This window comes from Rhipicephalus microplus, chromosome 8, assembly GCF_043290135.1.
Source record: "Rhipicephalus microplus isolate Deutch F79 chromosome 8, USDA_Rmic, whole genome shotgun sequence".
NCBI lineage: Eukaryota > Metazoa > Arthropoda > Arachnida > Ixodida > Ixodidae > Rhipicephalus > Rhipicephalus microplus.
In genome coordinates, this window is record NC_134707.1 from 46,130,547 (window position 1) to 46,274,725 (window position 144,179).

At 45.6% G+C, this 144,179-nt stretch overlaps 6 protein-coding genes across 9 annotated transcripts in view; 4 read left to right on the plus strand and 2 right to left on the minus strand.

Moving 5' to 3' along the window:
* The first annotated feature begins 1,869 nt into the window (after positions 1 to 1,869).
* On the plus strand, positions 1,870 to 3,435 carry LOC119165379 (mitochondrial inner membrane protein Mpv17). Its single transcript, XM_037417559.2, has 2 exons — positions 1,870 to 2,164; positions 3,020 to 3,435. Exons 1-2 carry the CDS (start codon positions 2,010 to 2,012, stop codon positions 3,141 to 3,143), a joined length of 279 nt encoding a protein of 92 aa, XP_037273456.2. The 5' UTR covers positions 1,870 to 2,009; the 3' UTR covers positions 3,144 to 3,435.
* A 13,789-nt stretch (positions 3,436 to 17,224) lies between these two features.
* LOC119164418 (mitochondrial inner membrane protein Mpv17) lies at positions 17,225 to 28,390 on the plus strand. The gene is made up of 2 exons (XM_037416608.2): positions 17,225 to 17,555; positions 27,409 to 28,390. The coding sequence occupies exons 1-2, from the start codon at positions 17,401 to 17,403 to the stop codon at positions 27,857 to 27,859; spliced, it is 606 nt and encodes a 201-aa protein (XP_037272505.2). The 5' UTR covers positions 17,225 to 17,400; the 3' UTR covers positions 27,860 to 28,390.
* Positions 28,391 to 48,477: 20,087 nt separating this feature from the next.
* LOC119164419 (mitochondrial inner membrane protein Mpv17) lies at positions 48,478 to 50,376 on the plus strand. Its single transcript, XM_037416609.2, has 2 exons — positions 48,478 to 48,775; positions 49,882 to 50,376. Exons 1-2 carry the CDS (start codon positions 48,621 to 48,623, stop codon positions 50,264 to 50,266), a joined length of 540 nt encoding a protein of 179 aa, XP_037272506.2. The 5' UTR covers positions 48,478 to 48,620; the 3' UTR covers positions 50,267 to 50,376.
* Positions 50,377 to 58,186: 7,810 nt separating this feature from the next.
* Positions 58,187 to 104,018, minus strand: Arp6 (Actin-related protein 6). 3 transcript variants are annotated; one of them, XM_037416610.2, is made up of 11 exons: positions 103,870 to 104,018; positions 102,760 to 102,877; positions 102,007 to 102,075; positions 98,505 to 98,628; positions 97,362 to 97,497; positions 95,412 to 95,567; positions 85,835 to 85,955; positions 84,382 to 84,505; positions 73,816 to 73,891; positions 68,648 to 68,710; positions 58,187 to 58,466 (listed from the first exon to the last, which is right to left on the minus strand). In XM_037416610.2, exons 1-11 carry the CDS (start codon positions 103,959 to 103,961, stop codon positions 58,337 to 58,339), a joined length of 1,209 nt encoding a protein of 402 aa, XP_037272507.2. In that variant the 5' UTR covers positions 103,962 to 104,018; the 3' UTR covers positions 58,187 to 58,336. The 3 variants fall into 3 exon arrangements, with proteins under 3 accessions (XP_037272507.2, XP_075727816.1, XP_075727815.1); XM_075871701.1 differs by lacking the exon at positions 103,870 to 104,018 and adding an exon at positions 103,036 to 103,149; XM_075871700.1 differs by lacking the exon at positions 58,187 to 58,466 and adding an exon at positions 65,971 to 66,100.
* Positions 104,019 to 104,634: 616 nt separating this feature from the next.
* LOC119164422 (tubulin beta chain) lies at positions 104,635 to 113,121 on the plus strand. The gene is made up of 6 exons (XM_037416611.2): positions 104,635 to 104,797; positions 109,441 to 109,549; positions 110,603 to 110,713; positions 111,139 to 111,583; positions 111,904 to 112,340; positions 112,810 to 113,121. Exons 1-6 carry the CDS (start codon positions 104,741 to 104,743, stop codon positions 112,989 to 112,991), a joined length of 1,341 nt encoding a protein of 446 aa, XP_037272508.1. The 5' UTR covers positions 104,635 to 104,740; the 3' UTR covers positions 112,992 to 113,121.
* A 28,470-nt stretch (positions 113,122 to 141,591) lies between these two features.
* LOC119165380 (uncharacterized) overlaps positions 141,592 to 144,179 on the minus strand; it is a 20,593-nt gene continuing 18,005 nt past the window's right edge. For both annotated transcript variants that reach the window (XM_075870487.1, XM_075870488.1), the window contains exons 9-10: positions 143,881 to 143,967; positions 141,592 to 141,712 (exon numbers count right to left, since the gene is read on the minus strand). In XM_075870487.1, the coding sequence (XP_075726602.1) occupies positions 141,638 to 141,712; positions 143,881 to 143,967 (162 nt within the window). In that variant the 3' untranslated portion in view covers positions 141,592 to 141,637. The remainder of the gene's footprint in view (positions 141,713 to 143,880; positions 143,968 to 144,179) is intronic.

Consider the following 144,179-nt stretch of genomic DNA (forward strand, 5'->3'; position numbering starts at 1 on the left):
AACACACCCTTTTTTTCACAATTTGGAAACACATCTGCTGATTCCCAAAAAACACAGTATCGATATATTTTTTGCAATACAAAATCGCGATGTACAGGGAACTCAAGTGTATTGCTTGTGTAATATAGCAATACTGCACAGCTCTTATATGGAAGTGCTTCCAACATGCAGCCTCTGTGTTTTTTGTTGACTCGGGGTCGCCTGTTTAAACCAGTGTTGTACAGTGGGCACCTCCATTTTATTCCGATTCCATTACGGGGGAATGGCAACTTCCCGTAATTTCCTTCTTTTTAATTCTTTGGAATGAAAGATCTAGCCCATTCCCATTACGAGAATGGATAGGCAAGTGCATTCCATTCCTACAATTATTTGACGTACGAAAGGCATACCTTAATAGCTATATCGAGCTAAGAGGGATTGGAACAACACAAAGCCATCAGATGCATGAGAACTGCAAGAATATGCTACCCATTTTGCAACGGTTGAGAGATAGCTTGGTGACCTATCTCGTGCAATACAACCACACTACTAGTTCCCGTAGGGACAGTTCCTCGCTACTTCAGATATTTGCATGGTCAGCACAATCTTCAAAAAGAGTTTGTAACGAGTTGGCAATGCACGCATTTACTTGTTTCATGTTTTGACTATGCAAGCAACTAGTAAAGTTCGAAACTTTTGCTGTTACTAACCAGGATTGTTTACAGGTCTTTATAACAAAGTAACTACATTGCCAGAGCTCTCGTGAGCACCTTCATATATCTTTACGTAATCATGACACTCTTAGGAAAAAATTTGATCAATCTTAATTTTGTCCTTACATTGCAACAAAAATCTGTGCTATGTGATGACACACGCATATATGGAAAGGCAGACGGCAATATGTACACAACGTCCAATATTTTCTACATTTTATGGCTGCTAACCATTAAACAGTGTGCTATTCCAATGTAGGAGTGTAAATAGCCTTCAAACTGGCACTACAGTACACGATAGCCATTAAGTCTTCATATTCTATGAGTGCGTTTCCTGTATTTCCTCGACTGTGATTCGTTCGTGTCTCTATGTATCTATCTGGGATGCGTACTTGCCATGGTAATTGCATGAAGTAATTAGTAACCACTAATTATTCTGCACGGACAATTGTACTTCACTTATTATCCTATATACACTTCTGTAGTTGAGTTATATTGATGTGCCAATGCACAAGCACATATAAACACCCGTTAGCTATAAATTCAGTAATGGATTAAATATTAGTCAGCAGCACTATTCAAGCACTAGTTTGCAAACTAGCCAGTTTCACTAATTAGCATTTCACTACCATCACTTACTTACTTTTTGTAACAAGTAAGCAGTTAGTATTTAGTTAGTCAATAAGCAGGCCTTTTTTCTGGGAGTGCATGTTTTAATGAATGATGTTTGATTATTATTTGGGCTTAAGTGCGTTAATGCTAGAATGAGCACTTAGCGAAATAAATGAGGACTTAGCGAATCGCGACTCATACATAGCGACTAAACAATAGCCGGTACAGAGTCCGTAATGGTGACGTTGTATGCTTTTAAAAGAGAAGGTTCGCTCTCGCTTATGGTAGGCGCAAATAATTATAAGAAATAAAACTTTTCATCTTCATAAGAGGGGAGACAATCCAGAGGTCGGTTGCGACCATAACCGAGCAGCCTAGAGTAGTTCGACAGGGAACCTTCAGATTGCCGCGGCCTCCAGTGTGTGCAAGATTCCCCGGCTTTGTCTTGACGAGTCGGTGGCACGCAGGAAAGCCTCGCACCGCTTACGATAAGCGAGACATACATTTACAGTTTATGCTATCAGCTCCATATCAGCGTCAGCCTTGTTCGTTGCGTCGACGCACTGGCCGACGCAAGGCAAGAGTATACGTATGTTGCATTCGTATAACTCATAGTTCTGGTGGGATCTACTAATTTCTTCTGGTTAGTGTTTTAGAGCAGGTGCGCCGCAATTCGTGGGCTATACCGCCATCCCCACTGCAGACATGCTGAAGCCGTGGAAAATGTACGCGCGTTTGATGCGGCATCATCCCGCAAAGACACAGGTTATGACCACGGCCACTGTACTGCTTTCGGGAGACCTCATCGCCCAGAAGGTGCTTGAACGCCAGCCCAACGTGGATGTGGTAAGGGCAGCGAGGTAAGGCTCTTATAGCTTTTTGTCCAAAGTGCTAACGACGTACTACCGTGTTGGTGAATGCATCAGGCTGAAATGCTGTCATAACCTTACTGTAAACTGCAAAAGTGCGAAGTGGGAAGAAGTGTAAGGTTTCGTTCCAACGGTGAATATTTATTTCACGCAGAAATTACCTCCACAACGAGGGTGATGCATGTGAGCTTTGAGTGGAGGGGGAGGGGTGAAGTTTTTTTACAGTGCTCTTTCTTACCACATTCATGCTCGCAAGGAGCCTCGTAAAGATGCATAAATTAAAATATAGCGATGTTGTGCTTTTGACAACGGCTGGCCATTGGTCCCATGCTTTACTGGATTAAATGTTCTGAGCAACCAATTCTTGGAGACAGCATCAGGTAAACAAGGTCGCTATTATAACCAAAACTTTGTGCAGTAAACGCATGGAACCAGCATGATATACTAATTACACAAGCAAACTTTACATAACAAAGAGATGAAACACTGTGACAGATTAGTCTGATGGTTTCATGTTTCAGACCCACATACAAGTTCCTTATTCACTGAGCTGGACCATAAACTTCAGATCATACTTAGACTTAGTCAGGGACCACGTTTCATTTTATCTAATGCCGGACCAGAAGAACTTTTTCTGAATATTAACTACATTACATCACAAAATTCGCATCCCACCATGTTGGTCTTCATCAGGACTGTTTCAGTGGTGTACGTGTAGGCCATACCGGTCGGTACTGCATACGTTCAAAATTTCACAACAAAAAGAAGATTCATTTTCAAAGAGAGTGTCCTGCATGATAATACATTGTAAACACAGTCTATAAAAAATTTCTTGAACTTGTGCAGGTTCTTCTTGATGGGGGCCGGATTCACCGGTCCCGTCATCCGAATCTGGCACCTCACCCTCGAACGTTTCGTGGGTAGCGGCGTCGGCGCATTCGTAGTCGCCAGGAAGGTGTTGATCGACTAAGCCTTGTTCGCGCCGGTGTTCATCGCCAGTTTTCTGGTGGTCCTGGGCGCATTCCAGAGACGCTCGTGGCACGACATCGAGCAGTCGTTGCGAGCAGACTATCTGCAGATCCTGAAGACCAGCTACATGATCTGGCCTGCGGCGCAGCTCGTCAACTTTCGATTCGTGCCCCTCAGCTACCGACCACCATTTGCAGGCTGCGAGGCTGTTGTGTGGAGCACGTAGTTAGCCTGGAAGGCCAACACGACTCAGAACACCCACCGCGAAGCTCTTGGCGAACCCACGAACCGATAATGACAGGTGATTGAGCGCTAGTTCCGTCTTCTTGTCACTTTTATGTTGTCTTTCTTTTTTGTTTTATGCTTTTATTTTAAATCAGATGATGGACAATGAACAGAAGTACCATGAGCCATTGAGACAGGCTCGTAGCCAGGAGGCGGGGGAGGGGGAAGGGGTATCCTAATGAAAGTACATATTTTACTGAAGACCCTAATAAAAAAATAGGGTTGTCAAAGCCTTCAACCAGCGCCCCCCCCCCCCCCCGTAAGATATTCCTCGCTATGGGCCTGCATCAATTCACTACTGTAATACCCATTTTACAATTATTAATTACCTGCATGTCAGGTATAGCGGCAGCAAACTTCATACAAGCGAAAAGAAAATTTTAAGACTGGCCTCATGTCTGAAAAAAATTGATGGCAGATCCACGAGGTGAATGATGATTAGATTTGGCGAAGATCCTGGAAGTAATACCGTGAAACGGCGTTTCGAACAAAAAATCTTTTATTTTTTATTCACGCACAGGAGAAGTTTCACCAGGCACTACCTTGGAGGTAAACAATGGCAGTTACTGGGAATGAGATACAGCAGAAGTCGGCTTTTAACACTTCTACTTCTACTAACGTTTGTTACTGCAACATGCCAATGGCTGCCAATGGGGAATGGGAGACAGGAGCATTCGGCTTTTAGTTAACGTGCACGCCGCAAACTTTTTATTGTTCAACAAGGCACAGGAGAAATCTCCCACCGGCACCACCTTGCAGGTCAAAATGTAACACTTGTTACACACTACGACTACGACTACGAGGTAAAAACGGGTGCCGCTTTAAAGAGCTTCGCCCCTAAAACACTTCGGCAAAGTCCACAAGTTACATCCTTCTACTTGACCTATGTTACTTTTCTTAGATTACGTGTTGGCACGTCTAATTAACGTCATCTGTTACGTGGGCTATGGTTTAGGTGCTGCAGTGTACGATTTCAGTGTCATTTCAAGTGCGGCTTTTCATGATTGTAGTACTGAAATATGACCGCAGTGATGACGTCAGTCTACTCTGCTGGCACGCTTATATTGCAGCGATGTTCATCTGCAACAGGAGTATGACCGAATTATCTTGTTTATCAATTGATTTATCTGGCAAAACAAGCTGGTCTTGCTGTTTTAATGCTCCTTTACGCACTTTGTTAACAAAATATTTACATAGACAGCCAACGAGAACTAATGTACAAAGTTCATTTAACTGCTTATCGCTTGATTGATATGTGTGCTTTATCTTATCAAAACCACCATATGATTATGAGAGACGCCGTAGTGGGGGACTCTGGCAATTTCGGCCACCTGGGACTCGTTACCATGCACCCAAATCTGAGCACACAAGCCTATACCCGGCGACAACTTTCTGTGGCAGCACGGCCAAGGCTACGTGGGCGGAGCCTATGCACATGTGCTACTGCGCCAAGTAGTCCGACCGCTTCGACGGGTGTTTCGGTTTCGATTTCACCAGCGCAGTCCGCGTCTCGCAGTCCGCGTCGGCTCGCGTTTGCTCGCGTTTCGCTGCAGGAAACGCGAGTCGCATCTTTGGGAACTCGAGAGCAATTTTTAATAATATTGTGACGTGATTTACTGACGCGTGGACCCAGGTTGCTGGGTGAATGATACATTCAATTATTCATGTAATGGTTACACAACTCATCATGCACGTACCGTTTTACATACCACTGGTTACATCTTGAGCCAGTTTTGCAGCTGTTGGGAGTTCATTCCTCAGAAAGTATTGATGCACTTTTCTTCGTAGAGCTGCGAGGGAGAAGCTGTCGTGAAGCTCCAGTCTTGTCTTCCCGGTTTTCGCACGGTCATCCATGGCGCGGAGGCGCAGGCGCTTGCGCTTCGGTGACTTCAGGGTTCCACTGTTAACGTCGAGCTTAATCCGGAAGACACTGCGCTCGCTAACACCAGTGAGCTCGCTGACTTTCCGACATGCGGCTCTCACAGACAGCTGCGGGTCGCTTTTCCTTACTTGCGCGTAAACGTTGTACGCCACCTTCTTGGCCTGTACGGACAGCTTTTGATTTGACAACGCCTGGTACAGCTGCGCAGCTGGTGGACTCGCGGCACGCGGCGGTGTTTCCTCCGTAAGCGACGTTGACGAGCTGTAACCGGCGGACGCCATCTTTGACAGTGAGGAATGCGGTGAGGTAAAAAGGCGACGGAAGCCAAAAAACCCCCAAAAAACCTGAGAGAGCGTGAAACGAAATTTTTTTCTACTGCGCAACGTTTTTATTCACTAATCAAAAAATTAATCCGCGAAAAGTGTAAGTGACGAATGGTAAAATCTTAGTTACCCAGAACAGTATACAAACGTTTTCGTTGAGGGACTACATGCTGTGGCGCAGTAAGACAAGCGTGCTTCGGCTCCGTAGCCTTGGCTGTGCTGCCACAGAAAGTTGTCGCGGGGTATACAGCATTTTCGCCTCCATCGAAAATGCGCCGCCACAGCCGGGATTCAATCCTGTGATTTGCGGGTCAGCAGTCTAGTACATTAGCCACTAGACCACCACGGCGGGAATTAACTGGTTATCGCATTGGATTTCAAATTACCTGTTCTTTTAGCCAGGAATACTCACGATTCTACGGAGACCTTGGCAAGTGATTTTATATGATGAACTACAAAACCCATAATTAATGTTGTACAGTGAGCATTACTAATTTAGAGGCCACGAGATTTAAGAAAAGTTATATAGTAAAGTTTAATGATAGACAGGCTTGAATTTAGTTTTACGGCCAGTACATAAACGAAATAATACGCACTGTGAAGTTGGACCAAATACAATCAAGTGCTAGAAAATTCGAAGTTTTCTCAAAGCTAGTAGACTGAACTGATAAGATTTCCATTTCATAAGTTCTTCATTTTTATGGGACTATATTTAGCTTGAAATTGAACTGAAATTGGTTATTAAACAGCTTTAGCACTGGTTCTCTAATCTCCGTCTGTTTTCCTCGAAAACTCTCCAATCAGACGTTGCTTCAGGCGGGAAATACCTCCATGGCATACAATCTTTCATGACTCGGTACATGGCCTTGTCACTAGGCAGACTGACAGATAAGATATCAGCAGTCAAGGCGGAAATGATGACACAACCGCAACGATCGTCTGTGTCGCACCTCTGATAAGCAACCCGACTAGCCATTGCAAAATGGCTCGCATATCTCGACCCACGCGTTTACAACGTCATTCTCCGTAATCCTTGCGCCTTCGACGAAATAATATTTTCTTCATTAGTTTCACAAAACGATTCTATTTTCAATTTCCTTTCAGTTTTCGTTTTTTTAATGCTAATGCAGTTCTTAGTCGGGCTATGTCAGGCGTCTGTCGGGATCCGTCCACCACCCTCTACTATAGCAACAGCTACGGGCGTGCTTGTTATCCTCATCCCTAGCAACTGGAGGAACGCTGCTTGCTAGACGCGAGCCGCACGCGCTCGCATCGGCTCCTGCTTTTTTAAATGTTTTTGACCGCAAATTTGCCGATCGACCTCGGTTTTTCGACTCATCTGATCCAGTTTCTTTCAAGGATCGAGTGGATACCCGACTTTTGCTGGTAGGTCAAGCTTTCGAACTTTTATTTGGGTGTTTCACCCTGTGCCACGTTGGCGCTCAGCTCGGCCTGCCGAGCGAGACGCTTCGAGGATGCCGCTCGAGGAGATGGTCTTCGGCGAAGAAATCTCCAGACAGGAGGATGAAGCCTCCGGATGGATTGTTGCCCACTCTCGGAAGAAGCAGCGTCAGGATTTTACGCCCGGTGACAGCCCCGGCCCCAGTGCCGGTCATGGTGCCGCCCGTCCAGCGCACCCGAAGGGGCCGATAAACAAGCTCATCGCCGCGTCGCGCCTGCCGCGATTGCCTAAAGATCACTACCGGGTTGTCGTACGTCCCAAGGGAGGCATGGATGTGCGCAAGGTCAGTGGAATCAAGGTTACCCAAGCTTTGGTGATGGCTGCTTGTCTCGGCCCGCCGCAGGCTGAGGAAGATATTGTTTGTGCCAATGAAATGTAGAACATTTTTGTGATCAGCACGCCACACGCTAGGAACGCAGAAGCCTACGCTAAAGTGAAGCAAATTCGAGTGGGAGAAACGCTCCATGAAGTCTCTACTTACGTGACGCCACCCGGGGATACGTGCAGAGGAGTTGTTCGCGGTATCGACCCTGAGCTCTCTGATGACCGGCTTGGTGAGCTCTTCGTGCACGCAAGAAATCCGAAGGTTCTTGGAGTACGGCGCATCAAGAAAACGCCCACGGTGATCGTCCTGTTTGACGGTATGAAAGTTCCAAACTACGTCATGTGTGGGACGAACCTGATCCGGTGCACGCTCTACCGACGACAAATCGACGCCTGTCGAACCTGCGGAAAGCTGGGACATCGCTCGGACGTTTGTCCCACTCCTACAGTCATCACCTGCCCGGACTGTGGGGTCTCATCGCCCCCTGAGAATCATACGTGCCAGCCGAAGTGCTCCATCTGTGGAGGAGCGCATCCGACGGCGGATCGGGCCTGCCAAAGCAGGTACCAGGTTCCCTACATCGTTCGGCGTAGAAGGCGACGACGGAGAAAAGCAAACAAGCGGCGCGCGGAGTTCGTGCCACAGCAAGCTCCCGGGCTTGGGTTCAACCTTGATAACCCTGGGCTGGGTGCGGGTCACCGCTCTCGCTCGAGGGATAGGTCTGCCTCCTGTGCCCGGATTCAGCAGGAACCTACCTGGGCTGAACGAGTGGGCCCAAAACGTGAGTCTCGCACTATCGTGCAGCGCCAGTTGCCAGAGCAAGCTACGGCTAGAATACAGAAGCTAGAGCGTGAGAATGCAACTCTGAGGAGTGAGCTTCAGGAGATTAAAGCATTAGTTGAGGAGCTTAGGCAGCGCGAACGCACGCCGGAAGGGGCGGTGAAAGTGCAGCAGGCCGAGGCACAACCTAGAGGCGGTGAGCGAAAAGCCGCTGACCCTCCGGTAGATATCGAGAAGGAGTTCAGTGACTTTAAACAGGAAATTATGGGGGTGGTCCATGAAATTAAGGAGGCCATCGCTGGTGTCAGCTCTGTCATCCAGTCCCTTTCTGCAAGGGTGGTGGTGGTGGAGCAAAACCTAAGTAGCAATCATGGCGAAGCTAAATAAAACATTTGTCATTTGGCAATGGAATTGCGCGAGCTTCCATAGGAAGAAGGCAGTCTTGCAGCAGTTCGTCAGCTCACAGGAGAATAAGCCAGCCGTAATACTCCTCCAGGAGACCCTCAAAGGAGAGGTGGCCCTCCGGGGTTATCGCTCCGTGGCCTGCTGGGGGGAAGGAAAACGCGGGGTCGCCACCCTCATATCCAAAGAGTTCTCCTTTGAGGTTCGCGATGTACGTCCAGACCTAAAGGTGGAACACATACTCATTGAGTTAATCCCAAACTCTCGGCTTAAGGAGCACCTATTCATTCTCAACGTTTATAGCTCACCATCTGATACTCGGGAGACTTTTAATGCGCTTCTCTGCAAAGCCTCCAAAATCGCGGGCTCGGCTCCGTTGACAGTTGCTGGCGACTTCAATGCGCAACATCAGACATGGGGCTATATCAATAATACGGCTAAGGGGCGGGCGCTTCTGCAGCATACTACCAATCTTAATATGTTACTAGTTACTGATCACAACTTTCCCACACGTCTCGGCAATTCTGTAGCAAGGGACACCACGCCGGACCTGGCTTTTGTCAGGAACGTCGAGTGCCCTTTCTGGCAGAACTTGCATGAGAACTTGGGGAGCGACCATTTCATCGCGTCTATCTCCCTCGATGTTAAAGCACCGCCGCCGCGGGTTTTCAAAATTGTTGATTGGGATGCCTTTCGGGAACTCAGACAAAGCGATGAAAAAGAGTACGATGACCTTGGCCAGCTACTTGAGCGTCTTAAGGCAGATGTTAAAGATGCCACTAAGGTGGTGGAGACGGATCTTAAAACGGAACGCATGGACAGCCGCCTAGCGAGGCTCCTTGAAGCCAAAAACTCCTTACTCAACAGATGGCGTACGCAGCGACTCAACAGGCGGCTCAGAAAGAAAATTGCTCTGCTCAAACAGGAGATTGAATCGTACAGCCAAACCCTGGCCAGACAACAATGGGATGAGGTCTGTAACGCTGTCGATGGGCAGATGCGGTCAGGGGCGAAATGGAACATTCTCAAGCACCTCCTGGGAGATAAGCAAACTAAAGCTAATCAGAAACACACTGTTGATCGGCTCATTCACAAGGAGAGGTCTGCTGGGCTCTCCAATGATCAAATCTTACAACAGCTGGCGGATAGGTACCTCCCCCTGGGGGCTACCACGGATGCAGACTACCCGGATTTCTCTGGTCTGGAGGATGCGGAGCTAGACTCCCCCTTCAGCACGGCAGAGATCAGGGCGGTCCTTTTCGATCTCAATGGAAAATCGGCTCCCGGGCCAGATGGTATCACTAACAGGCTACTTAAAAATCTGGACGATAGATCCATTGAGCTACTAACTGACGAGGTCAACCGGGTTTGGGAGTCGGGGCAGGTGCCGAAGGAGTGGCGAACGGCCTCTGTCGTCCTCATTCCCAAGCCTGGTAAGCCTCTCGGGCTCGGCACGCTCCGACCGATCTCGCTCACGTCTTGCGTGGGTAAGGTCGCGGAACATGCAATCCTTAACCGAATCTCCCATCACATTGAACAAAACGAGCTCTTCCCTTTCAATCTCATTGGCTACGCAGGACGTTATGAAAATGATTAAACATCAAATTCTCGACATAGACACCAGAGATGTCCGAGGGATTCTTGCACTCGATCTGGAGAAAACTTTCGATAATATCTCACATCCTCACATACTGGATTCGATCTCTGAGTTGGGATTGGGGGCCCGCTTTTACGGGTTCGTCCGCTCTTTTCTCAGGGATCGCGTTGCCACCATTCGGCTCGGGGACCTCTGCTCCAAAGAATTTCACCTTGGACCTAGGGGAACCCCTCAAGGATCGGTCATTTCGCCGCTAATTTTTAATATCGCGATGAGGAAACTCTCGCTCGAACTCTCTCGTATCGACCGCATCGGACATGCGCTGTATGCGGACGATATTACGATATGGTGCACTGGGGGTAGGGACGGAGACGTTGAGGAGTCCCTCCAGCAGGCCCTCAGGTGCACGGAGGAGTTTTTGGATGGCACGGGGCTGCACTTGTCGACCGCCAAGTCGGAGCTCCTCCTGTACACACAGCCGGAGAAACGCAAGTTCACCACTATTCCATTTCCGCCGGAAGAGATCAGGATCGAAATTCACACACGGTCAGGGCAGGCCATCCCCCGTGTCGATAAAATTCGGATATTAGGCATGTTCCTGGAGGAGCACGGAAGTAACTCTCATACTCTGACTCGTATTGCGGCAAAGGGGGAGAGCATGGTCAAGCTTATACTTCGGGTGTCTAACAGGCGTGGAGGGCTTTGTGAGGCCAACCTCATGAGGCTTTTCCATGCCTTTCTTATGAGTCACATTAATTACATTGCCGCAGCGCATAGGTGGGAAAGGAAAGAACAAGGGAAACTGGATGCGATTATTCGAAAGTGCATTAAGAGGGTCTTGGGCCTTCCAAACAACACAAATGAGGAAAAGCTCAAGGCTCTTGGTATGCATAATACATTTAGTGAGATTGCAGAAGCGCAACAAACAGCACAAGCTGCACGACTGTCCTCTTCCAAAGCTGGGAGACGCATCCTGGAGTTTCTGGGCTGCGAACCAACTATGGTAGCAGACAAAAAGATACAGCTTCCAGCCAAATTGAGGGAGCAGATTACGGTCTCACAAATTCCTAGAAATGTTCACCCTCTCTACAATGTCGGCCGCCGGGCCGCTAGGGCTAGGTCGCTCCTCAGTTCCGCCGCTGCCACCCCTGAACTCGTGGCGTTCGTTGACGCAGCACAGTATCCCGGCACATCCAATTTCGTGGCTGTGGTCACTGACCATCACGGTAAAATCCTCACAGCAGCATCTCTTCGAGATACCACGCCGGCTAGGGCAGAGCAGGCTGCTATAGCAATGGCCGTGGCGATTCCCTTGCGCACGCGCATTTTCACTGATTCTCGAGCTGCTGCACGAGCGTTCATGACCGGGTCAGTCTGTGAGCAGGCGGCCCATCTTCTTACCAAAAGACCACATTGCACGGAAATCGACGGCCACATCACCTGGTTTCCTGCCCACATGGGCAAGGATGTCCACCCTGTTATCCCCAATGCCAATGAGCTTGCCCATGCCCGAGCACGCGAACTGTCCCACCGTGACGGGCAATCGGCATCTAATTTTGGGGATGGCATCCGGCAGCTTGATTCGCTCCTCACCTTTAACGAAATTTGCAAAAATTATCAATTGGCCAGGCGTAGCTTTCCGCTCCCGCACCCGCAACTCTCTAGGGCCCAGTCAGTCACTTTAAGAATGCTGCAAACGGGTACTTACCCGTCGCCTTTAGTGTACAGCAAGTTTATCGACAGCATAAAGCCGCAATTCCCTCATTGCGAAGAGAGACGTTGCACGTTACCCCACATGCTCTGGCAATGCGCGGCGCTGCGCGATGGCGAGCCTCTCAGCACAGAAGCTGCCTGGAGGACGGCGATTACCAGCTCGGACCAAGAGGTCCAAATCCGGGCTGTCCAGAGGGCCCGCACTTTAGCGGAGGAGCTCGCTCTTCCTGTCCCCACGTGGGTGCCGCCCGCAGCCGACCCTCCCTCTTGAGGGGAATCGGCTCCTCAGGACAATTTGTAAATAAAGTTCATTGACTGACTGGCCGGCCCTAGCAACTGGGGCATGTTTAGCGAGAAAGTGTAGGGCAGAGTAAGTGCACTGCTTCGCCGCTCCCTCTCTCGCCATTCATTCTCTCTCCTCCCTGCGCCAACTTTCTCGTCTGCTCGCGCCTCATTCTCGACCATTCGCTGGCTGGGCGCCTTTCAAGAACATCCGGAAATGTGTGCTCGAGACGCCACTGTGAAACGCTAACGCAGAGCCGAGAACGCTGTTTGTTTCGTTCACTTCGTAGTATTTTTTAACCGTGCACGCTAGCTACTGGGGATGGAAACGCATACCGCGTTTATCGCGACAGAAAAACGCCACGTGTGGCGAACGACGCTATTGGCTTTCCAGTGTAAGAAAAAAGCAGAAAATATTGTTCCAACGCTGGGTTCTCACGTGCGAAATGCCGTTATGAACGCTACGCAATACATTCGCATTTCCTGACAAATCCCTTCGGGGCGTTGGGGGAATTTTTCAGTTTAAGTTTTTTATCATTAGTTACATAAGCATCAAGTACATAACGCATGCATAGATGAGAGTCCCAGGGTATGAATACTAAAAACTGGATCTTCTGATAAAAACCACAACAAAAGTGAATTGAAAACAATTGGCAGAAGATTAGCAGGTGGTAATAATAATCTCATAAAGGCAGAACAAGCAGCAAAACGCTAGGACAGTATAAAAATGAATTATTACAACAAAGTGGAAGGAACACTGCGAAATACAAATTAAAAGCAATTCACTGCAATGTCGAATACGACACACACAGGCAATGCGGAACATAAGTATAAAATGTGCGCAAAAATGAAAACGAAGAAAAAATGAAAATTTTACCCGGGCAAAAAATTAAACATATAAAATAAATGAGCACAAGTGGGAAAAAAGTATTTACTATAACTAAGGTGAGCAATCAGGAGTTCAAAGAAAAGATTACATCGACCTTTTGAAAAGTGAAAATAAGCGCACATATTTCGGTAGATGAAAAAGCGCTTAACAGTGCAAACGACAGAAGGGGATAGATCTCGTCTATCCCCTCCTGTCGATTGCGCTGTTAAGCACTTTATTCGTCTACCATGCAGCACCAACCAGCCCAATCAAACACTTTGTGATAGATTTCAGTTCAAGCGGCAACCTGTTCCAAAGATGAATTGTAGAGAATTTAAATGTGTTCCTACCGTAGTTAGTGTGAATTGCTCGTAGCAAGTAATTGAGATTAGAAGCAAACTTGGTGAAGTCAGCATTCTTTAGAGAGCTAGTATTCAATATACTCAAAAGGGAGTTTGGAATTAGGTAACCTATAAACGTTGTACTTATGAATACTGAAATTAATTTTTAACAATTAAAATATCACGTCAGCTCATGTCATAGCACGCGGACAAACCTCGACAAAGTATTGGCAGTTATATTCATAAAGGTAAGTGTGGCACTCAATTTGCGAGGATGGGACCGAGATCAAAAACACAAGCGCTAACTGTATATATATGATGATTTATTGGAAGCCGGATCACAGAATGTGTACATGAAAAGGTCGACATTCAAGCATGCGCGAATGTAGTGGAATGAACAAATGGTAATTCTTTCCTATGGATAAAGAAAAAGATGGCGCGTTAACACAGTCTGAACCCACAGCGCAAGATAACTCACATAACTCACAGCGCAAGAAGGACCGTGGCAGACGAAGTATAGGACAACACGAGCGCTGACTCTCAACTGAAAATTTATTAAAGGAAAGGCACGATTTGTGCAGCAGAGTCATTCACGGGATAGTACTTTTTCAGGACACGTGGAGCATTCACACGCGTCAAAAAAAAAAAACAAAAAAAACTATCTGCACAACAGGCCATACTAACAAAAAATGGACTTGTCAAGCATCCTAAGATAGTTGGAACATCTGAAATTACAGCTCCTTGTCGCTAAGGGGAACACATGGATGGCTTATGCACCCTTCACCTTCTCTGTCGATGAAGAAGGCCTCCTTTATGTCCACTGTGTTCTGAAGCTTATGGTGGAACGAAACATCTGCTTCCATCACCATCAGCCACAACCACATTTTTCGCAGTGCGATGGCAAGTGCTTGTGGCAGCGCTCATGTCTCCGTCTGTGTCCTTCTTGCGCTGCGAGTTATTGAAAATGAAATATCAAAAAATATCTTTGTGCAGTGCAGTATCAAGATGAAAAAGACACTCAAAAGTATTGTTAGCATACTATCGAAACACTGCATAACTCATTTATCGAAGTGCTTTCAACAAGCAGCCTCTGTTTCTTTTTATTGACGCCGGGTCCCTTGTTTGAACCAGTGTTGCGGAATGGACACCTCCATTCCATTCCGATTCCGTTCTGGGGAACATATAAAAGGGTAGACGGTGATGTGTAAAAACTCCATTATTTTTCTCAATTTTATGGCTGATAACTAATAAACAGTGGGCTATTCCAAAGTAGGAGCGCACATGGCCTTCAAACTAGTAGTGCAGTATTCGATACCAGCTAAGATTTGATATTCTGCGTGCGCGTTTGCGTATATGTTTTCGATTGTGATTCGTTCATGCCTCCATGTATCTCCCTGTCACGCGTAATCGCCATGTTAATTGCATGAAGTAATTAGTGGACACTAATAATTTGCGTTGACAATCGCACTTCGCTTATTATTTTATATATACTTTTGTAGTTGAGTTATCTCTATGTGGTAATGTACAAGCACATATAAACAAACACCCGATAGCTATAGATTCAATAATGCATAATTATTCGAGTCAGCATCACTATTCACGCACTAGTTTGCAAACTAGCAAGTTTCACTAATCAGCACTTTATTTCCTTCACTTACTAGGAGGTTAGTGCTTTTTGTGACAGGTCAGCGGTTAGTATTTAGTTGGTGAATAAGCGGGCATTTTTTCTAAAATTACATGCTTTAACAAATGACGTTTTTCTTTTTAATAGTGTTTAGGCTTCACTGTGTTAATACTAAAATGAGGACTTAGCGAATCGCCGCGTAGGCAACCAGAGAGGGTGGGATCGCTTGCTTTGGCTGGCTACCAGAACCAATGCTTCCACAAGTTCGATATTTTATATATATACAGTTCACACACAGTTCACACAGCATACAGGACGGCTGTGTGAAGTGTGTTCTGCACACAATCGTGCATGATTGTGTCCTGCGCGGACCAACATATCTTTGCGATTGAGTTCTAGGCAAAGGCACATGTCTGTTTGTCTGTGTAGGCCAGGGGGATCGTTTGTATTGTAAAAATGAAAGGGGTGGGGGGAGTTGTAATATGTGGCGAGCCTGCACGCCAACTGGTATCAAAAGCTTGCAGTAAACACAAGCATCGCACCGGCGTCAATACGCAACACAACTTAGAGAAGCACTTTTTTCGAATGCTTCCGAGTCGCCGACGGTGGCAGAAGCAAAAACAAAGTGAAGGATGGGAAAACAGCAGGCGGCTGAGGCACCACCAAGGGGGGAAAAAATTGAAGGGCATAAGAGGGAGGGGGATTATGCCACCACCATACACTTCCGCAAGATGGATACTATGACATAAAGCCTTGTTTACGGCAACAACAGAGAAAATATTCGGAGCAACGCAGTTTATATTTATTTATTTATTCAAAATACCTTACAGGCCCATCGAAGGGCATTGAGTAAGGGGCGCATCAGTGTACAAACGAAATAACAATAAAGAAGAAAAGCAGACGAAAAAATATATACATATATAAAAGATTACAAAAATCAAGGTGCAACACCGCTATACAATACAAGAGTGCAACGAAATCAGGTTGTCACAAAAAATTTCACGGTTACAAATGGATACAACGTGATCCGGAAGACCGTTCCAATATGCAATGGCTCGAGGTAGTGATGATAAGTTAAATACCTTCGTGTGGCCATGAATGCGCATAAAACTATGGGCACTGTGAATGCGCTGGGAAGTGCGCGCAGGAGAATAAAGTAACAAACAGTGAATCTCGTTACTATAAATGTACCTATGAAACAGACATAAAAGAGCGATGTTGCGGCGTATTTTTAGTGACTGAAATGCAAGGTCTTGTTTTATTAAAGTAATACTTGAATGATAGTCGTAGTTTCCGGACACAATTATAGTAGGTGCGTTCCTTATAAACGTACCATGCTTGTAATCAGCCAAGCCTTTTTTAAATTACTGCTTTATTGCTCTATTTGAAAGTCTGACGTTCTATAATGCTTGAAGTTTGAAAAACAGCAAGTCGACGAAAATGTGCTCTATTTTTGGAAAAATAAGTAAGTCCATTCCCATTCCATAAAAATGCGCTTAATTTCACTCCCATTCAATTCTTCCAAGCTTTGTCGCCATTTTATTCCCATTCCATTCCGGGGTTGCGAAAGTGTGAAATGATTTCACATTCATTCTGATTCCAGAGTGGCAACTCGGCAACGCTGGTTTGAACTGTATACATGTATTTGTGCGCTTTAGTGATTTATATAACCTCCTGCGTGTTCCCGAGTCATTTTATTTTTGAAACTAAGTTTTAGCTTTAATATATGAGGCACATGTCAGGTACACAATTCTCAAAGTTTATGCTTTCTTTTTTCCTGCATTTGTTCTCCCCTTTCCTCACAAGCTGAGAAAATATTTCTATTCCTCGAACGAGTTGCAAGGAACGCTAGAAGCGGCATCTATTCTTCGGACAGGCAACCGTAGGCTCCGAGGTTTTGCGACTACTAATCTCTGAGCGTAAGGTATGTCGAGTTTTTTGCGCGCACCGTGTGGAGGCGCTAAATGCAGCCGCCGCGGACGGATCGAACGCATGTGCCACGCGAGCGGTGGCGTGTTCTCCTACGTAAAGAGGGCGCGCCATACGCCTACCTTTCCAGGCCACCCACACACGTGCGAAATGCATGATAGCACACAGCTGGGAGTGCGTGACGTCATTCGAGGCTGCCTCGTCACGCGTGTTACGTCAGAGAAGGCCAGATCTCGTACCGCCTCTCTTTCATTCGTTGCCGGGCGCCGCTGGTGCTCGCGTTTAACGTGTCAGTGCAGTTTATAGCTTGCATAGCGGTTGCGCAAAACAGCGAGACCTTTCCTCGGTTTCCTCGCCCCTGTCAAGGTTTGCGGCTCAAGGAGCGGGCTGCGTTTTCGGTTACGTCGGCTCTGCGATTCTCTACGACTCTTCCGCAGCTCCGGATATGCGGCAGGTATGGCATCTGTACGCACGTTTGGTGCGGGAACACCCGATGAAGACTCAGCTGGTCACCACAGCGACTGTGATGTTATCTGGAGACCTGATCGCGCAGAAGGTGATCGAACGACGGCCCGACATTGATGTGCCGCGAGCGGCGAGGTGCGTTTTCTTATTTTGTTTTCTTTATTTCTTCATAAAAATTAAGTTACTCGACATTCTGGGCTATAGGCCGTATATAACTTATCGGCGGCTTCTCGCCCAGCCAGTCACGACGAAATAATCAGGGAGAAATCAATGAAAGTTTTTGTGTTATATTAGAGAACGGCATTTTCTACTGGTTAAGCTGACCGTAGGCGTATAGTTTGGCGTGATTTGATCGTTTTATGATCCTTGTTTCGCGCATACATTTTGTGTAAACCAAATCGTGGTCACTGTTAGTGGACTTTCGCGTGTTCATTCGCTCATTCATTCATTCAGTGATTAAGCCTTCCATTTCTTGAATGAACATGTCAATCAAGAAATTAAGGAACGCATGAATGAACACTACTACGCCTTAATGACGGTGCACTGTTGCTACGCAAGAGTGAGAGAAATAGCCAGAAAAAAATCCCGGGATGCGGAACGAAGCGGACGCAATCAAGGTTGGATATCATACAAAGGCAAGACAAGTGCGCGAGATAAATATGTTAACTTCACAACGCGGGATATTTTGATGCGGTCAATACGTCGCTACCTTAGCGGTACAAAGGTAATTAACAAAGAAAATTTTGAGATACGACACACCGGACAGTGATGTGGATATTAGAAACGGTTGAGAACTAGTTACACTTGCGTGTAAACGATAACTTAGCCTAAATATTAGTGTTTTCTTATGACTGGAATTTTTTCATCTCATTGCCTCTATTTAAAATGGTGTGTTATGGTAATACGAGGTGACATGACGTGCAGTATTATGCGATTTGATTTTTTTTACAGCGAAAGCTGTAATGAGATCACAACAAGGGTCGCGTGCGCCGTAGTTGTCCGCCGCCGCCGTTGGTGTCCGTAGCCACTATCGCGCGAAAAATAAACTGTACGAAAATTCGGCAGATTCCACGTACCTGGGAATCGACGTTATGCGAAGCATGCGGAGGGAAGGTGATCGCGTTGTACTTTTCTTTATTGAAATGACGCTAAAGATATGTACAAATTCTGCACACACAGACATATGTTGAAGAGCTGCACAGGTTTATAAAACCAGTTGTTTGCACTTGCGCAACGATGCTAACTGGAACATGCGTATTAGCAACTCCAGAAGCTCATATGAAGCGCTGATGATCGCGCAGATACTGGACCTGGACACTGCTACATAAATCAACTCCAGTGCGTGGCACTACCACAATTGACGTTAACCCGACGTGATGACTGTATCAAAGGAGTACATATGTAATGATTATAAAATTGGGTAGGCAGCACTGCAACCACTATTCACGTTTCACAAAGATTAGCGTCTATTTGAAAAGTAGTTCCGAGACTTGGCGTTGTTCTGTGGTAAAATTCTTCATTGCCACGCATCAGTTCCAGCTTGGAACTTGACATTTAATCTTTGACTTCGTCGGGTCGATGCTACCGAAGTCGGGTATTAACGCTCGTGCGTTAAAACTACCCATGTGTGTTCTCGTCGTTCCTGGGTAAATACTAAGTTGTCAATCACCTGTGGCGCATACCCGCATACCAGCGGCACATACCCGCCTGTGGGTATGGGCCATTGTCTGGCGGTAAGTGTTTGACGACGTACGTGACGGGATTGTGACATTGTTTTTCTCTTGGCCAGCGCGTCATATTCGTCAAACCATCTTACCCTCCCATGCCAATATTGGTTCACGTCAAGTTGAGGGTGTGACCACGAGAGCACGCAAACGTAAGTGGATAGATAGATAGATAGATAGATAGATAGATAGATAGATAGATAGATAGATAGATAGATAGATAGATAGATAGATAGATAGATAGATAGATAGATAGATAGATAGATAGATAGATAGATAGATAGATAGATAGATAGATAGATAGATAGATAGATAGATATCAATGTCGCCGAAGTTCACTTAAAAATGTTTCGCATTTAACATTAGAGAGGCTTGATGTGGACAAAGAAATCGCGTTATTATAATAAAGCGTTTTAGAACAACCAAGGCACAATCAGCTGTTACACAATGCGAATTGCTTAACGAGCGGGTCATCGAATGCTCCAATTCATTATTAAAATGTTGGGCATAACTATTCACCATCCTCAGTCACAACATGAAAAATTGCAACGAAATTTCTTGCAAGTTAATGCCTGCCTACTACACAAAAAATATGATTATGGCGTAGCGAGTACCCTGAAAGTGTGGTTGTAGCCGTTACCCAAAGAGTGTTAAAAAAAGGCTTTCAGAGGCCGCTGTTCCAGCTATTGTGGTGACTGTGAAAGCCTTTTTAGCGGTGAAGCTCCTTAAGGCATGGGTCTGTACATCCACCGATGAATGTAGTGGTCGTAAGTAACCAGCGGTGGCACATACCCGCTCTAGAGCGGATATTTGCCAGGGGATGCGGGGTGGGAGATGGCGATACTTGGAGTGTGCACTAGATGGACGCGCGGACGGACGCATGGATGCACGGACAGATAGACAGACTAGCAGACGGACGTGTGGACGGATAGGTGCACGCACGAACGGACGGACAGACGGATGGACAGACCCACGTACAGATGAACGGACGCGTGGATGGACGCACGAATGGTCGCGCGGACGGGCGGAAGCAGGAACGAACGGATGAACGGAAGCACGGGCGGGCTGACGAACACTTCGCCCCTCTTATCTTCATTCACTCAGTGAATATGCTGTGATTTTTTAAACAGTCTTTGGGTAAGGGCTACGAACTTACTTCCAAGGTCCACTGCGCCATAAATAATCATATTTGTGCAGCAGGCCTGGTGGTTTTTTTTCTTGTTTGTGGCTTTGATTATATTTTTTTTGTAAAATTAAGCAACTATGGCCGCCTAATAACGCCAGCACCTCCTATAAGCATCGCATTAGGAAGAGTAATATTAAGCCCATCGCCAAATATAACTGGTGATGCAAAAAATTATTACAATTCCTGAAGCAACTTTACTTTGAAGAGCGGAAGCACATGCAGGACAAATACAATAGCATTCACCTCGCGTTTCACTAATAGTATTGAGCCATACGGTTCAAAACGTTTTTGTTTCACCGGATGTACTTATGCGAGAATGCTATGTTCACGATGTAAATGACTGAAAAAAAAATGCGTGTAGCTGTGAATCGAAGCGGCGTCATTGAATGTACCGGTAAGGCTCATTTTCCCGCCAGCATCCTGGCCACCAGATTGACATTTGTCGGGTTGGATATTGTCGCGCAGGTGGAACTTTGAAAGTTTGGCTTTGAAACGTTATTTATTTCAACATTCGGGATGATAAGGGCTGTGCTCAAAAAGCTTCTAATGCGCTCGACCGGGCCACGACCCCTGACAAACGGGCAGCATGGGCAACATATTTATTACAACTAAAATATGTAAATTAGCAAACAACCTTAGTTACAGACGCTACAAGTCTAATGAAGCATAACGTTTGAAAATCGTATAAACTTGAAAGATCGAGCTGAATAAAATACCAATCGTAATAATTCTTCAATGCATAGGCAATATGTGAATATAACGATGTGTGAAGGTACCAGATTACCATAGAAGTCAGATTGCGCATGTGCCCATACGCCTACACTTACAATGAAAACACGTGCATGCAAATGTGCACAAGAAACAACGCTCGAGAAACAAGGAAAATTTGTAAACATGTTACACCTCTAAGTCGAAATAACAGCACAGTGATTGTAGTCAGGAAGAAACACCAGGCCTGCGCGGAAGGCGCAGCACAGTCACAATGAAAGCTGGAAGAGTGGCCTTTCAGAGTCTTTTCTAAACACTCATTTGGTAACTGCTGCAAGTACACTTGCTGAGTATCCATTACGACATAAATATTAATCACTTCTGGGTAGTAGACCAGCATTCGCTATGCAGTCCTTCGTCATTCTTTTGGGAAGCGTGGTTTCCGCTAAACACTTGCTAGGAATTTTGTGGAAATGTTTTTATGCAGCGGATGACGACGATGAAGAATTATGTCTGAAGTGGGTATGCGCCACAGTTATTAGGTGATCAAGAACAAGCTCTTGTAATTGGAATTGGAGCATTGGATGACCCACTCGTTACGCATCTCGCATTGCGTGACGCCCATGGTTGTTCTTTTGCTGTTCGAAAACGCATTATTACTCATAGTAACACGATTCCTTTCCCGACATCAAGCCTGTCTGAGGCAAAATCGTGAACAAGTCCGAAGATCGAAAACTCGCATGTTGGACAGGCATGCGGAACCAATGGTGTCTTTGCGATGCCACTTTTACAAATGACTGTGCAGCGAAAAGACTTCTATGACAAACTGTGATTTCCGCCGGACTGGTGTGCTGAGTTCATGAAGCGTGCTGCTCGAAAACACCTTTAGACAGTGTGTTGTATGGTATTTGCTTTCTAACGTCCATTGTACATTTGTCGAATTGACCTTATGTATGTTGTACGCTATGTATATACGTAGGCTTCATTTGTATAAAAAGCATGTAAGAGAGAAATAAAAAAACCAGCGTGGTTCGGTGCTCGAAGTGAGCTGGAACGCAGCAGACCCGAGCACGAGCAACACTGTGTCCTTTGTACTAGATTTTTTTTGTCTTATTTCGTGCGACAGTGGTTACGGACATCAGCGGCAGCGGTGGCGGACAAGTACAGCGCCGCGCGTGACCCGAGTTCGATCTCATAACAGCTTTTGCTGTAAAAAATAATACGGATTGTAATTTCACTCACATGCGAATGAATCGGAATTCAAGCGAAACGGCAAGAGAAAGCAGCGTTTTATTCGCGTTGAATAAACCACGCGTTAATGACACGAACGTTATAAAACAACGTTTCGATGGTTTAGTTCGGCATTGATTCTTGAAAATTTATCGCCTTTGAATCCTGCCATGCATAGCGTTTCACAAACATCGCGCGGTAGTATTGTGGTAGAGTTGGTAGATTCATGTCATGGAAATGTGAGGGCGCTGTAACTGCCATATGAAATATTTTTTTATTAGCTCGAACAGCCCTTCTCTGCTTGACGTGCAATTTGCGGGTATTTGTTATTGTTGTACCACAAACCAGATGGCAGTAGTTAACAAGAAAAAAAAAGCCACCGGGCCTGCGAGGAAGGTGGAGCGCATTCACAGCGAAAGGTGGAAGAGCGGCCTTTCGTAGCCTTTTTCTTCGAACTTTTTGGCTAACTGCTACGAGCACACTTGCAGGGCACCCACTACGCCATAAATCATCCTAATCTTTTTGTGTAGTGGGCAAACATTCACTGGGACATTCTTCGTCATTCTTCGGAGAAGCGTGGTACCTGCAACACACTTGCAAGAAATTTCAGCAATTTTTTTTTCAATTTGTGACGGGGACGGCGGTGAATAATTATGCCCGATGCTTTCGTAATGGGTCAGTTACCTGCACAGCCCACCCGTTACGCAGTTCGCATTGTGTGGCACCTGGTTGTTGTTGCTTTGCTGGTCTAGAACGCTTTATTACTAGTATTAACGCGATTACTTTGCCGACAGGAAACCTACATGCCTATCTTGCTGCAACGAAGTTTCAAGCACTGCCGACAGGAAACCTACATGCCTATCTTGCTGCAACGAAGTTTCAAGCACCAGCATGGCTCAGAGTTTATAGAATACTTGTCTGGCACGCAGTGGACCTGGGTTAAAATAGCACTGTGTCCATGATGTTTGTTCCGTATTTTGCTTTTTTCTTTCTGATTACCTCTCTTTAATGACACCAGTCACCGTTGGCGTATGCTATAAACCCGGTGGAAAGGCGAACAACTAGGCTGAATAAGATTTTTGTTGGAGGTGGCGCAAATAAACACAATACAGCAAGGTACTAATTAGGTAAATAGGTTAAGCTTTTAGTTTCGTTTTTGTTTGCTCGGTCCCTTGGCCTGTCCCCCCAAAAAATGTCATGACAGTCATTTTTATAGTAATATGTCAGAAGTTACGTAATCTGCCAAATCGATCGTAGTATGTCACAGATTACGATCGAAAAGTGGGTGTTGGATCAAGAATTAGGCAAATTATCTGCGTTATGTGGTTTGATTCGTGCGTTCACAAACAAGCTGGCTAAGCTTTAGGGCATTTGGCCGTACACTTAATTTATGCGACATTTTTATGGCCGACCGATATTTTTAGTGCCTGGTGAGTCATTTCCTATCCGCGCGCTCGCGAGCTGTGATGAAACAAGCTGCTTGCTGTGCGCGCATCTGCATTCCGGCGAACTATGTTGCTCCCGTGCTTTAACTGTGCTCGCAATCGAGTATTTCAAACTTTCTGGAACTTAACCATTTGTGGCGGCTGAAGCTTTGGTGGAAAATAGCGGATCCGTTCTAATGAGCACAGTACGTCTCAGGTGGCATGGCAAAAATTTCGGTGACCGGTGTAGGGCTAAATTCATAGCCGGCGAACTTCCAGGGGGGTGGGGAGTATTCTGACTGATGTCTTCACTTATGATGCATTTTAACGCGATAGCGTTAATGAGATCGTTTCGCAGACATTCTGGCGTTGGCGTCGTTGATTGTGAGCGAAAAATCATCTTATGCGTAACCGAAAAAATCGAGAACAATGCAAATAAAATCTGAGACCAGATTGGGGACCGAACCAGGGTTGTTTGGGTTCAAATGGGGACCACCTAGGAGGGATCAACTCCTAAAAGCTAAGCTTTTGGGTCCCCTAATTTTTACGTATATTTTTCAGCTCAATAAACTCTTAGCTTTTAGTTATGTAGCAAATGGGGCTGATAGACGAGTTGTAACATAAATTTGTTATAGTGCACTCTTTACGGATGTACAGGAAACAGCCAATGGTCGCCATTGTGCATGAGCAGTCCCGTGCACGTGTTCGGCTGGCATGCATGCCACGTGAATCACATGAAGTGTTCACATCGAAATGAGCCGTCTGTCTCACGTTCATATTTTTTTTTGAGTCACACGAATGCCGCCTTTTTGCGTGCTTTTTTTTATTTGTTTTCATGCACAGCGACGGGCTGGCCCAAGGTTGCTTGAACTATTCGGGGCTTCTTAGTGTTGCTGGCATTTGTGCGACTCGTCTATCAGAACATACTCATGACGGTCAGCGCAAAAGGGACACAGGAAAAACAAAAAATAATAATTGGGAGATCCTTGAGCTTCGCTTTTAAGAGTTGTACGCAATAGCAATATCCTATCTTAAGTGCGTCCTTAAACCACTTAGTGCATACTTATCAATAGATGATGTTACTCCAAAGATTTAAATTGTAGATTACTTTAGGGAGATTTCACGTGATATCGAACAATGCATGGCCGGTCAACCTCTTAAACTTATCTCAAAATTTTATATAGTGCTTCCTGATGACTGGAGAGAAAAGATGTGCCATTGGTTTTGCCGGAATTTTTTTTTTTCGAAACACAATCAATAATAATGACGAAGAGGTGGAGTTCCACGCTTACCTGCTCTGCTGTTTTTTTCCTACTTGGTCGATGAATTACCAAAATATGTTGAAGCTACGCACTTCAAATTTGTTTGGCTAAATCTACACACGAAACGAAAATGACCTGAAATAACCTCAAAAACTGGGTAAACCATTTGTCCTCTAGCGCTCTACCTTTCCTGTTTTTTTTTTACCACCTACTATCGAGGCAAAAATTTACTCTCGTGCTAAATGAGTTTTTGAACGTAGGGAGAGTAGTAAATAGTTACACCAGTCAGGTTTTTGAGCGAGTATAGAGAGAGTAAATTTTTACTGCTTTCGCAAGGTTTTTGAGGTGATTCCTGGGAGTTATTTCCGGTGGTAAAAAAAAATAAAAATTGACGGGTGCATTCGCCCAGAGTCGAGAAATTTATTGAATGGCAGAATTGATTGAATTTATTAAACGGCAGAATTGCTGACACATTGATTCACATACAGGCAAACGCGCACACACTACAAACGTACAATGATACACCACTCGAACAGACTGCACGCGTTTTTTTTTTTCTTTATTGAACAGACTGCACGCGTTGCTCGACTGCACTTCGATAGTCCGGTATATATAGGCACGACTTTTTGACCGGCCGTGTAGTACCAGTAGGAGACCTCTTTGTTTGCATCGATTAACAAGAACGGTTGAAGGTGCAAGAGTAAATTTGAGGTGGGCTGCAGGGAACTAAATGTCACACCGACCTTTTATTATAAATCTACCCGATCTCACCTTTTTGATAATCCAATAATTACTTGGCACACCGGGCTCATGGCCCCACGCATGTTAGCAGTGCTGATGCACAAGTCCATAAAATATACCTAAGTACGCACAAACCATGGTAGCTCAATGATTTTCACTGAACGACGGTGCACAAACACAGTAGCAGCACGTATTCATAACAACGGGCGTAGAAGAGCGGTCCACGCCTGCATACAAGCTGCTTACCGACGGCGTGCTAGGTCTTTTCGAGGAGCACGGCTACCTGATGAAACACAGCTGGCGATCACAGAACACATATCCTGTGCGAATTTCGTCGTCATTTCAGACAGAAATGAACACTTGACGGCAATCTTACGGGGAGGGGTCGGTGTATGCATACTTCCAACGAAAGACCACCGTCCGGGTTTTCTTCGTGCTCACCGGTAGCCGCTTGTTGGTTCCGTCTGCCTCGTATCGGCTTCGTGCTACATGTTTGAGAACAGTTGGTGCATGAGATGGGCAATTCGGGCAGCACTTTACTCATGCAGACATCGCCTACTGTGGAAAAAAATATATGCGATGATTCTTTCACCTGCCCCGGCGACACACTCTCCCACTGGTCACTGGCGGCCGCGGCTCGGTTCCGACGACAGAGTGAAGCATTTCACTTATTGCTTCTCTAGTAGGCAATCACGGACGATGACGCCAGATTGATTTTGTTACCACTGGCAGATCTTCGCGATTCAGCTCGGAAGCGAGATATCCGCGACGTGAAGGTTCGGAGGCGCTCTGAAGCGCACGGTCACTCGATGATGTAGGAAGCACGTGAAATCCATCAGTCCAACCAGACACACAGATACCGAGCTTCTTGCACCGTCTGTCTCCAAGGCCACCGCCGAGCAAAAGCCAACAATTTGCGAAAATATGCAGGACAACTTTCCACAGCAGGTTTTCTTTCTTTTTTTCTTTTTTGAGAGCCGCCCCCCCCCCCCCCCGTCGTTTTTTTTTTCGTTCACAGAATGCTGTTCTCGCTTGTTGTGCTTATGCTGCATCCAGTTCCAGTAAAAGTCCGTTGACTCGAGGTCAGTTCTGAGGCACGGCGATGCCAAAAAAAAACAACAAAAAAAAAACATCTGTGATCCTCGCGTACCTTCAAGATTCACTGAGAGCGTCACAAGGGGGGTATGGGGCGAAAGCCGCCGAAGCAGCTGCACCTTGCCATCACGTGGTAATAAACTCTGAAACGCAGGTTAAAAGTCACGTGATCGAAAACTCCCTAAGTGGTAAAACTGGATTTTGACATCCTTTTACTACTTGCCTGAGAGGTGGTGGTAAAACTATGTCGTGTACCATCTTTTACTCCTACACGAGGTAGTAATTTTAAACGCGAGAGAGTTTTCAGAGGTCATGAGCCGCAAAAACCCTAAACTCAGATAGTTTTTTGTATGTGTATCTGTGCTTGCGTCAAGTGATTTTTTTTTCGTTTCTCTGAGTTGTGCTAATATTTTTACAAAAAATGTCAAAATCAACCCAGAAAACATTGGTCCTACGTAGTCCTACGTAGTCCTACGTAGTCCTACGTGAACCACAACTATTGGGTGTCCCTGTCATGACCCCTTTATTGTGACAGCCACGTGTGACGAGATAAGGTAAAAATTAGCTGATTGGCCAGATGCTGCTCAACACCTTAGTATACAATATTCTATTGCGCAGGTTCTTCGTCATGGGAGTCGGCTTTGTCGGGCCCGTCGTCCGCGGCTGGTACCTCATCCTCGAGCGGGTCATCGGCAGCGGCTCCGGTGGCGCTGTGGTCTTCAAGAAAGTGCTTCTAGACCAAACCCTCTTCGGCCCACTCTTTGTGCCCAGCTTCATGGTGGTTCTGGGCACGCTTCAGCGGCGATCCTGGGACGAGATCGAGCATTCTCTGCGCGCAAACTATCTCCAGATCCTGCAGACCATGTACATGATCTGGCCCGTGGCGCAGTTCGTCAACTTTAGATTCGTGCCCTTCAACTATCGGCAGGTGTTCGGCAGTTGCGTGGCTATCGTGTGGAACACGTATCTGGCGAGCAAAGCCAACAGGACGCAGAGGGCGCGCCACGGCGATGTAGTGCCTTCGAAGTTGACGGACTTCAAAACGCTTGTGCCAAGCAGGGACGGCTAAGGAACTAAATAGGTGTACAGTAGCTGCTACCTTGAAGTCAAAAAGGACAACTTGTGTGAAAGCCAGTTGTGGACGAACTGCAATACACTGCGAGATCGCGGTGTACGAAGGCTACTGAGAAGTAGCTTTGAAGTTCGCAAAGCTAAGAGCCCATGTTTCAAACACGACCGATAACGAAGCAAGTGAGAAAGAAGTATTCGTAGGTGAACCGCCTCATAATTCATGAGGTTAAGTTGTAGAAAAGAGTGCGTAGGCAATATAATCACATCTTATTTATTTATACCCACTTAGTCGACCACAGGTTATTAGTACAAAGAAATACACATGAACTACATTGGTAATCTCATTAGACACTAAAGACGTCAAGAAATACACCAATGAGTTTAAAAAGCCGTCGGAGTGAAGTTTGAGCTATTCAAATTATGCCATTGCATTTGCACTACTTTCATATGGTATTGTAAGTACTTGGAGGTACTTTAAACATGTGTACCATCGATGACACCAAAAACCATTCTCTTATTAATCTCTAAATATGCTGTTACATTCTACCACGCTTATTATATACACTTGGCTGTGGCGGAGACACAGCTCTTCTACCAAAAACACAATTCTGCTGGCGTATGTGAAGGAGCCTGGTTGAAAAAAGAATGGTCTTAACAGGAGCAAGGCAAGAAAAGAGAACACAAAGAAAAAAACACATTTTTACGTGCCTAATCCACAAATACTTTTCACGGCGTTCTTGTGTAGGCAAACATTATTGGCCAAAGAGTTCGTTTGTAAAGAGCTTTGGAAAAAGTTACAGTGCTTTGGAACATTTCTGCTCTGTTTGTAGTAAATAGAAACTCGGAGGCGCACTAAAGCCTCATTCGCACCGAAGGTGGTGCGGCAAAGCGGCGAAGCGGGATTTCCGAAGCGGCGAGTACGTGAACCTGTTCAGACTGCATGCCTCCTTCGTCTGGCCGCGCGGCAGACCAACACCTCCTAAGAATTTTAGGAGGGGGGAGAAAGCAACAAAAAGGGAGAAGGCAGGGAGGTTAACCAGAAAGACATCCGGTTGGCTACCCTACACTGGGGGATTAGGGAAGGGGACGAGAAAGACGAGAAAGAGAGAAGAGAGGGAAAAGAAAAGAAAGGGTGGGGGAGAGACTGACAGTAATTTCACTGCAGCGTGTAGAACTCTACCGCATGTCAGAGGCGTTCACACAAGCCTGTCTTTCTCAGGAAACACAGCAGGGCTTTCACTGCCTTGTGGGCTGTCGAGGCATGTGGACGTTGCTGTAATAACACCTGAACAGAAAGAGGCCGATCATCCAGTCGCCGCATTGCGTTGGCAAGTACTTGTCTGTCTGAGGCAAATCGATGACAATGGCACAGCAGGTGTTCGATATTTTCCTCTGTGCCGCAAACATCGCACGCCGCACTGTCAGTAATTCCGATTAACGTGGTATAAGCTTTCGTGAAAGCAACTCCCAGCCAAAGGCGATAGAGAAGCGAAGCTGCACGTCGATTTAGGCCGGGTGGAGGCCGGAGTTGTAGTGAAGGGTCGAGCTCGTGCAATCTTGTACGTCGTATGCTTGGTGTGTTCCACTCAGTCAGTGTGAGACTGCGGGCCAGTTGACGAATCTGCCTCGCCGCATCCGCTCTTGAAAGCGGAATGGGAACGCTGTTCGCTTCTTTATGTGACGTGCGAGCAGCATGATCTGCAGAATCATTGCCGCCTATACCACTATGCCCAGGTAACCACTGAAAGACGATGTCATGGCCTTTTTGTATTAAAAGGTGGTGACGTTTCACGGTTTGGTAGGTCAATTAGTCGTGGCATCCGTGACGGAGAACTGATATCAGGCACTGTAACGCTGGTTTTGAGTCAGAAAACACAGCCCATTTACCTGGTCTTTCTTCTGAATTGATGTGTTCCAGTGCATTGCGCAGAGCCTCGAGTTCTGCCGTCGTTGAAGTTGTCACACGTGAAGTCTTAAAACACCGAGTTACCCCTTGTGATGGTATAACCACTGCTCCACCTGAACTAGACGGCGTAGTAGAGCCATCCGTGTAAATGTGCACGTGGTTACTGTAGTTTTGTTCCAGTAGGAATAGACTCAGTTGTTTCAGGGCATGTGTCGGTAATTCCGATTTTCTCCTCATTCCTGGAATCATTAAATGAACTCGCGGCCGGCTCAAGCTCCAAGGAGGAAGCAGTGGCTTTGATGCAGGTGCGTATGTCTCAGCAAACGATGAACGATGCTTGTAGACATTAGTGCCGTATGTCGTGTGGGGCCTTTCAGCAGCTAGGCTCGCCAGGTGGTGAAAAGGGGTCCTGGCATAATGTCTGAGGTGCATGCGCATTGTCTCGGTAATAATATGCGTATTTATCGAGTGATCTTGAGCGATGGCAATGGTTTCAGCCGTTGAAGCACTGCGGGATAATCCAAGGCATATCTTAAGTGCTTGGGCTTGAATGCTCTGAATTGCGCGCAGGTTGAGCTTGCCGGTTAGATTTTAGGAGGTGTTGAGCAAACGAGGCGAATGTCATGTGATTTTTTGGACGTGCCGCTATGACGTGTCAGTACTTCCCCAAACGTACACCCGCACCACCACCGCGCCTCCGCTGCGTGGTGTTCTGATTGGCTGCGGCAAAGCGCCGAGCCTCGGCAGGCGGCAAAACATTGCTCCGAGAGAGACCGGCCTTGCCGCCGCGTTTTTCTTCCGCTTTCGCCGCCTGGAGAGGTTTTTTCCGCTTCCCGCGTTGCCGCCTCGCCACTTTAGCCGCCCCGCCTTCGGTGTGAACGAGCCTTGAGAGTGTGCGCCTCGATCGGTTGGCGAGTTATCACGTATCCCGGCAGGCTCGTCTCAGTCTGTGATGTAGTGCCACTGCCATCTGTGCAGTTGTCATTCTGTGATGGTGAGTAAATAAACGCGCATTTATTGTTATCGGCTGTTCTTTTCATTTGCGCGATTTCGAGGTTGTTTGGGCGTGTTTCATTCTAAATGGAAATGATCGTGCGCACAGCGTGAAATGCTGTAAGTAGCGAGACGCAACTGCACTTCGATCTACGAGATGTACAGGTTGCAAAGTTACGTGCGTAACAGTAACATCGGCACTATTCGAAACCTGAAACTATTTGAAGGTCTGAACCTTGGGAAAAAATATTCAAATAATTCATTCAGTGCGAGCATGCAATGAAAATGGGGTATTTATTCGAGGACAAAGATCAGCCACTTTGCCTAAATTGTGAAAATATTGGTGCAAGTTACATTGGTTTTGGCACCAATGAGTCACCTGTATACGTTTTGTTACCAGTAGACCTTTGAAGTTTATCTTCGGCTGGACCCGCACTTGGAACTCATGGTAAGGGTCGGCGAAACCCTGCGATAGCATACCCGATCATATACATTGTGCAGTCATATGCAAAAATGAACTTTGGTAGTTCGCTTTTTTTTATTAGGCCACATAAACGCCTGCTAAGCGATATCGTTAAATCACATTTGTCAATGATGTTACAGATACTGTTACTAAGATATGACTAACACAAATAAAGACAAGTTAATACCTTGATATCCTTGATCCGATCCTTGCATTACGTAAGGAAAAATTTACTTGCATAGAATATTGTTGAATGTCATCCCGTGTAAATTTTGTGTATTTTTTGTACTTTTGTTCGTGCCACAAGTTCATTTCCCGGTTAAACTCTAATAACGTACTAAATGACAGGGTTCCAATTCTTTTATGTTCCAATTTTTTTAAAGTGTGGTGACCCTTTAATGAGTGTAAAGTTTGGACAAGCTTGAGCCAATGTTGTTGGCCTGTGGCATCTGTAAAGTTTGAAATTTCGATTTTTCAACGTGGTGTCACATTTTCAATAATCCACTTTTTCAGCAGCCACGGTGGCTTTAGTTTTTTTTTTTTCAATTTTATAGATTGCGTCGCATTTCGAATATTTCGCTTCTTCAGCCAAAATGGCCTTTGTAAAGCTTGAATTTTTCGAATATTTAAGGTAGCACCCGGTTTCGAATCATTCACTTTCTCAGCCAAAATTGCAAGCCTATAGTAAGGAACCATAGTTTTATTTTCAAGATTGCCTCGCATTTTGAATAATTTCCGTTTTCAGACGAAATGGCAAGAATACAGCCTTAGCAAATGTTCAGTCCTTCTTTTTTAAAGTTTCCAAGTCCTCGGCACATATTTAATTGTTCGCTTTTCAGTCAACATGGCAAGCTTATGGTACCCTTAAGAAAGATTTTTTTTCAATTTTTAAGGTGTGGCTCACTTTTTTAGCCAATATGGCAAGCCATGTTGACTGAACAAATGACAGAATTCGTAATTTTGATTTCAGAAGGTATGGTTTTATAGGAATGAAACCGAGAATTTTTTTATTCCCGAAGGTATTTGAATGAAATATTTCTACGACTTTTCTGATCAAAAAGGAAAGTCTATAGCCTTTGTCAAACTCGGAATTTTTGATTTACGAAAGTATTGTCTTAGTTCAAAGAAATCGACTCCATGGGCTCTTCCGATCAGACATAAGTGCATAAGCCTTTGCTAAATTTGTCGTTTCTTATTTTTCAAGGCGTAATTTTCTGATTGGCAAAGCCCTCGATGTCAATTTTATTCAAATACAACAAAATTTTCAAAAATTTAAGATCACAGACTTTTCAGAGGGCTTTATATACACCTAATGATCGGAAAAGCCCAAGGAGTCAGTATGAATAATATGCAACCACACCTTTTAAAATAAAAAATTGCGAACTTTCGAAAGGCTTACATAGGCTTACCTTATTCATGAGAAGTGCACTCGGAATTCATATAATTAAAATACGACCACAGCATCTGACATCGAAAATTACGTGCTTAACATAGGCTATAGCTTATCGTTCTCATAAGAAAATCTATAGGAGTCTATTTCATTCAGATGCGACCAAGCCTCGCGAGTTAACACAGAACAGAATTCCAGAATCACAAGATTTCCGAAAGCCTTTCTGTTGGGAAAAGCCAAAAAAAAGGCTGATTTCCTTCAAATACAAAAAATGCTTCTGAATATTTAAAGTTACGAAACTTCGAGATAACCATTTACAGTAAATCTCATCAGAAAAAAGTTTTGTCTCCAACCTCTTTCTTTACGGACCCAAGAAAAAAATGACTTCACTAAGGCAGGGACTTAATAAAAAAAAAGAAAAACGCAGCTGCACAATGTACCGACCAACCTTTAAACATTGCCACTCGGCTACAGCCACTGCGTGCTAACAATGAGTTGGTTTCACAACCAGTAGGGAAGTGGTTCCAATCGTGCCGACGTGCTGATTTCCCAAAAGTATTCCTAGAGCTTTTAAAATTATATTTTCTGATTCTTGGTCGCATCGATGAACTAGACACAGATTATTTGTCACTAAAATACCCACCACAAAGGCAGACGCTCATAATGGTATTGAACGTCTGCTTCCCACGTGTGAGGTGCCGGGTTTGAATCCATCCCGATGCCGGCCAGCCGGAGGCCACCAGATTCAAAGGCATGTGGAAGTTCTACCCGGACTTGGCTCAATCCTCAAGTGGTACACCCCTCCTCCGACTCCTCCTCCAGGTTGGTACGAGCGCTCAGCCATCAACATTTTGGTTATAAACTGAACACCATAAGAGATAGGCTACCGCCACGACACAGGACGAAATATTTAGAACTTAGTCTGCTCACTATACTGCAGGTCAAGTATTAGGAAGAGGATCCAACAAATGGGAGAAGGCAGGGAGGTTAACCAGAAAGACATACGGTTGGCTACCCTACACTGGGTTATTAGGGAAGGAGACAAGAAAGATGAGAAAGGGAAGAGAGGGAAAATAAAAAAGGGGGAGAGACTGATAGTAATTTCACTGCAGCGTGTAGAACTCCACCGCATGTCAGAGACGTTCACACAAGCCTGTCTTTCTCAGGAAACACAGCAGGGCTTTCACTGCCTTGTGGGCTGTCGAGGCATGTGGATTTTGCTGTAATAGCACCTGCACAGAAAGAGGCCGATCATCGATTCGCCACCTTGCGTTGGCAAGTACTTGTCTGTCTGAGGCAAATCGATGACAATGGCACAGCAGGTGTTCGATATTTTCGTCGGTGCCGCAAACATCGCACGCCGCACTGTCAGTAATTCCGATTAACGTGGTATAAGCTTTCGTGAAAGCAACTCCCAGCCAAAGGCGATAGAGAAGCGAAGCTGCACGTCGATGTAGGCCGGGTGGAGGCCGGAGTTTTAGTGAAGGGTCAAGCTCGTGCAGTCTTCTACGTCGTACGCTTGGTGTGTTCCACTCAGTCAGTGTGAGACTGCGGGCCAGTTGACGAATCTGCCTCGCCGCATCCGCTCTTGAAAGCGGAATCAGAACGCTGTTCGCTTCTTCATGTGACGTGCGAGCAGCATGATCCGCAGAATTATTTACGCCTATACCACAATGCCTAGGTAACCACTGAAAGCCTTTTTGGGCACTGCGTGGCCTTTTTGTATTAAAAGGTAGTGAAGTTTCACGGTTCGGTAGGTCAACCGGTCGGGGCATTCGCGTCGGAGAACTGATAGCAGGCACTGCAACACTGGTTTTGAGTCAGAAAACACGGCCCATTTTCTGGGTTTTTCTTCAGAATTGATGAGTTCCAGTGCACTGCGCAGAGCCTCGAGTTCTGCCGTCGGGGACGTTGTTACATGTCAAGTATTAAAATAAACAATAAACTTCGGCGTATCAGCGCCCCTTACCACATAGCCTTGTTTCTACAACAATACTGGCACCGGGATTTAAACCAGCGACCTTTCGTTTGGAGACGACTACCTCACCGATTCGGTATACTGTCACGGCTTGATAGATGGTATAAATGTTCGTGTGTACATTATGCAGCCCATTCAATATTAGGTAATGGATTTTCGTGTTCAAGCCTTGGCACACGCAGCTTGAGAAAACAAATCTCAATTCTATATTTTTTGCAAACTCAATTTTTCGAGGATGCGAGGAATGCTGATGATTCAATTTTAGGGCTATTTTGGGACAAAATGGGAACCCTATATCTTTCGGAAAGCTTTTCTTTCTCGATTTTTCCATGTTACGTCGCGTTTTCAATTATCAAATTTCACCACCATTTAGAGCAAGAATGGTGAGCCTTTTAAAACTTTCAATTTTTCGGAGTTGCTTTTAAAGGTTGCTTCAAATGCTGATAAATCGTTTTAGGATCCTTTCGTGACAAAATGACGTCTTTATAGCTTTCGAGGAGCATCAATTTTCCTATTTTTTGAACTTCTGTCGCGTTTTAAGTCATTATTGTTCGACATTATTTTGAGATAAAATGCCTCTGGAAACTTTCTATTTTTCAAGGTTGTGTTGAATGATCATAAAGCATTTTTTGAACCCTTTTAAGAAAAAATGACGACTTCATAGCCTTCGTAAAGCTTCCAATTTTCACTTTATTGTCGTTTTTGCGCGTTTTAAATCATTTGCATTCGGCATGAGTTTGATAAATAAATCGAGAGACTATAGCTTTTGAAAATTTTCGATTTTTCGAGGTTGCGTCAAATCCTGAAAAATCATTTTTCGGACCCTTTTGAAACAAATTGACGACTTTATAGACTTCGGGGAGCGTCTATTTCTCGATTTTTCGACGTGCTGTAGCGCTTTAAATTACTTAACTTCGCCATAATTTTGAGAAAAAGTCGCAAGACGATAAGCCTTTGGAAATTTTCGATTTTTTAAGGTTGCGTTAAATGCTGGTAAATCATTCTTCGGACCCCTTTGAGACCAAATGATGACAAGAGCTTTCAGGGAGCGTCAATTTTCCAATTCATTGACCTTCTCTTGCGTTTTAAGTCATTTGTATTCTGCATTATTTTGAGAAAAAATGCCTTTGCACATTTTCGATTTTTTATAGTTGTGTTGAAAGCTCATAAATCCTTTTTGGGCCCTTTTAAGACAAAATGATGACTTGATAGCCTTCGGAGAGCTTTTAACTCTCACTTTATCGACGTTTTGGCGCGTCAAATTTCGAAAAATTATTTTTCTGACCCTTTTGAGACAAAATGACGACTTCGTAGACTTCGGAGAGCGTCAATTTCGCGATTTTTTGACGTTCTTTTGCGTTTGAAATTATTTACCTTCAGTATAATTTTGAGAAAATGTCCGAGGCCTTTGGAAATTTTCGACTTTCTAAGGTTGCGTCGAATGCTCATAAACAATTTTTAAGGCCCTTTTGAGACAAAATGACAAATTTATAGCCTTCGGGGAGCGTATATTTTGCGATTTTCAGACGTTCTGTCACGGTTTAAATTATTTACAGTCGGCAGTATTTTGAGAAAAAATGGCAAGACTATAGCCATTGAAAACTTTCTATTTTTCGATTTTGCGTCGAATGCTCATAAATCCTTTTTTGTACCTCTTTGAGACAAAATGGCAACTTTTTAGTCTTCGGAGAGCTTCTATCTTTCGCTTTATTCACGTTTTGGCGCATTTTTTATCAATTACATTCGGCATAATTTTGAGAAAAAATCGCAAGACTTTGAAATGCCTTACGAAATTTTCAATTTTTCAAGGTTGCGTCAAAGGCAGATGAAACATTTTTAGGACCCTTTTGAGACAAAATGACGACTTTATAGCGTTTAAAAAGCTTCCATCTTTCTCTTTTTTGGAGTTTTGTCACGTTTTAAACCATATACATTCGGCGTGATTTTGAGAAAAGTGGCAAGAGTTATAGCCTTTGGAAATTTGCGATTTTTCAAGGTTGCGTAGATTGCTGATAAAACATTTTTAGGACTCTTTTTAGACAAAATAACGACTTTATAGCCTTCGAAGAGCTTCTATCTTTCGCTTTTTCGGCGTTTTGACAAGTTTTAAATCATTTACATTCGGCATAATTTTGAGAAAATGTCGCCAGCCTATAGCCTCTGGAAATATTCGGTTTTTCAAAGTTGCGTCAATTGTGGATAATAATTTTAAGGGCCATTTTGAGAGAATGGTGTTTTATAGGATCCAGAATACTTCTATTTTTCAAGTTTTTCAGTCTGACGCATTTTAAATTCTTATGCGTTCATCCTCTGCATTTACGGACGCCAGAAAACATTGTGTGATCCGAGGCAGGTACACAAAGACTGCGGCTGCGCAATGTGCAGAGTAAATTTTAAACCGTCTTAACGAAGCGTGGCAGTAGCTGAGTCATTCTGCTTCTGGTCACCGACGCGTGCGGACGCAGGATGGCAGGCTCCTCAAGAGCTGTTACAGCGGCCGATGCTGGCCGCGGTTTCTCGTGCACATCACTTCCCAAGGACTACCGTTTAATTCTGCCACCACTGCCCACAGGAGAAGGACTCAGACGCACGTTGGTTCTGCACTGCGATATCGCAGCGCGTCCGTACGGGATTAATGACTTCCGAAAGCCGCTCAAGGAACTAGGCATCATTAAAGAGGTAAGCGGCATAGGAGCGTATCAGATGTCGCACGTCTGGCTTCTTGAAATGAAGACAGATGAAGCCAAGAAGAAACTTCTGGACGCTGGCCTACTCTCCGTGAAAGACCAGCCTTGCGTCGTCGTCGACCCAGAAAGGCAAGAGGTGCGTCTCAAGTTGCATTGGGTAGCCTTTGACGTCAACGCAGAGACTGTACGGCGTGCTTTCCGGGAGTACGGTGAAGTAAAAGAAGTCATCAGCGACAAGTGGAGAGACGAAGACTTCGAAGGAGTTGAGTCAACCACAAGGTTCGTTCGAATATTACTTAAAGAAGGCGTTACTACGGATCGCATACCCCACCAGATGCGTCTCGGGAGCGGCATGGCACTGGTGGTCGTGCCAGGAAGAGCGCCGCTTTGCCTGCGTTGCCGGAACACGGGACACATTCGTCGCGACTGCAGGGTGCCCAGGTGCGCTGGTTGTCGCGCTTTTGGGCATGAGCAGGCGGACTGTACCCGTTCTTATGCCAGTGCAGCAAGTCGAGCAACAAATGCCGACCACAGTGAATTGCTCATGGATGAAGAGGAAGCAGAGAGGGCCGCGGCGTCGAAGGCAGGAGCGGAGGCGTCTCAAGCAGTGGCGACCAGCGAGAGAAAGATGGAGACACCTAAGGAAGACGCAGATGAAAATACGGTTACGGGCACTCCAACGCAACGGCGTTCGACTCAAAGCGAGACCCAGCACAAGGCTGAACCAGTCATCGGGTCCGACGCTACTTCGGACATGGATACAGCTGAAGCTACGCCAGTAAAGCGACGCCTGAATGAGGGAGACGCGGCGTCCCAGCAGCGTCTGGCCCAGGAAGATCAAGGGCAGTGGCGAGTGGCTGGCTCCAAAAAGTCTCGGGGTGCTGGCCGCCTGCGTTCGTCGTCGCTTTCACGCGGCGGCGACGGGACGACGCCTTGAGCGTCGGCCGCACAGAGGTTTAGGTGTTGGTAAGGTAAGCGTCTTTCGCTCGGCTTTCTCTCATCACGATGGCGACGATTAGATTGGCGACGCTAAATGTACGTGGGCTTTCTGCCAAACGGCGGCAAAACCAGCTTTACCGCCTGATTATAGAACAAGATCTAGACATCGTCGCTGTACAGGAAACTAAAGTAGAGAGTGAAGAGCACGCTGAGCGAATGGTGCAGCCTTTCACGAGACTGTTTGATGTGTGCGTTTGTCATGCAGTAGGTACGTCGGCAGGTTGCCTCTTGTTAATTCGGCAGAGCCTTAATGCGAAAGTGGAGTCTGTAACTACCTGCGAGGCGGGTCGTTTTATTATATGTGATTTATCCCTACCAAAAGAAAAATGGAGAGTAATCTGTGTGTACGCACCCACTGTGATTCAAGAGCGTAAGGAGTTTTTTGAAAAACTTGAGGTGTATTTGGAATGTGAACGTAAACTAATTTTGGCCGGGGATTTCAACTGTGTTTGTTCGAGTATAGATAAATCAAGTTCCAGGCCATACAAAGATTTAAGCACTGCCGTTCTAACCGATATGGTGGCGAAAGCTCAGCTAGAGGACGTGGGTGAATGTCTTTGCAGTGGAAAAGCGGTTATGTTTACCCACTTTCAGCGTTCAAGCCATGCTAGACTTGACAGAGTATACGTGTCTTCCGAAATCATTCCTTCGTGCCATGATTACAGAGTTACACCTGTTACGTTTAGTGATCATTGTTTGGTTTCATTCTCAATGGGTAAACATAAAAGGAATAACAAACATTTCTCTTGGGACCTCTGGAAATTTAATGTAAAGCTACTAAAGGATGAAGAGTTTAATCGAATTTTTCTAGAGGGCATAGAAGACTTACTAAATAGAACACTTGAATCCTGGGGACATAGGTGGGAAACATTTAAACAGACCATTAAACTGAAAGCACTTGAGAGAGCCAGTATCCTGAGACATGCTGAAAAAGAACTTGAAGTGCGCTTGCGTGAAAACTTGCAACAGTTAGTAGCGGATGAATGTACTCAGGCCGGAACATTTTCAGAGGAGATAAACATAACTAAACAGAAGCTAGAGTTGATAGACCAAGAACGTTATCGTGGAGCATTGATTCGAGCTCGAGCAGAAAACTTGGTAGCGGGATAAATGCCAACAAAACGAGCTCTTGGAGCTGAGAAGAGACATGCCTGTAAAAATGAAATAAGAGAAATAGAATATAAAGGAGCAAGGTGCCATACGAAAGAAGCAATATCCGGTGCTTTTTTCGAATATTACAAAGAGTTATTCACACCAACCAGTGTACACGTAGAACGTTTTAATAGCGATTTCATTTCATTAATGCCAAGACTTGATGATGAAAGAAAGGAAATTTTAGAATTGCCTATAACAGAGCGAGAAGTTGAAAAAGCAATTGATAAGTTAAACAATGGTAAGTCTCCAGGACCAGATGGCCTTAGTGCTGCAGTGTACAAGGAATTCAAACACGTAGTTTCACCTATTTTGAGGGAGGTATTTAACGAGGCTTTTAAGTGCAAACAACTTCCACCATCGTTTTTGTCAGCCCACACAGTCTTAATACCAAAAACAGAAGATCCCGCGAAGTTAAGAAGTGTTACTGCGTATAGACCAATTAGCCTAACTAATGTTGACTATAAAATATTGATGAAAATATTGGCCAGAAGACTCCAGACAGTTATGACAAAACTGATTGGGCCCCACCAAACTTGTGGCATAAAGGGAAGGAAAATAATGACCAACATAAACATAGCACGATCAATCCTAGAAAGTTGTGACGCTATGCATCTCAATGTTGCCATGCTTCAAATTGACCTCGAAAAGGCATTTGATCGCGTGCCGCATGACGTGCTCCTTTCATTACTTGAGCACATTAACGTAGGGAGTTTGATTAGCGAAGGAGTGCGCATGGCTTACACTGGATGCACGACGAGATTGGTAATAAATAAAACTGCGGGTGAGCGTATACCTGTGCTGCGGTCAGTGAGACAGGGGTGTCCACTATCGCCCCTGCTTTTTGCTATTTTTATTGAACCTTTCTGTTTAAGTGTAATTAATAACCCTGCAATAAGCGGATTTAAATTGCATGAAGCTGAGGTTAGCCTCCTTGCATACGCAGACGACATTGCAGTTTTCTGTACAAATTATGAGAGTGTAATGCATGCTGTAAATGCCGTGAAAACCTTTTGCCAGGCGAGTGGTAGTGCCGTGAACTGGGATAAGTGCCTTGGCTTTTGGCATGGGGAATGGGACGTCAAGCCAAGAGTATTTCTAAACATTAAATGGCAGGAAACACCAGTGAAGTATTTAGGAGTGCCGCTTGAGTTCTATCAGGACAGTGAACCGTATTGGGAAAAAGAAACAGAGGCATTGCGCAAGGATGTAGAAAAATGGAAAGGTTGGGGTATTTCGATATTCGCACGGGCCACAACGTGCAACTTGTTTCTGGTGAGCAAGCTGTGGTACGTAATGCAAGTTTTGCACTGCAGTAGAATAAGTGTGCAGAAAATACACAGAGTATTTGCAATTTTCATATGGAGCTCTGTATGGGAAAGATCAAGCCGCACAAACCTGTTCAGAAAAGTTAGAGATGGCGGGCTCGGGTTAGTTCATTTGTACATAAGACAACTGGTCAATCGTTTCCTTTTTCTGCGTGATGTGGATGACCCCTTTTTGAGAACTGTTATACAACTAAGGTTATCTAGAGTGCTGCCGGGATTTCTCGTATCATCATCAAATATGCAAGGACCAATACAAGGGTATTTAAAAGAAGTTGTTTTGTCTTTCCGCTTTTTGTCAGTGAGATTTTCGTTAGAGTATCTGGCTGAAGTACCACGCAAAAAATTGTATAGAGACCTTGTCGATGTTTTACTGCCTGTTCCATTGTACCGTCAGCTATATTGTGCAGGCCCAGGACAGGATGTTCTGAAACGTGTTAAAAGAATGCTTGTAGTGCCAGGGGTCAAAACTTTTTTCTTTAAATTACATACTGGTACCTTACCAGTTAAAACGTGGTTGCAGGATAAGGGAATATTCGTGCCATGGAGCACAAATTGCCACTTGTGTAAAAAACCGGAAACAATTGAACACGTGTTTATAGATTGCTGGAGCGGGGTTTTTTTCTGGGACATACTGCAAAGAACCTTGAAAAAAGAATTACCGTTAAGTCCACATGGCATCCGTTTTCTTTCGGTTAAAAATGAGGCAGGTGTACCTTATGATCTCATCATGCTTCTGGGCCTGCACAGTATATGGAAAACCCGATGTGCCTTTGAAAACGCGGATGTAGAAGTGCTAGCTGTGCGCGAATATTTTTGTAAATCTGTGTGCCATTTTCTTGAAATGCTGAAAAGCCAAGATGATGTGCCAGACTGGATTGGGTGCATTGAGCGATTGTTACGAATGCCGAAGTATTGATTAACAGTCAGCCAAGAGCTGACGGTACCTCAATGAATTCTGTGGGTGTATTTTGTGTTGCATTTGAATTTGAACCAATATGTAAATATGTAAAATGTGAACAGTCATGATATGCAAAGCAATAAAGAAAAAAAAAAAAGTGGCAGTAGCTGAGTGGTAAAGTGTTCGTTTCACAATCGGAAAGGCAGTGGTTCAAATCCCGCTGTCGGCCTCATTGCGGAAAACTAAACCTGAAGGAATTTAAAATTTTATTTTCTGGTGTTTGGTCGCATTGACGAGATTGACCAACATTATTAGTATCTGAGATTCCCACCACAGAGGTAGCACAATGGTTGAGCGTCTGCTTCCAATGTGGGAGGTGCCGGGTTCGATTCCGTCCCGGTGCCGGCCGGAGGCCACCGGATTCAAAGGCAGAGGGGAGTTGTACCCGGAGATTGGCTCACTTCTTAAGTGGTACACCCCTCGCCCGATACCTCCGAGTTAAAGGTACGAGTGCTCTTCGCAGTTGTGCTTCGGCACGGCGAGGCTTATGTCGCTCGGGGGGGACGCTTGAGCTACATGGCGGCTAAGGGGTACCCTGGGCCTTCGGGTCCAAAGCCGCCGTAGATCGCTCCCCTTTTTGAAAAAAAAAGGGGGGGACGCATTGTTTAAAAAATAAATGTATTAGTTTAATTTAACGTTGTAATTTTTTGCGTATAGGTCCAGCTCATTTCGTGGCTTTCCGCGTCACCCTTCTAGTATGTCACCGTACGTGCATTTTAGGTTTGGCACCAATGTATCTCGACACTTCCTGGTATTCCGGCACTCGCCACTCTGCGATTCGAACCATTGACCTTTTGATTGTGAACTGAACACCATACGCACTCGGCTATTGCCTAGACACGGGATATACAATTTAGAACTTGCTCTGCTCAATGTACTGCAGGTTAATTACAAAAATAAACAACGGCCTATCAGTGCCCTCAACCACATCGCCACATTTCTTTTTTTTTTTCACCACTACTGGCACTGGGACTTGAACCAGCGACCTTTCGGTTTAGAGCTGATCACCTTACCGACTCTGCTATACTGCTACGACTTGATATGACGGTATGAAAGTTGCTCTGTACAATATGCAGCCCACTCTTCAATCTCTTCAATGTTAAGTGGTGAATATTTGTGTCCGAGTTTTTTTTTTTTTTTTGGTGGGGGGAGGGTTCTGTCGCGTCGTTTTGAATAATTCAATTTCGGCATCATTTAGAGAATAAATCGCAATCCTTTGGAAATTTTCAATTTTTTGAGGTTGCGTCAATGATTCATTTTTAGGGTCAATTTGAGACAAAATGCTGCTTTATATAGCTTCGAAAAGCTTTTATTTTTCTATTTTTTGACGTTCTGTCGCGTTTTGAATAATTCGATTCCGGCATCACTCAGAGAAAAAATTGCAAGACTTTGGAAATTTTCAGCTTTCAATGAATGCAAAACGAATGCAAAACTTTATTACATATATTCTTTCCGGTGAACGTGGAGCCCTCAGTCCAGGGCCCCTGTGGCCTTTGCCATCTTGCAAGCTCTGTCGATCAGCTTGAGTTGTTCTTCAGGCTTAGAGCAGGACAGTGCAGCCTCCCACTGGTTGCGTCAAATGCTGATGATTCATTTGTAGGGCCACTTTGAGACAGAATGGTGGCTCTATAGCCTTCGGAAAGCGTCTATTCTTCTATTTTTCGACGTTCTGACGCATTTTGAATAAGTCATTATCGCCATCCTTTTGAGAAAAATTGATGCCTTTGAAAAGTTTGAATTTTCTGAGGTTGCGTCGAATGCTGATAATGCATTTTTGGGGCCATTTTGAGAGAAAATGTCGCTTCATAGGCTTCGGAAAGCTTTTATTTTCTTATTTTTAGACGTTCTGTCGCGTTTTGAAAAATTCAATTTTGTCATCATTCAGAGAGTGAGTGAGTGAGTGAGTGAAACAACTTTATTCGGTCCACAATAGACGCGAGTAAACTCAGCGTCACCTGGCTAGGCCCACTCGGGGACCATTAGGTTAAACCTGACGGCCCTCGCGCGGGCCCTCTGGACGGCCAGGATTTGAGAGGTCTGGTCCTGGGCCTTGATGATTCAGAGAAAAAAAATGCAAGGCTTTGTAAATTTTCAACTTTTCAAGGTTACTTCGAATGCTGATATTTCAATTGTAGGGCCACTTTGAGCGAGAATGGCGACTTTTTAGTCTTTAGAGAGCTTCCGTTCTCCAATTTTTCGACGTTCTGTCGCGTTTTGAATAATTGAATTTCGGCATCATTTTGAGAAAAAAAATAACAAGGATACATATACCCTTTGGAAATTTTCAATTTTTCGAGGTGTCATCAAATGCTGATATTTTATTTTTAGGGTCATTTTGAGACAAAATGGCAACTTCATAGCCTTTGAATATTTCGAGTTTTGAATAATTTAATGTCATCATAAATTTGAGAAAAAATTGCAAGCTTATAGCTTTTGCCATTTTTCGAGTTTTCAATTTTGCGTTTAACACTGATCATTTATTTTTACTGGGATTTTAAAACACAATGGCGAGCTTGTAGCCTTCAGAAAGCTTCTTTTCTTCAATTTTGGAAGTTTGGTCCCGTTTTGAATAATTCAATGTGGGCACAATTTTAAGAAAAAGCGTAAGCCTTTGCAATTTTTTAAGGTTGCATCGAATGCTGATAAATATTTTTGGGCCATATTGAGAGAAATTGTGCAGCCTTCATAAAGCTTCCATTTTTCTATTTTTCACGTTGCGTTGTAATTGGAGCACGAATAGAAAGCCCGTAGCCAAAATTGAAAATTACAAATTTTTGAAAGCAATAGAATTATAAGAAAAGCCCTCTGAGTCGATATAGTAAAAGCAAAAGCACACCATCTGAAATTCCAACCTATTAGATTTCGAAATGCTGTAGTTGTTTTCTTTCAGATCGGAAAAGTCCTTCAAGAATCTGTGTGATTGAAATGTTAAATCAGCTTCCGAAAGTGAAAATTACGAGTTATCGAAAATTTATAGACTTACCTTCCTGATAAGAAAAGCCACAGGAATATATATAACTAAAATACTTCCATGCTTGGCGAAATCGAGAATAACAAGATTTTCAAAAACCCCTCTCTTCGAAAAAAAGCTGTAAAACTCGATTTCATTCGAATGCGACAATACTTTCGAAAATTGAAAATTGCGAGACAACCATTTATAGTACACCTAATCACAAACTCCTTACCGCATCACCTTGTTTCTTCAACACTACAGGCACCGAGATACGAAGCGGCGACCGTTCGGTTTGGAGCCGACCACCTTACTGACTCGGCTACTGCTACGGCTGGATGAGATAGCTTAAGACTTTGTCTGTACATTATGTAGCCCATTGTTCAATATTAAATGGTGCGTGTGTGTGTCCGAGCCTTAGCGCATGCAGTTTTTTTGGCCTCCTTGAAAAAAAAATTGTATTGCTGTCGGAAGTCATCAGTTTCGTAATTCCAAAGGACTCATGAAACTGAGATTTGAAATTTTGTTACAAAATTATTTGTCTTTAATTTGGTATCAAAATCATAAATTCCCTTTGGATCCTTTGCCTTCTGAAGATTTGAAATATTCTCTCGCAGTTTAATGCCAATTTTTGTGTCGATTTGCACACTGTTCCTTGTCACGTAGGCGTACAATACGCAATGTAAAACACCACAACTCGAATACGTAGGAACTAGCTACGGGAGGTAGTGTCATTCTACTTGGCTTTTGAAGGTCAGTTTCGGTTTGACCCGCAGTTAAAACTCAAGAAAAGGGTCGGCGGAGCCCTACAATAGCGTCCCCGATCGTATACATTGTTCCGTCGTATGCGGAAATAAACTTTGGGAGTTCGCTTTTTTCGATTAGGCCACAGGAAAACCTACAAAGTGATATGGTGAACTCACATTCACTAATCATGGTGCAAGTACTGTTATTAATCAATAATTATCACAAATAAAGACAAGAGTTAGTCCCTTGATATCCTTGGCCGAATTCTTGATGACGTAGAAAAAAATTGTTTGCTACCATTTTGTCTAATGTCATCTCATGTAATATTTGTGTGTATCTTGTGGACGCTTTTCTCATTCCACAAGTTACTTTTCCAATGGAGCTCTAACCATGTACGAAATGGCAAGCTTCCAAACATTTTACGGTCCAATTTTTTTAAGGTGTGGTGACTTTTTGATGAGTAACAAGTTGCAACCTATTTGAGCCTTAATGAGTACCTGTGGCGCCTGTGAAGCTTGAAATTTGGATTTTTCAACGTGGCGTCGCATTTTGAATAACCCACTTTTTCAGCCAAAATGGCAAGCCTATAGTCTTGGAAAGCTTTAGTTCATCCATTTTCAAGGTTACGCCGCACTTTGAATATTTCCCCTTTCCAGCCAAAACGGCCTTAGCAGAGCTTTACTTTTCCGGTTTTTAAAGGTTACGCCGCATTTCGAATCATTCACTTTCTCAGCAAAAATGGCCAGCCTATAGCCTTAAAATTGGGAAAGCGCCCGTTTTTCGGTTTTTCAATGTTGCTTCGCATTATGCATGATTCACTTTTTCATTCAACACAACATAGAAGCCTAAAATTAGAAAGATTCAGTTTTTTTTTTTCATTTTTCAGGGTAAAACCGCATTTTCAGTAACTCACTTTTCCGTCAACGTGGCAAGCCTACTATATAGAGGCTTGCCACGTTGCCAGCTGAAAAAGAAGGGTACGACATCGTACGCAGCACTACCAATGGGGTCTTTTAAAATGCATTGATGTTCTCGGAATTTCATTGACCAGATAATGGAGCATCAGAGGAACGATTGCAAGTTTTCCAAGCATCGTTTTCTCTGTATATCCAGGAGCTTCACAAACGAGTACGTGAAAAAATGAAAGACACTCCCTCCCCCCCCCCCCCCCTAATAAACAGAGTTTGCACACACGCCAAGGGCTTATGGTTACGTGCGAGTGAAACTTATACTTTCCTTGCATCTCCTCACTGGTCAATCTGCTGTGAGGCAACTGTGTAAACATATATTGCTAATCGATATCCTTTAGTACAAATTTTTTTCACAGCGACAGTCATGAGGTCAGAACACAGGTCACTTGCGACGCCGTAGTTGTCCGCCGCCCTAACCAGTCTAGAACAAAAAAAAAAAACTCGGTAACTAAAGAACACCAATAAGACGATAGAATTCCAACCCAGGTCCTTTGCGTGCCTGTCCAGTATTCTATCACTGAGCCACGCCAGTGCTTGTAACTTGTTTCTAAACTGGCCATAGGCAGACTTGATGTCGGGAAAGGAATAAGAAAGCGTTTTATAACGTCGAAGAAACATCCAGGTGTCACACAATACGAATTGCTCAACGACTGGGTCGTCTAATGCTCCAACTCATTGGAAAAGTTGTTCTTTACCACCCTTTAACTGTGCCGCATGCCCACTTCACGCATATTTCTTCATCGTCATCAGCCACTGCTTAAAAAAATGTGCACAAACTTTCCAACAAGTGTGTAGCGGATACCACGTACGCTTCTCCAAAGAACGACGAAAGATAGCATAGTGAATGCTCGCCTACTACACAAAGTGTATTATTGTTTAAGGCGCTGTGGGTACACAGCAGTGTGCTTGTAGCATCCCAAAGAGTGTTCAGAAAATGCTCTGAAAGACCGCTTTTCTAGCTTTAGGTGCGACTGTGCTGCGCGTTCCGTCCATGCCTGGCTTTTTTTTTTCTTTTTTAAACATGCCTAAAACGCTAAGTGTCAAAGAAAAATTAAAGCATATATGCATTATAGTCACTCCCACGTTCCCTCGCTGCCTAAGAATAATAAACCGGTGCTTTAGTAGCTGTAGCGAAACGCACGGCTGCCAGCGACCACAGCATTACGGCGCTACAAGGCAGCCGCCACCACCTTCTGCCCTGAGCAACATGGCCGCCGCGGCTTCACTTCGATACATTGGCGGCTATGCGGGACCGCCACTCTAGAAGTTTTAGTATAACCTTCTTGAGTACAGGAAAGCAATTGCAACCGTTTCGGCGGTAAAGTTCGCGATAGGGGTGGCCTTGGCCCAGCGGGTAGATCTGTCCACGCAGGCCAGCAGAGACTCTTTCATTGGCGAGGTAGCTGGCCAACGATGTCCAAGTGGCCAACATCAAAGCGAGGGGAGTGTTCCCAGTGTTGTCGAAGTGTGGCGTACGTTGTATCCTGGAGTGCTGCCAAAGAAACACTTTCACGTGGCCGGAGTCCGACGTCCCGATTAATGGATGGTCAGAAAAACTTTGCAGTCACCAATATTTGGGTGGCTCTGATCCCTTGATGTGAAATCGGGAGTTCAAACCGACACATAGTAGACAAGCCCAAGCATGTTCAAATAGGACCGCGTCTCCACTTGAAGCATGAAGGGTGCCGTCATTACTTGGGCAAATATGCAGCGCAGATAGTACACTGTAGCGCAGAGAAGGACACTTGCAAAACATCAGGCGAGACATTACAGCAGGGGTATCTTCCTATCAACAATTTACGCTTGAATTTGAGCACATTTGATCTCAAAGTATACATGATGCACTTATTCACAGTTTTCCCCAATGGTAACACATTTCATTGCTTCAATAAAAATACTGCGGTGGTTGTCTCACAAGTGTGGCTACTTTAGGCGACGTTTTGCTCCTGCGACCTGGCAACATTGCACAAGTGCATGAACCACGTGAATGCATCGCAACGAAAAGATACGCATGCGGATATAAACAGTCAAAACTGCCGCTGCCGTTTTCTGATAAGCACCGCGTCTTCTCTTTCTTTGGTATCAGAGGAAAACTCAAGCGTTTTATCAGTGCTCCTACTGTCCCTACTGCACCTACACATTGTAGCTAACGCGGTAGATGGGCGACGAACCATTCTGACGGATCCTCGTCCGCACGAGGATTGAGATTCTGCACTAGCGTTACGACAGCTTCAAAAATGCGGCAGGCATGGAGCCTCTACACGCGTGTGATGCACGACCACCCAGTGAAGACGCAGCTTATCACCACGGCTACCGTGATGCTGTCGGGCGACTTGATCGCCCAGAAAGTGCTCGAACGACGGACGGATATCGATGTGCCACGAGCGGCGAGGTATGAACTACGTTCTATTGGAATAGTTGGGAGTTTTACGACGCAAAAACCGCGATGTGACGCCGCAGTGGTGGGCTCCAGAAATTTCAACCTACTGGGATTCTTCAACCTGCACCTAAGTACCACCGACTCCACCGCAATGCGGCCGGAATACTGGGGAGCCTACATGAACGGCCGTTCATGTAGGCTCCCTACGGAATACGAGCCCACGGCGCCACCACAGCAGTCGAGTATGCTCTGGTGGCGTCGTTCCCCGAGTTTACTGTCTCCGAGTTGCCCCGTGCTCCCCAAGTTAAAGTCATGCGAGTGCCATAGGCACTCTCGATTCGAATCGAGCCTCGATGACGATCGAATTTCTCAATCGTGATTGATTCTTCCATCTTCGCCCTGCACAGTTGCAACAATCGCCATTTCTTTTAAGTTCTTTAATATTCTATACTCAAATGACAGCTTAAAAAGGTGTACATGGTGCATAATAACTTACACCTCTATCACACGAGAAATGTTAATGTTACTTGTACCCAATAGCGTTCACATTTAATGTAGTTAGCTAGCCGCCAAACAAGGTCATTTATTGCCATGTCTCGCGTGCGCCCTACAAAATTGGCTGTCCTTGCAAAAAATGGTTGGTGAAGGTTCGCGTAAACGTCACGAACAGGGAATACAAGTTCAAGACCTAACTGATTCTGTGTAGCAAGTATGGACGTTACATTGGCTAACGCTTGAACGTTCCACCCTTCGTTGCAAAGTCTCGTGACATATGTAAAATTTTTTTACAGCACCAATGAATCCTGCAGACCATTAACCGAGGAAAGTATAGGGGGCGTTGTTTGTTGTATTTGATGGTACAGTGATTGCAACCTAAATTGAAAGTAATTGAAGCGAACAGAAAAAGCACCCTTTCTATTGGTGGGATCTGAACCTGACCGTTGCTGTTAGTTTCATTGGTTGCACATAAAGTATAGGAGCCTCTCGAGTGATTCCCCTTTTTTTGCAGGTTTTTTGGCAATGTTGCTCAGACAAGAAGTAATGATACTGTTTGCTTAGTTAATCATATATTTCTTTCATTTCTTTGACAATTTCTGAACCTTTACAAAACCCTGCAGGTTCTTCGTCATGGGCGTGGCATTCGTTGGTCCCGCTCTCCGTGTCTGGTACCTTGCACTCGAACGCATCATCGGCAGCGGGGGCGGGCGAGCGATGGTCATCAAAAAGGTGTTCCTCGACCAAGCCGTGTTCACTCCGGTGTTCCTACCAAGCTTTCTGGTGACTCTCGGTGCGCTCCAGCAACGCTCGTGGGACAGCATTAAGGACACCTTGCGAGCCGACTACCTGCCCATCCTGAAGGCAAATTACATGCTCTGGCCCGCGGCACAGCTTATCAACTTTAGCTTGGTTCCTCTTAATTACCGAGTACCATTTGCAAGCTGTGTGGCACTCGTCTGGAACACTTACTTGGCTTGGAAGGCCAACAGGATGCAGCTGGCGTAACCGCAGCATCACCCTTGAAGTACACCGACTTGGTGGCTGACGGTCCAAGAATTATCTTGCGATTTCTACAAGTTCTCATCATCTAGATCAAAGCCAGTTCTCCTACATAAGCCGAGTTGACATGGTGTCACTGAAAATCATACATGATTTTTAAACACAGCCATTTATATTGCACTTTGCTGCATGTGCTTCGCTAAAGCTGCATTCACACGACAGGTGAAATCGTCGTACAAGCCTGCAGATTGCACACTATGTCGCCATACATCTGCCGTTCCCGCTTCGGTCCGTGCGGAGCGATTCGTGAAATGACGGAGGCCCAAATCACAGTTGGGATCCTCTGGGTAGCAATGCCGAAATCCTTTCTTGCAGTGTGAGTTCCGTCCTGCAGTGTGAGTGCTGGCTTCGAAAGGATTAGAATTTCGTCACATGCCATCCGACTGATTCGTGCGTGATCACATCCGTCATGTGAATACAGCCCTATGGGCAAATGGAAGTAGCTCTCTTGAGGCACACTTGCGACCACCACAACATTCGTGCCAAGAATTTTGTGCTGAGCAGCAGACTCTGTATTAGCTGTTTGTTTCAAATTGTGAGCGTGACGCTACAATTTTTCTAACGAACAGCTATAAGTATTTTGTTTCTTATTTAGTAGACAAAGACTGCCGAAACTACCCATGTCATGTAGACTTCAGAGTATTTAGCCATGCATTTTTGTGAGGTTGATTGCAATTTGCATACCCTTTACACACCATGTTGTATATTGCAACAAGAACATGTCGGAGTGAGTTTGAGCCAAATCGTGCATTACATGCACACTGTCGCGATGCAATGTGTTACGTTCTCGTATCGAATGCAAGCATTGCATTGTGGTTGCTTGTCGCAAAAGTGAGTCAGCCTACGGAGTCGGTTGCAGATGTGTCGACGCGGAGTGCCCCCCATGTAGTTATGTCTAAGTGTATCATAACTTGTGGCAAAAGTGCAATTACAAACATTACGTTAAATGTGTTGTGGTTCGGGCGAGTTGGTTTTCCATGAACTTAGCATGTATTAGCATGGCACATATGAAAAGAAAGAAAAAAGATGACACACACGTCAAGAAAGGTGGGCGCTACCATTTAGTGCCTACCTTTCTTGACATGTGTGTCATCTTTTTTCTTTCTTTTCATATGTGCTGCGCTGATACAAACTAAATTGCATCAAACTGTGTAACATGCATCTATGTTCGATATGGCATGCGCTACAGTTGATTCTGGATATATCGAACTCGAAGGGAATTGCAAAATAGTTCCATATATAGATAATTCCAAATACAAAATATGCATATTTAAGGCCTAAATTATGGCATTTCAGGCCTGGGAAATCGTTACACAAGTGCTCACATAACAGTTCACTTACAGTATAATGAAGAACGTGGAGTGAACTGCAAGTTACGGCAATTTATTTAGCATATAAACGGTTCTTAAATTTGTCTTGCTTCTTGCACGCCGTGAAGCTACAGCCCTCCTCATTATCACTGAAGCTTTCCAAATAAGCGAATTCAGCTCCTTCGGCCTCAACAGCGTTGAATGAGGCAAAATGCTTTGTAGCATGGCAAAAGGTTGGTTAGTAGCGGCAGTGATGACGTTGGCATATTCACAATCGCACAGGCACACTTCCGTGGCACCGGACATGGCAGCGATGATCTCTCCATCGATGCAGTCAGAAACAGCCACATCGTCAACTGCACCGGTAAGTCGCTCACTGTCCAAGATGGTGGCCAGAAACACTGATAAGTCACAAAATGCACCGAGGCACCAAAGGCCAACGGTCATGACGCACCCGAAGTCGTCACCTGGCCCGCAAGGAAAATTTACGACTGTGCTTTACTTGACGTCGCTTCAAGCACCAGTCATAATTTTTATCGCTATATGAGGGTAAATGTTCAGTTCAACTCCCGAATGAGTATTTATCAGGAACAAGGCGAGAAGTTCACAAGCCCAAAAAGGGGCAAAAGACAATGTCAAGTTTCCACAGTCGACATGTTGACGATATCAATGTCACTCCACTGCTTTCAGCTACTTTGATACAAAAAGCTAGAAAAAGCGTAGCCTCCGTGACGTGCGTTTTAAAACCGAGAACACCAAAAATACCCCACGAGGTTGCACATCTCAAAGGCCATGCTTTTTCAGGCTCGTGTGCCACTGTACGCCAACAAGCAAGGAATTGAATTTGAACATTGCAATGAGATTGCCGAGTAACTTCGCATTATCATTTGGTGTCATCGACAATCAGTTTTTGTGAAAAACACTATGCCCCTTTTAAGACCTGCAGATCGAACATCAAACATACTGGTCCATGCAACAAAGCAGATCAGCGCGATGAAATAATACCGCCTTTTCATCACCTGTCCACTCAAAAGGATTAAAGCTTGTTGGAACTTGGCTGTAAAGTGATCAATATTTGCTAGGAAAAATGCAAGTTCTGGCCCTTGGCACAATGTAGCATTCAATATAGCGGATGTCCCACTGTGCAAGAGTACGGTATACGGGTGCACCAGTCCCATGCTTTTGCATGGAAAATTCAAGCAGATTTCTCAACTGTTATATATATAGCCAATAATTCGATATATCCGAGTTTGATATATCCAGGAGTGACTGTATTCGGTTTCAAGCTCAGAAAGTCGGAGTACCTTTGCAGCATTGCTTGCTATGTATGTACGAAATGGAGTACGCGTTTCATTACTCTCGTACTGTTTCGGCCACCCCGTGGCACACATCATTGCTGTAGTGTGCAATAAGGAATTTTGGTGTTCCATCATGCCCAGCCATGATTACGATGCTCTGTCTTGCAGCAAAATAGATTGTGCCTATGAGATACCTTTCAGTTGAGAAACGTAGTGTTCGCCACTGGATCCTGAAGACACCTCAACTGCAGTGTGCCAAAATTATTGCATATCAAATCATATTGCATCGTACACTGTGTTTGCAGCAGTGCATCACAATCTTGTGGGCCATTCAGAGCTGCTCTGCTGCGTGTTAAGCTTAAAATAATATAGAATAGCTAAATAAATGATTCTGCTTTATTTTTGGACATGTCACGTTGTATTAAAGTCTCTACATTCATGAATTAGGCACCAGCACGTTTTCGTTGAAGGACAATATGTATTCCACAACGAGGTTCAGGTGTTTGGAAACAAACAGGACAATCGTGTCCTGATCAAACTAGTACCTATACGCACAGCTGACGTCGAAAGTTTAGACGCCATTGCACCTGAGAAAACTTTGAATTCCCTGGCAATATGTGTATGATTTTTTTTCGCTCAGTACAACGTCAGCCACGTTTGTGCAGAGTGCGCGAGCAGCCGGTTTTCGTATATTTTCGCTCTGCAGAGTGACACCTTGAGGCAGTTTCGGGCTCTGACTTGGTGTGTCAGGATTACGCAGGGCCTATATTATAGTGAGGCCGACTACATCTGAGCCCAAAACTACTTCAAGGTGTCGTCCTGTGAAGCAAAAACGATCTGCTCGCGTGCTCTTCACAAAAGTGGCTGCGACTGGACGTGGTTTGCATATCAAATCATATTGCATCGTACACTGTGTTTGAAGCAGCACTTCACAATCTTGGGAGCCATTCAAAGCTGGTATACTGTGTATTAAGCCCAAAGTAATATATAAAAGCTAAATAAATGATTCTGCTATATTTTTGAACATGTTACGTTGTATTATAGTCTGTACATTCATGAATTATATTTCTTTCTTTCTCTACTGTTGAATGACATAGTTTAGCTTATGCTTTATAGTAACAGGTCAGCAGCATGTTTATTGTAGATAGTAAAAAAAATCACTCTGTATGATTCAATCAAAGAATGTGTGCTGTGGCTAATTTATTTCCTTCAATAGGATCCTTCAAGTTCTACCAAATAATTTTACTGCACCCGATAAGAAATTTACTTTTTCGCTGTCCCATCATGGCGTTCTTATGCTCGGAACACAAGGCTGCATTTAAAGAGCCAGTAAACAACCCTGAAGTCCAAAAATTTTAACAAAAAGAAATATGCGCACTTTTGCTATGTGAACTTGCTGCCGCAAAAATGTTTCAAATGCCTGCTATAACTTACTAGATTCCCAGAGAAGGCAAATGCACAAACGGGAGACAGAAGGTTAGGTGGGCCGATGATATTAAATCTTCACAGGTATAACGTGGCAATAGAAAGCACAAGACTGGGGGTTGATTGGCGGATCATGGGAGAGGCCTTTGCCCTGCAGTGGGCGTAGTCAGGCTGATGATGATGACGCTATAAAGAAGTTACATGGGTTGGAATAAACGTTCCAGCCTGTTTCTAAATTTTGCGCGGTCACTCACCACCCTTCTTTGCCACAAGAATTGGACGAAGTAGCCCGTCGTCGCATCTCGGCCCACTTCGACAACGTGACACGACGTCCGTGATACATCATCAGCGCGCAACCAACGACCGAGCAGGGCTTCCCCCGCATGAGCATGTCTCATAGTGGCGTGGGCAAGAAATGCACTTTTATCCTCGCGGTAAAATAGTGAAATGCCTCCTCATCTCGGAGGCTTTCATTCCGGCAGTGCTGCTTCTCCCGGAGTCTTGGGCTCCACAGAACGGCCAAGAGAAGCACAGAAAAATTAAAATATGGACCGGGCACCTGAAAGTGCTTCGCCCGGGGCCAAGCCTTCATTTTGTACTGTAAAAAACCAATCGACGAGCTAAGTCACGCGTAACCTTGCCTATGGGCGAGCTTTCGCCAGATTGTCCAAACGGGGGGGATTGGTCAGGCGAGGGAAAAAGGCGCGGGATTGTTTTCTGAAATGGAGGGTCTGTGCCACGTGCAACACTGTAATATTCGGCAAATGTGATCGCTGCGGTCTTCTGTACGAATTGACGAGCTTGTTTGGGAGGTGTAAAAAACAAGTTGAAGCCTGCTTGCTGGCCCTTTAGGCAAAACATGAATCTGCATTACAAATGCTACTTCATACTCCTGTCTGCCAGTATTTACATCACTCACATCCAGTCCAATATAACTTACATCAAGTTTCGCTTTTATGTGTTCATCACAATATCAATGATTCAAGCTTAGAATGCTCCAACATACCATTATGCTATTTTACTTTACCTACGTAAGTTTTTATCAGCGTAAGTGCAAAATGCACCCAAAGTCTTGAAAGAAATCTTTGAAAGCACCACTCCGATACCTTGTTAAGCTTTCCGCCTAGTCGTTGTTGGCTGTGCACACTTGCAGCTATGTAGAAACATAAGGACACTGCTTCTATGATGTTTCATCACACAAAAAACACAGCATATCCACGAGGTGAATGATGACAAGAGGAGTGAAGCGGACGGCCGAAGGACACACGGACGGACGGACTGACTGACACACACTTCGCCCCACTCATCATCATTCACTCAGTGGATATGCTGTGACACCTTTCTTTATTGACATGCAATGCAACTGGCTACTATAACGACACGAGACATACGACACACGGGGTAGGGAGCTTCGCTTCTAAAATATTATCTCACACATGCACTATGGATTAGCTGCATTAGATAATGAATGTCACGGCGAGGCATGCACAGCACAGGCGTGGAGCAAGCTTGAAAGCATGTGTGAGGTGTCCCAACAAACAGGATGAAGCAGAGTAACACAAGAATTAGAGTTGGAATCCGAAACCGGCAACGTCTAGCTTCCTGGTATTTTATCCGCTATGTCTCATTGGTGTGCCATTTTACATGCGGACACACACGCATCACAATGATTAGTCACCAACTCGCTTGCCAAACTTGGCAGAAAGCTCAATAGTGTGAAAGCTGTGCGCACAACAGTACACAGTGATGCGGTCATAGTGTCCTGTGTTGTGCTTATTGATAGGCTAAGTTGCAATACGAGCACTGTGTCGTGGGATCATTAGATGAAGGCAACACAAAGTGCTAGGCTAACTAAAATTTCAGTTGAGCAGTATGCTTCGCCCTCATTTGAGGTTCCTGCCGATTACCACTGGTACAGAGCAAAACGCAGAAAAAGTGCCTTCCCACCCTCGCCCTGTGACTACATCTGTTAAGCATAGCTTGTGTAAAAGGGACCACAAGAATGAGTACCCTAAATGAGTACCTAATGTTTATAAAACGCTCTAAAAACCATTTCATTAGAAACATGGATGGGCATTTCTTAATTTTTTGCAGATCTCTCGCTGCCATATCGTATTTCGGTCCGGCATTAAGTAAGCACCCCCTACCAAATCCGGTCGGATTATCCTTCACCGTTGGAGGGGGGGGGGCACTTGGTCAGAATTTCGCAGAAGCGATACAGTCATTATTTTAGTGCTTAATGCAGAACATAGAGCAACAAGATAAACCCAGTGTAAGTGTGCCTGTACAGGATAGGTGAGCTTTAAATGAGACACACAGTCATGGGAAGTCAACTGTACGAGCACAAGCACCAAAGGCGGATCGCATTAGTGTTGAATGCACCTTAGTGATAAGTGAATGAATCATCACTGAAGTGGATCCTTAATCAGTGGACATGCATTTCTGTGCAACACAAGGTTCGCACACTGGGAAGGGGTCGTATAGACGGTTTTCCGCAGCGGAAATCGGATGCTGCTATGTTTGAACACGTGATCTAATGGCCTTCTCCTTTGCACTTCCCATTCAGCGTCGCCTAAGGCCGGCCGATTCGCTGCCGATACTCCCGGGAAGGCCTGCAAAGCGCGCGCAGTGGTTACGTCTTTATGTCTCAGCCACGCTTTGTGCACCCGACCACAGCACAAACTTCTCTTTTACGTCTCATCATTGTTCAGCATACTCTCACATCGTCGCCAGGCAGCGCACAGGGCTCAGGAAAGTGCTGACGAGACATATTTTCTTGCAAAGCTCACCCCTGTCGGCGCTGCACCCTTCTCGCCATAGGCTGCCAAGAAAAAGCCATGGTGCGGCGGTGCGGCGGCACCATCTAGTTTTAATTAGACAATCCAGTTACTGAAAATCGTCTATAGTATAGGCACCTGACTGAGGACCATGTTAGTGCAGGAAGTTAGCAAATTAATCACATGACAACAAAACAGGAAGCATGCGCAAGCCTCTTTAAACGATTCCCAATTTCCCTATCTCGTGGAAGTTGACAGGACTTTATTCCAGCCAAGTTCTCGATTTCATTGCCCGGGCTAAACGGCTGCTGTTCTTGGCTGCGCTTCCTGTGCCTTTGTATTGATTTAAATGCTTTAAACAACCACTGGTTGTCTGTCCTATGCATTATTTGGCTCAATCAGGTACATTTTTTTTTGCCTATTGTCAATCAGAATATTAGCCATTTTGTTTTTCAATCTGTTCTGCTGTCTTCCTTCTGATCTCTTCATGTTACACCTATTATTTTCCATTTCATGCACACTATGTGATCTTTAACGTTTTCACTGGAGTTCATTTGATGTCGTCCAAGTCTCAGTCCTATACGTTAGTACTGGATAAAATCAAGCAAAATTCGAATGTGACCACCACTTTTGGTAATTTTGAATGAAAACAAATGCTCCTTGAACTAATTACCTTCTAACTATGAACCTGCTTCATTCACTTGTAATGTTGTTGCTGCTTTAGGACAGATAAAGTAGACTTGTTTTCACAGTATGTCCACATTAAGCTAGGAAAGGAGCTGCTGCATTCAATGTTGTATTGTCACATGCTGAGACCGTGTCACACATCAACGTTGCACGAAAACAGATAATGTTGCAATCAATGTGATTTGTTGCACGATGTGACCGCATCACACATCGTTTCACGAAAACAGATAATATCGTCAGGGTGTCACTGACAAAGTTCCAAACAACATATTTAAGCAGATTGGCAAGCATACAACAAAGTTTTTAGTCACAACCTTATACACATAGTTACGACAAAGCAAGGCTAGTAAGTTTATCATTAAGCGAGAATGCAGAAATGAGTCTTTTATTATGGTCCCAAGCACACAACACACACTTTTAATGTCCTATGCATGCACACAGTTAAGTAATCCACACTGACATCCATGATTGGGGAGGTGATGAAACGGAGATGTGTCGAGTTGATTGCGCACAGGTGTATCATGAGTCAAACTTTTCCAAGCAGTAAGCGGTGCCGTTCTCTTCGTACTGCTTCTTGGTCACAATGAGCTTGTTCATTTCGGGGTCTTGGAAGGCCATGACGCCTCCGTGCCACGCATATGTGATGGGGCTGCAATCAACAAAAACTCCTCTGAAATTGTCTAAGCGATACGGTTCATGCTAATATCATCATCTTGAATGAGCTGCATGCTTCGAGGGTACAGGGTCCAAGACCAAATATGCATCGGATGTCAAGGGTTTGATATTCTCCACACTTGGACAGTTTGATACTCGTCAGAGGGTTTCGGGGGCCAAATTCTCTATACTTCAGAGATTAAGTTTTTTTTATTGCCATGCCAATTATATGACCACTCTCAGCTGGATTTTGCTGTTGGCGTTGCCGTCACTCGCCGTATATGTATACGTATCTATATACATGATAAGGTGAGAAATTAAATAATTTAGAAAGACTCCAGCGCATATAATCGAAAGTGGACCTCTGAATTGTGAGTGCGAGGCGTTCGCCACTGAGCCACGAAGGAACACTTCCTTCAACATTCAAACGGCAAGCTATCTATATCTACCACTTACCGCTGCTGACGGGCATCTCTGAGGAAACTACCATGCTTTCAGCGTTACCAGCAAGAAGAGGCAATGAGCGCGCGTCGCCACATCGTCACTGCACGGCGGCGTGGACTCTCATGTCCCACGCGTACTTTGCCCCGCAAAGAGGGGACAAGGTGGACCTTACATGTGCGCTTTTCTCACGGTGGGGACAGTCGTGCGTCTTGGCTGGCCTTAGGCTTTCAACAGAACGATTCTCTTGTAGTTATCGGGCGCACAATGGTCACTGCAATCGTTGTACAGTCTCCGTTTTCGAAAAGGGCGCGCTTTTCAGATACAGCAAACTAACAACTGAGACGGTTATTCGCGTTCATCTGTACCTGTGAGTACATTTCGTGCGTCATTTGCGCACGAGAAGCGCAGGGCACAATTCGATCTGCTTGCCATTCTGCGCACAACTATCGCGTTCGACGACATTTGCAGCAAAGCACGCAGGCGCACTGCCAATTTTTTAAAAGGAGACCAAGAAGACAGTTTTTCTCGCATTATTAAATATTGGAATACCAATATCACCATGCTTGCTGCAAAAAGACATTTAACGAGACTCGCTCACTGGATTTCATGCCGACCGGTTGTGCCCCCAGGATCTCCGACGACAGCGCAGCTCTGGCCGACTGGGCTCGCCCTGCGCCATCTCCTGACGCCGACGAGAGCTTTCACCGAGTGGTGCGCCGTCCTCGGACTCCTGCGACCGCGTCCAACTTTCCTATCTCCTCTTTACTTCCGTCATTTTCTGTCGTTCGCTGTTCCTGCACCTCGCACTCTCCTTCCTCTCTACTACCTCTTTACCTTTTAATCCTATCCTTTTAATCCCTCCTTTACCCCAACCCCTCGTGAGCTACTCTTGAGGTGTCCTCCTCTGAGAGGACAGTTACGGGGCTCACTTTTCTCTTTTCATTTAAAAGGCATAGAGAACTGCATGGCAATGCCACCTTCAAATTTCCGCATCAATTACTATGACGTCACCAATTTCGATGGCATCTACTACAGAATGCGTTGGTCCTAACCAGTAAAAAGTAAGTACATTTCACTCTGAGAGTGGCAGGGACTTGTCGTAGCAAGTTTCAGAAAATTTTTTTTAGCCGCTGCCACCTAATTACGAAAAATACACTTTGAAATTCATTGCGTTGCACACAAGGTCATTTCGGTGTGAAATTTGAAAATGAGACTTTCATCTTGGTTTTATTCCCCATTAATAAACCTGTCATGATGAATTAACATCATTACAGTTCTCTGAGTACAACTGATCAATCTATACACATTCATTGTTTCGTTTTAGGGTACCTTTAACGTGGCACTGATTATACAAAATTGCTTATGCGCATTGCTTGCACTGAAACAGAGCCACGATAGAAGGGAAGCGAATCAGTGCCATGATACTTAAAAGCACAACACAGTTCCTGCTTAAAAGAGTACCGACATGAAGTTTTAAACATTTCTGAGTACTTTATCTACATAAAAACACATGGTATCGAGAACCTTACACACACTGTCATAGTGTTTGGGAATGCAGTGAATATATTTTTAATGTTGTTACCTAAACAAAGTAATCGCGGTTTCCGTATCGAGCGGGCGGCTTCACCACGACGCATCATTAGAAGTCTGCATCCCAGGAAGACTGCAACTCGCAACGTACCAGCAACAGCCATCAGTTTGTTATCAGTTACACATGGTTCATGAAAACGGTGATGAGTGAATTTTGATCCAGTGGCTCTGACTGTGATGTAAGCTGCATGCAAGATGCAGACTTCGTAAAGCCGGTAACCTGTCTTGACTTCTGGTGATGTCCATTGCAGTGGGGTTGGCAAGCAGATTGGCAGAGCAAAATATTTCATACGCGTTTTCTGGATCCACCTTGTGAAGAGCGTTCATAGCACCCAGCGTGAAAACGAATGATGTCCCTTTTAGGGCACCTCAAAATCATGTCGGCACTCATTTAAGCTACCGTGGCTGGTTGCACTGAAATTACTCTTTCAGACACACCCCAAGATAAACTGCCGAGATGAGCCAAATTTATGCCAAAATATTTTGAAGCACTTCGTATTCTATCGAAACAAAAATAATACACTAACCTCATTGTAACAAAGTTACATCTTGCACAAAAATAGGTTTTTTATATCCAAAAATTTTTTATAAAGGTATATTCCTAACACTACATATACAGTCAAACCTGCTTATAAGGAACCTCCATATAATGAATTCCTCTATATAACGAAGTTTTTTGATTCCCCGCCGTTCCATAAAAGCATATATATTTGCGACCTGTATGTAACAAAGTAACACTGGGAGATAACCTTGATATATAACGAGTTTTCCCCAACGACAATCTACAAATTTTGCTCCGTATTTTTGCATTTTGGTACGATCATGCATTATCCGCGGCTGCCTCGCCGCTAAACGGCGGCGGCACGCACGATGCGCAAAACGGCGGCGGCACGCACGATGCACCAGGCGAGAAAGCGTGAGGCGGGCAGGCGGGCCTTCACCCCACGAGCCGGCGTTGCCACCGTTCTCGCCGTCACGGGTGCTTGCACAGGTGTGCAGCCTCCCTTTACTGCAAACAAAAACAAAAAAAAAACTACTTTTGCGTGTTGCCACTGCCACGCTTTTAGTTAGCGTCACATAGTGGGGCCGCGCCACATAAGGAGGCCGCTTTACCAAATAGTTTTCCACGGTGCCTGTGTCGCTAGTCGTTTTTGTCGCCATGCGCATGTGCATCGTTTCACTGCGCCTGCATGGTGTGGCCCCCGACGACGTTCAGCTTTGCTTTTTTTTATTACGTTACCAATTATATGGTCAGTCTCAACTGGTTTTTTTGTCGTCGCCACCGCCATTCATCGCATGTGTATACCTATCTATATATATGAAAGCTCAAGAAAGAAAAAAAAAAAAAAGCCGCCCGCGCTCCGCACCCAGCTTGTCACAATGCGTCGACGCGTGCTTATCTCATGTGTACTTTGTCCCGTGAATGGGGGGTTTTCTTACAGGAAGAGAATCGTCCTATTCTTGGTGTGCGAAGGATGGGCAACTCCCCCTCGGTAATCATCACGTTTGTTGACGACCACGTGCCGAGATGGATGATCTGTTTTGGGACGCCGATGAAATGTTTCGTCTACAAGAAGAGATATGAAGTGTGCTATAGGTGTGGTGAACTGGGATATCGATCTGACGTGTGTGACAGCCTGCACGCAAAATGCAGAGGTTGTGGGACGACCTCCCCATCCAAGGACCATGAATGTACACCGAGGTGCCGCCTGTGCGGCAAGGAGCACGTAACCGGAGACAAAAGGTGCAAAGAACTTTTCCGGACACCTTATATAGTGATAGAAGCGGCAGTGGGAAATGAAGCTTGAAGAAGCTCAGGAGCCGGAGGAAGGACGCAATGCCGAAGCGGACACGCAGCGGCATAGCAGGACAGACGGTGTTCAGGGTCATTTGAGGCGTAAATCCAAGCATCGCAGTAGATCGAAAGGGCGCTCGGAATTCTTCCTCTGATTGCCACCGCTAGAGAACCAGGGAGTTTCTCACAAGGCACCCCATGATAGTGGTGATTTCGCCTCAGAGAAGTCGATATCCACTGGACCACAGGTGGCTTGAGTAACTAAGGTCTTCGAGGATGCTAATACAGAGATGATCGACGCTCTTAAAGAGCAGAACAGAATATTACAGGAGCAAAATGCAGAATTTCGCAAACAGCTTGACGAGATTAAGGCACAACTAAACAGTGAACCAGGGCAGGCGCTGGAAACACCTCGGGTAGAAAACCAACCGCCTTTACAGAAGAAGAGGGCTAAAGAAACAGAAGTTTAAGAAAACCACCGAACGAGAATTGAAACCCTTGAGGTGGGAAGAAAGTCATTAAAAGGTATGCTTCAAGCTGTACTGGAACATATGAAACAAGTAGTCAACACTATTGAGCAAATTAAGGCTGAATTTGCTAGCAGGGACTGACAGATAGAATGGCTATGCCAAGCACTCAAGCTCAAACATGATGGCTCTGCGCCCCTACAATAATACGATTTGGCAGTGGAATTCTAGGTGTTTCTCATGCAAACGTGTGATTTTACAATCTTTTCTTACTAACGCCAATTGACCGGAGGTTATTGCGATCCAGGAGTGTGAGAAAAACGCTAAATTAGCTGGTTACAAATCTTATGCCGGGTCGGGTAATGATACCCAAGTTCCCCCCTTTGTGAAGAGTAAAATTAAAACATAGGAGCATGAGACGGGTAACTCGCAGATCGATCATGTTTTAGTCGAACTCGTGCCTCGCAAGCGCAAAGACAAGAGCCTTTTTATCCGGAATGTGTATAATTCCCCCAAGCAGCACGAAATCAACTATGGTGATCTTTTCACAAAAACAAAGGTTATTTCAGCAAACGGTCTGCTTTTGATTTTGGCAACTTTAATGCACATCATACGGCATGGGGTTATAAATTCACCCAGCTTAAGGCAGAAATTTGTGAAACAAAATTTAACAACATGAGCTGATCCTTATTACGGACCCAATGCAGCCAACGAGGAAAGGAAATAACGTATCTGAAGACACGACGCTAGATCATCTTACCCTGGTAAGCAGTGCCACCACCGCTATGTGGTGCAATACCGGGGAAGACCTAGGTAGTGATCATAGAATTTTAGAGATTATAGTTGACAATGGCCCGTTGGTGCTCAATAAAAGAAAAGTTAGAACTACAGAATGGGCGGCCTTTAGAAATATCAGGTTGAAACAGGACCCGATAAATGATATCAACGATCGGAGTAAAGGGGCGATCCACTCGGTTCAGGACGCTTCCGAAGAGATTGACGCTGACGACTAGGAAGTTGCTGACAGACATTTGTAAGCATGTGAAAGAAAAAGAAAGACTTAGAGCAAGAAATCAGTCAGAAAAGAGGAGAAAGAAATCTCCGAAAAGAGGTTGCTGCACTGAACGAGATTGAAGATTATGCATTGGAACTCGCCAAGCAAAAGTGGGGTAGTATATGAGATCGGACGGATAGAGATTGGTAGTGCTAGAACATGGAAGCTACTATGTACGACATCCATCAGACCCTGAGAAAACCAAGTCGGAGGCCCGGCAGCAACTTCAAAAGCTTGTGTATAAATATGAAGGTCAGACGACAGAATTATTAACGGAGGTTAGGGATCGCTACCTCAGCTGCGCTGAATCTCAAAAGCTCCCTGACTACGCGGGTTCAGAAAACACGGACCTAGACAGCCCAATCACGGTTGGAGAAGTCAGAGCTGAAATTAACAGACTTAAATCAAAAACGGCTGCCGGTCCGGACAAAATCAACAACAGAATGCTCAGGAATCTTGACAATGGCTTCTTTCGTCAATTTGAAGCTTATATGAAAGAACGCTGGGATAAGCGGGAGGTACCGCAAGTCCGAAAAATGGCCAATGTGGTCTTCATTCCTAAGTTAGGGAAGAAGCTCAGTCTTGAACATCTCAGACCCATTCCCATCACATCTTGTGTAGGAAAATTGATGGAGCACGTCATCCAAACAAGACTGACTAGGTTCATGAAAGAAGAAAACCTGTACCCTGATACTATGATAGCCTTCAGATCCCACCTATCGACTTGCGATATTATGCAACAGCTGAAGAAGGAGATAATAGACAAAAAGACAGTTGACACCAAAGTAATTGTGGGTCTGGACGTCTCCAAGGCGTTTGGCAATGTCAAACATGAAGCCTTACTCAAGAACCTAAGTACGCTAAACGTAGGCATCAAGACATGCAACTACGTGAGGGACTCTCTTTCAAATCGCACAGCCACCATCAGCATGGGAGGACAGTCACCCGAAAACATTAAATTAGGAAATAAAGGGACGTCACAGGGGTTTGTACTCTCTCCGACTCTTTTTAGTATAGCGATGATTGGACTTCCTGAGAAGTTGGAAGGAATTGAAAACCTACATCACACAATATACGCAGACGATGTGGCGCTGTGGATAAACAGAGGTAGTAACGGACATATTGAAAGCACCCTTTGGGCGGCTATAGATACCATCGAACAATATCTCGAACCACTAGGGTTGAAATGCTCGGCAAAAAAAAACAGAGGCTCTTTTTCTACCATCGCAAAAAAGGAAAACAAACAATACCCTCGGAGAGGGTAGTGACATTGCTTTACGAGTGAATGGCAATGCTATTCCAACCGCAGACAGTATTAGAATTCTAGGGATGCGCATAAAAGCAAATGGAAAAAACACAAACTATCCGGAGACTCGAAGCTAGTGCGAACCAGACGTGCCGCCTACTTAAGCGCATTTCTAACACGAATGCGGGGATGAAGGAAGTCAATCTTTTAAGGTCGGTTCAAGCTCTCATGATAAGCCGTGTACTATACATTGCCCCTTATTTTAAATTGAGTAGAGCAGAGAAAGATAACCTTGAAGTCATTATAAGGAAAGGCATCACAACTGCGCTACGGCTTCCCCCGAACACCTCTACGGTTAAACTTCTTGGACTGGGTGTGTCCAACACTTTAGATCAGCTAATAGAAGCCGCCACGATGTCACAGCACCAAAGGCTTTTGAGAACCGGAAGGAGAATCATGGAGCGCTTGGGATTCGAGCCCACAGAGTGTTCCAGACACACATACTTAAATCTACTAGGGCTAGACTAAAAATTACACCGCTGCCGAAAAACATGCATCCGGTGTTCCACGAAGGCAGACGCAAAGCTGTAGCCCTGCAGGCGAAACTTGAATTTCGATCTGGCGTGCTTTACACGGACCCTACAGAATGAGTAAGAACGGGAGCATACACAGCGGTAGTGGTTCGCAAGAGCGGCGACCTGGTCTCGTGCTGCACCTCTAAAAACACAACCACCACAGAGGCAGAAGAACTTGCGATTGCTTTGGCAGTAGCAGAAAAAGGCACACGAGTGATTGTTAGCAACTCTAAACCAGCTATTAAAAACTATGATATGGGCAGGATCTCTGCTACAGCCGCCAAAATTCTAAGACAAGGACCAGTACCTTCCGAGCGAATCTCACTGATATGGTCCCGGCGCATCAAGGTCTGAAGGGGAATGAGAAGGCACATGCGATCACTCGAGGGCTCACTTTCCGGTAGATCGACGCTGATCCGCCGCCTTCGCTCGAGCAGCCCCTCTCCACAAGAGACGTACTACAAAAATTTCAGGAAATCGCCTCACATTATAAATTCCACCATAAGATTTATCCAGAGGCAGCTAAACAGCTGAACAAAGAGTGCAAAATTGTGTGGCGAAAATTGCAAACCGTGGTGTTTCCAAACCCTCACCTGTACAGTAAATGGCACCCGGAAGTGTTTAACTCCAGATGTGTGCACTGCAACAGCATTGCAGGTTTAGTGCACATGGTAAGGACCTGCTCATCTTACAAGGACTTAAGTAGAAACGTGGAATTCTGGGAGGCCTTATTACACAGCCGTGACGCCGAAGAACAGCGACAAGTCATCGGTTTTGCCCTGACCGCCACCGAGTCCCAAGGGATTCTGGCCGATGGCTAGGGGGATGATCGAGGGCAGAGGCCGAAGCCTCCTCCCCCGTCATTCTAGACGAGTGCAAATAAACATTATTTTTCTCTCTTCTTTTTGAGCATTAGACGGCAGTTCTAACACGCGGAAGATGTTATCGTATGCGCTTTCCAGGCAATAGGGATGCGCCAATTCATTTGATCTGTGCTTCAGCAGCGCTCGCGCGCTTTTACCCGCTTGTGAAAGTTACAAAGCCTGGGGGCATGTTATCAATTTGGACTTGTTACGGAACATGGCAGCGACGACAAAAGCCCGCCGAGAGTGTCCATATAATTGCTATCACAATAATAACACAGATTTTTTTTCCTGTAAAATTAGTGTTTTGGGTTAGCTTTGCCTTCAGCCCACCATTTTTTTAACTTGCGTGTTTTCTTTCCGAAGTTTTGTACCGAACCTGCACATAACAAAATCCTCTTCAAAATGAATTTTCTGAAAAATTAATGAATTTCGTTATACACAAGTTTAGACTATTCTTCATTTACTTCATCATCCTCAATATTTCTTCATATCAAGGTTTCTGTATATCATTATATCAAGGTCATCCAGCTTTGAGTGTATCACAATATTATGATTTATGTGTTTTATAGTAATTTATCTGAATTAAATCACCACTTATTCTGATGTCATTTGTAGCAGCAAAATGTTACTTTTGCAGCAGGTTTGAACCTGCTCCAATTTCGGAGCAAAATATGGGAAAAAACACCACAATTTTTTATCTCGAAATCCCAAACTTGCAGCATTATGACACAGAAGGCGCACATTTAGAAAAAGAAACAGAAACCTGTACATATCATTCAGTCACATAAATTTTGCACAGTGAACATAGGCACAACTATTTCGATAAAAGCAGTATATTGAACCACTTTGCAAACAATGAAGCCCAGTCCAGCATTTGCAGCACCTGTGCAATCCTTTCAAAGACTCGGCAAACTCAAACGTGAATCGGCCAAGCTGGCGACCTCAAAATTAATGAGATTTGTAAAGCAGTAAGTGATGTGGCAAAAAAAAAAACACAAAAAAAAACTGGCGTACCATTTTGTTTATTGTTTCTTGGGACTGCAGAAATGTTATACACTCCTCGAAGTTATTGCCAGTAATGTTTTAGATGACAGCGACCATACTATTACTCACAATTATGTGTCAAGGGTGCACCCAGAGTGCATCGAGGTCTGCCAACTGTGCATTGGCAGACCTAATTGTAAGGCCCATGGCCGATAGTTCCAATACACTGCCATGTAACGGTCGGCAACCAAGAAATGCACTTTTCTATTGCTCTGCCCCAAATCCTGCAAGCTTTGGCAGCCAACAGTACATCTTGCAAGAAAGCAAGCACACCAAACACTGTACACCTGGCAAAAAATACTTATTTGCATGATGTACAGCAAAATTCTGTTACATTACCACTGACAACACTACAATTAGAGCTCGTACAAAACCATTGTACAGCGAAATTTAGTTAGATATACTCTCGTTTAGCTATAGTCATCCCTTGGAATAGAACAATTCTTGAATATCATTGGCCTTCAGCTGAATTGAATGAAAATTGCATTCATGTCTGACTGAGCTATAAAATGAACTGCTCTAAATGTCACCTTGCTTGCACTGTAGAGTTTCCCATAAATGCACTAAGGTAACTCTGGCGCTATTGTCTATGGGAGCTGCAACGCATGGCAATGATACGTAGTATACTGATTTGTCTAATCTTCGTTCTTTCAGTTCTGTCTGCCTTCGTGTGGCTTGGATCTGCTTTGTAACGAGACGACAACCGGCAAATGTTGAGCAGTTGCACTTCGTTACATTAACCTTCCACTATTACCAATTCAAACTGTATCCTGAAGTTCACAATTATCCACTCTCTTATCCGAAACAAAACGAAAACACAGCAATAAACAAGGCCACAAGCACGTTCGAAGCCCGCAAGCCCTAAGACTAAGCGAATCCATGTACTACCAATCATTCCCATGGTCACTCAATGATTGCAACACCAGAGTCCTTTTTAGTTAATTTTAGAAAACAGTGCACCTTGCACAAACCTGTCACCACCACGTCTAGCAGAAAAAAAAACAGCAAACAAAGACATCTTGTACATTTAGCTCCTGGTGTATATATAATCGGAGTCGATTAAAAATGGTCAAACAATTGTTCGCCATGACTTACTTGTCTGGTGCTGTAACATTCACCTCGCAGATCTCGGGACAGAGTGAACGCAGGTCGGTGTACCTGCATCGCAATATGTGACACCTGCTACACAGCACTTGACACGCCACCTGCTACGGCAGAGGGAACACTGTTGTGGATTACTACATCTGCTCAAATGAACTTCAATGTTCCCTATACTATAGGGCAGACACAACTTTTCCACCCAAATGTAGAAGATACGTTGCACTTGATCAGAATTATCAAACCTAAAAATGAAACTCAGACAGAACCAACAGCAGTGCACTTTGGTTTTACCATCATCAGCCTGAACACGCCTGTTGCAAAGCAAAGGCTTTTCCCATGTTTTGCCAATCAACGCGAGCCTGTTCTTGCTGCTGCCATGTTGTACCCACAACGTTGTTGATCTCCTGCCTAACTTTGTCTCCCTATCACGCCTTTCCCTTCTCTTGATTGCACTTCAAACTTGCACTTTGATTTAGGTGTACATTATGAAACTGAAGTGGCAAATACTACTTTAGCTTTTTCTTCGGCGTTCTGCTTCATGCTGTGAATTTGACGTGTGTAAACCCCAAAATGTAATTTTGAATCACTTGATCTAGACTGGCTGAAGGCAGTGTTGCTGTAATACCAGCGGATAGACAACACTGCTGACATTTAGCCGACGTAAGACACAATGAGCCAACATTTCTAAGTATACGTTTACTCAACATCAGTCAGGACTAGCCATCATTCAACCAACATTAGAAGGAATATCTAACACATTAGGTGCCGCAACCCCAACATGGTCAAGAGGCATGCTTTAGCGGGAGAACTGTAAATTATTTTTTAAAACCTGGGATTCATTATTGTGCACCCAAAGCACAGTATACAGGAGTTCTAGTGTTTTGCCTCTGTCAAAATGCGGCTGTTCTTATTGGGAATTGAACCCACAATCTCATGCTTAGCAGTGCAAAGCAATCGGCCAACCTGCATCAGTGCAAACCAGTGACAGTAGCATGCGCATAAATACTGTAAGCCAGAATTCCGTCATTCACGAATAGCGCAGAGGTGCAGGCGGTGATGAAAGCTAAAAAAATAAAAACAATGAGACAGCTAAGCTGGGTGGACATTCACGAAGCGGCGATGCTAAGTGACTTAAAGGGGTCCTGCAACACTTTTCCAAAGTAGCCATGGAATGGATTCACTAAAGGAACTTATTGCCCTACGAATGCATCAGCACAAAAGGTCTTAGAATCCGTTCAGTACGAGCCGAGTTAGGAAGATGCGTCAGACGCTGCAATTGCATTCTTTTTTCTCTCCTCCAGACAATAGCTCCGGTAGCTGTAAGTAAGGGCGGGATGGCACAGGAAACAAAATACGTCATGTGTGTTGCGTAATCTTACGTACTTGTTCTCTCTCTTTTTTTTTTTTTCTCTTCGAATACCCAGCTTTTCAGTGTGATCGCGTGCACCCGCATAGACAAGTCGTGGCCTCCCGCAGCGGCCATGATAACGACCGAGCGTGCCATGCTCAAATCAGCGAATGGCTGATACTTGGCCTGTGATGAGTGATATTAAAGCTTGCTCCGTCATTTGACGAGAGAAGAGAAAGCAATTTTTAGCTCGCTCTGATAATTCATTGTGAATTCCAGGCAACATGCTCCGCTATGTTATTTGGCTCGCGTGTTCTCGAGAGCTTAGACTACCGACTGGCAGCATTTTCAGACCATGCTCAACAAGTGTCGCAGGGCCCTTTTATGCGACGTTCTGAGCTACTAGCCGGGATTGATGGGTTCCAAGTGGTAGAACTGCGCTTCAGTGAAGCAGCGCGAGCTTATTGCGAACACGGTTTAATTCACTTGTGAGCACACAGCGGGCATTGCTTATTGTGCAAAAATACTTAACTTGACACTGGTGGGATCGTTGGAATTTTTTAATAAAAATATTCAAAAATAAAGAAAGAACGGTTCGGTCACCAAGTGCACGATATTAAGGGCAAGTTCATATACAGTAGACTCCTTTTAAACGAAATCTGAAGGGACGAGGAAAACGTGTTTCTTTAAGAGGAGTTTCAGTAACTGAGAGATAAACAGGGGTACAACATTCAAGTAGGAAACCAAACATTTTAGTGGCAGTTGTTCTGTTTAGGCAAAAATTTAATTTATGAGAGTTTTGTTTATGAGAGTCTACTGTACAATGAACTACTGACATAAGGACCATTTACTTATTGCAGCACTTGCGTGCTTCGTCATAAACGAGTTTGACTGAAGCAGGTGTAGTGGTAAGATGTGGGAGTAGTGAGAAGTAGCGTAGTTGGAGGAAAGGCACATATCCGTACGGTTGGATTGAACGTCTTTCTATGCCACATACATGTTTATATCAACGAGTAAACCGAATGTGAAAGACTAGACTGAGAGCTGCTTCACTGTTAATATGCTTTTTCACGTAATATTGCCACTGCTGTATTTAGGCAGTGCAGAGCCCGCCTCCAGCATGGGAGCTAGTGGGCTGGATTCTAGCATCACCGAAAGACCACCAGTTTCTTTTCATAAAGGGCTAGCAAACAACCTCGCAGCACTAAATTTTTAATGGAGAGATAGCCGTGCATTTGTACGATTTGAACACACTGCTACATGAGCCTCACAAATAAGTGCTGTAATAACGAAGTTGCAGGGTATAGAACAACCCGCTTTGGCTGGTTCGGGCTTCTCAATCGTCCTTTCCACCTTTTTCTTGCCGTGCAGAACGGTGAGTGTCAACCCTTTGTCATGACTACCGTATTTACTCGATTCTACCGCGCCCTCGATTGTAACGGGCACCCGATTTCCATGACGAAAAAAAAAAAAAAAAAAAGAAGACATCGATTGCAAAGCGCACCCATTTTTCTCGCTGGCCCGCACGATCACATCACTCGAAAAAACGACTCCTTTCGGGAGCGTCTTCCATTTAAATATGAGGTACGGGGGAAGCTTGTGCCCATCTGATGTGTAACAGAGCATTGCCGTCACTGTAGTTTTACCGTGGACCGATATCAGCACGCGAACTTGCTTCGTCCCCTTCTTCTCGACGGTTGTGGTGCCAGGCATGTCGATAGAGGCGTCTGATCGGCATTCCCGATTTGCCTAAGCAGGTAGTCGTTGTTGTGCCACAAGTTTTTTTGGACGAACCGCTGAAAACTGTGAAGCTTTTCATCGTACTCCTCCGCAAAACTTTTCGCATATGCCCGTTCGCCTTCACGGGGGAAAGCCTTTCCTCTTCATAAAGTTAGTTAGCTAGCACCTGCTGCTTGCTTTAAACTGGCTCCGCATTGGACCTTTTTCTAAGGCTAATTGCATACCCCGCACTTGGAGCAGTTCTGTCGTCACGGGCCGCTGTGCCGCTCGCTGTTCAAGCACATACTCGCCGAGCAGCTCTTCAATTTGCGGAAACCGACCCTGCTGTGGTCCACTGAAGCATTAGCGTGAAGCTTTGCTGTCGACAATCTTCTGCTTTTGTTTCCCCCAGTAGCGCGCGCACGTTTGGAGAACTCCGAACGACCACGATGCGGCCCGATTTCCGTCCGTTTCTGCACACGCGATGACCTTTCTTTTAAAAGCGGCATCGTGGTGCACTCGAGTTTTTGGAGTCAACCCTTCCAAGCCATCGATGCTAATGCTCTACAAGATGACGAACTCCTCAGCACACGTACGAAGTGCCGCACATGGGAAACAGATAGGCAGAAATGGCCGACGCGCCATGCCGACGCACGTAGAGGGCGGCCATTTTGGAAGTGCCGATGCCAATAGAATGACCGTATTCATTTTTTTTTTCGTACTCGATTCTAACGCGCATGCGATTTATGAACTCGCTTAACCGGAAAAAAGGTGCGCCTTAGATTCGAGTAATTACGGTACTCCCCCACTTCATCAACATAGCGCAATGCGATCGGCACGCGGCTACCGACTGAGCAAGACTTCCTCCACATGCGCATGTGTTATAGCAGCACAAAGAAGAAGCATGGTGCAAGGAGTACTGGCAATTAAAGCCCCTAGAAATGAACAACGTACTGCTATTCGTGTTAAGTGTGCAGACTCCCCCTCTCCCCTACACTTGATAGTGCAAGCCATCTTGTCTATCCTCTGCCGCGCCATTTGTTTTGCTTGTGCTATGGCCACCGAAGCGAGTGGACACCCGCGGCGACCCCGGCATACCCTCTACCGTGCACCGGGAGATGGCATGCCTGTGTACGCAGTTTCCGGGCAGACACCATAGAGATGCTTCTGCAGCTTCTGAAAGAGAAGGCAGAGGCATAGGGTTGTGCTACATTAGTTTTTTTTTTTTTTCTAGAAATTTAATGAGGCACTGGTGACGCACGCACTCTTCCCATGGCGGTAAAGTGGCGAGACATCAGGGGCTTTTGTTCTGGCTATACTGCTTGTGCCTGTAGTCTCAGGGCTTCGCAAGGCGGCACAGGGCAGCACAGGAAGGTAAAAATGCAGACTGTGTGGGCACAACCGCACCACCACAGGGCCAAGGAGCTGTTTCATGGTGCGAAGGACGGATACTCGCTGTAATACTCCCGAATTGTGATCTCCATAACCTAATTGTTTAGGGGGTGTAAATAAAAATATGACTGAGCCTGTTTACTAGCCCTTCAAGTAAGCGCTCGATACTCTCGATAAGGAACACTTCTCCTCTCTTTCACTCCTCCGACGAAACTGCAATGGTCTAACTTATGGTGTGCAGAAATTAACCTAGCCTAACCTCACAACACTCTCTCTAAAAAGTTTCAAGTGCAACACTACCCAATAGTCTTCTGAGCAGACTTGCATAGGAAGACAACATACCGGTGATATGATTTTTTTTTTTGTTAATAAATAAAAAGAATTTACTGTATCCAAGCTATAGTGAACTAGATGCAACTCATTACTAGCTACAGCTTTTAGTCACTTTGAGGTCACTGGAGATGCTATTTTGACACAGGCATATTTTGCTTTGATAATGCATGTGCACAGCAGTGCACTGGATCGAATTACCATGTATAGCACTTTTGGCAACATGGGGCATATTGATAAATACACTTTTTTTCAAATATAAATAACCTTCTCAGCAAAATTGATATCAAAGTCTGTTGCAATGGCCACCAGTCATAACTGCTGAATGACTGCTAAATCCTTAAACAAGCAGAGTACAACAGTTAAAACTTACACACGCTCGCCAAAGGCAGGAAAGCAGGCATTTCCGCCGACCAGAAGGACATTCTTCAGCATGTGTGGTCGCATCTCTGCAGGTCGTCAGAACAAAAGACAAGTTGTGTGCATTTCACCAAGAGTACACATATAGCAGGTCATCATGCATCAACTTCTAAAACACTCCTGTATAAGAGGTGTAGTGATATTAATATTAATCAGAAATCAAACAGTTCTCGCTATTAGGGACCAGACATCTTAATTTAAAGGCCTGTTAGAGTGTCATGTCCTCATCGTCTGGACTTGTCGTCATCATGGTCCATCACAAACGGGTGTCCACCAAGAAAAAGAAAGTGTGGGGGAGGTGGTAACACTACTACTCGCCATCGGACCATACTACGCATATGACGAGTTAAGGGTTCGTCGATACTGCCTGAAACATTATGCATGTCTTTGCAGTGGTGTCCGAATCGCCAAGAAAATTTACCCATTTGCTCAAGCTCCTGATCTAAAACAAGAGACACAAACGCACATCTCTACAGTAAAGTAATCTACTTGAAACAACACTTCTTAAAGCATACTATCAGCAAAATGAACAAGCGTTATTGGACAAGCGGCAGGTAAAGCAGTAAAGAGTAACGACATTGCTGTGGGAAACACTGGTGCCCACTGCATGCTCTGCTTCAGTTACTGGAGTTGAAACATCCTTCTCTGCGTGCCCCTTCCTCACTATTTTTTATCATGCAAATTTCCTCTTTACAGTAGACTTTCAGTAAATGGGAAAACTCCTTAACAGAAATCACTTCTTAAATGGAATGGCTGCCCCTTGTACAATCTATATGGTAACTGCACCCTGCACCACTGTTGACCTCTCGGCAAATAGAACTCCTGTAAAATGGAACATGTTTTCCTAGAACCTTCAAGTTCTGTTTAATGACAGTTAACTGCATATGGTTTTGGTTAGCTCTGGCGATGTGCTGAAGATATCATTTCGTCGCATTTATTGTGGTAGCAATTATATGAACACTATCGGCTGGATTTTTTTTCACCGGCGTCGGTGTCACTCACCGTATATGTACAGGCAAACACGAATATATCGAACTCAAAAAGGATCGAGAATCAGTTCGATATATGAAAAATTCGATATAAATAAATAGGGGCCCCGAGAACTTACCAGTAGCGGATCATCACCTACAGTAGGCGCATTCAAGAATGACAACTGATTCCGCACACACGCTACAAGAAAATGATTTATTTTTGTGAAAGAAAAAAAATCGCTGACCTTGGCCTGCTTCTTCGTTTTTGAAATGAAGACGCTAGTCTCGAGCTTATCACAACTCGCAAAACACGTCGTCTATGCGCTCGTCGTCGTAGCCTTTACCGGTTTCCACAAGTTCCGCTGTCTCGAAGCCTGCCTTGCGGAAGCAGTTGACCACTGTGTCCGTCTTCACGTCCCGCCAGACATTGAAGATCTCTGCGGGAGAAAACTTCGCGGAGATTTTCTACCACTCTTTCGTCATCCACTGCTGAAAGTACTGGCTGCTGACAGCTTCGCTTTCGCCACAAATGGTTTTGCCAACGATGTTGTAGCGCTGCTGAAATCGGTGAAGCCACCTGCTGTTGTCGGCAAAGTTGTTTCAACGAGTACAGTGGCAAACCATTTTGTCTTGGTAATCGGCATTGGGCCGTCTACCGGAACGTTCCTTGCGCGCACTTCTAAAAACCAGGCGTAGAGTGCTTTTTATACATTACCGTGGGCAGAAGCGTGCACACGACAGGCTCCCGACGTTTACTACTCCGCCGTCTTTGCCTTGATATCTGCCTGGTTTTTCAACAAAGTACTCTGAGTGCTCCGTGGTATCCCGAAGTCGTCAGCGACGGTCAAACATTTCTTGCCCGCCTCAACTTGCCGAATAGGCTTCAACTTCGTCGCAAAGTCAAGGGTCTTGCGTTTCTTTAACGCTGGCCATAGCTACACGAGTAGTGGACAATTCAAGGATTCTGAAGCGGCTTTGCACATCACGCATGGAAAAAAAATGCTGTAGGCGACGTCACAGCTCGAGAGCAACAAAGCGCTCGCGAGACGATGGCTACCTGCAAGGGCAACAGCAAGAAGCGCTAGCTGTGGTTGGATGATCAAGTCTCGCAAAACAGCAACAAAAAATAAAAGAAAAGGCAACAGGACGAGGACGTCGGCTCCTTTGTTCCTGCTCTCCGAGCCGACATGGAGAAAGCATGAAAGAGAAAAAGAGAAACGAAAACAAAAAAAGCCGTTCCACAAAATGGAGATCGCACAGTCCAAGCCTTCTCGCGCTTACCTTTTTTCGAGAGTTAAAGGTTTTGGCGGAAGCGTGGTGCCGCGAGGAGGTCGCTGGGCGCTGCTGCAAGTGCCAAAGTGCGCCTTCCAACTAGCCCAGCGTTCGATATATCCGAAGGCGGGTGAAAATACCGTTTGATATAAACGTGCGAATTCCTATACCTTTACAAAGGTATATCAAGGGGATAACTTGCGAGTTCGATATACCCGAAAATTCTATATATGTGGGTCCGAAATAATGGTGTTCGACTGAATACGTATTTATATAGATGAAAAGGCAAGAAAGAAATATAATCCAGAAAAGACTCCAGCGTGCGAAATCGAATGTCCAACCTGTTGATTGCGAGTGTAAGGCGTTAGCCATTGAGCCACGAAGGAGCACCTCCTTTAATGCTGAAACGACAGGCTATTTATATCTACCATTTACCGCTGGCGATGGTCATCTCCGGGGAACTATCGTGTTTTCAGCATTACCAGTAAGATGGCGCAATGAGCACGCATCGCCAGATCTCCCATGCGTACTTTACCCGCGAAGGGTGGAGGGCAGACGCTCACGCATGTACACGCTTATCTCGCTTTGGGGAGAATTCTACACCTCGGGCTTTTACCCGAACGATTCTGTTGTAGTTACCGGGCGCACAAAGGTCACTGCATTCGCTGGGCAGTCTCTGTTCGCGAAAAGGGCGCGCTTTTCAGAGACAGGGAAGTAACAACTGAGACACTTATTCGAGTTCATCTGTTCTTGGGATTATGTTTCGTGCGTCATTTGTGCGTGAGCAACGCGAGCCACATTTTGATCTGCTTGCCATTTCCGTGACATTCCAACTTATTGCTATCACAAACATTGCTTTGCTTTTGCAGCAAAGCTGTGACTTTTTATTGCAACTAAAGGCAGTTTCTTTCCCTTCAGAAGCTCTTTAGATAACTAGATACAGTGAAATCTCGGTAGAACAAACCCCACATTAACAAACTTTTCAGATTAACGAAGTTTTAAAAAATCCCACGCCGACTGCTAATAGTTTCAATGTAAAATTATTTCACTACTACGTACTTCAGAATACCGAGCGTTAATTTAGTTCTGCGTTGTACTAACAATGCCTCAGTACTACAAACTCATGTTCTGAAATCTGTCCCGACCACCGGAGCGCTATGCAAGCAGATGACAAAGCGAAGGGACGATTTGCTTCTCGAAAGACGCACGACGGTGCGGAGGGGGAAAGAAAACCGAAAGGCCAACTTTCTTTTCTTTCTTTTTGTTGAAACGCCGACGCTGCAGGTTTACAAGCGCAGAAGCGAGGGCAACATGGGAGGGTGAGGTCAGCAAGGCAGAGTGGTAGTTGCGGAGCAGGAAGGATGGGTGAGGAGAACCTGAGATAGCCAGGGAGCAGAAAGCGAAACGCGAGGAGTTTTCTTTTCTAGTGTAGAGAGGAAGAACACAACGGTAGAACCGGACAATTCAGTGCGATTGACGGGGACAACGATGGTACTAAGAGGGGGAACATCTATGTCGGAAGCAACAAGAAGCTTGCCAAGGTGAGTGAGCTCATTGTCGGTAGATGGCGCATCAGAAAACACAGAAAATTCTGACTGCGAGCGCAGTCAATTACGACATGGTGGCGTGACAAAAAATCCCAACCAAGTATCGCGTTGTGGGAACAAGTGGCCAACAAGGGAAACTCGATGTGGTACAGGACGTCCTGAATGATTACTCTCGCCGTACATGCTCCGACTGGTCGAATAGGTTGCATGCTCGCGGTATTCAGCAATACGTCAAAAGGCGTCGTCAATACTTTTCGTATCGAACAGCAGAGTTTTTGACTCATCACAGATACGGCGGCACCCGTGTCAACAAGCGCAAGAGTTCGTAGACCTTCAACAAATAGTTTCACAACGTTTGTGGGGGACGGGCGAGGACTTCCACAATGCGACAATTTCGCAGCTCGTGCCTCCGGAGCTGCGGCAGTCAGTTTTCCGTCTCTACGGGTTCGGTCGGCGACGCAGCGGGGACGGAGAACGGTAGGGGCGTGGTGAGGATGAGCGACGGGGACCGAATGGTCGGTAGTCGGCAGCAGGGTAGTGGTCTAGTTCGGATGGGGACGGGTCGCGTTGCACTGATTGTCGGTCGCATTGATGGGGCATTTCTCGTTGCGCATTGTACGGGGCCGGGAAAGAGTCGTCAGAGTACCTCGGAGCTGCAGCCGGGCCCGTTGCGAAGCGGCGGCGACAGAAGCGCGCCACGAGACCTCGATATCCGCATGCGTAACAGATTGGACGATTGTCAACTGTGCGCCAAGGGTTTCCGTTATAGCGCTGTTGTGTTGCTGGAAATGGCGTCGTTGGTACTCGTAGAGGCTGGAGATTCGGCCGAAGTGGAGGTCGTGGTGGAGTAGCAGCAACAGCAGCGTAAGTCGATGGCGCGGTGACAGGTGTTGTCTGAGAGACGGGCGGCAGTGCCTCAGAGACCTGCGCCTGTATTACCTGTCTGATGGCGGGCGCGAGACGCTCAGAAGAGGGATCCGTTGCCGGTTGATACGACAGAAACGAAAGTTGTCGGGCCACCTCTTCGCGCACATATCGTTTGATTTCCGACATGATTGTGTTGTGGTCTCTACCTAGGGTTAATGCCTCGAGAGTTTCGTCGGTAGCCGCTGGCCGCCGTGTCATGACCCGTTCTTTGCGCAGTCCCTCGAAGCTCTGGCAAAGAGTGGTGAGTTCGGACACGGTATGGGGGCCCTTGGCCAGCAGCATCTGGAAGGCGTCGTCTATCCTCTTCAAGATGTGTTTGATCTTGTCTGCTTCGATCATTGAAGGGTCAAGGCGCTTGCACAAGTCGAGCACATCCTCGATGTAGCTTGTGAAGCCTTCCCCCTGAAGTTGTGCGCATCCCCGTAGACGCTGTTCGGCGCGAAGCTTGCGCACCTCAGGGCGACCGAATACATCGGTAATGCGTAGCTTAAAAGCACACCAAGTGGCGAATTCCGAGTGGTGGTTGTTAAACCAGAGACTCGCTACCTCTTTCAGGTAGAAGGGTACGTATTGCAGCTTCGATGTGTCGTCCCACTTGTTGCTTGCGCCTACCTTTTCAAATGTCGACAGCCAATCTTCTACGTCTTGCTCATCGGTACCGTCGCAAAAAGGTGGATCGCGCACACATAGCGCAGTGGGCACGATGACCATGAGGCTGGGTCGTACTTTGCTGGGTGTTTTCTGCAGCCATTTCTGGGATGGCAGGTAGTTTCCTGTTGCGGAGTTACAGGTTGAGTTACGCAGCACCTCCACCACTCTGAAACGGGGTTTATTGGCGCAAGTAGTACTTGCACAACAGGTCTATTGATGCGGAAAGCGGGCGGCAGCAACGGACCTAGGAATCACAGCACTTGGGGCAAACGCTCGCGCTTGGCTCCTCTCGCTAAAGGCGTGACCCACTGCGGCACATACCGTAATTACTCGAATCTAACACGCACCTTTTTTCCGGTTAAGCGAGTTCATAAATCGCATGCGCGTTAGAATAGAGTACGAACAAAAAAATTACGGTCAATCTATTGCCATCGGCAAATCCAAAATGGCCCCCCCCTACGTGCGTAGGCATGGCACGTTGGCCATTTCTGCGTAGGTGTTTCCCATGTGCAGCGCTTCGTATGTGTGCTGAGGAGTTCGTCATCTAGTAGTGAATTAGCATCGACGGCGTGGAAGGGCCGACTCCAAAAACTCGAGTGCACCACGATGCCGCTTTTAAAAGAAAAGTCATCGCGTGTGCAGAAACGGACGGAAATTGGGCCGCATCGCGGTCGTTCGGAGTTCCCGAAACGTGCGTGCGGGACCGGCGGAAACAAAAGCAGAAGATTGTCGACAGCAAAGCTTCACGCAAAGGCTTCAGTGGACCACAGAATGGTCGGTTTCAGCTGCTCGGCGAGTATGTGCTTGAGCAGCGAGCGGCACAGCGGCTCGTGACGACAGACCTGCTCCGAGTGCGGGCTATACAATTAGTCTTAGAAAAAGGTCTAATGCGGAGCCAGTTTAAAGCGAGCAGGTGCTGGCTAACTAACTTTATGAAGAGGAAAGGCTTTTCCCTCCGAAGGGGAACATGCATATGCGAAAACTTTTGCGGAGGAGTACGATGAAAAGCTTCACAGTTTTCAGAGGTTCGCCGTAAACTTGCGGCGCAACAACGGCTACCTGCTTGGGCAAATCGGGAATGCCGATCAGACGCCTCTTTACTTCAACATGCCTGGCACCACCATCGTCGAGAAGAAGGAGGCGAAGCAAGTTCGCGTGCTGACATCGGTCTACGGTAAATCTACAGCGACGACAATGCTCTGTTACACGTCAGATGGGCACAAGCTTCGCCCGTACCTCATATTTAAATGGAAGACGCTCCCGAAAGGAGTCATTTTTTCGAGTGGTGTGATCGTGCGGGCCAGCGAGAAAAATGAGTGCGCGTTGCAATCGATGTCTTACGTTTTTTTTTTTTTCGCGGTGGAAATCGGGTGCGCGTTACAATCTAGGGCGCGGTAGAATCGAGTAAATACGGTAATCTTCTTCCTCTCTACACTAGCACTTTTTTTTTTCTTCGGAAGAGGCGATGACAGCGGCGACGCTTCGGGTTGTTCTTTCTTCGTCGCTTCTACACGTGCTCTAGGAAGCCTTGTTTGTCTCTTTTCGGTGATTACTTATCGCGTCCGCAAAGCAAGTCGGCATTCGCGCTGCGGTGCTACTACAAACGAGTTCAGTTCTGCTTGCAACAAACAAGTGGAAGCAGTTTTCACTAAGCGAGAAAGTGGATATTCTTCGGCAACTGGAAGGCAAAAAGCAGGCTGTTGTTACCAAAGAACCGAATCGCACCACAGGAATGTGAATGAGCTGGAGGCCTTCGCGCTGCAAAGTTTGTGCTGGTGTCAAACAAACAAAAAAAAAAGGTGACAGACTTCTTTAGAGTAAACGTGCATTTTTTGGTGTTCACTTGTGCTTTTGTTTTTTCTTGATAAAAACAAGTTCAAGGACCCACCGTTGTAAAGGTAAGTCGTTTTTGGTCCGTAGAAAATCAGTATTTATGATACACTTGATTTTATTGCTACCTTTTTCATGGCGATCATAAGTAGCAGGGTATGATGCGATGTACCAGGAAGAAAAGAACGAAGAAATGATACAAGCAAGAAATTGTGAGGTCAGTGGCGATAGAAATGTGCAATGTTGCTGTATAGGGGCCTCAAAACCGTCACTGGTAATATAGTCTGTAATATATGGCTAATATGACAAAAGAAAGACAAGTATAAGGAATACACATGGACGAGCACTCGTCTGTGTACAGTGCAACTTACTTATAATGATCCCAGATATAACAATCTATCGGCTATAACAACCATATTTTCGTGCACTTACGATTTTCCTATGCTACCCTTTGAAACTGAGTCCAGATACTGTGAACATTTTTCAGCGCCTTCTATTTATACAGCGAACATTTTCGAAACAGTTGTCGAAAAAATATAGCGCATACGAAGTGGAAAAAAAAAGATAAAACAGGCATTCTGGAGCATGTGATAGGCGTGCTTGCGTGTGCACTGCTGCAGTTTTCTTGGTACGGAAGATATCACAGAACGCAGCGAGCTCCGCACGCAGATTTCAGACATTGCGAGTGAAGTGGTTCACTTTCCAGACGTTTCTTCACAGGCAGAATGGAAGAGAGGGGGATAAAAACTAAAAGAAGAAATAGGACACAGCATAGAAAATTGCGGTCAGCTTTTGCACGGCGAACTTTTCTGAAGCTGTTTATAAGCATCTACGACCGCCGACGATAAACTAACAATTTCTTCGAACGCAAGAAGCCATAAATGCGAAAAGCGATAACTTTTGTTGCGTGAAAGTTCCTTGTGAGGCTCAACTCTTCAACACCACCACATTGTTGGCTTTCTTCTACAGCGCGTTCCACGAACGCCTTTGTTTCTTGCCGTGTGCTGGGCGCGCATTCTTCTTTTGATGAGCGGGAAGTAGATGGACACACACACGAGACGGGAGCCAGCGGCCGACAAACAACCAGAAAAAAAAAAACAATCGCAGCCTCGTTGGCCGCATCAGTCAATGGGAAGCAACAGACGGGGGCTCGTCTGGCACGCATGCGCTCCGGCCAATGAGTGATCGGGAAGGGGGCTTCATTCAGAAAAGAAGCAAGGGCAGCTGTTCCTTTTATATGACACCATTTCGGAGGGTGGCTAAATGAACACTAAGAAATCAGTTTCAAAACGAGCTCAAGATGGTGGCGATCGGCCAACTGCTTCACCAGCGGCGCGCGCGAAGTTCGGACAAATTTTCTTTTTCACGGGGGCATTTTGCAACCCCCATAGTCACTTTATAACAAATTTTAACCCATTTATTGATCGTATCTAGCATTCACAATTTCAGAACACGTGCATATAGAAACAAAAATTCGAAAAATTGACTTCGTCATTTTTCACCATTCTAAGGCCCTTGTCCCCCCTTAAAGGTTTTTCACCTTTCGGTAGCGACAAAGACCGGTCGGTTAGTGGTAACGACTTCCCCGCCGTTGCGGCAATGCCTTAACGAATAAGCATAAATAAGAGCGATAGCGAGGTGGCCGGTGGCAATGAACTTGCTATTTTGACTCACTGTCGCCGAGCTTATCAGTCATCTGCACATAACTGCTCGAAGGAGTGACGGTGGTACAAGCAGGTCATGGCACCGTTCTCAAGTTCGCCTTCACCGCCTCGGGCGAGGCCGCTTGCGCACATTGCTCACGAAAACCGAACAGGCTATCCACCGCACCCTAGCACAATCCCGAGTGAAACATGCACGAAGAACACAAAAACATGCGCATGCATTGGACTGCAAGTGAACTGGCATGCGACAGCGAGAGTAGCTAGGATAAGCAACATACTGCACGCAACTAGTCAGGGATGACTGGTTTGACGTCAGTGGATTGCGATTCAGTAGAACAGCATGAGTTCATTGTGAACGGGCGTCGTTTAACACGGAAAAAGGCTTGACTTGTCAGCAGAAGAGTTGTTTGCACTTTTTAACAAAAAATACGCACAAAAAAAAAAAAACGTTTTGGCCACTATGTGGTCATTTTTATGGGCGACTCCATATACAACGAACTACTGATGTAGTGACCATTTATCAGGCACTTTTGAGTTCGTTAAAAACGGGTTCGATTGTATACTCTTTACTTCACCTCCGTTGTCTTGCAAAATGTGGCTAAAAGATGTTCGAATATTCACACAAGCCTACAGAAGACGTATGTTACTATATTTACTCGCGTAATCCTCGCACTCTCATAATTCTCGCACCCCCAACATCGCCCAACAAAAATACGATTTCTTTTTTTCCTCGAGTAATTATCGCACCCACGAAAACTGCTGCAATATAGTCGTCTGCTTTTCCCAGCCACTGATGATGAAAGCGCACGCCATCTGGCGCCATTTCTTAAGCATCAAGCATACTATTGCACAGAGATTCAATCCAATGCAAGCCAAGCCGAAGTGGTCAGTGCGCTTTGCGGCGTGTTTTGTATGTTGCGTCGGTAACCTTGTCAAGTTATGAGGCGATACTGAAGCTGTACGGCTGCTTTCAAGTTGCAAGTGATAGATCATGCACTAAAGAACGGCAACAGGGCCGCCACTAGGCCCTTCGGAGTCTACAAGTTGTGTGTTCGCTACTGGTGATGGCTGCTGAAAGCCACCAAGACGCATTGGGCCTGCTGTGTGCCTAAAACTGGGATTGATGGTAAACTTTATTTCTTCAGAAGGAAACTGCGGACAATTCTGTTAAATAGCCATCAGCCCAATACTGACGTCCCACGCTTACCTTTTGAGGGCTCCTGTTCCGAACGCTACCGCTACGCCAGCAACGCCCGCAAGCTTTGCGTATGGCATTCTAATTCTCTACTATTTGCTTCCACTTTTTGTGTCTCAAATAAATCTTGTCTTGTGTTGAACCTCTGATTTTATTGTTGAGGTAAGTTTCAATTAGTACTTCTTAAAGCTTGCTGTTAGTTGCTGGTGTGAGAATCCCGATTTGCGGCCACTTCGTTTTCCTTTTCGCTCTGTAGGTTTTCGTAGAAAGTTTTCGCCGCGTGATTCTCGCACCCCTCAACTTTTCATCGGTTTTCCGGCAAAAAAAGTGCGAGGATTAGGCGAGTAAATACGGTATCATGATCTACCATTCCATCAAGCCGCCGTCATGCTCAGTCTTCCATCATGACATTCCACTTTCCCTACGTCGAAGAGCACACGAAGGAGAAGATGTCCTGCTCACCCTTTGGCAGCGTCTCAACAACATAGTTGATGGCCTCTGGTATGCCCATCTCTTCTATGCCAATGTCGGAGGGATGGAAGAGCAGCTCGGGAACCATGAACCGCTCGTTGTTCAACCTAAGCAGCTGTGTGGCGATCCGAAACAGACAATGATTAATTAGGGTGATGCAAGAAACGCCATACTCTATTTCACCAACATCACGCGATTTATTGACACTAAGGAAAAAAAATGCAGCAATAGGGACAATAACAGAAGAGTTCAAAGTGGGATGCTTCAGTCTTCATCGCATCATTTTTGTGCCCTTTTTCCAAAATGAAACCATCACAACTGAATCTGTTCATAAACAACTCCAACATTTATGATCGATACAATATCTCTTGTGAAATAAATATATGAAAAAAGCAGGGGTGTCAGCATGGAATACGAGACACCAATAAGAAGCACTGCTGAGGACGGCAAAGATCTAGGTGGAATGATGAAACTTGGAGCCTTATATAAAATATAATCGGCTCAAACAGGGCCGGCTGGGCTATAGGCGCCATGACACAGTCACACAACAATTTATGGTTTTCAGCAAAAACTGGAAGCAGAGTGTCTGTAATACCTACACAGATAAAAAAAGTGGGCCGTGAAAGCGCACTTCCGAGCAAAACAAGACCCAGAAGCCACTGGCTGTAAGCCCGCCCCCTGCCGACAACTGCCATTTTGCCATAGGTCGTGTGACGTCACATGAATTAAGCGGCGGAGCCGTCGTCTCCTCTCAGGGTTCCAGCCAATTTATGTCGTTTAATTTTGGTGTCAAATTGAAGAAAGCTAAAATATCCTGCATTTAATGCGCAGCTAACCGTGCAACAATATCGTTCGCCGGCATGCAGACGCCCGCACAGCTAGCACGTGGCTAGCCGCTTGTTACGTCACGGCTCACGAGTGCGTTAGGGTTGCCCGAATCTGAGGCCGCTTGTGTTTAGAAAAATGTTTATAAATTGAGCGCTCAACCAAACACGCAAAAATTTTGCCAGCTTGTTTGTGAAAGCACAAGAAATAACCCACATAACATGCGTTATGAAATAAAATTTGTTGTCATGGCCCCTTTAATTTTGTCACCATTCTAATATCCTTGGGACACGCCTTTCTTCTGCAGCAGACGGGAGGCTGTCGTTGATGACCCTCACCACACCTGTTTTTCCGAGCTTACTAGGTGTGGCCACATAGGTCATGCGGCTAGTGTCATACCGGCCAATCAACCTCTTCCCCCTTCCTTACAATTACCATAATAAACATGGGAGACAGCAGTCCATGGTCTCTCTGCCGAAGCTCGTTCAATGTGTCATCACTACGCACCCTCCCAATGCTCGGCCTTTCCGCCGGTCTTCCACGGTGTTATGCCGTGCTCCTTCGCTACACAAGTCTCACTGAGTGAGTAGCACATGCACTGTAAGATGACCGCACAGACCTGTTCGTTGTCCTTGGGCTTGCCTGTGGTCTCCTCCAGCGGTCGGATGTAGCCTCGCTTGATGACCGTGTAGTCAGGCAGGACGTAGTCCCGGGCCACTGTGTTCTCTGGACCGTGCTTCCTAGGAGGGACCGAAAAATAAATTCATCTCTCCCACTTATATTCAGTATCTCTAGAGGTTAGTTTGGCTACTAGAACACTACTCACTGCACACCAGTCAATAGCAACGGCAATACCAGAAACCTAACGGATGAGCCCGAAGCTATTTACTGAATACCAATGAATGTGACGAAACAAAAAAGTTTATGCCCATTGGATAAAGTGAAGTGAACTCACACACAGAGGGATGAACTGGAGATCATTATAAAAGCTTTAGTCCTGCAGTGGACTTAAAAAAGGTGGACAAAATAATGACGTTTAAGAAAGATATGTAGTACAAAACAAAACACCAGGCCTGTGAGGAAAGCACAGCACAGTCACAGCGGCCAATAGAAGAGCGGCATTTCTAGAACCAGTTGATGATATATGGTGTTTTTGGCGCAAGGGCCATTTGATGGCCAAACAGCGCCAGTTCATGGGACAAGGAATGTGGACGATGATTGTGATTAGCGGCTGTATAAGGGCCATAAAATTCCTCGCGGTAAGGCAGGCAAAAACATACAAGTAATAAAATCATGACCATGCCGTGAAAGGTGTGTGTGGTGCGAATAGATGAACAAAGTTGGTGATAATAAAAGACGATGGTGGATATGTATGGCATTAGCACAAGTGCCTCACTCGTTCATACCCTTGCGTCCAAGGGCCGCGAGGCAAGTGCTTTCTTGTGTAGCCACCGCAGCGAAAACCTCTCAGGAGAGGTCGTGCTACGGAATGGCCGGGTATATGATATGAAAACTATGAATTTCTTTTAAAAACGCTAGCAATGATTTATAACTAAAAAGCGGTTCCCTACCGACGAACATTGCAGGATGTAAAGGTATATGTTGTCGGTAGGGTAATGGAAAGTGTTGTTTTCTTATAGTGTGCAATTGTTTGCACTGAATTAAAATGTGAAGAACTGTTAGTGCTTCACCACATCTGTCACAGATTGGTGGGTCGCCATTGGACAAAAGATATGAGTGTGTCGTGTACGTGTGCTATCCTGAGTCTCGTTAGTATTAGCTCTGTATGACGCGATTTTGATACTGGCAGCCAATGACCAAGGTGTGGCTTAATAATGTGTAGTTTGTTTTGTGTGTGTGTATCCCACTTGCTCTGCCAGTAGTCCCTGAGGTTTCGTTTGAGAGTCGGCTTAAGATCAAGGGCCGGGATTAATATGGGTGTAGAGGCAGTGCTTTTGTGGACGGATGCAGCGAGCTGATCCGCCCTCACGTTGCCTTCGATCTCACGGTGCCCTGGCACCCAGCACACTACAACATGTTGTTTGAGTGTGTAGAGTGTGCACAAAATAAAGTAAAGTGAGACAAGGATCGGGTTTTTTTGTTTTTTAAGACTGTGCAGAGCTGTTACCACACTGAGGGAGTCTGTAAAATTACTGCTTTTTGTATTTGTAATTGTTTGATGTGTTTAGCTGCCACAAGTATCGCGTAAGCTTCCGCTGTGAAGATACTTGTGCCTGGATGTAGAGGGCCAGCATCCGAAAAGGATAGGCCGACAGCAGCGTAGGACACAGAGGAGTTGAACTTGGAGGCATCTGTAAAGAACTCAGGACGTGTGTATTTGTGTTGGAAGTTCCAGGAAGCATGTTCGGATATGGGCAATAGGCGCATGTTTTGTAACTTCTAGAAAGGACACATCGCAGTCTATAGTCTGCCATTGCCACGGTGGCGGATATGCTACAGGAGCCATTAAACTGTGTTCAAGTGAGACTCCAGTTTCCTCAGCTAGACTTTCCAGGCGAACTGAGAAGGGCTGCCTCATCGAAGGCCTGTTTTGAAACAGAATTGAGCTCGACAAATCATTAAGAGTAGAGTATGAGGGGTGCTTCTTATCCGCTTTTACCTTAAGGAAATAAACAAAGGACATGTAAGTTCTCTGCAGATGAAGCGACCACTCATTTGGCTCAACATAAAGGCTTTCTACGGGGCTGGTGCGAAAAGCACCCGTAGAAAGGCGGATGCCCAAATGGTGCACAGGGTCCAGCATCTTCAAAGCACTTTGAGTTGCAGACTGATAAACAAAGGCCCCATAATCTAAGCGGGTGCGAACGAGGCTTCGATACAGATTCATGAGGCATTGCCTGTCACTACCCCAAATAGTACGTGACAACACTTTTATAACATTCATGGCTTTTAAACATTTTGTTTATAAATACTTTATGTGTGGTACGAAGGTCAACTTGTTGTCCAAGATTAAGCCTAAGAATTTATGCTCGGCTTTGACGGACAGACGTTGCCCGTTCAGTCGAATGTCAGGTTCCGAGTGCATGCCTCTCTTTCGAGAGAACAAGACACACGTGCTTTTGTGTGGGTTAAGTTGAAATCCGTTTTCATCTGCCCATTTGGAGACCTTGTTTAAACCCAGCTGAATCTGCCGCTCACACATTGCCAAGTTGCATGACTTGAAGCCAAGCTGAACGTCGTTGACATATGTACAATAGAACATATTGCGGGGGATGGACAAGTCCAAGGAATTCATTTTGATAATAAAAAGTGTGCAACTAAGCACACCACCTTGTGGCACGCCTGTTTCCTGGACAAATGTTTGTGAGAGAACACTGCCCACACGGACACGGAACGTCCGGTTTGACATGTAACTTTCGATTATGTGAAACATTCTTCCGCGCACACCAAGGTGGGAGAGGTCTCTTAGAATTCCAAAACGCCATGTTGTATCATAAGCCTTTTCGATATCGAGGAACACAGAGAGAAAATATTGTTTATGGACGAAGGCGTCTCTGATCTGTGCCTCGATACGAACCAGGTGGTCTGTGGTGGATCTACTTTCTCGAAATCCACACTGAAATGGGTCGAGCAAATTGTTTGTTTCAAGGATATGTACAAGTCGGCAGTTTATCATTTTTTCGAAGACTTTGCACAAGCAGCTTGTAAGTGCAATAGGCCTATAACTTGAAGCTAAAGAAGGGTCCTTGCCCTCTTTCAAAATGGGAATAATAACAGCCTCTTTCCAGGAGGTAGGGATAGTGCCAGAAAACCAGATAGCATTGTACAAACAGAGTAAGGTTTTTCGTGTTTCTGCTGGTAGGTTTTTTAACATTTCATACACCACACGGTCAGAACCTGGGGCATTAGTGCTGCAGGAGTTTAGAGATGCTCGGAGCTCAGCTAGACTGAAAGCTTGGTTATATGCTTCGTATCTAGTGGATTTAAGTTCGAGTTTCTGCTTTTCTATTCTTGTTCTGTATTTTTGGAAAGTGTCAGTATAGTGGGATGAGCCGGATACCCGTTCAAAGTGTGCACCGAGGAAGTTTACCTGATCTTCCAAGGTATCACCCTGAGTGTTTACGAGTGGGAGTGAGTGTACTTTTCTTCCTGCTACCCTACGAACCATGTTCCAGACTTTGGCCTCTTGTGTATACGAATTTATCCCTGATAAAAACTTGTGCCAACTTTCTCTTCTGGCCTGCCGACGCGTTCTCCTGCCTCGAGATTTTATTTTCTTAAAGCTCTCAAGGTTTTCCGCTGTCGGCGAGTTCCGCAGCAACCTCCATGCCCTGTTCTGTTCCTTTCGCGCATTACGACACTCTGTGTTCCACCATGGGACGTGTCGTTTGCCGGGCATTCCAGATGTTTGCGGTATGCACTTGGCTGCAGCGTCAGTTAGAAAAGCTGTGAAATACTGCACAGCTTCATCTATGTTTAACCTACATATGTCTGTCCAACTCAAACGTGTAGTGTTATGGAACTGCTTCCAGTCTGCTTTGTTTATCAGCCATTTGGGAACGTGTAGAGGACCTTCATATGTTGTTTGTGAACTCAACACTACAGGAAAATGGTCACTACCATATAGATTATTTATGATTTTCCATTGAGTAGGGGTAGGAGTGAAGGTGATACGATGTTGAGGTCGATAGATGAGTAAGTTTTGTTGGCAACGTTATAGTATGTTGGCTCTTTCCTATTCAACAAACAGGCACCGGAAGAGAAGAGAAATCGTTCAATGAGACGACCTCGTGCATCACAGCGAGAATCGCCCCACAGTCCACTATGTGCATTTAGGTCCCCAAGAAGCAAATAAGGTTCTGGCAGTTCGTCTATTAAAGACTGAAATTCGCGTCTTTCAAGACGATGGTGGGGAGGTACATACAAAGAGCAGATGGTGACGAGTTTGTTTAAAAGTACCGCTCGAGCAGCCACCGCCTCAAGAGATGTCTGGAGTGGTAAATGTGTACACGCTACTCCTTGGTTAATAATAATGGCTACGCCACCGGATGACGCCACAGCATCATCTCGGTCCTTTCGGTATATGACGTAAGCACGTAAAAAATTTGTATTGGAAGATTTTAGGTGTGTTTCCTGTACACAAAGCACTTGAGGTGAGTATTTGTATAAAAGCTCTTGTACGTCGTCGAGGTTCTTAAGCAGTCCTCTGACGTTCCAATGTATAATTTGTGTGTCCATATTGGAAGTAAAGTAGTGCTGTGTGTACGTAAAGGGAGTGACTTGTTTAAGCTGAAAGGTCGAGCTCAAGTACCAGTTCCATTGTCAGGCCCTGTTATGAGCTTTTTAGTTCTCGTGGCGCGCTCCAGAGAGCCGTGCCGTTCTTTTGGCACCAGGGGTGCCGCCGTATCCTTTGCCTCCTCGGAGGCACTGGATGCCCGCTCATGCGAGCTGGTTTTTCGAAGCTTGGGCCTCGCCTGGCGAGGTGAGGCCTTGAGACCCGAGGACCCTGGAGTCTCTGGTCTTTGTTCAATAGTAGGCGGAGTAGACTCAACTACTGCCGCCTTGGGGGCAGGCGCCACAGCCAATGGCTCGCTCTGCGCAGGCCGAAGGAGTGGCGAGGGCTGGTGCGACACTGCCCCCTGGCGCGCCGCATCAGCATATGTGGGGCCATAAAATGGCGAGACTCTTTTTCTTGCTTCTTTAAATGTAATGTTTTCTTCATCTTTAAAGTGATGATCTCTTTTTCTTTTTTCCAGAAAGAACATGAACGTGAGTACGCGGCATGATTTCCGCCACAGTTCACACAGTGTGATGGTTCTTTGCAATTGTCAGAATTGTGGCCTGACACTCCACATTGTGCACAAGTTTGGTGACCACGACAGCTTTGTGAGCCGTGGCCATACTTCTGGCATTTAAAACAACGACGCGGGTTAGGTATGTATGGTCTGATCGACGTCTTTGTGTACCCTGTTTGAATACTTTCTGGCAGATTACTGGAAGCGAACGTATCACGTGTTTCGTTGGTGTTACCTTGTAGTCTCTTCTAATGGTGATCCTTTGTACATTGGTCACATTCTGACTCTTTCACCCCTCCAGAAGTTCCTCTTCAGTCAAGCCGAGCAAATCAGCATCAGATACTACTCCACGGGTTGTGTTCATCGATCTGTGTGGCGTTACAGTGATGGGAGTGTCGCCAAAAGTTGATATGTTCTGTAGCTTTTCAAACTGTTCTTTTTCTCAAACTTCAAGGAGGAGGTCTCCGCTGACCATTTTGGTAACTTTGTACCCGGCTCCAAGAGTTTCTGTGACACATCTGGCTACTACAAAGGGGGATACAGTTCTGGCTTGCTTGCTGCTTATCTCACTATGTATAACATGAAAATGGGGGAAGTTTTCACTTGATCGGTTGAAAAAGCCTAAGTCTTCGGTGCGTACACGCTTTAAGGCGGTACGATCACTTAATAAGGGAAATGCTCCATGCATGCCAGTTTAATTTTATTCAGAAGCGTTGGCGGCCACCCACCACGGAGCCCAACGAGGGGACGCTACAAGTTTGTGGATGCTAAAACCTGCAGACGCCAGCCGTACAACGCAACTATAACCCAATGCGCCTAGACCAAGGTAGGCTATTTGCACAGGGTTAACCCTAGCCGCCAGGAAGTTTGGAAGTAAACGGAAGAGAGTAGAAGACAGGACAGATAAATAGTAAGAGATAAAGACGAAGATGTAGGGAGAGGGAGATAGGAAAAGGCGACTGCCAATTTCCCCTGGGTGGGTCAGCCCAGGGGTGCCGTCTACGTGAAGTTGGGGCCAAAGGGGTGTGTTGCCTCTGCCGGGGGGCTTTAACGGTCCAATCACCCAGCGTCGGCTCAACCCCCAGGATCCCCTTTTCCCCGGACACGGCAAAGCCACGCACGGCTAGGCGTGGGAGGGAGTAGAAACTCCCCCGTTAGCTCGGGTCCGCGGTGTCGCTACACACCAAACGTTTCTAGAACCAGTTGTAAACTCCCTCAGGGCTACTAACACAAGTACGTTACAGCTCGACATTACAGCTCCCATGCTAGTGCAAACAAATGCTGAGAACTTGAAAGCAATATGTTTTGTAATTAGTTTGGGCCATTACTATAGTATATAATGAGGCCTCGTTACAAAGGGTGCAACGATGCATGGATGTCTCATCTGAATGTTTGGCTAACGGCACTGGCTTTTGGATGCAGGTTAGCTGAACACCACGAACAATGGGAGCTTAAAGCGTCAGTTAGGCCTACCCCCTAACTCTGCTAGGGACTCTGCGATCGCTCCGTTGACCACTATAAGTTCATTTTGCTCGTTGTCCTGAGCCATAGCGTGTCTCTTTCTGAAGTTCTCGGCGAGCTGTCGCCACACCCACTTTCCAAATTTCTGTGGTGCAGAACGTCTTTACTGCTGCAGGCAGTCGACAGTACCATATCAAAATGGCGCATGCCTATGCACGTCTCGGCGGTGAAGCAGACGCTGGAAACGCCACTTGGCCAATCAGATGTCCAGGTTTTTTCACGTGCCCCAAGCAGCCAATATAATAGCGCACTGGTAATTCTCGATGATGCGTATTTGCTGAAAAACGAATCAGCAAGGGGAGCTGGCGGCGGCAGGAAATTGAAGATAAGGAACGGCCCTTCCAAACAAGACCGAGATAGCCCCGATAGCTCATGTCTAACGGCAAGGGTTTGGCACGGAAAAAGGGCCATTTTAGCCTTTATTTGCGCTCACAGTCATCTCACAGGGGTGTTATAAATTGATTTTGCACCAAAAATATTGTTGCAAGAAGCTATAATCTTCTCAGATTAGTGCAAAAATGGGCACAGATTCTGGAAATGTCAGTTTTAAAGAGTCGACTTTTTTCCAATTTTTGGCCTTCTAAGACCCGTGTTCCCCCTTAAAGAGAGTATCCCAGCGTATTGCTGTAAACCCACCTCTCTCGCTATATTGTCCAGGAGTGCCACGAAGCCCTTGAACATCAACATCAGCACATATTTGCCGTCCCATCTAGAGCTTTGAACATTCTGCATATACACTGAAACCTCATTATAACAAAGTTGAATCTTGCAAGTAAATATGTTCACTATATCCAAAATTTTTCTATAAAGGTTATTCCTAACACTGTATCTATTGCAAGACTTTATTTTTTATTTACTTCTTCATAGCTGATATTTCGTTATATCTGTGTTCGTTCTATCAAGGTTTGAGTTATTTTGTGCCAGAAGAAATTCGGTCCCGCAACAGTTGAATCCCCTTACAAGGGACACAAAGAAGAACTTCTCGTCCCGTATAACACTAAAACCTTGTTTTAACAAACAGTACGCAAAAGTAGGTTTGTTATATCTAAAAACTATTCTTAACACTATGTATATCTACTGCAAGACAATTTTCATTTGCTTTGTCAATTCCGTTTTCATAGTACAATCGAACCTTATTATAACAAAGATGCATTTCACATGAAAATAAATTTGTTATATCTAGGGGAGGAAGTGGAGTTCAATGTTTTAGAGCAGCTCAGGTAGCAGGAATATAATGCTGTTTTGAAGCAGCTTTAGCATAGTTAATGGTACTTATAGACTCAGTTTGGAGCACCATATAGTGCGTTTTGAAGCAATGCAAGTTAAATTTAGAGTAACTTTTCAGGGTCCAACATCATTGTCAATCACAAGTATTAAAAATTGGTGCAAAAAAATTCAATGGTTCCACTAAACATTCAGTACTAATGAGCTGACCAGACTTAACACCCACCATGCCTCTGTCTGTGTGTGTGCGTGTACGCATGTGTTCCTATCATTAAACATCACAGGTGAGAAAGAAATTACTCAGAGAAAGCAAGGGAATAGGGGTGCTTATCTCTTGTTTTCATGACTGCTAGAATCTAGCGGAACCTAGTGCTAGAATCTAGCCAGGATTATCTAGCGGTTAGATGATCCCGGCACACTTCGCTTGGCAGAAGTTTGTTATCCCCACACTAATTAAAGAAGCTACTCTGCTCATCTGTGCTCAGTCTGGAGTGGAGAGGGGGAAATCGATTCGCAGGGCAAAACCGTACGCACTGTATAGCGAGCCGCTGGGCAGCGAAAGCGTGGGCAGCAGAGGCGCCACGCTGCACGCAGCTAACCAGTAGGTGATCCGAGTCCACGCAACCGCTTCGCATTTCAATAAGACCGTCAGTTGTTGATTGGTATAAGATTGCCGTAAAGAAGTACACATATGTATCGTGGAGAGTCAATAGTATCCGCTCTGTTGCTCACTCAGTCGCAGTGTATCCCGGACCCTGTAGTAATTTGGCAATGCCACTTGTCGTCGCAACCGCGCTATAAACGATTGTGCGAGAGTGCCATCTCAGTACCTTTTCCCCGCTTCAACAAAAAGGAAGAAAATACTTTTTGCTACACACTTTGGGCAACAATTGCTATGCTCTTGTGTTTGTTTTTTTGGTGGCTATGGCACGCGTAAGAAGATGCGCATTTGTACTTGTAAACGCGCATTGCCATTTTGTGCATATCATGCCACGTCCCCAACCGACAAATTATAGAGGTTTCCCTGCATTACTAGATATGAATTTACAGTTACTCATGTTGGTGCCACCACATTTGTGGGGAAACCACGGCGATAACAGCGATTGCATGAGCACTAGCAAGACCCAGGAATGAACGGAATTACGTCTCTATATCGAAATCTGCACGAATGAACAGAATTACGTCTCATGATTGAAATCTGATCTAACTGACACTGGATATTTTGCGGCCACATCCTCTGGGTAACCAACACTTAATGTTGCTCAGTCGACAATAATATTCATCTAGATTTAATGGTTTATGCTTCTAATTGACAATTATTGCGGAAATAGTCGTTTTATACCCAGCCTGGCATAACACGCGAGATTAGCGCAGAATGGTGCAATTGGCACAGCACTTCCACCCCTGTATGTCTGAAAATTCGTTACAAATGCATATTCTTAAAACTATAGCAATTGCAAGGCTGTCCTTTATTTACTTCGTTATAACCGATACTTTGTTATATCTGGGTTCGTTATATCGAGGTTTCGAGTGTATGTATGAGGTCCCTCTTATAAGTAGGATACCACCTTGTCATCTTCTCATGAATACCTATTTTAATGCAGGCACACTGGTGTCTTATGTAATATCGCCTGTTACAACAGTGCATCTTATAGAGGAGTTCGCCCGTACAACCAGCATTGCCATGGTCCTCACCGGGCAATCTTCATGTGCTCATTGAAGGATGTGGAGACGAAGCAGGCGTCCTCCTTGACCTGATTCATGACGTACGTCTCGTCCATGACGTGCAGCTGCCGGTAGGAGATGATGTCCTTCAGGTGGTTGGTCAATGCCTTGCCTCCCAGGTTTATCCTGCCAGAAGCATGTCAGAACTCTAGCACGCGTTTGTAGTTTGGCAGTTGAAATGCACGGTGTGCAGCAAGAAGCAAGCCTTCAAGGGGGCCTGTGATACCTTTTCCAGCTACTAGTCGAAGAATGATTTCATTACAGGGACACTAAAAGCAAATATTAAGTCGACGCTGATTGCTAAAATAGCTGCAAAGAAACCTTGTAGTGCTACTTTCATGCCCAGGAAATGCTCATTTTAAAATAAAATCAGGTCTTAGCGGTCCACGTTGCATTGGAGCACTTCAAGACACCCACGTGATGCAATCACCGGTGATTAATTGTAGTCAGACGCTTTGAAGTCAGTCGGATCATTTCCAATATGTCCAACTCGTAGCGCACATGTAGTATATTTACCTCAATTTCTTGATTAGTAGAGCACCGCTGTTGATAATATTGTCGTTTTATGAGACATTTGCAAATGATTGTTCCCTCTGATGCATACTGTTATTTGCCCATAATGTTCCCCTAAAGGACTTAGTGCCTCAGGAATCAACAGCAGCACATTTTTTCAGAATTAGTCAAGTACAAGCAGTATAACAGGGATGTGTCACAAGCTTTAGGCGGTGCTAAGAGGAGGTTGACAATGGGACAAGAAGATGCGTTCCTATATAAGTGCATGTCACGACCTCGAGTGCTTTTGTTTGTTCTTTTAAGGCACCACTTACGTTCAGTGCAATAGCAGGTGCGTGTGTAGACTAGCCACAGTATTCGTGGCCGCTTTGGCTAGCCATGCAGATAACGACCCTTAAATCAGCCAATGGCCGTGGGCTGTCTGTATCATACGGTCATTTTGGATTATGGCATGATAAGTTGCGAGAAGAGCGAGTGATTTCTAGCAGACTTAAAAAACTATTCACAAATCCCCGACCAGATGCTATGCTATGATGTTTGACTAGCATGTTCACAGGAGCCTCAACTACAATGCCCAAAAAAGTGTTGCAAGACCACTTTAAAATTTCTTTTGTCCTTGATCAACCATGATGAAACTTGCCAAGTTTACGCATATTAGTGTACGGATTACAAATATAAAAGCTTTCTTCGTAGCACAATGGGTAATATTCAAAGTATCTAACATTTTATGTGCTTACTTGAAGGCAAGATCTTTTTTCTAAATTGGTAGTGGCGAAGTAAGTTAGCATGGCGCAATAGCTAGAAGTATTGTTCTTTTGTGGGTTGTACTGCTCCTGGTAAAATACGAATCCTAACCTTTTAGTTCAGAAACGTGCCCAAGCATGAATGAAAACTGTGTGCAATACAAGAATGGATATTTTAAGCCTATTTGAACAAAAAGTACACCAGACTCTCCGTAAATGCAAATCTGTTAAACGACACTGCTGCTTAAATAGAACAAGTGCCTCCAGCACAATTGCTTTCGTACTTGGATTTTCCAGCCTAGTTCATGTATGAGTAAATGGAACTCCCACTAAATGGAAACATTTTCCCGATTCCTTGAGGTTTCTTAACGAGAATATACTGTGGTGCTACATTGAATATTAGCTACTGAAATCCCAGCATGACACTAAGACAATCGCTAATCTCCAATATGCCACAATTCTTGTTCGAACAGGTTTAGAATGCCCATTGTTAGAGGTGTGGGAATAACAGTAGTAGCCTCTAAGATAAAAGCTAAGCAACACAAGCAAGACTTCAATTCGGGCGAGCTGGTACACGCTTAGCGGGAAAAACACAGCGCGAAAATAAAAGGACAAGGTAGACACAGTCTACTGAACCCCAGTACAGTTTGCTTTAGACACCAACCTGCGGATGCCCGCTTTGATCAGCTTGCCACGAAGAAAGGGTGCAATGTGCGTGAAGGAAAAGCCACTGTCCACCACGACGCACGCCATCTCCCGCACTCGCTCCTTGCGGTACTTGAGGGCACTGAGAGCACCCGCTGCACAGCAACGGCAATCAAACACATCGAGGAGCCACTGCTATACAACAGAATGCATGAACTACACTCAAAACTCACGGCAACAAATTTGCTTCTTGCAAGAAAATAAGTTCATCAGATCCAAAAATTTGTTATAAAGGTTATTCCTAACCCTATCTACTGCAAGACTATTTTTCCTTCAATTCGTTAAAACAGGTATCTCTTTATATCCATGTTTATATACATCCTCTGTTGCGTGTACTGCCTTGCTTGTGCCGAAGCAAGTGCACGCTCCATGACTACACCGGCTTACCCTCTCCTGTGTGCCAGGACAGGGTATGCCTGCGTCTGCAGTTTCCTGGTGGACACCACACATTCTTAATAGCTTCCAGGACACTCAGTTAAAAGCATGATGAACGGACACACAAAATCCCTTCTTTGTTCATGTCGCTGAGTGTGCTAAAAGCTATTATGGATCTTCTCCAACCAGCCCAATAAAAAAAATTCACAGCGTATCCACGGAGTGAATGATGATGAGTAGGGCGAAGCGGTCATCCCTCCGTCCATCTCTCCGCCATCCTACCAAACTGAACCACACCCAATGCGGCTCCACGCCATCTAGTGACGACTTCCCGTGATGATGATGATGATGATTTGTGGCTTTGCCCTTTGGAACGGGTGAACACATAGGTTGAGTTCCAGCCTAGGTATATAGAAAAAAAAGAACAAAAGCATGAAGTAGCGTTCCCTTTTGGCCCCACTTCCACCACTGTTGGAGCCTTGCACTGCAACAGCGAAGCGTCATCTAGTCAACATTGTGAGAAGGGGTGGCTACTACAATGGAGGGACTGAGCCACAGCGTAAGGAGCTTCACCCCTAGAACCTTATGGCAGGACACCATAGAGGCGCTGCTGCAGCTGCTGGGAGAGGAGCCAGAGGCCAAGGGGCGGATCTGGCGCTACTTTAGTTTTTCTATCGACTGTAACCTCACTCCCAAACCTCCTCCTTGACCGATTGTACAAGCTCACCGGTTGTAAGCAAGAGCGAGTGGAACTGGTATTCCTCATAGAGCACCTCCACCAGGCTCTCTCGGATGGATGGGAAGTTGAAGTACGGCTCCGTCAAGATCAGGCAGGTCTCCTCAAACTGAACCTGCAACGTAGTCAAGATTACAAGGAAAGTTTGCCTGGTCAGCTCATTTAGTTGACATTTCAAAATGCATATTGATTCATTGTTCACAATGCGGTAAAAATTAACAGGGAAGCCATGCGGTTTTCCAACGATAATCCTTTAGCTGCCACCCGTCAGATGAGTTTGTACTTAGCTGCCACTTATCACACGAGTTTCTACCGACATCACCAACGATGAGTCGCACTCGTATTGCCCAGTTTCGTGCTCCTTTTACGGCCAGAGACGTATCACGGTCATTGATGGCTTTGCTTGCAAGTTTCAACTTTATATGCCAGTAGTTTCCTTTCAAAAACCACATATTTCACCTCTCTTCCGAGTGTTTTAATATTTTCCAAATCAGAATTGCAAGCAAAAAATTATGAATACCCACTCAAGAAAGTGGCAATATTGGCATGTTTCTTGAAAGTTAAATAAACAATCGAAAACTTGAATCTCTTCACTTTGTCAGTAAATGTAGTTTGTAGCTCCATAAGCAGCATATGCCTGTAAAAGAAAATTTCTGCAAAATCAGGCACCATCATCCCCCTTTAAAAAGTAGTGACGCAACCACTGCGTGCTTCTAAGGCTATGTGTGCATCTACAAAGCTGAACATGTCATCGAAACATAAGAAACATCATTTATTCAATCAATCAATCAGTCAAAGAGCACAGTGTACTGTACAACGATCGCGCATGTAAGGGGCACGGCTGGCAAAAGGGCAATTCAATGCCTGACATTAAAGGGCCCATGCAGCACTTCTTTAAGAAGCCATGACATACATTTATTATTGGAGATTATTGCATCAAGAATTCACCACTGCAAAAATTTTTAGAATTTGTCCGCTACAAAGATTGGTCGTACGCTGAAATTGCATTCTCTCTTTTCTCTTCTTCACGAAAGCGCTGAAAGCTAAGCAGACAGAGATGGCATGGAGAAAGAAAAGATGTCACGTGCACCTCGTGAGCTGGAGCGCTTTTTCTTTTCAAGTACGTAGCCTTTCAGTGCAATCACGCATGCATGGACGAGTTGCAGCCTCTTGCGGCAGCCGGAGTAATGACCGAGTGCGCCATGCTCAAATCAGCCAAGGGCCGATACAGTGGCTTTTATGAGTGATTTTTTTAGCTTCTTCAGTCATTTCATGAGAGCAGAGAAAGCAATTTCTAGTCGACATTGAGAATTCATTGTGAATTTCAGGCTGTGTGCTGCACAATAACATTGGGCTCGCGTAATCTCGGGAGCCACAACTTGTTCATGCTCAAAAAGCGTTGTAGGACCCTTTTAAATTGCTGTGGTGAATGCCAATTATGAAGGCATTCTTTGTCAGAACAACGATAAAGGATTATGAATGAGCCCTTTGTAATGAGGGGGAATCTTTAAACTACTCACTCGTTAAGCCATTTACACGGCGTGAAACCTGGCGCGGTTCTATTCTGCCACACAATACCACATCTATTATTGAATTCACTCGCCATGCATGATGCTTGTGTAGTCCCTTTCCATAAAAAAAAAGATTCAAGCTCTGGCATGGCTCTTTGGTGCAACTCTCAATTACCACAGAAAGCCACATCAAACCTAAACTCCTTTTTACTTATTTAAACAATGTATGTATAATAGATGCGATAGACACCGGGAGCAGACAACTGTGCCACGAAAATAAGCTGTTGAGGGGCTCACAACCTTCACTGTAAAAAGCCACGTTTTGCTGATAGACTACACATCATTCAAAACCTGAAACTAGCATGTGCCTACCTGCCGACCCAGCAGCGAGAAAATTCGGGAAACCGCAGCGGGGAGTGGGGTGCATATCAGAAATTAATGAGACACTTGCAACCCGCTGCCGTCGCTTCCATCCACTGCAATTACGATAGCACGGCGTTTTGGAGCGTCCACCACTGTGTGTTCGGCATCTAAAGCCATTTACCCGACGATGGCAGATGTTCTAGTACTTCCACACCCACACCGCTTTGCGCCCCGCGCTTTGGGGGGACCTTTTTCTGAAACAACAATCCAGTGTGATCACTAACGCTTAGAGGCAAGTCGTGTCCCACAAAAAATCCTGTGAATAGGCATTCTGCATGAATCGTACTGCCTTGGCAGCGTTTTTGGAAGAAGCTTCCGAAGTTGCCCTGTCCTTCCAGAACACTAGTGTAGTTCTAATCTTCTGCGATGGGATGTGGCTTTTGAGACAAAACGCTTTGTGGCAGTGTGAAATGCTTACGTCACAGGCCTACGTGGTACAAAATTCATACTCGTTAGCTTTCCACGAAGTCCCAAAGCACAAAAACTCGGCTGGGTATGAGTGCAGAAACACGTGCAAGTACGACTGCCGCTGTTTCTGTACGATGTTGCCAACAGAATTTTCTTCCACCTAATAGAGGTAGGACGTTTTAGTCCAGTATAGAATGTTTAAGTTTTGACTGTTTGATGCTATTTTATACCAGGTAAATAAATGTATTGGTCATAAATCGGCAATTATTATTAAAGGTACCATGGTAACATTTATTGCATTCGATTATAACAAATTTTGACTAAAGATTGTCAACCGGTACCTTGAATTTTTCTTTAATACCATGACCATGCACACCTAAAATTGTACAGACTACCCAGTTACATTGAACAGAATAAACTTAGGCATGGAAGGCTTAACTTTCAATGTCTTGTAGTAAGGGATTCTAATCAAGGGGCGACTCATATGCAAGAGAAAATGCAGTAGTCGACATATACCGTTGTGTAGCAATAAGCCTCGTGGGGTGGTAATGCTTTCTGAACTGTGTACCTGAATCTAGTAGTACTCGAGCCTTTTCGCAGATTACAAGCTTCACGGCGGTCCGGTCGCGGACAAGAAGCGAATGAGCAATTTCACGCATAGACGTGCACGGTACAGCTGGCGAGTCAAATGTGCTGGGTGTGGTTAAACAGTTTCCTTGGTCACCATGCAGAGGTTGGCAAAAAAATCCAAAACTCACCCAGACTCACTAATGAAACATACCTCACTCTTTGGGCTCACTCGCACTCGTAGATTTTTTTTTTTTTTCCCTCAACCGAACTTGCTAGAACTCAACCTCACTAAAATTGACCTCAGCTGCACTTACCAACAAAAATATTAAACTCAAACCTCAATATAACAAACACAGAACAAAGCAAATGCAGAACAGTCCTGCAATAGATTAAGTGTTAGGAACCACACTTTATACCAATTTTTCGGAAACAACGAACTTATTTTCATGTAGTATGCCACTTTGTTATTACGAGGTTTGAGTGTGCTCACTCGGACTCGCAGCGAGTGCGTTGACTCACAAGTGAATTAGCCAACCTATGGCCACATGCAAGATCGTACAGTCGCAAGAGCTGGTGCTTACATTGAAGACGTCCTTGCCAAACATGTAATCCCACACCTGCTTCTCAACTTCCCAGTTGACCAGGTAGCCCTTGAAGAGATAAGACGAGAGGGTGGTGAAAAAAACAAATTGACAACAGGTTCAGAGAAGACCCGTGCATACCACTAAAGGCCTGAGAAAAAAAAACAAGCGAGATCTCTTCGTCGTATGAATCGGCAAAACAAGAAAGTAATACGTGTCCTTACAGATCGCGCAAAAATTTGAAACCAGCTGAATTGGATGTTCTAACCTCTATAGCTTATTCCTTATTTATAGTACATATTCCCAAAATTGTAGTGGCAGCATGTTTACAAGGCAAAAGCGCACGCACTTCTCTTCGTTGCAATTTTTTGCACCTCAGGGTTGTTTACTGGCCTTTTAAAGGTGCAACTCTGCTGCTTGAAGCGACCAGATAAAGTCACCCTGTCATAGAGCCGTGTCATGCTGGCAACGTGTGGTGGAAGAAATCGCCCCTCTTCCTGTTACTGAAAAAACCAGTCACGCGCATCGCTCCCGCTTCGCCATTTGTGTGCTCACCCGACTACTCCTAGCTGGTATCACATTGCTCTCTTTATTATAACACATTTTCTTTATTTTTTGCTGTTGCGGCTTGAGGCACTCGGCTACCGACCTGTGGGTCGGTGGCCGAGTGCCTTAGCCACTAGACCATGGTGGCGGGGTATAAGGACTGCCTCAGAGCATAAGTCAGAGAAGGTGTATTCTAGTTGCGCTCACTTTCTGAAAAGGCAGGAGGTAAAAGAGGGCTGACATGTCCTTGCAGTCATCAAGCTGGTCGCCGATGAACTGGCGACGCCGCTCGCTCTTGGCTTTGGTGATGCAGTTGGGGAGAACCCTGTAACAGGTTTTGCACACGCACTTGCTGAAACATCTTCAAACAACGAGACAAAACACATATGGGTTCCTAACAGACTGTCAGAAAAACAGACTGTCAATGACAGCCACGAAAAATCCAAGCGCAACTCTTCCGAATAATACAGTATGAGCACCCACCAAGCGAAGCAATAGCTACGACGTTGCAACATCCCAAAACCACGGTACGATTATGAGGGACGCCGTGGTAGAGGGCTCCGGAAACTTCGACCGCAAGGTGTTCCTTGAAGCGCCCTGATATAGCGCAGTGGATGGGCCGCTGGCACTTCGCTTCCATTGAAATTCGACCACCCCGGCCTGGATCAAACTCGCTATCTTCGCGTCAGCAGCCAAGTACAACTGGAACCACTGAGACGGACTTGGTGTCAAATTCCAAGAACTTTTTCCTTCCTCTCTTCTACCTTTGTATAGACTACGACAAAAAGCAGAACATTCGTACTATGCTCGAGAGGGCTTAGTTTTCCTTTCTGAATCCTCTGTGAATCTTGTTTCGGGGACCCACCCAGTGGGGGGTGGGGGGGGGGGGGAGGACTCATTTTTTCACGCACTATTGCGGTCTACCAAATTACAACAACGTTAGCGCGCGTCTGATGTTAGCGCCCCAGTCTCTTCCAAGTGCGCTTAGAGAGCGTTCTGAAATGCACACTTGGAATACGAAACACTGAAAACTTGGGCTAAATCCGATTTTTTCGGGTGCGACGCTTGGAAAAGCAAGGACCTGAATTTCAACTCGCCCGCTTTGAGAAATGTCACGATTTCAAAGCACGCTAATTGACCAGGCTGTGGAACAAGGGAGAAAGCGAGCGTCTCAGAAAATACGGCCCCAACAACAACAACAACACTGCGCCGGCCGGCGACAACACGGATAAATGATCGTGCTCGAAAGGCAATAAGCGCGTTATCGTCACAATGCGCGCAAGTTTAAGCGTTCTGTTTGTGCATACGTAAACTAACCTGGGAACATTTTGCGTTGTGAAGCCGGCTTTTATGGAACCACCGCCGTTGTCAACAACTAAACAGTGTGCGGCCATTGTAGTGTGCGTCATGACAGTGTTGCTGCCTTGCGAGTGAAAAAACCTCCAAAGATGACAAGCAACTGCGTTTTATTATGTCACGTGCTGATTAGTTTTGTACGTTAAGTACTGATAAGGTAGGTGCTTTAAATAAAATGATAAGTATTTATTGCCTTCAATAAGTGTTTAATGCCCTTTATATGATGTATATAAAGTGCAGCGGAGGATCTCAGCGTGCTGATTTGAAAGTGCAGAAAAAAAAACGCTTCACATGAATCGAATGAACGGGCTAACTATTTGTTGTAAACATGCTGTCCACTGACCATTAGTGGACAATGTCACAGTCTCACATTTGATACCCTTACACAGCGATCTCACTGGATGAGTAAAACTATGTACACGTTATTTTGCTTTTTTTTTTCCCCTTTGAAATGTACACTCCACGCCGCTGTGAGATTGGTTGCAAGGCGACGTGTCAAGGAAGTGAAACAAAAATGAAAGCAATTGATGTAAATTATTGTTTCGCAAGATTGACGGCACAAAGGTTGTCATTTCCGAAACTGAAACAAAACAGCAGCCAACGCAAAAACTAAAAAGTCCTTCATATGTCACATGACTTTTTCAGCCAATCGCACAACGCTATTTTGAGTTGAGCCCTACGATTGGCTGTTGAGGTTGGTGGCCGGTTATAACCAGTTGGAGCCAAAGAACACCTTTCCCAGTACACTCGGAGGCTGCGAATCGTGAAGGTCCACGACGCACATCTTCAGTTCCCCTAGTCTTCCCTTTGCGTACATATTCCACACCGAAAAATGCGCGAGATTGTTCACATCCAGGCTGGCCAGTGCGGCAACCAGATCGGAGCTAAGGTAAGTGCTTTGATCGCTTATCGCGCTGCGTTATTTCTTAACTGCTGGCGGGTGTGGGCGCGGTTAGGCTTAGCGGTGTGTCAAACCCGCCCCGATCAAAAACAATGTGCCTGTCTATTCGGTGTGGTTGCTGCGGGCGTACTTCCTACTTATCGAGGCTCTGTACATGATGTGATTGGCGTAGTCAGCATCCTGACGTGATCCAATGCGACCTGTCCTCTAAAAAGGTAACCAGCGGAAACCCCACCCGTCCAACAATGCCGGCCCGATGACCTGGTTGTGACCGTTGCGAAGCACCTGGCTCACGGTCGTGACTTAAGTTCATACAGAGTGACGACCTTCGTGCGTTGCTGATTCAGGCCTCGCAAGCGACTCCTCCCTCCTGCTGTGTTCGTTCGTGCTGTCAAATGGGGACAGCGCAAGTACTTTTCGTTCACGCGAAGACGCGGTGTGAAATTTCCGCGCGTTGCCTTGCCTGCGTCCCTCCCGAGTCCTTGCACTCGCGGATGCCAGATCGCCTACCGTGACCAATCCGTCCCCGTTAAATGTTTACCCGACCCGCCCTTTTGTATTGCTTACAGCTTGGGTTCTCACTTTGGGATCGCCGTAATGTTCCGTGTATCCTAGGCCTTCTTGCGCGTGTCTCACGTCGGTTAATCGCTAGGACTGCTCGCACATAGCGGTAATGTGCTCGTAAGGTCAGCATATGTGCTATAGACCCCTTTTAAGTAGCCGGATCTGTCTCCTTGATCGAGTTAACCGTTGCTTAACTCCTTCAACCAGTACCTATCGGCCATTGTGGCCGCCCGGTCTCGTTTCCTTGTTTGGCCTCCATTTTGTCCGGCCCCGCCGTCTAAATTAGCAACCTCGCTCCTTACAAGGTAATGCGTAGGCAGACGCGTCTTGCTACGCGTCGTGATGCAAGAACGGCGTCTGTATAAGGCTGTTTTAGGTGCGGCGCCACACAAAAAACAATTATCCCGGCGGCAGCCAAGTAAACCGCGCGCTCCTGCCGGGGTCCGACCGGCGCTTTTCAAAATGAAATGCGTGCCCGCCCATTGGCTGGCCCGATCGGCTCTTGACCAATGGCGTCGCGAGCTTCGGTTATCTGTCGAAAAATTGGCTTCGCGCCATTTCTTGACCGTTTCCTTCTCATCCAGATATGCGCAGGTAATCGGTCTCTTCAACGGTCGGACGTTGCGGTGCGGCAGTTCAAATTTTTCCTTCGTGTGTGGAGGTCCGAATTACGGTTATCGGTGATCACTTTCGCGATCTTGTATTTCAGTGTTCTGAATGGTCTGCTGTGCATTGATTTCGGGGCTCCTTTTATACATGGATAACAACGCACTTCTAATTTCTCCGCACCGCGTCTGTAATGCAATATTCGCTAAATCAGTTTTTCTTCTTACCTTCACTACCATCAAAATTAATCGCACGTACTTCGAGTGTTCGTAGCACCCATTACGTTTTATCGCTTTATCTTCCAATTAGTATTCCTAATTGTTTCGAGCATCTCATTGCTTCTTCGCATGTCGGTCACGGAAAGCCCGATTTGCAGCTTATAGGGGCGCGTACTATGTGGGCGGTTCGAGATCGTGGGCGGTATTGCAACTGCAGCATTCCTTTTCCATGACCGGCGTACACGTTTACTCGGGAAGTCGCCCCACCCCCCTTCGCTGAAGCAACCGTTGTGCAAGGATTTTAGATTCGAAAGAACAGTCTTGCTCCTGGTAGCTGGTCTTTGAGGCTCTTGGTAAGGGAAGATTTTTGCAGTGCACAGTGCTTGTTGTCTCTAATGGTGTTTATTTCGCATTTTGTGTGTTCTTTTACTCCTCTTACTACGAGGTAGTGAAGTTTAGTTGCAGCTTGGTTTAACGACACTGGTTTAATACAAGAACTTGTGTGTAGTTTTTCGCACCTTAATTTGTAACTACAATTTGTGTTCCTCTGTAGTATACCGGTTCTTAGGCAATGATTGATTACTTATTTTTTTGATGTCCTACATCCATGTGTTCAGTTTGGTGTAGTCACTTAGTCAATTGATGAAAGCTTTAGTTCTTTGGCTGCCAGATTTCCTGGTATTTGTCGGTGTTCTTGTGCAATATGAACAAGTATTGAAATTTAGGCCCCCTGACCATGTCTGCAATGGCTCTCGCAGCCGGGGTAGCATATAGCCACTGCATCATTTATTCACAGCATGGCCCATGTCAACCTGCCAGACTGTGTGCCGCAAATTTCTTCGGTTTTGTGCATATATCTTTGACAACATTAGTCTGCTTCGCAGTGTCCCCCATAGAACACAATGCGGCGCCTGCACTGCACTTAATAAAGAAAAAAATTCTCTTTTGTGTGGGCACGAGCAAATTATGCTTGCAGCTGGATGTGCCACAGCATCAAGCCAAACAGCTGCTCTCACACAAAGGTCTTTCTCAAACATACATTGCTCACACAGGGAAAACTATTTCGAATGAATAGCAGCAAAGTGCAGGTGAATGGTTTTATGCTCCTCTAATTCTATTTTAATGTTGCTTCACTATCACCACATGTTAGCAAAATTTTGGGAAGTGTCTGTTGAGTGACACTAACACTTTGGTCACTATACCTTTGTGCTAGGTTGTCAATTGTAATCTTAATAAGTCTTGCATATCATTCATTTCATTTTTGCCCTCGTTAGTTCTCCCTCCATTTGTGCACATCTCCACTTGGACAATGTTTACTTATATCTATTAAGCTATGTCATCTTTCTTATGCTTGTTGCATTTGCTGACTCAGCCTTATGCCCCTGACACACGGGCACCCTGAAGTCCTTTAGACAGGGGGACATCTTTCGGAAAAACGTTCGGGCGCAGTGACACACGACAAAGGAGTAACTCCTTTTCGCAAAAGCAGATCCCGCATCTACTTTTCTGGCAGGAAGGGAGTACTCTCGCATACAGTGTGCATAATTTATCAATAGAAGAAAACGTGTCGCAACACTGCTGTGCCCTGTCAGTATTTTTTTGCGCTGAGAAAATGTTTTCATTTTCAGCAGCAGTGCGATTTGTTGAAAAGTGAAGGCCTATAGTCTGTCCATACTCTCAAATGCCTGCATTACGTCACTAGCGCAATCATGTTAGGGTTGGGCAGTTGCTGTGTCGGCGACGTAGTATCTTGTAACAGTGGAGTCGGCTCAGTCGGTGAAGAAAAAACGCGCGTCCAGTGGACTGAAAAGGAGACCTGGGCGCTGATAATGCTATGGGAGGACCATTTGGACGCCTTGCGAGGGCAAAAGCACAACGGTGGAGTGTACCATGCGATTGCCGAAAGCCTCACCGACTCCGGTATTCCCCGTACACGGGCGCAAGTTCACAAAAACGGAAGGTGGCTGGGCTCACTCGAAAACACTGCTTATAGTGGCCGTCGCCTAATAACGGCAATGCGTCTTCAAACCAGCGTTCGTTGCGCACATAGGCCCACCTTACACGGTTGATGGCCCAGGGGGACAGTGCGGAAGCAGTCAAAATGAAGCTGTTCATGACGAATCTTTGTTTGAGGCTCATCACTCTTGCCTTAGCAGCATTTAGCTAATCTTCGATGGAGCCGAGGGCGACAAGTCAGGCCCACCTCAACTGTTGCTTTATCTCTCTCTGCGCTGAGTCATCGCAGGACTACGATGAAACGCGGCACGCAGTCACTGACCCAGCTGGACGCAGCCACAGAACACACGCAGCCATGTAAAAAGCACGGCAAAAAACAAACGGCAAAACACCGACTGTTCTTAGTTGCCAGACGAACTTAAGTTGCTGCTAAATACGCAAAAAAAAAGCGAGAAAAAGTTACAGGTATGCGCATTATAAGCCACCAGACAATACAAAAATGATTTTATGCTCCGGCATCGCGTAATGTGATGTACAGGCGCAGATTCTTTTTGATATTTCCAATCTTGCTGCTTCCACAAACGGCGCCATTTTTTCCGCAGCGTTCTTCTGAGGCACCGCCTAAAGCAGTAGTCCGGTGCCGTGTGTCATCAGCGCCACTCCTTTCTGCAAATGGTCCCCTTAGGCGACAAAAGGGGTTTACTTCAAAGTACTTTACTTTTGCCCGTGTGTCACTGGTATTATAACATCACAGACTGGAAGATTGCATGGCATTTTCATTGTAACATTCATTTTCTGTCATCAAAAGCAGGTGATGCTATTGCAACCACAACTTTTATAATGGGTCCAGCGAGTGCAGTGCAGAAAATTACCTTCAGCATTCTTGCATCGTCTGCTCTGTTTAGTCACCCCCTCTGAATTTCTACGTGCAAGCTTTAGATCGATTGTTGCGTTGCGGGCCATTGCTTCAGCTGTTACTGTGCCAAGTTGGCAAGAGATAACCTGCTGCTTCATTACACTTGGAGTGCCCACCGGCTTATCTGTAGCTGACATGCTGAATACCCCATAACTGAATCATCCGCGATAGTGCGAGACACATCTGTTGACATTTTTCTCTGGCTTACATTCTCGATATCCTGAGCAAAGAGCTAGACTGCGCTACGATATTTGCAGTTTGGTAAGGAGTTGGAATTGATTCAGTTTGGGGAGTCTTCCGTCAAACATTTAGCAGCTGAGTAGACGTAGTTCAATATGCCACTTACCAGATATTTTCTTTCTGCATTGCAGTTCTGGGAAGTCATCTCGGACGAGCATGGCATTGACCCCACTGGCAGCTACCATGGGGACTCGGACCTGCAGCTAGAGCGAATTAATGTCTACTACAATGAGGCTTCTGGTGAGAATCTCTCCCTTGATACGCCATATTCTGACGTGCTGTTTGTTATACTTAGCCCGAATATTTTATTCCACCTTGATACGCTTTTGTTGTAATGAGATAGTATTGGAAATTCTCTGCAAAAGCAGATGCGGTGTGTTGTGGTGGGTTAGGTTTGTCGTGGCCTTTTTTTTTTTTTTTCACATGCACTTAACAGTTCGTAAATGCAAATTTGGAAGTTATTTTAAAGGTAGCACTATGGCAATAGATTTTTGCGAGACGTAGATTTGTTCTTCAGTGCCTATATTTATTCGTTCTGAAATCATTTATTTCTAAAGTTCGTTCTGCAATCTCGTTCTGAAATTCGTTCTGAAATCATTCATATCATTTATTATTGCCAGCAAGCATGATATACCTTGGCTTCTAGTAACCGTTTAGTTAAAAGCAACTTGCTAAACATACTGCACGGGCCAGGCACGAGGGGCACATAGCTAAATGGAAGCTGTTGCACAGCACATTCTCGCGTATTATGCTCTTAAGCTACTAAACCATACAACACGCATGTTCAGTGGCTTCTCAACAAAAGGACACACCTCTTGCCGCAGTTTAGATCCCCTCTTGTCAAATGCTTTGCGAGCAGGTTAATTGCATTAAAACGCACATTTCGTACTATTTCTGTAGTCTCCACTAGTCAGTGCATTTAAACTTGAGTTTGAGTAAAGTAACTGGTCCCCACTTTTGCCTCGGACAAACTTCATGAACCTCAAGTTATTTGGTCTCCCACTTGAGTTTCAACATTGCCGCAACCACACCCTTAAGTGTCCCGTGGTATATTTACATAGCAGGATCGACCGGGCAGCAATGGTTCGCAAAGCATGTCTCACATTTGTGAATGATGCATGCAATTGATATTAGAAGGCATAGATTATCTGCAGATCGGTTGGCGGTTCTGGGTGTGCTGAACCGTAGAACACCAGTGAAATGTTTGCACTGCATTATAGAAGCACCAGCTCAGTGCAGTGCTAAATCTAGTGTTTCTAGTATAGCTGTTCTTTTTTTTTTTTCTTTGTGAAGGAGGCAAATATGTACCACGTGCCATCCTTGTCGACCTGGAGCCTGGCACCATGGACTCCGTGCGGTCAGGTCCTTTTGGGCAACTCTTCAGGCCAGACAACTTCGTCTTTGGTAAGTGCTTTCCAGTTCACGCGGGTTTTGTGCAGCTTGTGTTGTCTAAGAAAGTGCTGCACACATACATGTGTGCCCATTCCTTTTAGGCGATGGGTAATAAATGTTGCCTTGGGACTTGATGTCGGATTTAGACCGTCATGTTGGTGGACGCAAAATTACAGCAGATAGTTGCAAGCCAGGACAGATGTGATAAGTTTACATTCAGTGGCTGCTGCAAGCCATCTAATCGTGTAGGTGTGTCGCATGAGCGGGCCGCATTCATTCAGATTTTAGGGCACCCCGACTACAGAATTGCGGCACTTGTTGCTCGTCAAGCTTAGTTCACTTCACACTGGCTGATAAACAGTTAATACTGCTTGTGTGTGTCAAACACAGTTGTATTCCTTTGAGTTTCACCACTGCACTGTCACTCGCACTTTCAGGCCAGAGTGGTGCAGGCAACAACTGGGCCAAGGGCCACTACACAGAAGGTGCCGAGCTCGTGGACTCCGTTCTTGACGTTGTCCGCAAGGAGGCAGAGGGTTGCGACTGCCTGCAGGGCTTCCAGCTCACGCACTCGCTTGGCGGTGGCACAGGCTCGGGCATGGGCACCTTGCTCATTTCAAAGATCCGCGAGGAGTACCCCGACCGCATCATGAACACCTTCTCGGTCGTCCCCTCGCCCAAGGTGTCCGACACCGTCGTCGAGCCGTACAATGCTACTCTCTCCGTTCACCAGCTCGTCGAGAACACGGATGAGACCTTCTGTATCGACAATGAGGCACTGTATGACATCTGCTTCCGCACGCTGAAGCTCACCACGCCCACGTACGGAGACCTCAACCATCTCGTGTCTGCAACGATGTCCGGTGTCACAACTTGCCTTAGGTGAGTCGTTGTGTCGCTTGGTCCAATCTGTGGGCTGTCCGTTCTCGGACAGCTGCGCCAGATTTTCTTCTCCTGAATTGATCACAAAAGTGCACTTCACTAGTGCTAACACCCACAGAATATATAAATGTCCCAATTTTTTTACTTGGACCGTAGGGTATCAATTTGTTTCGTTCAATTCTTGAGGGCAGTTGTCGGTGGTTGCGGCAGTTGTGTTTTGGGTGGAAGTGGTGCCTGCATTTTTGCTGCTTTCCTGGACATGCTTTTGTCGTTATTGGCTATCGTGTCCTAATTGGTTAGTTCTGCATGCCCTCTTCCAGGTTCCCAGGTCAGCTGAATGCTGATCTGCGCAAGCTGGCAGTCAACATGGTCCCATTCCCCCGTCTCCACTTCTTCATGCCTGGCTTCGCCCCGCTCACCGCCCGGGGCTCTCAGCAGTACCGCGCCCTGACCGTGCCCGAGCTGACCCAACAAATGTTCGACGCCAAGAACATGATGGCGGCATGCGACCCGAGGCACGGGCGCTACCTCACAGTGGCGGCCATCTTCCGCGGCCGCATGAGCATGAGAGAGGTGGACGAGCAGATGCTCAACGTTCAGAACAAGAACTCCTCCTACTTCGTCGAGTGGATCCCGAACAATGTCAAGACGGCCGTGTGCGACATTCCACCTCGCGGGCTCAAGATGTCCGCCACGTTCATCGGAAACAGCACTGCCATCCAAGAGCTCTTCAAGCGAATCTCTGAACAATTCACAGGTGGGTCGCAGGGCTCGATGTGTGTGTGTAGCCATTGCCTATGTTAACGTCCTCATGTTTGCAAGCGGTGTGGCAGTACAGTGTACTTCCTGTGAACAGAAATATTCCAAAAGGAACTGCTTTCTGCCAATGTTCCATACTTAACTTTCGTGGTCAGCTTCATTTTGCTGAAGGGCACTCCTGTTACCCATAGTTTTCCTGGTACGTACTCGTTCCAGTTAATGAGTCCGCATGCACAATGTCTGAACCAGGAGCTTAGCATTAAACGAGTATTTTGCTGTTTTTTCTCTCTCTTAATATACTTTGCCCTTAATGTTTGAAGTTAAGGTACACACAAGAGCAGTTTGTAGCTGTACAAGTAAGGCAAAGAAGCTGCTCTACCTGTAGTCCATACGCAAATCTGGAGTGCAGATCCAAAAGCCCAACGATGTATTTTTACCGAGACAATGTACTTTTTTCTTCTATGCAGCCATGTTCCGCCGAAAGGCTTTCCTCCATTGGTACACGGGAGAGGGCATGGACGAGATGGAGTTCACGGAGGCAGAGTCTAACATGAACGACCTGGTCTCGGAGTACCAGCAGTACCAGGAGGCCACCGCAGACGAGGAGGGAGAGTTCGAGGACGAACCAGAGGCTGATGCCGAGGCTTAGGCAGCATCGTTTTTTTTTTTTTTTCTTCATCCATTGTTCCCAAACCCCGTCACCCTTGTTCATTTCATTCCAGATTTTTTTTTTTTCCTTTGCCGTTCAGTTGAAATAAATTATTGTTCCAACCTATAAATGTTGCCTGTTGTATTCGCTTGCATGAGTTGGTGACGGTACTTGGGTTTTATCGGGATGCTTAGTTTCATTACATGAAACCAATCCCTGAGGCAAATGAAAAAGTGTTACACTAATTGCACTTGCAATAACATCCTCTATACTTCTTTAGGAATCGGTGCCTGCAATGTTTCAGCAATTTCAGGTGCATGTGCATCAAGATTTGGTTGATAAGCAGAACTGGATGGCATTCAAGCAATCCAGTGTCCTGTGGATGCAGTGAATTATGGTGTGGAAGCGCAATGTACAGAAATGTAAAATTTAGATTTCACAAAGCAGGCGATTTGGTCAATTGCGAAGATCGGGAGTAGGAATTCTAAAACTCGAGGAGTTCAAGAGAGCTGACACATCTGTTGGGCTCTCCAGGCTTCAGTCCCGGCTTCCCCATTAGAGTGAAACAACAGTAAACTTCACAGATGCTTGTGAACCTCTCAAAGGAAACCACAAAGCATTAGCAGCCAATTAGTCTCTATAAAAAGGGCGAAGTTAAAGTATGTTGACTATGCAAGCTGAAGACTGCATCTGAAGTAATTTAGCATTTAACGCTAGTTGCAATCGTAATTGGGAAAATATTTTTTCTGTACTTTCATATTTTGTGTGTCAAAATTGCCCCATTCTGGTAAAAACAAAGTAATCACTTGCTTATTTCTCATCTTGGATGACTCGTGCCTTGGCGTAATCTGTCTAGCCGTCTACAATTTGGTGCTCTTCTGCCCGTTTCGTGAATAGTATGACGAGTTTGAGCGGCAGGCCATAACATGACAGTCGCAAATGCGTGTGATGTCTTGGAAGCTCTTGCGGCCGCTCCGCTCACTTACATATACCACAATCGATATGACGAACACAAGTGACAGGAACGTGCACACATGATTCACGTGGCGTAATTCTCGCGGCCGTTTTTTTTTTCTTTTTTTTATGTGTGCCACCATTGTTATGACGAGATTTATCTGTATGACAAACGTAAATAAAATGTGGTAGCATCAAAATCACGACCTGCATGTTGCGTACGCCTCGTGGTGTGCTCGCGGCTAGTTCGCCAACTCGATATACGCCGAAAGTGATATTGCACGCCATGCATGTAGGACGAACACAAAGCATAGACGCATAAGCATGAAAAGCATAACTGCAATATCATGTACAGCATGATTTAAATACCAGACTCGTGTGCTCGCGGTCGCTTCGCTATCTGCATATACACCAAAATGATATGTCGCGTTTACATCATCATATCGAATGACTGTATTAAAAACATAAAGGACAGCTGCATGCATATCATGCACAGCATGATTTACTACGATGGATGACGAGGGACTAGCCCTAATAAGGCTGCTCATGAAATGCATGTCACGATTTGAAATTCGAAGCATTTCTCAGCGAACTTTGGTGACTGAACTTATCTGCCTATCTATTCATTAATATTGCCGCCTAAGACTTTTAGCTCTCCTGGTCGTTTCGATGATGCTATCGATACCAAAATCGGTATGACATAACATGACGGTATGACGAGCACAAGGCACCAGTCATAACAGGAAAATCGTGACATGAATGTCGTGATTTACATTTCATGGTCTTGCTGCTCTTGCAGTGGTTTCGTTCGCATTACATATTCCAAAACATGTATGGTATGACGTGACTGCATGGCGAACATAAGTGACAGACTCTATAACGTGAAAATCATGACATGCATGTCATGTAAGCCATGAGTGATGGCGACACGCAACGCTCGATCATGGTGCGCTCGTGGTCATTTAGCTAGCTTCACATATACCGAATTCGGTATTACGGGACGTCACGTGAATAGATGACGAAGGTATATGAGTAGTGCAAACATGATAAATCATGAGATGCTTATCATGTAAGAACATGACTACATTTCACGCTCATGATGTGCTCGCGGCCGTTTCGCTAGCTTCACATATGCCAAATTTGGTATTACGTGACGCGAACGGACGACGAAGGTAAATGACACGTCCAAACATGGTAATCGGAACATGCGTGTCATGTAAAACATGCCTGCATGGTATACGCTCATAGCGTGCTCGCGGTCGTTTCGCTAGCTCCACATATACCAAATTTAGTATCACGTGACGTGAATAGATGGCGAAGGTAAATGACACGCGCAAACATGATAATCATGGCATGGAAGTTATGAGTGGCATATTTTACGTCTTTGTCGTAAAGTTGTGCTCATTTAAAGGTGACACATGAACCTTCCTCATTGTCGCTTCGCATATCACCGATTCTCACTGTACGTGAGATATGCCAATTTTTTTTCATGTTTTATTCTTTCATGTTCTTCATACAGTCACCTCACGCAGTACCAATGTTGTAGAATTTCAAGGTAGACAACTGGGTGCTAACCCACCATGGGCGCAGCATGCAAAGTAGTGTGGTTAACTTGGTGAGAAGTACGCTAAGTTTAACGTCTTTTCAGTCGTGCTAGTGACAGTTTTGTTTCTTGAGAGTCCTGACGACGTTCTTGTGGGCTTTCAAACACAGTGGAATTCTCGGAACGAGCTTCAATAATTCAGGCCAAAGCGTACAGGATCCAGGGGCTTGTGGTGCTGCGTTCTTGAGCGTGCAATATGGCTGCTACGAGCACTGCTTCCTCTCTAGTTAGACATGGGAAAACAGCTCAGATAACTTCGCAGTTCATCGCGAACAGGTGGACTACTAGAGCTGCTCGCCGATTCGCAGTGGCGTATACAGGAGGTAGCTGCGCAGTCAACTTCTTCGACACCACCGAAATAGGTTTAAAATATTATTTCAATTAAAATAATGTCTTCACGTGCTTTATCAAGCCAAAAAGTAGGCCCTACCGCGGTAGTCTTAGTGGCTTAAGTACTCGGCTGCTGACCCACAGGTCGCGGAATTGAATCCCGACTGTGCTGCTGTATTTCCGATGGAGGCGGAAATGTTGCAGGCCCGTGTGCTCAGATTTGGGTGCACGTTAAAAAACCCCAGGTGGTCTGAATTTCCGGAGCCCTCCACTACGGCGTCTCTCATAGTCATATGGTGGTTTTGGGACGTTAAACCCCAGACATCGATTGGTGTAGATCACGAACAAAGCTCAAGGCAAGAAAAGAAACTTTATACAGACACAAGAAAGATGCAATTCTTAAGTTATAAATATTCCCAGCCAAATCAAATTTTTGGGGCTTCGCGTGTGCTTGAGTATGACGCTGAAAATGACGTAACAGAACACCGCTTATGCCGGAGACCACCCGTGACAACGATGTTGAATGGTTTTTCGTTTCTCCCAGTTGTATACAGTTTTTGCTGTAAATGTTTCTATGTAACCAGATGGCCCGGAACAAATCAATGATATACATGTACCTGTCCCGACAAGATCGGCGTGAGACTCGGGACGTGTGAAAAATCCGGAACAGCTAACTGGTAACCCTAGTTGCGGTGCGGGCTGTGAGTCACTTGAGCCATGGCTACCGAACTTCAACTCATTTTGAGCGCCACGGTATCGGCAGCTGATGACGTGCACGGCACTTAACTGCTACACTTCATATAAAGTTAATTGCATCGAACAAACTTTCAATTGTGCAGCCAGTTACCATTTGCTAAATGCTTGTCGGGCTAGCAATGGAATAAGGAAAAGGGCAAGGAATAGTTGCTAATGTGATGAGGAAGCTGTCGACCTTATTGAAGCCAACAGTGCCCATTGGAGCATTGAATCCAAAAACCTATATGCTCTATATGTTATATGCTCTCCCATAGTAGAGTATCTAGTACTCTATATCGTTAACCACTTTTTCTAAACACACACTCGTTGTTAGGGCCTTGATATACAGGCCTACGGGACGGCTTTAGCTCTCCCATAGTAGAGTACCTAGTACTCTAAATCGTTGACCACTTTTTCTAAACACACTCGTTGGTTGAGTACGAAGTGCTCAAAATCGTTAAACAATTTCTTTTAAACACCCCTGTTGGGTGCGACGTTTCTAAGGGGAACGGCTTTCTGCTCTCCCATAGTAGAGTACCAAGTACTCTAAATCGTCGAACACTTTTTCTAAACAACTCGTTGGGCGTGCGAGGAAAACCGTCCTTCTTTGTGTCAACATCATCAGCCTGACTACGTCCACTGCAGGACAAAGGCCTCTCCCATGTTCCGCCAGACAACTCGGTCCTGTGCTTGCTGCTGCCAATTTATACCTGCAAACCTCTTAATCTCATCTGCCCATCTAACCTTCTGTCTCCCCCTAACCCGCTTGCCCTCTCTGGGAATCCAGTTAGCTATCCTTATTGACCAGTGGTTATCCTGTCCATGCGCTACATGCCCGGCCCATGTCCATTTCCTCTTCTTGATTTCGACTATGATATCCTTAACCCCCGTTTGCTCCCTAATCCACTTTGCTCTCTTCTTGTCTCTTAAGGCTACACCTACCATTTTTCTTTCCGTTGCTAGCTTCTTTGTGTACTTCCACATTACGGGCATTTGAGGCCCATGGGATGGCTTTTTGCTCTCCCATAGTAGAGTACCTCGTACTCTAAATTGTTAACAACTTTTTCTAAACACACAAACAGATCAGCGCGGGACGGCTTTCAGCTCTACCATAGTAGAGTACCCAGTACTCTAAATGGTTAACCACTTTTTCTAAACACATCGTTAACAACTGACTTTCTCTGAACACAGCCCTCAAGACTTGTGCGTTCTCATTTGGGCATAATTTTAAATGCTATCTATCTATCTATCTATCTATCTATCTATCTATCTATCTATCTATCTATCTATCTATCTAACTATCTATCTATCTATCTATCTATCTATCTATCTATCTATCTATCTATCTATCTATCTATCTATCTATCTATCTATCTATCTATCTATCTATCTATCTATCTATCTATCTATCTATCTATCTATCTATCTGTCTGTCTGTCTGTCTGTCTGTCTGTCTGTCTGTCTGTCTGTCTGTCTGTCTGTCTGTCTGTCTATCTGTCTGTCTATCTATCTATCTATCTATCTATCTATCTATCTATCTATCTATCTATCTATCTATCTATCTATCTATCTATCTATCTATCTATCTATCTATCTATCTATCTATCTATCTATCTCTGTCTCTCTCTATCTATCTATCTATCTATATCTGTATCTATGACTGTATCTTACGCGTTTATCACTGTATATATCATCATTGTCATTGCCCAGTATGTAGAAGCATGTTAAGTGAAAAGTCATGCAAGCTTCTCCAGCTCTCCATTAAAATGATTCTCTCTCCCTCTCTTGGCTCTGAGCTGAGTGATACGAGGTGAATCAATGGACTCAGTTTGGTGTAGTAATTTGTTTTACATCGTGAGCTACCAGGAATGTCAACTCCACTGGCGCTTAAAGGGTAACATCATCTGACGACGTCAGCACTCATGTTAGAGCGCATCAGTCAGTGTTACCGAAATGAAGTGCGCTTTGCGGTTCAACGATGTGCGTATATTGAGTTATATGCTTTGTTATAAAAGTAGACAGCAAGAACGGCCACCGCGATTGGCGTTGCCCCTACATCACACCAGCATAGGATATTTTCCCAGAGAAGTTTCGACCGGACGTGACTCTGTGGTAGTACAGTTTTAGTGAGCTGAAGTAAAGTGTGGGATCTCGTGTCCCCCCTAACGAAGGCACAGGACTTGTAATCGAAGCTGCAGCAATCGCTCGAGGCAGCTGCATCAGCAAACCATCAATAGCGTTATGTAAAAAAGAATTGGTATTTTTTAATTCGGCACGTGAGGGTCCGGTGTGAGCACGTGGTTTCTTGCAGTCTCTTTTGACTTTTTGGTTTTGTGTGTTGTTTGTTTTTTGTGTTTTTTTGTTTCTGCTCAAGCAAGTGTTCTTATCGTCTTTTTTGTAACATATATATGTGCATCATAGTAGTAATGAATAAGTTGAAAGTCTGCGCTCGTCCTCGTCTCTTGTGTTAGTTGTCGGAAGTTTATGCGCGGAGAAGTTTATTAATTAGTGAGTTCCTCGTTAAATTCTGGCTATATTCAGAAAAGCAGACGAGAAATGCCCAGTTTTCTGACAATATCTTGCCCTCTCAGTGGGACTACATAACAAGTGTAGGTATACCTGACTTCCATGCAGATTTCTTGGGTGTGATTCCTGCTGTTATGTTGGTTTTTAGCGCTGTCGATGTCGGTTTATCTTGACGGGGTGTCATTCAGGTTACCAATTACTGTCCGCACCATCGCTTAATGGGTATAATCTGTTAATCACCCGTGGTACATAATAGTAAATGACGGCACGTGGCATACGGGTACGTAGTTACCTCGGGAGTCTGGACTAAAGTGTTTGACCACGAACACGACAGAATTTTCATGTTATTGACATCATGACCGACAGTAATATTCTTCAGGCCCTCTTACCTTGTTATACCAATTCAGGTCGACGCTAAAAAAAAAAAAGCGGCGATCACGAGAGCACAAAGACGTAGGTACCTATACATATAGATAGATACGTAGATATAAACGAATGAACTGCTCTAGGTTTGCTAACCAATGCTTCACATTCAATAAATTCCTCCAAACACAAACTTCATCGCCTTGATGCGAAGCCATTTATCCGAAAAGATTCTCAAGCCGCAAAAATATCACAGCGATTTGCGTCAACAATGAGCCGGCACTAGACACATTGCGCCAACTCGCGGAACCTAATTGGATTGAAGTCCACTCTCAATGTACCTTTGGGCAGAGAAGTTAGCACTGGGTCAGCTTCTGTTGCTGATAGAGCCATTAGCAACACGAACGTATGTACGAGTCCTGATCAAATCGACTTCGGAGGATACCAATATTGCATATGCATGCCGTATCGGGACGTCGCAATGTGTAAGGTTTATCTTTGAGGTCGAATAACTGCCATTTCTCGTAAAAGTGGGCGACATCTGACAAGCAGTCCGTCATTTTTTTACCAAAGACCGGGGTGGGGGGGGGGGGGTGGGGGGCAAGTAGTTTTAAAAGAAAAGAAAAGTGAGCCCCGTAACTGTCTCTCAGAGGGAAAACACCTCAACAGTAGCTCATGAGGGGTGAGGGTAAAGGAGGGATTAAAAGGATAGGATTAAAAGGTAAAGAGATAGAGAGAGAGGAAGGAGAGAGCGAGGCGCAGTGACAGCGAACGACGGAATTGAGAAGATAGGAGAAGCGGAGACTGTCGCAGGAGTCCGAGGACGGGGCACCCCTGGCGAGAGCTCTTTTCGGCGACAGGAGATGACGTAGGGCGAGTCAAGTCGGCCAGAGCTATGCTGTCGTCGGGGATCGGCATCAGGATTGTGGGTTTAGAAAAAGTGGTTAAGTATTTAGAGTACTTCATACTCTACTATGAGGACACTGTCGAAGACGTCGCCGCAGTGACGTGCTTGGAGGCCCCGAAGACGGAAAGTGCTTCAGTGCTGGAAATGGATGAAGTTAGGTCCCGCGCAGCACAAGTGTTGTGTGCTCTAACCCTACCATCCGTTCTCGATCAACTCGGCATCACAACACAGACACGTGCCAGGTCGCGATGCTGAATTGCTCAAATAGCAGCGAGCCACATGATGCCTCTTCGAAGGAATCATCGTGTTATTCGAAGGAAGATAGCAATGCTGAAGAAAATGGTTCGAGAGGACATCTCACATAGAAAAGCTGCGTCCTCTAAACTAACTCGGCAGGGTGGCCTTAATGACTAATAGCTGACTGTAGAGAGAAAGAGAAAAAAAAACGTTTTGTTGCAGTGGCAGCATGAATTTCATAGTAACAAATCAAGAGAGAGAGAAACAAGAAAAAAATCGCAGTATATCCACTGAGTGAATGATGATGAGTGGGGCGAAGCGTCCGTTAGCCCGTCCGTGCTTCCGTCCGTCCGCGCTATGATCCGTGCGTCCATCCACGTGTCTGTCCGTCTGTCCGTGCGTCCATCCATGAGTACGTCCATCCATTTGTCTGTCTGTCTGTTCGTTGATGATGTGTGAATTTTAACGTCTCAAAACCACCATATAATTATGAGAGACGCCGTAGTGGAGGGCTCCGGAAATTTCGACCACCTGGGGTTCTTTAACGTGCACCCAAATCTGAGCACACGGGCCTACAACATTTCCGCCTCCATTGGAAATGCAGCCGCCGCAGCCGGGATTTGAACCCGCGACCTGCGGGTCAGCAGCCGAGTACCTTAGTCACTAGACCACCGCGGCGGGGCATGCTACACACGGAGCGCTGCGTCTAGAGATGAAGAAAACATATGTCCGTCCGTCCGTCTGCTAGTCTGTCCATCAGTCTGTGCGTCCATTTAGTGAACGCTCTAAGTACCCCGGTGGCACATACCCGCTCTAGAGCGGGTATGTGCCACCGGTGGTTACGTACTACTACATACATGCAAAAGATGGAAAGACCCACTCCTTAATGAGGTTCGCCCCTTGGAGGAAGGCAGGGAGGTTAACCAGATGCTAGTATCCGGTATGGTACCCTACACCTAGTTTGGGGAATAGGGGGTTGAAAGTCACAGAGAGAGGTAAAAAATAAGTAAGAGCAATACACGGACAGACACGCGCACACAAAATCAATCCACTAAGAGCCGTGCCGACAGGCCAGTAGTTCGCAAGAAACCCAGTAGGGCTTGCACGGCCTTCTTCTGCGATGATGAGTCTAGACGATGGCGCAGTATACTCTCCTCGGACAGCGGCTGGTCGTCTCACTTGTTTCGTGTATTAGAAATGTATTGTCTTTGAATATTATATTCCGGGCAGCGGCACAGGACGTGTCGAATTGTCTCTTTATCTCCGCAGTGTACACATGTGGCGTTGCCGGTCATCCTATATGCGGAACGTGTACGCACGGGTAAACGCGACGCCCAACCATAGTCTGCCCGGAACAGTAGCATCCCTTCGTCGAATTTTTGTTGGAAGCCGTAAGCTTTATGTAGGATCAAGAGAACGTAACCTTGCATGCGTAAAAAAGAGGCTCATTCTCAAGTGACATGGAGCATTGGCGAGCAGGCATGCGGAGCTTCCAAGCAGCGTTCATCCAGGTCGTGGTCTTCTATATGGGCTGAATGGACAGCTTGAGCAACAAATTAGGATGTTTTACAAAGTTACTTGCTAACCTTTGGATCTGACCTGGCATAATATTACAAAATGCTGCTGAAAGGGAATATGGTTGCTCCAGGCAATGAAGCCGTTTTCGTGCTGCCTGTGGTTAGAAGCAAATGAGCCTTTTGCGGATGCCCTTGTGAGCTGCTGATTTGCTGATGCCCTTATGATCAAAGTTCGCAGTTGCTACTCGAGCAACGCAGATCCACCCTCCTCCATCAGCGCTCCTTGAATCTCCTGCGTCTGACGAAGAACGAACAGGGTATTTGCGCTCCCCATCAACAACCATCAATGGAAGGCCTTGGAACGCGGGGCGATGTGACAGCACGTGTTAAACGTGTGACAGAGATGGCCGGCTTGTTCCGTCTCTGCCGCAGCCGCGTTCGTCTCCGATGCTCACTCGCTTTTGCTAGCGCGTTGAAAATACGTTATCGAATTTGACTTGGTACGAAATATTACGGTGTCCACGGTGACACTGTCGTGTCTAATTTGCATCGCAACATTGCGACTAATAAACGGTGCAGCCATGGGGGACGATGCAAGTGGTGTCGCGAAAGCAAAGCTACCGTATTCCACAACTACGCATCCTATTTGTGACGTCAAACGATCACAGCGCTGGCCTCTCTAGGGGAGGTCCTCATGGTCAATAGTGAACTAAAATAGAACCGAGCCATAACCACAAACAGCCGTTTCATAAGCGTTGCAACAATGTCGTCGCAGTTGCCCAATGAGCTGGTTGGGCTTTTTTTTTTGTTAAATGTATGTAAGGAGAGGTTGGTGCCAATGTGTGGCGCCGGCTACTCCTCTTATTCAGTAGCAAACACAAGGCTATACATAAGTACATAGCACAACACTTACACAATGAGTTCACGTTTTTCCACACTGAATGTCCACGCCACACAGAAATGAGTCCACACTGCGTAGAACTGTGTCCGCACCACATTGAGTTTGTAAAAAAAGCAAAACAAAAGGAATCCACACAAGTAATCACGCCAATTTAAGTGTTCCCACAAAAACGTGAAAGTTCAATAAAACGTCTAAGGTGATCTTGTCGCTTAAATACTGACATGTTTTCAGAAAGGTTTTCACAAAAATATCGTAGTGAAGCAGGAAAATACTGTTTGGAAACATACTGCGGTTAACATTTGTTTTTTTTTGTTTAGTACTTTTGAGATATTTCTGATTTCTCCAGAAAGTGAACGACTGTACGAGCTGCAGTGGCTTGTAGCTTTCCTTTTGGCCATGCACCCAAGATTTTTTCAATTGATGGAGGTCGCTTATCCAAAGAATTGAGTTTCTGAAAAAGGTTCTTTCGAGGTACATCATGGTTTTTACAATGCAGAAGAATATGCTCCACGTCTTCTTGAGCTTCTCCACATGAGCAGGTGGGACTGCCAGCTCGCCTTATTCTATACAGGAAAGCCTTCGTGTAGGCTGTACCAAGTCGAAGCCTATCGATGACTGTTTCTACCGATCGGCTAACCTTTAACGGAATATTCAATTCTATACCGGGATCAATGTTATACAACAGAGAGTTTTGCGCACCATTTTAGAACCAGGTTTCCTTAGACAGTTGACAGCTCATCTTATTTATTAGACAACGTGCATCGCTCATCGATAGAGGTAGCAGTGATATATTGTTTTCTTCATGTGCTGAACGTGCAATGTGATCAGCCATGTCGTTTCCTGTGATTCCACAGTGGCTTGGCACCCACTGGAACATTATAGTGTGGTTTAAATCTTTTGCTATAGCGTATGTCTTCTGTATTTCATATGCGAGCTCACTAGCTTTGCTTCCCAAGCTGATTCCTTTTAAAGAAACTAATGAGGACTGTGAGTCACTGATAACTACCCATCGAAGTGGACCTGGCTGTAAACATATGAAGCGTAAAGCACAGAGTATTGCATAGAGTTCTGCCGTTGTGGATGTTGTGAAATGGCTGAATTTAAAAGCTTTTCTCGCTTGGTATGCAGGTACAAAGAATGCCGACGTAGAGCTTTGATTCAGACATGATCCGTCGGTGTAAACGTGAATATAGTCTTCATAGTTAGTATAAAGGTGTGTTAAAGTTGATTGCTTTATTACGATTATGGGCAGATTGTTCTTACAATTTATTCCCGGAATCGAAGTTGTAATATCTGGGATAGAGAGTCGCCATGGTGGGTGGGATGCACATGGAGGCCAGTATTCGTGCGTAGGCAGTAAACTCTTGAATTCTGGTATATTTTTATGCATTCTTGCAGCTGATCTCTCCTGAATAGCTCGGTATAGGGGATGATTAGCATGTTGAGTTGCCAAGTGAAGATAATGCCGGCAAGTTTCCGTAAATCTCATAGCATGGAAAGTCGGTTGACGAGACTCCACAATTACTAAAGCACTGGCAGACGCTCGCGGTACACCAAAACATATACGAAGGCTTCTGGCCAACAATCTTTGAATCCTCTCCTCTAAGTTACGCCATATCTCATGTAAAACCGGGGCAAAGTAAGCTATTCTTTGTCGAATTATTGCTGAATGTACACGCAATAAAGAAGAACATGAACTACCCCATCTCACTCCGGTCAGTCGCCGTAATATATTGATTAGGGAGTTGACGTTGTCCTCTAATGATTTTATCTGTGGTGCCCAAGACAGACGTCTGTCTAAAATGACCCCTAAAAATTTGTGCTGCCGCACAAGTTGTAAGCGCTGAGAGTCTATCTGAAGTTTGAATTTCTTAAGGCATTTCCTTGTGAACGGAAGTACATATGTTTTCTCATGGGAAAGAATCATGCCTCTGCTCTTAAAAAAGCCATTGATTATTGTCAGCCCATCCTGAAGTTTTTGCTGAACTGCTTGAATGGTCGTGTCTGATGCCCAAATGCACAGATCGTCTGCATATATGGAATATTTCAAACTAGTAGGTAAGATATGAGATATGGGTAAGACATGGTTGGGCTTATTTCACTGCTTACTTTTGTAGACAAAACGCAACACTCATCACGAATGTGCTCAGCTTTATACTCGCCCTAGAATTAAAACCTTGAATGTGTCTCAGAAGTGCACCAGAAGAGACACTGCACCGAATGGCGGGGCTTTTAACCGGAGCGGAAAATTTACATACTGGAAGACCTATACGTGTTCATGTTCAGAGGCACACCGGTCAGCTAAAGCGGCTTAGCGAGCAAGAAGACACGATTGCTACCTTTGCGTTGATCAGATTCGAGTGGTGAGGTCCGGGGGACGGCTTTATGCTCTCCCATAGTAGAGTACCAAGTACTCTGAATCGTTAACCATTTCTTTCTACCCCCGCCCCCCAAACGCTTTGTTTGGGACGACTTCCTGCTATCCCACAGTAGAGTGCGAGGTATTCTGGATCATAACCCTCTTTTTAAGCGCTTTCTGCGCGTAGTTCACAAAGGTGTCGCGCAACAGTGGCTGCTTGTAATCACCAGCACGGGCCCGGCCTCAGCGCAATTTTGTCGATGGAACTTCATAAAACGTGAGACCCATGGGATGGCTTTCAGCTGTCCAATAGTAGAGTACCGAGTACTTTAAATCGTTAACCACTTTTCTAAACGCACGCTAAGAACGCATTCACGGTGTAATTTTTGTCGACATGGTCTCATCCAGTGAGAGGCCCATAGGACGGCTTTATGCTCTCCACAGTAGAGTACCTATAATCAAAATCTTTAATCACTTTTCTAAACACAGCTGTCTCGTCATCCTGGTCGTCTAGAAACTGGGGCAGTGCAATGCTCTTTCGTGGTAGTGTACATCGTGCTTTAAATCACCGATCATTTGTTCTAAACACCATTATAACCGAGGCCGCTTTCGTCTGTCCCATAGTAGCGTGTCAACAGCACCCTAAATTGTTAATAGTTTGTTCTAAACACAAGCATGAGTACATAGTGCTCTAAATCGTCAACCATTTTTTCTAAACGCGATCCTGAGATCATGAATAATCGAGATAGCTTAGGACTCGCTGAAAGTAGAATACGTCTAAGTCCGCTAAAGCATTCACAAGTTATTCTTAACAGTGCTTCAAGTCCGTGAGGTGGCGAGGAGACAGGGTCTCTTGTCCTCCTCGGGTGCGGGCTAGGCCCAGGTCATGAGTTCGCCAGAGTTATTAATTATGTCGTTACCACAATATTTCACGCATATCAGATCTGTAAATGTATGCACAAGGTACACACCCATCTTCACGGGATCCTGTTGCTCTTGCCTTCTCGTTTCGTTCACATTCCCAAAGCACATGGTACACACCGACCCGTTCGGGCTCGCTCTATGGGGAGCCGGACGAAAGGTGCAGTGCGCAATAAGTTCCGCGCAGATCTAACTCATAAAGGCGCCCCTAGCGGAAATAGGCACAGATTTCGAAAGATGTTTTCAGCCGCTCGCACGGGGGGGGGGGGGGGGAATCGCTGAGCGACGATTTTTCGAATGCCTGTGATTTTCGAGCTTGGAGTGATCAGTTCGACGGTCCGTCCATGTAACCAACGCGATCAGCCAGCCGCGCGTGTTGAACGATAAAAACAGCATAGCTTAAAACATCGTTCCGCGATGGCATGCACCCCTGAAGCGGCCGTGACAGGGTTACGACATGCGAATCTCAGCATGCGAGTCTAGGCAGAAGCTCAAGAAAAAAATTGCACGTGATGTGTTGAAAGCCTTTTTCACAGAAAAATAAATAATAAGGATCACCACGTGAGCGCCCCTTCGCAATCTTTGTTTCCGAATGAATCCCAGTTTGTCGGTTCCAGGCTGTGAGATGATAAACTGTATGTCTTGATAGTGTATGCTGTTGGCCCGTTACGATGATAATGCGCATATGTTAGTGCTGTGAATAAACCAGCTAGAAAAGAGCGCTGTGCGTTTTTGATTGCCTGGGTGTGTGTGTGTGCCTGAATGGGTCGTGTGTTTTCGTTTAAATTAATTATTTGAAATGCCTCATCAACGCAGTCGCCCGTTTCAATCTGCCACCGAGTTCGCTTCTGCGTTATCATAGCCCGAGGATGATAAGCTTTGATCGTTTAGTGAGCAAAGCTGCCCGCGCTATACCCGCGAGCTTTTGCGCTCAACGGTCTCTTCGCCTCCGTTATCGCTTTCGCCCAGAATTTGATCATGGCCACGTTCGCCTGAGGGTACGCGAAGCTGATGTCGTGGGCGCCAAAGGGGCCACGGCACAGCAGATTTGGTGAGATACGGGAGCATATCGGTATCGGCTCCTAACGGCATCGAGTTTCCTATAAATACACTATACACTCTAAAAAAATATCGAGTAAAAAGGGTGTATTTTTGTCCTACAACAATAACCGTCATCAGGCTTGCATGCGCTTCCTTTCTTGAAAACTCGGCGCTGGCACTTTCCTATCGAGAATGCAATGTAACCCTGATAGTGGACATGTCGATCGTGACCGGAATGTACCGGGCGCGGGGCGATAGCGCAAGGATGGAACGCATATAGATGACGATTATGATTGTGGGACAAAAAGACACCCTTTTTACTCGCTCTTTTTTTAGAGTGTAGAGAACCCTGTCGCTATAGTGTCTATGGGAGATGCGACGCATGGCGCTTCAGTGAGCATGGAAATAATGGGTAGTACATGGATTTGCCTAGTCTTCGTACTTTATGTTGCGTTCGACTTCGCATGCCTTGAAGCTGTTTTGTCACAAAACGACTATCGGCAACAGTTAACCAGTTACGCTTTACCATCTTTTACGCTCACCGATTTTAATCGGGTCACAAAGTTCAGAACGACTCGTTCTTTCATTAAAAAACAAAACCGAAACACTGCAATAAAGGAAGCCACAACTGCGTCCGAATCTCGAAAGCCCGAAGACTAGGCAAAAAAAAAATGGCCACGTATCTGCATGTTAATCTGCAAATATCATCGAAAGACGAGAGTCTTTCGTGTGGAGAGAGTGAACAAAACATTTATTTGATGTTCTGCGCAAGAAAATCGGTGAATGGTAATCTGGAGGCGCTGCTTTAGAGTGCCCCGAACGTGCCGTGGAGGCGAACGAGCGCATCAAGTCACGTCACACGTGAGACAGCAGCGCCATCTGGCAGTTTTCTTGGAAAACGAAGCGCGTGGCTCTGAGACGGGTGTGCGCGCCCGTCTCAGAGGTGATAAGGTGTAGATCGCAAGGCGACGGGTAGGTGCCACCACCATCTCGTTTTAGCAAAGGGTTGGAAACACTCACCTTTTCGTGCAAGCGTTGCATGGTCAGCGCAGCGTCATAAGCGCTACGATCCTTAAAATTACTCATGTATGCCTGTTCTAGTAAAATATGCACATGCAGAATATATACGTGTTGTTATTGTGCCCAAGACATGCGCAATAATGGTTTTTAATTCACAATTGCACAAGTATAAATGCTGAATATTGAGCAACATTGGTGTGCGCTGCGGATGGGGTCGGCCGTTTCAAGTACCCGGTGCCGATAAGAGTGGACAAACAGACAAATGTACATACATACATACATACATACATACATACATACATACATACATACATACATACATACATACAGACCAAAATTTTTGCGTCGAAGGTCCCCAAGAAAGACTATCGTCTCTAATATCTGTACAACCCGTCACTCTCATGGTCGCTGAACGATCGCAGCACCACAGTCCCCTGTTGTCAAAATAGAGAAACTCTCTGCCTGACGGTGCTTATAAGTGCCCATATTTGCGCTAGTCATTTCATGTTCAGTTAGAAGCCACAGTTGTGGCCATTTCGCGCAAACAAATAACGAGGGAAGGACCAAGAGGAGGGAGGAGACGCAGGGGGCGCCGACCAGTGCGGACGCGAGAAGATCGGCTCCCGTTTCTGTTAATGTTTTCGTTAGGATTTTTGTGGTGCCTGTGCTCGAGCTGCGTTTCATTCGACGCAGTTTCTTCTGAGGATCACGTCGATACCAGACTTTTTTCGGTGAGTGGTCCTTTTGCCGAATTATTGGAACTTTTCTTGTGAAACGCGCAGCGGCTCGGCTAACCCTACCGGGCTCAGCCTAGCGTCGACGGCGAGGGGCGGGAGAAAAGGGGCAACATGCCCGAAGTAGAGATGGTGGAAGGAGAGGAAATTTCTCACGAAGAAGCCAATCGCCCGGGTTGGACGACAGCGCTGGGCAGGAACAAGAAAGCTCGTGTAGAAACGCCAGTTTCCGCGGGCAACGCATCACATGTGGGCTCGAAGGGAGGCCGCCGCACGGCAGCCCCGCAAGGTGCAATGAAGCGCCTCGCAGCTGCATCGAGGCTCCCCCGGCTGCCAAGGGACCACATACGAATTGTCGTCAGGCCGAGGGACGGACTTGACGTCAGAAAAGTAAGCCAAATTAGGCTCGCACAGGCTATTGCCATGGCGGCTGCTCTTGCCCCGGCAGAGACGGAAGGGGACATCGTTTGCCCAAACATCGCCCAGAACATTCTCGTAGTTTCCACACCGGAGCAGAAGAACGCAAACGCCTACGCCGCGATCCAACAGATTCGGATAAGCGAAGGAATGTACCATGTGGCAGCATATGTCGCGGCCCCCGATAACACCTGTAAATGAGTCATACGAGGAGTGGACACTGACATCAGCGAGGCCCAGCTCCAAACGATGATCGTCAACCAGCGAAATCCGAAGGCTCTAGAAGCCAAAAGGATCAAGAACACCACCACTGTGGTAGTGCTTTTCGACGGCATGAAGGTACCAAACTATGTCATATGCGGCGTCAGCATGCTGCGCTGCACGCTCTACAAGCGCCAAACCGACGTGTGCTACGCGTGTGGAGGACTTGGTCACAGGGCCGATGTTTGCCCCAACCCCAACAAGAGGGTGTGCAGGGGCTGTGGGCTCGTGTCTCCACCCGACGATCACCAGTGCTCGCCGAAATGTGCCCTTTGCGGAGGCCCACATCCGACGGCGGACAGAACGTGCAAAGAACGCTTTCAAGTTCCTTACGTCGTGCGACGGAGAAGACGACGGCGCCAAAAGCACGTCAAAAAGTCTCAGCAACAGCTGGCCGAAGAGGACCGGTCAAGGGATTCCAGCGTGGCAAGTGCTCCCAGGCAGGGGCGTTCCGTCACGCCAGCTGGCCGCCGGCGCGACCGCTCCAGGGGCCGCGCTCGCACCAAAGGGCGCTCTTAGTCCCGGGCACGAATCCAGGAAGTACCTACCTGGGCGGATCGAGCCAAGCCGAAGCCAGCGGCGCCGCCACCAGAGGTAACGCAGGTACCATTGCCAGAGCATAGGGAAGACCCCAGGGTAGCTAAGTTGATCCAAGAGAATGCTTGCCTTAAGGCAGAGATTCAACAGCTGAGGGCTGACCTTGAGTCGTTCCGCAAACATTACTCCTCGCAGGGTGAGAGACAACAGATTCCCCCACCAGGGGACGTGCAGGCGCGCTCGGGAAAACGTAGGGCCTCACCCCCCCCCCCCCCCCCAAGGGGAGTGGGATGCTATGGAGACAGAATCCAACAGCAAGGCTCTGGAAAGCATGCAGCAATCCATTAAACAACTGGCTGATAGCATGACTACCCTACTGAAAAGGGTGTCGTCTCTTGAAGGTACACAGGCAGCGCTAGCTACGGGTAGCTCGCCTCCGAAAGGCCCGAACAGGGCACAGTCGCCTGCAGGCGCGGTAACAGTCAACCCGACAGGAGATTGGCTGTCTCAGAACAGTAATTATGGCGGACAACACTAATGAACTGGTCGTGTGGCAGTGGAACTGTGCCAGTTTCAAAAGGCGCAGGGCTCCACTGCTGCACTTTGTTGCTTCTCAGGCGGTCAAACCGCACGTAATTATGTTACAGGAAACTCTCGGTGATGCGCTAACTTTCCCGGGCTATCGAGTCGTCTCGGTGCGCGAGCAAGAGAAGCGCGGTTTGGCAACCTTGGTCACAAAAAAGTGCTCCTTTTATGAACACAAACTACAGCTTGGCAACAGCAAGGCTGAGGTCATTATCCTCGAAATAATCCCCAACAGCTGGCTCAAGAACAGCGTATTCCTCCTGAATGTGTGCAGTTCGCTGTCGGACAAGCGGCAGGGGTTCGCTTCGATCATGGCAAAAGCGGTGGCTCTGGCCAGGGGGGCCCCCATCGTGGTAGCGGGAGACTTTAATGCTCTGCACGACGCTTGGGGATACGCCAGGCAGTCCCCCAAAGGCAACAACCTCCTAAAGGCCGTATCTAGCTGTTCTCTTGAATTGATTACGGACCCGCAATACCCGACAAGAATTGGCTCATCGGTGGTCCGAGACACAACTCCAGACTTGGCGTTCGTCAAGAACGTCGCCAGAACAGGGTGGCAAAATTTGCAAGAGAATCTAGGTAGCGACCACTTCATAGTGGCTATTACCCTAGCAGTCAATGCAGCTCCCCCCAGGGAATTTAAAGTAACGGACTGGGATGCCTTTCGTAAATTGCGGAAGGAGGACCAGGATGAATACGACAGCTTAGACAGCCTCTTTGCAAGGCTCAAGGAGGATGCTAATGCTGCGACCAAGGTTGTCAAAACGAACCTGAGGGTTGATCAGATGGATGCACGCCTCGCGCATCTCTTAGAGGCTAAGAATTCCATCCTGTCCCGGTGGAGGACGCAAAGGCTCAATCGCCGACTTCGAAAGAAAAGTGCGCAACTCAATCGCGAGATCGAAGCCTACTCTATTGAACTCTCCAAACAGCAGTGGAATGAAGTATGTTCTTCGGTTGACGGACAGATGAGAGTGGGGGCCAAATGGAACCTCCTCAAACAATTACTTGATGAGTCACAGTCGAAGGGAAGTCAGCGATTGGCTATTGACAGAATCGTTCACAACCAAAAAGCGAAGGGAGTGTCCGAAAAGGCCCTCCTGAAGAGGTTAGCGGACAGCTATCTTCCGCTGGGCCCTTCCGGCGATGCGGACTATTCGCATTACAGGGGTGGAATGGTGGCGGAGCTGGACGCACCTTTCACTGAACCAGAAATCTGTAAGGTCCTTCACGAGCTCAACGGGCGCTCTGCACCGGGCCCGGATGGAATCTCAAATAAGCTCTTACGTAACTTGGATGGCAAATCCATCGAGAAGCTTACCGAGGAAGTCAACAAGATCTGGGAGACGGGGCACGTCCCCGAATCCTGGAAGACAGCTTCGGTAGCGCTCATCCCAAAGCCAGGCAAACCTCTGGCTTTGGAGAACATGCGACCCATCTCGCTTACGTCCTGCGTAGGCAAGGTGGCCGAACATGCGATTCACCATCGGGTATCCGAGTACATAGAAAGCAGAGAGCTATTTCCACACAATATGGTAGGATTCAGACATGCACTATCCACACAGGACGTGATGCTCCTTATCAAAAGACAAATCATTGACAACAACACCAGGGATACTAGAGGCATACTAGCTCTAGACCTAGCCAAAGCTTTTGATAATATCTCGCACAAGTTTGTGCTTGAGGAAATTTCCGTTATGGGTCTAGGACAACGGTTCCACGCATACGTTAGGTCTTTTCTCAGGGATCGCAGGGCTACCATTAGGATCGGTCAAATCCAATTCACGGAATTTACCTTGGGAGCGAAAGGCACCCCACAGAGGGCAGTTATCTCTCCTCTACTCTTCAATATTGCCATGAAGGGCCTCTCGGAGCGACTCGCTACGGTGCGCGGGGTTAACCATGCTCTCTACGCGGACGATATCACCGTGTGGTGCATGGGAGGGTCCGACGCCGGGGTAGAGCAGGCGCTTCAAGAGGCATTAGACATCACGGAGAACTTTCTAGTCGGTTCGGGCCTGAGCCTGTCATCGGCAAAGTCTGAGTTACTACTATACAGACCCACCCGACAAGGACTGAGGAACCTCACTCCTTTAGAACAGATTCCCATAGCTTTATACACACGGGATGGGCAGAAAATACCCAGGGTGGACTCCATCAGGGTCCTCGGACTCCTGCTAGAGTCCAAGGGGGGCAACTCACGAACTATAGCCCGCATCACCTCCAAGACGGAGAACATGCTTAGGCTCATACTCAGGGTCTCGAACCGCAGGGGTGGGCTGAGCGAGAGCAATCTCCTTCGGCTATATCATGCATTTTTCATGAGCCACATTAATTATGTCGCTTCGGCGTTGCGCTGGTCCAAAAGAGAAGAGGCAAGAATTGATACACTAATGCGCAAAAGCATAAAGCGAGTTCTAGGCTTGCCTATCCACACTAGCACCGAGAATCTCCTACAATTGGGCATGCATAACTCCCTCTCGGAGGTGATCGAGGCCCAGCAGATGGCTCAGGTTGTGCGACTATCGTTCTCGAGGGCTGGTAGGCGCATCCTGGAATCCATAGGCTGCGGTCCTACGGTGACTAACCAGCGTAATGTAACACTACCACCCTCGATCAGAGGCACGTTTTCGGTAGCTCCACTTCCAAGAAATGTCCACCCACAATACAATGTAGGGCGCCGCATAGCTCGGGCCCGTTCCTTATTAAAATCAGTTGCAAACAGACCGCATCTCGCGACCTTTGTCGATGCAGCCCGGTACGGGCGTTCGGATCGCTTCGCAGTGGTCTCGGTCGATCATAGTGGCACACTCCTATGCTCTGCCTCGGTTAGAAAGGTTTCGGCAATGGTGGCTGAGCAAATCGCCATCGCCATAGCAATGAAGGACCCATCGCGTCCTAATGTCTTTACAGATTCGCGTTCCGCAGGTAGGGCTTTCGCCTCGGGCTCGATGTCGCGTGAGGCAGCGGCCATCCTCGGCTGTGAGGGGGCTGCCGGGTTTCACACCATAACATGGTTCCCGGCCCACATGGGAGCCAACGTACATCCTGATGTCCCCAACGCCAATGAGTTTGCCCATGACCGTGCGCGAGGTATCGCTCACCGCGGCGGTCCCGGCGGATTCGCAGGCGGGGACGCCGGAAGATACAGGGACTCGCTACTCACTTTCCACGAGATCATGACTCATTATCATCTATCTCGGAGGGCTTTTCCACTTCCTCATCCTAAACTTACGCGACCGCAATCATCGGCCTACAGGATGCTCCAAACGGGGCCTTTCCCTTCGCGAGGCAGGTTCAGTCATTTTTCGCCCAACATCGAGCCGCATTGTCCGGACTGCGGAGAGGCGTATTGCTCATTACCTCATATGCTCTGGCAATGTCCTGCGTTACGTGACGCAGAGTTCAACAAAGAAGAGGACTGGGAGGAAGCCCTTAACAGCGGCGACCTCTTGGTTCAACTTCGGGCTGTCCAGAGGGCCTGCGAGAGGGCAGAGGGCCACGGTCTTCCGGTCCCTACGTGGGAGCGGCCCGCGACTGCTACGGATTCCCCCTAAACGGGGCCGTTACAACGCAGTTCCTCAGGACCCGAATAAAGTTCTTTGTCTGTCTGTCTGTCTGTGAGCAAGAGGAGCGCAATGCAAAGGTATCATCATCATCACCAGCCTGACAACGTCTACTGCAGGACAAAGGCCTCTCCGATGTTCCGCCAGCCAACTTGGTCCTGTGTTTGCTGCTGCCACTTTATATCTGCAAACTTCTAGATCTACTCTGCCCTCCTAAATTTATGTCTCCCCCTCCCCACACTGAGTAGCAAGTCAGCGAATTTTATATGCCGGCTAAATTCTCTGCATTTCAACAGAGTTCTCTTTCTCTCTCCCCCTAACCCACTTGCCTTCCCTGGTAATCCAGTCAGTTACCCTTAATGACTAGCGGTTATCTTGCCTACGCGCTACATGCCCGCTACAAAGTGTTCAGCCTAAATTGAGGACGGCGCCGCGAGCGATGGAAAAGAAAACGACAAGTGTAACCTTTGGAGACAAGAAGAGAGCAGAGTGGATCAGGGGACGAACCGGGCTTAAGGATACTGTAGTTGAAATCAAAAAGAAGAAATCGACATGGACATAAGTATAGACATGCGCGAAAGGAAAGGCCCACACCGATTGGATGACATCTTAATCACGACGTGTGATTCAACATGCCCTGCATATTGAACTTCTTGCTTTTATGTGGAAAGGTTGCAACCATTTTCGAGTTGGCGGGGTGGTGTCTCTGCTTGTACCCAGATTCTGAATTTTATTAAGATGCGGCTCGCAGTTGCGTGAATTTCAGTGGGCCGGCAAATGTGCCCCATCTTTAAACCCTTAGTGACAGCTCGTGTTCCCGTGGGCACGCTCAATCACGCACCTTCCCTTGACCCCATCCTCGTTACCCTTCCCTCGCGCTCCCTTTTACGTTTCCCTCGTTATTTATCTGCGCGAAACTGCCATAATTGTGGCTTCTAATTGAACGATGCCTATAGACAAATTCCACCGGACCTACGTCACGAAAATGCGGTGGCATTGTCAGGCAAAAGACGTTTTGCCTGCCGCAGTTTTTGCTGGGTTTTCAATCGCGCATGGGGTGTTCTCAATCAAGCAACGAGAAAAAAATAAACGGTATGAAGACGAGCTGCGTCGTGGTTGGATGTGAGTCGCGTTTCAACAATTAGTTTTTTTTTTGTTGGCGCACATCGCAGTCCTCAACGCTTATGGCTTTCACAACGCCTATGGCGTCTCACAATGTCGTTTTGTTGGCGCACATCGCAGACCTTAGCGCTTATGGCGCAAGTTACGTGCGGACATCACTATAATTTTTCGCGTAATGTCGACATCGGCCTACTTGTGGCACCTGTAGTGTCCGTGACAATGCCCGATCACAGCCGCCTCAGATCAACCAACCACAGGAGCGGTTAAGTAGCACGGGAAGTTGTGGGTGTCTAAGTATAAAGGATGTTATTACCCTAGTTGCGGACGATAGAATTTGAAGACATGGCGACACCGCACGCAGAAGACGAAAGATTAGGAAAAAAAAATGGAACAAACGCATCATACACAAAGCACAGACTCCGAACAGTGTTGATTTCATGTTGGTACAACGTTTATAATAGTTGAATAGGAGCAATTGCACTGATCATCTTAGGTTGCGAAATTGTGACACCCCCACGTGCTCGTTAGAATGTCAAGGAGGTCCTAATGTGTCCAACAAAGAAATAAATTTCCTTTCTAAGTATTGGTAATAAGGGTAAATTAGCGCAAGCGTGACTGCTTCTTGAGAAGAAGACAGCTGTGGTGATATCTCTCTTTTTGGTCATGTTTTTTTTTTCTGGAAAAGAAATTTTGTTTGTAGTAATATTAATCATATCAGAGTTTTAATGTTCCAAGCCCACCATATGATTGTGACAGATGCCGTAGCGGAGGACTTCGAAAATTTCGACCCGCTGGAGCGTGAGCCTAAATCTAAGCAGACGGGCCTCGAGCACTCTCGCCTCAGGAATTTGGTTCTTCCTAGCTCGTAAAGGCACCTTGTCAAGCTTTTCTCAAGTGAGAGCTTCTAGACCAGTTGTTCCGTGCTAGATTGTTTGTCACAATCGCTTTGCCACTGAAGAAAATAAATTACATTTACTTGGCGTACTAACTTTGCTTTGTTCACGAGGTATCGTCAAGTATTCATCTACAGAAGCAAACCAATCTAATCATCCTAAACTTTTCAAAAAGTTTTCGTCGACTATACCATAACAAAAAAAAACATTACAAGCTAGAACATACCTCGCGAAAGTGACTTACTCTCGACTACATTAAAGACTATTTACAAAAACGTACCCTGTTTGTAGAGAATCGACATTCTAGCAAATTTAACGTAAAATCCAAAACTTCACAAGAAAGCGTTCTGGCCCAAGTTTCATTTTATTATTTGCATTACTGACGTGTACACGCACGTTATTGTCAATATTAGACTCTTTTTCTAAAGATGACGTTTCGTATACCAGCGATTCACTCACTATTGTCACGAGGTCGAGACGTTGACGAAGGCAGCAGTCGGCATGTTCAGGATCTAACTTCTTATTTGGGTGATGGTGTGCCCCCTTAAAAAAAGATGAAAATATAAACTACAAGGGATGTGCGCTGCACGCTGTCGTTCTCTATGAAAGGGAACAATTCCACTCTGGGGTAATCATGTAACCTATAGGGATTCACCTACAACACTGGCGTGCAAAGTGGCGTACCGCAGACCCGCGCATGATGTTGGCAGCCTGACTGAGACAATCGTTTAAGCAGTGCCCCACCTGGCCGATGCATTACTATAATCAATCAACAAACAATTGTATTAAAACAAACGCTTTGATTGCGCTTTTAGCGCAATCCCTGCTGTCATGAAGCCGGAGCACACCAGGTCATGGGCCCAAGTGCTGCTTTGAAAATATTTGGTACTGGTGAGTGAAGAAGTACAAAAACGTGATTTCGAAGGAATGAGAGAGAAAATGGGTACTCAGTGGCATGTTGGTTGGGGCCCCAAGTCCAGGGCCTCGCTGGCTTGCGCCGCTAGCCTAACGCGGCTCAGAAGCACTAATTGCAGAATCTTTCCACTTATTTTTTTAACGACAGCACGTTGACGAGAAAGGCTTGAAATCCTTGAACATTCATTTCGTTTATTGAAGTCTCACTACGGAGGCATTACAGAGGGTGGTATTTTTCAACAAATTAGAAAAAAATCATCTGTTAAAGAAGGAAGAAACGGGGGCACTAAAATACAAATGTAAAATAGGCAAAAAATGACGTGTAAAGAAAAATAAAGTATAGAATGAGGAGGCGGATAAAGTAAAAAAAAAAACTAGACAAACTACTTTGTGTTAGTTAATCACGTTTAAAGCCTTTGTAGCTGGATACACCATTAGTGTCAGAACGTGCAAAAATGCAAAACTCGAATAGTTTTGAACATCACGCACGACGCGACAGACGCTACCTGGCTTGAGTAATACGTCTCAAAGCCATAAAACGAAGTTCCAATGTATGCAAAGAGCGTATACCGGTCGCCGCGCTGCTGCGCTTGCAGCTGGTTTCGTCAGCCGCCCAGCGTGCAGCCCATTTAAATCGCAGGCCCTTTACGAGGGCAGCGCCCTCTTCGTCATCCGCCGCTGCGGGATGCTTCGTATGTGATCTCCCGCAGCTCTAATTGACGCCTGGGTATTTCTTTGTCCCGTTTCGCATATTGATAAGGGGCAGTTATAGGGGAGAAGACTGACTGTATTCGTTCAACGGCTGGACGCTTAATGGAGGTGTTAGATCATTCCGCGCATGCACGTTAAATGTTCATTGGGAGCAAGCGTATGATACGGCGACAATGTGAGAAATCAAGCCAAGCTTACAGCCGCCATTTTTTTTAACCTGAACGTGCGAACGTCAACCGCTCAGTCGATAAGTGGCATATGTTCATGATGAAAGAAGCGCAAAAATACACACACTCAGAGAGGACGCAGACAAGCGCTTACTAGCAACTGAAAATTTTATTTCGAAGCGAACACTAATAAATACATCACACGCATGTACGTCATTCCCGACTTCCCCTGTCATCATCAACAACGTGATATAACAAAATATGCACGCGCCCACAACCGGAAACAAACACGTGTCAAGTTGCTAGTAAGCGCTTGTCTGTGTCCTCTCTGAGTGTGTTTATTTTCGCGCTTGTTTCGTCATGAACCTTTACCAACACGCCCAACTGGCAGTCATCCAAAGTGGCATATAACAGATCACAGCGGTGTAATGAACGACGATACGCGCATGCCCACGATGAACAACCCTGTGCAGTTCTGCTAGGCTGTTCCTGGAAACGAACACAGGATGCACGGAATAGTAATTTACGGACTTTAATGGTCAATGCTAGCGAGTTCAGATTACAGACACAGAAAAATAGGCGGCTGTACATAATGAAATTACATGATTACCTGCTGAAATTCAGTAGCTATACGTATTGTATAGGGGACCGCGGAATTGTTTGAGGAGACAGAAGACACGACGGAAAAGACGCTCACTTGCAACTAGGCTTACTAAAAAAAAAATGTTCATACCAAGAACGTCTGTGCGCAAGCGCATTTACACCACATAGGTACTGCCGAGAATAATATTGCCAAATCATTGGGGCATTCGGTAACACTGTGGTAATAAATAGGCTGAAGGCGGGTGCATATAAACATGCCGCGAAGAAAGTTTTTATCCCTCATCTAATACATTCAAGGCAAACTAATGCACAGGTATGCGGCACTCTTAATCTGGTCTGCTTTTAGAATTTCTCTTTCATGGCTGCCATTTGCTTGACTCAAGACCACTGCCTCCTCGAAAAGTGCAGCGTATCCAACACTTTCTGCAATGTTCAGGAAGGTGTGCCCTGTCATCTCAGCTTTTAGCGTACTCGAGTGCTATTCTTAGTCTATCATAAAACATCGTCTCGGTAAGCCAACTTAAAGGCCAACTCCGGTGATTCTTCGACCATATCAAGGTAATGGTGTTTCTATGTTCCTGAGACACTCTTGTCACGAGCCCAATAGCTGAAACGCTCAGGAAGTTTGAAAATAATTTTTAATAGGCAAAAAGGTGCAATACTGAAACTGAAACCCAACCGGGCGCCCTGTCTGTGTATGACGTACTATTTGGTAAGAACTGGAGGCCGTATACTGGTCCCGCCAGCGCGGAGTATGAAAACTGTGAAAGCTAGGTTAGCGAAGCGCCGGTCAAGCAGCACAGAGGAAGGGGAAAGCTTTCCCGTGCTATACCCGTGCCAAACACCACCGCAGTCGCCTTGTGGCCAGCACAATAAACGCTGTAGCGGCCGAAGCAGCGATGCCATAGGCTGCGTCACTGTGACGTCATGCCAAGCTCGACGTCACACAGACAGTGTTGCCAACAATTCTGGCAAGGGATTCAAGCTTTTCGAGGCAATCTTTAAAATTTATTTCCAAGCAATCGGCGCATCTCTCAAGTCTGTAATTTGGCGTAAATGACAAAAATGTGAAAAGGAATGTACCCAGCGAATTACAATGAAATCTATTGAACTAAAAAAAATCATCGGAGTTGGCCTTTAAGCAAACTGTAGGAGTTACGCTAAATAATAATGAAACAACCCCTAATATTTCTAATACGAATAAGCACAGCAGGCGATAAACTTTTATCACTCCTGGTTGACAACTTGGGACTAACTGCAGACATTTTATAGACATCGGCTGTGTTTTCGCGCGTTAGTCCACGTGTGCCCGCAACGTGGATACATGCAGCCTTGGCCATGGTGTGTCGCAATGTACTGTCTGCCTCGTAGTCAAAAGGTTGCCAACACTGTATGTTTCGCCAACATAGAAAACAGTGACGTAGACACTGTTTGGACTGATGGTATCTATAAAACAGAAGAGTACATATAAAAATTAGTATGCATAAAACTAAAGTGGTGTGCAACAGTCTCGGCACAAGGCAACGCTTTGTGATAGGTGGCAAGACGCTGGAAGTTGTAAAAAAATATATCTACTTGGGACAGGTAGTATACGCAGAGCCGAACCATCAAGATGAAATAACTAAAAGAATAAAAGTGGGTCGATCACATTCGGCAAGCATTCTCAAATTATGAATGGTAGTCTACCGCTATATCCTTCCAGAGGAAGGTATATAAAGGCTGCATCTTGCCGGTGCATACTATATACAGAGCAGAAACCTGGAGGCTTACAAATAGGTTTCAACTTGCATTGATGATGCTTTGCTAGCGCACATGCACTGGAAGTGTTCTGCTTTAAGAGATGTTCTTTACAATATACTAGAGTACTGGGAGGAATGCCTAAAAACGGTCACCCCCAGGAACAACTAAGGACTGTCCAAAGGGCCCGCGAATGGGCGGGGGGGGGGGGGGGCTAGGGGCTTGCAACGACAACTCTCTAATTCCTTATGACCTCGATAAAGTTTGTTGACTGACTAGTCTGCAAAGTTCGCGTAAAACTACACGAAAAAGAAAGCCGTCTTTTTATTATTAGTCCCAAACTAATAGATACCACAGCCCAAAAGCTTTCTGCACTTAACGTAGTGCTGCGTCAACTCTGGGATCGGACACATTGGGAGTCTTCTGTACCCCAAGCCACCCTGAATGGCCTTCGTGATCGGTGCATATTCGACCAAGGAATGATACCGTTATATGATGCCATCATGTGACGTCACGTTATGGGACATCAGAGTGACACCAAAATAACTTCGCAAATTATGACTACTCACAACATTCTTGCGACGGCGTATGGTGACTTTATCACATGATGCTTTCTTTTGGAAGAATTCTTGTTGGCGCTGGTGGTCACATTTCGCGTTTGACGTGCCAAAAACTGCCTTACTGAACAAAAGTCTCTTTACTAAATTCAACCATGGATGAAGCGACACTATCAGAGCGTGATGTACTCACACTTCTTTTCTGTTGTACATGCTGAACTGCTTTCATCCTAAGGGTAGTAACTCGTATACTTGCCCAATCTTGTTCCACATTTTGTCCTTCTACACAGCTACCAAGTCACTTCTAGCTGTTCGCTTAGAACGCAGCAATACGTCACAAGACTGCTGTTGCCAAAAACGATGACAGAATAAAAGACAGAGTTATGTTCGCCGAGACCGCCTACAATGCGGCAACAAAAACGTGTTTTTATTTCTTCCGTTTGCAATCCATAGGTTGACAGGCTCCATGGCAGCAAAAGCCAGGTGCGCGGGTGTCCGGGCTCTAGTAATAATAACAATAATGAATGAATTAGTAGCGCGCTTCAGATTAAGAACCCCTTTTCACGTCAACTCTGAGCAAACAGACCGTATCGCGAAATATGCCACCGCTCGAAACCATGTAGACAGGCTTTGATTAAATTTAACTGCAGTCACTGTTAATTCGTGTCAGAATACAGAGCGATCATTTTGGCTACCTTCTGTGTATGTAATCTAAAAGAACACGAAAACAAAAAAAAACAAAAAAAAGGGACTACAAGGTTCGATTGCAGCTCATAAGTCGAGCGTTCTGTAAGTAAATTAATATAAATATGTGATTTCGCAAAGTTTCCTGAAAGGTTTTCTTGTTCGTCAGCATTCGCTAAAGAAAGTGTGTTTTTAGAAAAAAAATGATTTTTATAATGGTTTAAATGGTCAATAATTAACTAACATATTTATTTCACGACTGTTTATTTCCAGGTAACGCAAATGCAAACCGATATTTGCAATCAATGGTAGCGCTGATGCAATGAATAAATTTATTTAAATGACTTTCCTTGTTCGCACGACGAAGTGAAACAACCTCTTTGATAAATTTTCATCCCCAAACTCTTAGTATCCTTCAAAGAGAATATTATTTTAACTTTTTTTCATTATGCTACGTCTTGCTAGGTTTTTTTCGTTTTTCTTTTTCATTTGTTCGCAATATTTTTTCTATACACATCACTATGGTATGGTCGAACTTAAAACGTGTAATTTTTTATTATTGACAAACTTAAGCCATAAGCATCTTCTCAATACATGCTTGAGCTTAAGAAAATAGTAGGTGGCAAAACTTCAATGCATTAGACACAATGTTTGTGATAGAAATGAAAGGGGCCATGAAGCCCAGGGTAAAAATTTAGATTTGAGCTGACTGACTCGATCTCGCAATAACGTACACCTGAAGTTTATTCTGAGCCCACACGATTCCGATGAAAGAATTCAGTAGTAAGACCATGCTGGCAAACCCTCGTTTCTCAGCGAAAAAATATCGTGATGCCAATGGCAACTTATCCTTTCATCTACTTGACTTTGCTCCTATTTACATCATGATAACTGCGAATAGCATTCTATATGCTTCGTTTGGCTTCCCTACGTCTCATACGCGGCTGCATACTTTGGACCATGACATACAGCTACGTCTCCGGCTCAGCCTATCCCGACGTGACAATACCTTACTGGCCAGTCTGTGGCATCGAGTGGCTCAAATGTCTCATAATCTCTTCTTCTTTTTTCTTCCCTCCTGCTTTCCTTTTTTTATGTCTCCCCTTCCCGAAGGAGTAGGCAGGCGTTGTGCCCTTATAGGTGACAGTTATCAGCCTGTTCCCTCCATATTTCCACTGTGAGTTCATGTTTTCTATATGTATACAAAACCAAATAAAATAAACTACTTATTCATTACTGAATTAAATGGCTGACTGCCCGTCCCATGAAGTATGCGGGTGCGGCAAAAAGTCACGCATCTTCTCCGTGACTGCACCCGCTTCGATTGCGAAAGAGCAACCCCCTCAGCCGCGCTATAGGGCAGCTGAACAACCTGCCCCTAACAGAGAACCAAATCTTGTTGCCCTGGCCAAACACGGTCTGCAACATGAGCCAATTTGAGGGCGTTGTTGTGGTTTTTGCAAGCAAGCGAACTGAACGACAAACTGTGACACTTCGTGGACAATGCTGATCGTCCGCTAGCGCAGCCATTTGAAAGGCCCTTCTCGAATGCTACGCATGGCTCATTTCTGAAGGTCGTTTGGAGCCAGGATTTTAACAGTGCATAAATGGCAATCTCCATCGTTAAGACGACTCGAAATCTTTACACTCATTCTGAGTTTTGTTAAGGTCACGTTTCTACACATAAGGACCGCAGCGGATACTTCGTTAGAAAAATGCTAAAGACCAGTAATGCCTCTGTAGTTCACGAGCATACTTATTGAAACGTTTTGGACAAAGTCATGCGAGGCCTGCGGGCCATGTGTTTTAGACCTCTGCACTATACTTTCTTTAGCTTTCTTATCAGTTATTTCTAGTTAATATAAAGCGAGTCCTTAGAAAATCACCATTCATTCGTTCACGCGGGGATGCCAACTTCGCCATTCATAAGACTTCCATGGCCTCGCGGGTCTCGGAAAAGCTCGGAGTGTTTATCGGTTCGCTTACCAAGCATTTGATGCCGTCCTGGTACATGCCGAAGTACCACGCCTTGTTTCTCCTGCAGTAGTGATGGCAATCCGCGAGGTAATTGTTCTGCAATTCGAAAAATAAAAAAAAAGCGATGGACAACAAACGCAGCGATCACAGTCACGGGCGACTCACACACGCAGGTCAGACAAAAAGGGCTCCTTCTGGCGGTTTACAGACGCGTAAAGGGAGCATGACTTAGGCTCACACACTTAATTTGAGGCCTTGGCCATCATTGGAAATCACATAATTAGGGATCCGACAATGTATACACAGTT

What these genes read in the sequence shown, in the direction of transcription:
- LOC119165379 (XM_037417559.2), top strand. Translation starts at nt 2,010, where the DNA reads ATGCTGAAGCCGTGGAAAATGTACGCGCGTTTGATGCGGCATCATCCC. An exon ending in GATGTGGTAAGGGCAGCGAG is followed by an intron (nt 2,165 to 3,019) that starts GTAAGGCTCTTA and finishes GAACTTGTGCAG; the next exon opens with GTTCTTCTTGATGGGGGCCG.
- LOC119164418 (XM_037416608.2), top strand. Translation starts at nt 17,401, where the DNA reads ATGCGGCAGGTATGGCATCTGTACGCACGTTTGGTGCGGGAACACCCG. An exon ending in GATGTGCCGCGAGCGGCGAG is followed by an intron (nt 17,556 to 27,408) that starts GTGCGTTTTCTT and finishes TCTATTGCGCAG; the next exon opens with GTTCTTCGTCATGGGAGTCG.
- LOC119164419 (XM_037416609.2), top strand. Translation starts at nt 48,621, where the DNA reads ATGCGGCAGGCATGGAGCCTCTACACGCGTGTGATGCACGACCACCCA. An exon ending in GATGTGCCACGAGCGGCGAG is followed by an intron (nt 48,776 to 49,881) that starts GTATGAACTACG and finishes AAAACCCTGCAG; the next exon opens with GTTCTTCGTCATGGGCGTGG.
- Arp6 (XM_037416610.2), bottom strand. Translation starts at nt 103,961, where the DNA reads ATGACGCACACTACAATGGCCGCACACTGTTTAGTTGTTGACAACGGC. An exon ending in TTGGCAAGGACGTCTTCAAT is followed by an intron (nt 98,629 to 102,006) that starts GTAAGCACCAGC and finishes ACTACGTTGCAG; the next exon opens with GTTCAGTTTGAGGAGACCTG. An exon ending in AATGTTACAGCACCAGACAA is followed by an intron (nt 58,467 to 68,647) that starts GTAAGTCATGGC and finishes TGTTGATTGCAG; the next exon opens with CCCCATCACATATGCGTGGC.
- LOC119164422 (XM_037416611.2), top strand. Translation starts at nt 104,741, where the DNA reads ATGCGCGAGATTGTTCACATCCAGGCTGGCCAGTGCGGCAACCAGATC. An exon ending in GCAACCAGATCGGAGCTAAG is followed by an intron (nt 104,798 to 109,440) that starts GTAAGTGCTTTG and finishes TCTGCATTGCAG; the next exon opens with TTCTGGGAAGTCATCTCGGA. An exon ending in AATCTCTGAACAATTCACAG is followed by an intron (nt 112,341 to 112,809) that starts GTGGGTCGCAGG and finishes TCTTCTATGCAG; the next exon opens with CCATGTTCCGCCGAAAGGCT.